The 144,179-nt window shown below is 40.5% G+C and overlaps 1 protein-coding gene and 1 long non-coding RNA gene across 23 annotated transcripts; one reads left to right on the top strand and one right to left on the bottom strand.

The window, feature by feature from the left end:
* The first annotated feature begins 22,902 nt into the window (after positions 1–22,902).
* Positions 22,903–142,537, top strand: MYCBP2 (MYC binding protein 2). Of its 22 annotated transcripts, none has more exons than XM_072135376.1 (87): positions 22,903–23,174; positions 37,239–37,314; positions 41,307–41,522; positions 48,369–48,522; positions 48,722–48,918; positions 49,700–49,942; positions 50,307–50,378; positions 50,697–50,793; positions 51,901–51,974; positions 54,583–54,721; positions 55,096–55,172; positions 56,807–57,011; positions 57,173–57,337; positions 58,430–58,588; positions 58,850–59,054; positions 59,953–60,098; positions 60,799–60,900; positions 61,080–61,106; positions 62,797–62,904; positions 69,169–69,288; positions 69,942–70,023; positions 70,441–70,558; positions 70,807–71,011; positions 71,949–72,102; positions 73,185–73,357; positions 73,503–73,628; positions 73,715–73,842; positions 73,933–74,024; positions 77,028–77,162; positions 77,347–77,430; positions 78,723–78,819; positions 78,918–79,110; positions 79,512–79,786; positions 81,130–81,351; positions 81,796–81,987; positions 82,088–82,294; positions 84,438–84,569; positions 84,654–84,832; positions 84,962–85,104; positions 87,752–87,852; positions 88,023–88,238; positions 88,596–88,818; positions 90,861–90,979; positions 93,264–93,351; positions 93,880–93,929; positions 95,094–95,266; positions 95,875–96,019; positions 97,485–97,697; positions 97,977–98,032; positions 100,761–100,876; positions 101,234–101,331; positions 103,948–104,064; positions 104,570–104,710; positions 106,958–107,032; positions 109,829–110,047; positions 110,652–110,784; positions 111,560–111,682; positions 117,642–117,806; positions 121,381–121,476; positions 122,662–124,314; positions 124,595–124,764; positions 124,885–125,129; positions 126,160–126,327; positions 126,461–126,618; positions 126,731–126,930; positions 127,047–127,196; positions 127,361–127,521; positions 127,709–127,865; positions 127,971–128,195; positions 128,349–128,414; positions 128,525–128,764; positions 129,437–129,526; positions 130,122–130,202; positions 130,325–130,591; positions 132,242–132,525; positions 132,807–132,903; positions 133,798–133,917; positions 134,280–134,381; positions 134,730–134,858; positions 135,117–135,249; positions 135,503–135,606; positions 135,697–135,885; positions 137,919–138,026; positions 138,271–138,480; positions 141,007–141,114; positions 141,207–141,372; positions 141,560–142,537. In XM_072135376.1, the coding sequence occupies exons 1-87, from the start codon at positions 22,903–22,905 to the stop codon at positions 141,673–141,675; spliced, it is 14,355 nt and encodes a 4,784-aa protein (XP_071991477.1). In that variant the 3' UTR covers positions 141,676–142,537. The 22 variants fall into 22 exon arrangements, with proteins under 22 accessions (XP_071991477.1, XP_071991474.1, XP_071991476.1 ...); XM_072135373.1 differs by having other exon boundaries at positions 59,953–60,104; XM_072135375.1 differs by having other exon boundaries at positions 58,847–59,054.
* Positions 65,065–65,836, bottom strand: LOC140116549 (uncharacterized). The gene is made up of 3 exons (XR_011852807.1): positions 65,707–65,836; positions 65,366–65,534; positions 65,065–65,175 (listed from the first exon to the last, which is right to left on the bottom strand). It is a non-coding gene; the product is annotated as an uncharacterized lncRNA (long non-coding RNA).
* Positions 142,538–144,179: the final 1,642 nt, after the last annotated feature.

Below are 144,179 nucleotides of genomic sequence, written 5' to 3'. Positions count from 1 at the left end.
AACAATGGTAATTCCCATTAAAATTAAAAAATAGATAATTTACATTCGAGCTTGTGATGCATGACATCTCCCCCAGCACTCTGGCTGCTGATTTTTAATGTGCATGACTGGATCTGGCTTCTTCCCACCTGATGATGTGAGATGGAAGCTTTCAGGCCTGCGCAGAAGAAATCAGCAGCCAGAGTGCTGGGTGAGATGTCCTGCATCACAAGCTCCAATGTAAATTATCTATTTTTAATTTTACAATGAAAATTACCATTGTTTCGGTCTAGTTGTGGCTTAGTACAGCAGGAGGAACACTCCTTGCTGTACTAATGACTGCTGGAGCCATTGTTCTGTCAGTGTCCCTTTTAAAGTGTTGGTCTTAAATAAAGTAAACAAATAAGAGGGTGCTCAGTCCCATAGGGAACTTGTAACTTCAATTTACTAAAGTCACTGATAAGCAGGAACAGGAGCTACAAAATCTGAAGAATACACGCGCCATCCGCCGCAGAACCCCCCAATACACGCGCCAGCTGCCGCAAAACCTCCCAATACAAATGCCAGCCACTGCAGAACCTCCCAAAACACGCACCAGCTACTGCAGAAGCTCCCAATACACACGCCAACTGCCGCAGAACCTCCCTATACACATTCCAACTGCCGCAGAACCTCCCTATACACGCGCCAACTGCCGCAGAACCTCCCTATACACGCGCCAACTGCCGCAGAAAATCCCTATACACACGCCAACTGCCGCAGAACATCCCTATACACACGCCAACTGCCGCAGAACATCCCTATACACACGCCAACTGCCGCAGAACATCCCTATACACACGACAACTGCCGCAGAACATCCCTATACACATGCCAACTGCCGCAGAACATTCCTATACACACGCCAACTGCCGCAGAACATCCCTATACACCCGCCAACTGCCGCAGAACATTATAATACACACGCCACTGACCGCAGAACATTATAATACACACGCCACCCGCCGCAGAACATTATAATACACACGCCACCCGCCGCAGAACATTATAATACACACGCCACCTGCCACAGAACATTATAATACACGCGTCACCCGCCGCAGAACATTATAATACACACGCCACCCGCCGCAGAACATTATAATACACACGCCACCCGCCGCAGAACATTATAATACACACGCCACCCGCCGCAGAACATTATAATACACATTTGTTAAAGTGTCTGCTCCAGTTTTGTGTGGCGGCTACTCTGTGTCCCACAAGACTGCTAGACTGCTGTTACTGCTAAGCCGGACCATGCGCCACATTTATTACTGACGTGCACCACAATTTTGTCTTAGGTCCTAGCTATTTTGCATCTCAGCTGCTGCAGAACCTCATATTAATGTAGAAATGCAGTGGTGGGGGAAGATATGAGGGGATGATGCAGAGGAGTCTGTAAGGGACACTTAGCTGCTCCTACACACAGGACACTAAGGGGTTAGTGCAGAGTGTGAGGAGACACTGGGGGGAAGGAGCACTTATCTCTGGCTGCTGACTCCTTCTCCTCAGGTGCTGGATGTCTCCGGAGTATGCAGCTCTCTAGTCTCCTGTGTATGAATCTCCCGTGCTGCTCATCCAGCCCCGGGATTGGCTGCAGGCAGACAGTCTCCTCCCCTCCCTCTCTCACACACGGAGGAGGCTGCTGCAGGGAACGAGAGGAAGGTGCCGCCCCTGAATTAGCCCCACAGACCCCTGCGCTGCTCTGCCGATTACATCCAGGGGCATAACTACAGCCCGGGGCACAACAGGAGCCCGGGACACAAGCCAAATACGGGCCCATGTTATTGACAGGCAGCGTACGCCTCTGGATAGGAACCCCGGTTGCGAGCCAGATACTGCCATCAAAAGAGCCATATCTGGCTCGCGAGCCATAGGTTCCCGACCCCTGCTCCAAAACATACTGGTAGGTTGGTTAGATCGTGAGCCCCATGGGCACAGGGACCAATTTGGCAAGCTCTGTGCAGCGCTGCAGAATCTGTAGGCGCTATATAAATAAAGAATTATTATTGACATATAATGGGGCACATTGTGAACTATGTGAAGAATAGTGCAGCCAGGCCACAAAAGGGTCGCATGCTGCATCTGTTTTGTGAAGTGCACCAGTCTCTCCTGCAGCAAAACAACTCCACAATATGATATTGCTATCCACATGTTTCCTCCAAATGTAACAAGGGTCATTATTGCCAAACTGTTCAGTTTTAGTTTTGTGAAGCCACAGGACATTTCTCTACATTGGGGCACATTTACTAAGGGTCTTCGGACCACGATTATGTCAGGTTTCCCGAATGTTTCCTTTTTGCGCCTAGTTGCCCTATTGTGGCGCATCAGCGCCGGCTTGCAAGCGGCACTAATCGGGGGGCGTGCCGTCAGCACAGTGGCGTCCCGATTTTAAAAACGAAATTGTGTTGCAAGATCAAGCACTTACATGCACCAGGAAGAAGATGTGAACTCCGGCGGACCTCAGCGGGGAAGCGACACATGCAGGAAATTGGACGCACGACCTTAGTGAATCGCGGCAGACCCGAATCCTCGTCAGACAACAGCTGGGAACGCAACGAGACGGGTAAGTAAATGTGCCCCATTTTGCATTTGCAAATATTAATCTGGCTTTTTTATGTTTCTTGTAGAGTAATGGCTTCTTCTTGGCACAGTGGCCTTTCAGCCCATGTGGATATAGTACTCATTTCACTGTGGACATACTCTTACCAATTTCAGCCAGTATCTTCTTCACAAGGTCTTTTGCCTTTTTTTATTGGGTTCATATGCATTTTGGACCAAAGCAGGTTCATCTCTGGGACACAGAACCAGTCTGCATCCAGAGTGTTATGATAGTTTTACATTCCCATCTTGTATGTACTTGCAGCACCTTCGGATTTCTAGAAATTGAACTTCCTGATATCCTGCCTTATTTCCCATGATGTTACACAAAGAAGCAGTATGTTTCAGGTGTGCCTTCAAATAAATTCACAGGTGTGTCCTTAATTAACTCAGATTTTGCCAATGAACCTAACTTAACCCCTTAATGACCGCCGTATCGGCTTTTTACGGCGGTCATTAAGGGCACTTCTTCTGACGCGTACGCCTTCCTACGGCGGCGCGTAAGAAGAAGATTTCGGGACACCTGGTCTCGCTAGTGCCGGTGTCGGGCTGTGATATCACAGCCCAGACCCGGCACTAACACCCGGGATCGGAAAAACTCCGATCCCGGGTGTTTAACGCCTTACACGGCGCGGTCAATCATGACCGCGGCGTGCAAGTGTGTCCCCCGTGGATCGGACCCCCCCGGTGTGCTTACCGGGGGATCCGATCCCTCCTGCCTCAGCCCCGGGTTCCGACGAGTGACCCGAGGCTGTCGGCTTCTCTCCCTGCCGGGTTCTGCCTTCCTGGCAGGACCCGGCTGTAAGTAACTGAGCATGCGCGGCATGCTCAGTTACTTACACTATACACTGCAATACAAGTGTATTGCAGTGTAAAGGCTTGAATAAGCGATCGGATGATCGCTTATTCAAGCCAAGAAGTAGAAAATGTTAAAAAGTAAAAAAAAAAAAATTAAATCTTTTTATAATATAATTAAATAAATAAAATAAAAGTCCCATAATCTCCCCAGTAACACATAAAATGCAAATAAAGTAAATAAAACACAAAACACGTACATATTTGGTATCACCGCGTCCGTATTAATCTGTACAATAAATCTAAATCAATATTGAACCTGCTCGGTGAACTACGTAAAAAAAAACTCGAAAAACTTCCCATAATATACAATTTTCCATCAAACACCATCACAAAAAATGTTCTAAAAAGTGATCAAAAAAAGTTACGTTCCCTAATATGATACGACTGAAAAGAACAACTGTTTTCGCAAAAAATAAGCCCTCAACCAAATCTGACAACAGAAAAATACAGAAGTTATGGCCCTGAAAAGTTGTCAATAGTAAAAACAATGCGATTTTCTCCAATATTGGTTTTGCTCAGGAAAATTGAGCAAAAATAAGAAAAACTATAAATGAGGTATCACCGCAATCGTAGTGAACCAGAGAATAAAGATAAAATATTATTTTTAAGTTACGGTGAGCGGGGGAAAAAAAATGCTAACAATGCAAAATAAAAATTGATTATTTTGTTTGTGTCCCCCTTGAAATAGTTAATAAAATCTCATGAATAAGCTTTAGACTCCCAAAATAAATTATCTATACATTGTATCTCATCCCGTACATAATAAGCCCTCAGATGTTCGCATTACCAAAAAAAAAAAAAAATTATAGGTCGTACAATGTGACAATACAAATCTGCTGTGAATGGAGCCTCCTTTCATTCTATGCCCGGCCGTGCGCCCGTACAGCAGTTTACCACCACATATGGGGTATCAGTAAACTCGTGAGGAATTGGGCATCAAGCGTTGCAGTGCGTTTCATCATTTAATTTATTCTGAAAATGTCAGTTTTGGCCTAAATGAATGTATTTTCCAAAAAAATTCTATAGTTTCTAAATCGCAGGTCCATATTTTTTAACCCATGTGAAACACTTAAAGGGTTAATAGACTTAATAGAAGTTGTTTTACATATGTTGAGGGGTGAACTTTCTATAGTGGGGTATTTATGGGGTTTTACTATTATTTAGGCCTCTCAAAGTCACTTGGAAGCTGAGTTGTCCCTCAAAATGTGAGTTTTAGCAATTTTCATGAAAATAAGAAAAATTGCACCTAAAGTTCTGCACCTCATAACATCCTAGAAAAATGACCAGAAGCATAAAATATCTTCCCAACATAAAGCAGATATTCTGTAAATGTTAATTATCAAACTTTTTGGGTAGTTTTACATCTTGTCTGGAAACCAGAACATTTCAAACTTGGAAAATGAAGAATTTTTACAAACTTTTGCCAAATTTTCACTTTTTTTCAGATTGAAACGCAAAACTTATCACTTAAATTTTATAACTAACATGAAGTACAATGTGTCACGAGAAAACATTCTCAAAATCACCCGGATATGTTAAAGCGTTCCAAAGTTATAACCAATTATCGTGAGACATGTCAGATTTGAAAAATCAAGTCTGGTCATTGAGCTGAAAACTAGTGTCGGTGATAAGGGGTTAAGTTTCTTAGACATGACACCATTATATGGGCTGTCCCAAATTGTTTAGTCATAGAAATCTTAATGCATGTAAACTTTTGACTTTGTCATTTTTTTCCCAGTGCTGTATAATGTGGCGGGTGGGCGTGGCTGGCCACCTCGTCCAGCCGGAAGCTGAATGTAGCGTGATGACAACGCGGGCCGCCAGAAGGTAAGCAAATGTTTATTTTTTTTAAGCAGCCCCCTCCCGGTCATCATAGTTTTTTTAGACAGTCTCAAACAACACCTTTAATGTAACGCTGCACAGTGGTGACAGCACTTGTAAGCGTAGCAAGACTGTGTATTTATTTGTTTGATTTTTCGGAATGCCGAATCTTTCAATGGTTTTACTTGTAGACACATTTGTTATATATAAGGTGACCTCTCTATTGCATTAGTGCATCACTTACACTATTGTTACAATCATTTGTGCTTATAGTTGTAGCAGCAGAACTGTGAAAAATGTTATTTATATTCCAAGGTTGTTGCTGAACTTGGAGCACCCTGGTACACTAGTGTGTGAAATCTTAAAGCACGTACTGCTCTTCTGCTCTGCTATGAGTCACTGTTGTAACATGCTTCTGTTTTAAATCCCACACCATATGAGAACCCCACACACACACACCCCAAACATTTTAATGTCCAGCAACAATCCTGAAATATAAGTGCATTTTATCCATGTTGTAAAATAAAATCCTCCTATTTATATTAAATAAATAAACAAAAATTTAAATATATAAATGCATTTTCAAAGTTTGGCTGCTACTAACAACCCACAGCACACAATACAAATCTCTCTGCAGCGCAAACCTTACAGTCTATAGTGCTACAAAGTCAAATCTGCTGACAGTTTCCCTTTATATAACTGTATTCTGTACATAATGTATATGATTATTTGTAACAGCCTATGTATAATTTAATAAGTAACATAATTTCTAAGCCCAGAATACATCGAGCTTGTTACTTTGTAATATAACCTTATTTTTATGCATCTACAGAGAATTTTATTGCGATTAAAGTATAGTGGCTACAGAGGCAATTGATCAAATATTTTGTTTCACGTTAGTGTCCTGTTAATGTATTACTTCTCTGCTGCTTTCCATGTTCTGGGGGTTGAGTTGCAGAATGCTTAGTTAATATTCCATTTCATTTTCTACAATGCAAGTAATGCACTGACGCCAATTTATTAGACTAAGAGGCAGTCTGGTGTGAGATATTGAAGGAGAATAATGACCTCTTATCCAGTAGGTCATAACTTTTTCTAGCTTTTTTACATTTATCAATATTTGTCAATAAGTATTAGTCATTGTTAGCATAATTTGACATGATAAATTTAAAATCCTACTTTTCAGCTTGGTGTTAATAAACTTGAAACAAAAAGTTTCTGGGGTCTCATAAAGTCTGCCTAAAAGTTAGTTACTTTAAGGGCATGTCAATAATTTAAACCAGTGAAATGGCAGGCCATTTACCATTTACACTCACCGGCCACTTTATTAGGTACACCTGTCCAACTGCTCGTTAACACTTATTTTCTAATCAACCAATCCCATGGCGGCAACTCAGTGCATTTAGGCATGTATACATGGTCAAGACAATCTCCTGCAGTTCAAACCGAGCATCAGTATGGGGAAGAAAGGTGATTTGAGTGCCTTTGAACGTGGCATGGTTGTTGGTGCCAGAAGGGCTGGTCTGAGTATTTCAGAAACTGCTGATCTACTGGGATTTTCACGCACAACCATCTCTAGGGTTTACAGAGAATGGTCCGAAAAAGAAAAAACATCCAGTGAGAGGCAGTTCTGTGGGCGGAAATGCCTTGTTGATGCCAGAGGTCAGAGGAGAATGGGCAGACTGGTTCGAGCTCATAGAAAGGCAACAGCGACTCAAATCGCCACCCGTTACAACCAAGGTAGGCAGAAGAGCATCTCTGAACGCACAGTACGTCGAACTTTGAGGCAGATGGGCTACAGCAGCAGAAGACCACACCGGTTGCCACTCCTTTCAGCTAAGAACAGGAAACTGAGGCTACAATTTGCACAAGCTCATCGAAATTGGACAGTAGAAGATTGGAAAAACGTTGCCTGGTCTGATGAGTCTCGATTTCTGCTGCGACATTCGGATGGTAGGGTCAGAATTTGGCGTCAACAACATGGAAGCATGGATCCATCCTGCCTTGTATCAACGGTTCAGGCTGGTGGTGGTGGTGTCATGGTGTGGGGAATATTTTCTTGGCACTCTTTGGGCCCCTTGGTACCAATTGAGCATCGTTGCAACGCCACAGCCTACCTGAGTATTGTTGCTGACCATGTCCATCCCTTTATGACCACAATGTACCCAACATCTGATGCCTACTTTCAGCAGGATAATGCACCATGTCATAAAGCTGGAATCATCTCAGACTGCTTTCTTGAACATGACAATGAGTTCACTGTACTCAAATGGCCTCCACAGTCACCAGATCTCAATCCAAAAGAGCATCTTTGGGATGTGGTGGAACGGGAGATTCGCATCATGGATGTGCAGCCGACAAATCCGCGGCAACTGTGTGATGCCATCATGTCAATATGGACCAAAATCTCTGAGGAATGCTTCCAGCACCTTGGTGGATCTATGCCACAAAGAATTGAGGCAGTTCTGAAGGCAAAAGGGGGTCCAACCCGTTACTAGCATGGTGTACCTAATAAAGTGGCCGGTGAGTGTATATTACCAGACACTTTTTAAAAAAATATTTTTTAATTCTTCACTTTTGGATAACCAGGAATAGTAAAACATTTCCTCGTCTAGTTTTATAAAGGGATCCAAACACCGTTACTCATGGCTGATTGGTTGAAAGTAAGTACTGACAGTGCACAAGCAAAGGTGCACTGGACCTCATGTACACACCCTTGGTGCACTAAATTGCTCATTTGCATAAAAAGAACTGTTCAACAACATGCAATGGTAGTAGTCAGAATTGCATCTCATGGGCTACGTACAGTCAGCAAAATATAAATAACACATTTACGGTGTATGTAAGAATGGGTGAAGAAAGTGAGTTCAGAAATATAGTGGGGTGGGGGGATCATTGAAGGAGGCTTTCATTTAGTCACTATACTCTAGGTCTAGCACTAGGAGGATAATTGCAAGGTAAAGGAAACCAAATCGTGGTGAGAAAATACATTGTTATCAATTTCAGCTTCATATATTAGGGCTAGAGTGTTCCTGAGTAAACCCCATGAGGGTGGGAGTAAAAGGTGAAATACTTATCCCTTGGATATAATGATATCCAGGAATCCTTTAGTTGGAAAGCATGCAAAGTGCTGTTAAATTTGCTTATTTTGGCTTGTTTTACAAATTTTGAATGCCAGTTTAATTTGTTATTTCAATGTTCTTTAAATGAAATCTACCATCAAAATCTATCTTGATAAACTAAGGACACCTCCTCATAGATCCAGGCACTTGTGTGGTAATCTTCTTATTTTTGTTATCAATGACCTCCATCCTTCTAAAATCAACTTTTATAATTATGCAAATTAGCCCGAAGGACTCCGTGCTGCAGATTGCTACTGCACATTGTAAACGCCTGTGTATTTTCCGCACAAAGGAACTCTAATAATACCCCAGGAGCCCTCCAGGCTCATTAAAATAATTTAAAAAGTTGATTTTAGATAGAAGGCCAGGAATAACAAATATAATATCCAGTCACAGTGCCTGGTTTATCCATGCTTGATTTTGCTGGTAGGTTTTGTTTAACCTATAGTTTATACTATGTTATTATATGTAGTCACAGAGTAATACAATAAATGAAATAAAAATAAAAAAAATTGTCAAGAAGTGTATAAGCAAATTGAAGCACAGCAGTTATTAAGCTGTTTCATAGACCACACATCTGCAAAAGCTGTATGTACTAATTAATGCAGTAAATAACACTCTTTACTAATGAAGTCACTGCCTCAACTCTGCATTTGCTGCATTTGATAAGACAGCATATTGCCTGTGTTCTCAGTATATTGTACTTACATGAATTAAGGACTTGGGGCTTTGGTTTGTTATATATACCATGATATGACTCATAAAAATAGTCCACTTGATAAAAATGTAAAAGATCTATAAGGATACTAGTTTAAAACAATATACTAAATAAAACTTTTATTTTTTCAAATAACGTTTCCATTATGCAATATTACATTGATTTTAAGGTAGGATCTGTGGTCTCTTTACTTCTTACTAAGCACAGTGTCATACAATGTATGTGTAAGTACAGGGGTTGTATTTGTTATTACAGCTCAGTTACATTTACTTTAATTGGATTCACCTGTAATGAAACCATATGACTGATGGAAGTCATGTTTCAGACCTGGCAAGAGAAATAGCACTCACTGGAGAGTAACAAACCATTTTTAACATATGATCAGTTTTAAGGCTGTCCATGTGCTGCTCGTTGAATGGTCCTCACATGGCTGCACTGAACAAACTACTTTTTAGGGTGCGGTCACACGTTGCGTTTAATGCATGTGTTTAAAAACGCACTGCAATAGCTGAAGATTGATTTGCCTAATTAAACAGCTGTTAACACGTGTGTTTACGAAACGCAACCGTTAACACATTGTTAACTCATTTGTTAATATTTGCGTTTTGTAAACGCAAGTGTTAACAGCTGTTAAATTAGGCAAATCACTCTTCAGCTATTCCAATGCGTTTTTTAAACGCAACGTGTGACCGCACCCTTAATGGATTAGTATCCATGACCATTATTTTAAGGCCCCCGAATGACTGATCCATTATTAAACAGAGCATATCAGTACCCTTTTTAAAAGATCATTTAGCTGCTTTGTGTGTCCATTTGTTTTCACAATGCTGTTTGTTCACTAATTTTCACTAACAAACTTCTGAGTCTCACAAAAGAGAAGAAATTGCACACAAATGTGCTCTATTTTCTTTAATTAAGACACACTGGAGTTTATTTAGAGTTATAAGACGGCTGAAAATATATACATGCTGCACTTTGTTTTTTTGGTAAATCACATAACATTTTCTATAACTCCTTAGTGACTGATGATCGTTGGTGCCTGAATGTCCAGGTCAATTTTTGACTTTCTGGACACGTTTTACATATCATAACAATTTTTACTTTGTTTTTTTTCATGACATGTGTGACTTTAACTTGATAATTTTTTTCTCTATAAAATTTGCCAAGAATTGACTACAAATGTGAAAAATTCAATTTTTTGTCCTTTTTCAAAGTAAAGTTTTTTAAATAAGTAGTAACTTTTACCAAAATATGTTATAAATATATACATCATTAATTCATCACCCTTTCCCAGGTTCAGCTACAGTTGCAGAGGGTGCATGTGCAAAATCCCCCACCGGGGCCTAGCCTTTTCTTTGGTGGAGGCAGCTGGGGCCCAGAATACCGGAGTGGCTGACAGTTACAGCCTAGGGCACGCTTATATCACGGTGCTTTGTATGGGGACCGGAGGGCTGTCCCACAGCCTGGCAGGTCTGAAGCAGGTGGTGTGTGCAAGAAATATGGATGGAGAGGCTGATTTACTGGTTCCCCCTGGGGAAACCCCTTAGTGTCTGTAAGATATGTCCCTGGGTAATGGATGGGGAGCCCTTGGTAGCCGTATCCAGGGATCCGTCGGAGGCAACATTGTGCAAAATAACTCACGGTTCTTTATTGAACAAAAGCAGGCAACGGGTCTAAACGGTCTGACAGCAGATTGGGGTTACTGGAGTGGTCATAGAGAGGAGTTCTCAGGAATGGTTCACCAGCCTGGTAGTAGATGCAGGCTGGGATGGAGCTGTGTCCAATTGTGAAAGCTCATAGACTCCTGACTCTGGTCCTACGATTAGCTAAGTGTCAGCCCTGATGGTCTCTTCACTCTGTCTGCTGGCAAGAGGATCTGCTCTCTAGGTAGAGCTGGGTTCAAAGAGATCTGCTCCCTGTCCACGGGTTTTATCATCCTGGTCAGGTAATGGCTAACTCTCCAATCGCATTCCAGTGTACATTGTGAAACACAATTGGTTGGAACTCACACCCAATTAACCATTGCCTGTTCAGGCAGAATCTACAGCTGCTAATTACCTGAGTCTTCCTGCATCCCCCCTTAATGAGTTGATCAGACTCACTGGATGGGTTCTAACAGGTAGAGGGCCTTAGGCACAAAGTAGAGAAAAAGCTGAAGGAGTGGCACAGTGGTATATTGGATTAAGATCCGTGTGGGTGCACGCTTCAGGGAATCTGGCTCAAAAGACACTTGCGTATGTAAATCCAACAACAGGGAAGCAGCAATCCAAGTTCAATAGTGGTATTTATTTCACCAGTGGAAAAAGATACAACGTTTCAGCTATCTCTATATAGCCATTTTCAAGGTAGAGGGCCTTATTCACAACTGTCCCCTTGCCTATACATTGGCAGGGGTGTTGCACATGTACTTCTGCAAAGTGAAAGTGAAAGTCTCCAGCAGCTTCTTCTATATTATGCCTTGGGCTGACAGGCCAGAGGCGGGGGCTTGCTTCAAATGCCTATATCTTCTGAACCCTTCCACGTGGAAATACAATTCTAGTGTCATATTAAACAGGAGAGTCTTTATTATAGATGAAGAGGCTGATGCAGGAGGTTTCTCCCTGGGGAAAGCCGTGAGGTGTGTAGAGGAATCTCTGGGTGAAGGATGGGCACCCCGTGATAGTGAAGCAGCCTGATCCAGGGATCACATGGAGGCACGTTGTGCAAATTGACTCACTATTCTTTATTTGAAGGCCTAACATTAACAGAAGGTTCACCAGGCTGGAAAGCTGGTAGGAGATAGCTGGTATGCAGGAAGGGTTATTCGCGGCCTAGTAATATCTTCAGGCTGGGCTGGTAGATGGAGCCAGTGGACCTCTGCTCTGGGGCTTAGATTCCTGACTTGACCAATGTGTTAGGCAGCTGGCCTAAGACACCTCTGCTTCCTGGTAGTGTCACACTGGCTTGTGCAGCACAGACAGGTGCTGCACTCTCCTCTGCTTCTGGAATTAGTGATGTGTCGTTCGTGAACGAGCCGGCTCTTTTACACGAATGACGGGAGTCAGCTCCCATCTGTGAGCCTATGGATCACTTAACCACCCCCCTAACCAGCTCACCATGCCCCCTTTAACCCGATACAATCAGGTTAAAAGTGGTGTGGAATGGGGTGACTGGCTGGACTGCAGCTCCCTATTATAAATGTAATAGGGAGCTGTTCAGTGGATTTACTTGTGGGAAACAAAAGTTATTTAATGCTCAATTACTTTCAGAGAGAACACAAGGCATCATGGGATCTGTGGGCAAGCTACCGGGCCTCAGCTTGAGGGCATGGACAGATAGACATTAGTTTCCACCCACTTCACCTCTAGTGAGAAAGATTTTTGACAAACACTTTCAGAACACAAAAGGCCTAACTTTGGAATAAATAGTTCGAGCAGCACAAAGTAGACATTGTTCTATTTGCGTTCAAAGGCCGAATCACATATAATAATTTGGTAAAATCAGTATAACTTTACTGTTACGAATTAAAGTTACAATCGGGAATATTTTTTTAGTACAACCTTAAGGGTCGATATCTCCGGTTCTGTTAAGCTTCCATACACAATACACATACATTAAAGGGGAGATTCCTGTGTTTAAAATGACATATATACTATGTTTCTAGGTGCCAGGGTTCAGGAGATATGGCTCTAATATGACTGAATGGAGTCATGGAGGTAGAGAGTTTAGCACTGTAGTCAAGCTCTCCCCACCCCATCAGCTATCAATGGTGTTATTCATCAGACTTATGCCTCTTACACACTGATGTATGCTTGCCCAGTCGTAGCCCGAGCAAGCATACTGCCACATGTTGGAGAGGCAGGGGAATGAGTGTTCCTCACCACTCCTCTCTCCCTAACAAGGTATGGCCGTAAACACAGGAAAAGATAGACCATGGGGCACATACTTTGATTTTGAATTGTGACAGCCACAGGCCCCTTGATCCAGCATATTGGCTACTGTTCTACATCTGATCTTTGCACTGAATCAGGGGGGGCAGCGGCTGTCACAATTCATGACTTATGCCTAGCTGGGCCCCGCTCCAACCCTCCTTAATCAGATCATTGGTGGGATCCAACAGGGAAGCTGCTGGACTGCATAGCATCTGTCATCTGTGGCAGCAGAACATAGGATCTTTTAGTTTGTGTGCTCCATTGCTCTCCATTACACAGACCGCCAGTGTGCGACCTGTGCGATAAAGGAGATGCAGCGCAGCTGACTTGTAATGACATGTCCGCCTGTACTAGGTTTATGACCTGTCACCTGACCCAGTGCAGGCAGATGCTTCATCACATGTCCATTGCGACAGAGCTTAGCTTAGTGGGGGGGATCATGACTTGGCTATTGTGGGAGGCCTTGTGACTTGGCTGCTTTGGGGGGCACTGTGACTATTTGCTGCTGTGGGGGCACTGTGATTTTATTGTATTTTGTTATTGTAAGTTATTGTAATTTTATGTGAGGCTTATGTTACTGTATTGGCTTTTGTGGAGGTACCATTCCTATATTGGCTACTGTGAGCAAAACAGTATGGAGTTTGAGCAATGAAGTTGCTAAAGTTCTTGTTTTGCCAAATATGCAGAAACGAGTAATGGCTGGAAGAAGATGACATGGTGACCATGTAGAAGAAGAAAATGAGAAATATTCTAATCCTAGGCGTCATCTGTCACTAGATTGCATGCTGGTATTATCCATGATCTAACAGTTTTGCAGCATCTCCTCTGTGCTGTGACTCTTTGTTATATTCTCTTTTAAGGGGCAACCTACATGGAGACAGTCTTATATTGCGCCAGATTTATCATTCAGCATTACAGTGATACATATGCTGCAAAATAAGTCCTGATTCTATGTAGTAATCTTGTTTCTATTCCTGTTTTTATGTACGAATCTCGGTTCTAACAACAGTGTATCCATGTTGTAATCTTAATTCTGGTAGTAACCCTAAGGCCCGTTCCACACTCGCATCACTCACATCACACTCGCAACGCATGCTGCCCGGATCTCCCGGCCTGAAGGCAGCAAATCGGAACTGAACTCAGCATGTCAGTTCAGTTCCGGTTTGCAGCGTTCGGGCCAGGAGATCTGGGCAGCACACATTGCGAGTGTGATGCGAGTTTATTGCATAACACTTGCAATTGTGGAACCGGCCTAAAAGGGTACACTTAACCTCAAATTAGGATACTGGGGTGGATAAAAAAAAAAAAGGAGCATAAGAGGCTGGCCAAAATCACAACAAGGTGACAAAGCATTGTCAGAGAAAGGCTAAGTCTTTGGCAGGTTTACGTCGATCGCAAGAAACAAATTACACCTGATGTATCAAATACTACTACAACGGCGGAGTACGAGAAGTGGCTGGTATCGGTAGGTCAGCTGATGGACAACAAGGTTCTATAACTCCTTTTTACCAAAAGCAATTGAATTCTACAACAAGTGGATAAAGAGAGTAGCGACTAGTAGTTCCCTGCTTCCTCTCCCCCGAAAATTTTCCCCACCAACAACGACTAACTTGCTGTTTTAATTTTCATTGTATTTTTGTCTATGGGGCTCATTTACTAATTGTGACGCAAAATCAATCACTCACATGCACCGGGAAAAGATTGGTGAACTCCGGCGGACCTGGTGGACATCAGCACAGCAGCGACACCTGGTGGACATCAGGCGCACAACATTAGTGAATCGCCGGAAGACCCGAATCCTGGCCAGAGAACGCGCCGCTGGATCGTGACTGGACCGGGTAAGTAAATGACCCCCTATGTCTGTGACCCTCATTATCATATTATACCAAGCCAGAGCTATGTGCATTGCAATTTCCTCAGGGATCAACAAAAGTTTTAAGGTATTGTATTGTATTGTAGGACACAACCTAAGGCCTCATGCACACAAACTCCTTTTGGGGCTGTGAGTTAGCATTTTTTTCAGTAGCTAGCAGGAGGCCTCTTTACTTTCTATAGGCTCATGTACACACCTATGAATTCACAGTAACAGCCACAAAAAGATAGAGCAGGTGCTCACTTGCCAATGACAAATAGGCTGCAAAAAAAGCCTCCAGCTTCTATAAAGTGTTACACTATAAAAAACTGAAATGGTGGAGTAGGGTTCAGTGTTTTTTTTTTAGATATAATGATGGGGGGCCATTAGGAATTTTGCATTAGGAGTTTTTATTAGTAAATCCAGTAAAAGCGTTTTTTTTCATTTTGCCATATTCTAAAGCACGTTTTCATACTTTTCATACAGTTTACAGAGCTGTGTAAGGTGTCATTTTTGTGGAATGAGATGATGTTTTCATTGCCATAATTTTGGGGACTATTTAATTATTTGAGCACTATTTATTAAAATTTTTATGTGTTGCAAAAAGTGGTGATTCGGACATTTGGGCTCTGTCCTCTATAGTATATTAGATCAATATGTTTATTTACTTATATAAATAAATGCATTTAAGTGGTTAACACCCAAGTGTTAGGAGGAGTTAAACAACATATTGAATCACATCTGTGAATACAATTCTGTATTCACTGGAGAAATCTGTAGAAAAACTGTACATCATACAATAATACTTAATAGTAATAAAATATTTAAATTATAAATATTTGTCATCATTTGTCTATATTCTATTGTTGCATAATTTTTGCATATTATGTTGTGAATTTACATAACATACTTGACTAGTGAGATAAAAAAAAACAGCAAATACAGAATGGAATCATAGTTGCAAAAATAACAAAATGAAACCAAATTCAGCACAACCCTATGTGGATTGGTGTATATTATCCGTATCTTACACATACCCACAGTGCTGTTTTGTAATACCTTGCTGATGAAATTCATACAGCATTTCTACAACCACTTATAGAAAATTGTTGAAAATTCCAGTTTTCCTATGAGAGGAGTTGCCATGGCAAAACATTTGACAGAATCTCTAATGTAATATGTGTATGTCGGCTTTCTAAAAACATGCCACACCTATTATGTTAGTGTACATTAACATATGGCTAAAATCACATTCCTGTAAACATTTTAACCTAACCCAGCTGGATATGTGTAGCCTTCCCAATTACCAGTTTTAGATAGAAAAATCCTTATTAGTGGCTGAAAATGAGTAGTTTTCAGTTATGAATATTGGATTTTTTATGGACTTTTGGCTGCTGGAGACTCTCCTCTTCAATTATTTGCACATCCTCCAGCCAGGCTGTGGACAAAACTACTCCCAGTCCGACCTGGTGTATTTGGTGTAAAAACCTGGTGTAAAAACCTGCAAACATTCAGCTGTACATTTTTTCAATTTTCAGAAAGTGTGCAGGCACAGAGCAGGTATGCCCCGTGCTAGCCCATGCTGCCGGCAGTCCCACTTTTTCAAGATAATAATCGCAATTTCTTGCAATATTTCATTGCTTCTATGCCAGAAAACTAGGGACCCAAATTTTAACACCCAAAAATAGTAAGTGGTAGTATGAGGTACTGTGCTGCAAATGGGGCTAATAACAGGGTAGACACCCTGACAAAAATGGGCTAGGGAAGGTAATTAAAATAATAACATAAAATAAAAAATGTAATAAACAAAGAAATAATAAAAAAAATAAAATGCTGTTTATGTCATTGAGGTGTATGTCACAAAGGCACTCTAGGCGTTCAGACCCAGTTATTCTCTTAGAGGATTAAAAGAGCAATGAGCAAATCACCAACCCTTTCTCTCACCACGGTCAAAGGCACGCTAGGTGTTCAAACTCACTGGTATTCTGAAAAAAAAAACACATGAAGTGAATACGGAGTGTGCAATTTAGGAATGTGCCGATTTAACAAAAAACAGATGGAGGAAATGTGGACTTTGCAAGATTTTCTCTCATTGATGATGATGCAGTAAGGTAGCAAAGTTACCTCATTAACACACCTTTCACAGTGCCCTGAAAAGGGCAATAATTTCTATCTGTCTCTCATAGCCTTGTCTTTCCATATCCCTATCTACCCAGTAAAGGGCAATTGTGAAATTATTACAGCTTAATTCTTCCCCCCAGGTGCTGCCTCTCCCTAGCTCTCTCCTGGATTTAATGGCACCAGGGAATGGGACCCTTCTCTTATACATTGGTGTCCTGTCTGGCCAATTACAGCCACATTCATTCAGGGCATGGCTGTGGATGCTTTGGGGCTGAAAGCTGGTTGATTAGCAGCTCTATCCAACAGCTTGCTGATTGCTGAACACCGAACCCAGATGTCTCACTGACAGTCGGGTTCTCATGCCACTGACTACCTCTTACTTTTGTAGTCCATCCTTGCAGTGTAGTCTAAAAGGGTTTGTGTCATTACAACTGCTGATGTCTGACATTCATTTTCTCCCTCCTACAGTGTAAATTATTGCCCACTTTCTGCCCCTGCCATTTTACCCTTGTGTCGCCTGTTCTACCTCTTTTCCTGTTGACCCCCTCCTATTCCTTAAAAACAATAACCCTTAGGTTCGTTCACACATGGGCCACATATATTAAAGCGCTTGCGCCAGTTTTCTGTCTGAATGTCGAAACTACTTGCACGTGTATTTAGAAAGTGTCTGCACCAGTTTTGTGTGGCAGCTGCTCTGTATCCACCGCACCACAAAATTCTGCACATAAAGGGGCGTTCCAGTGCATAGTCGGACCCTCCACCACATTTATTACTGCAACACGACCAAATTGCATTGCACAGTTAACAGTGCACCAAAAAAGGTAGTTGACACTTCCCGAAAAGTGCAGGGGGCACTAGATTAATGAAGACTGTGCGGCAGTATTCTATAATGTGCCGCATCCTGCACACTCCACAGGCAAACTGCTCTTAGTGCACTACTTTTGAGAAATGTGGCCCACAGTGTTTTCTGCATACGTTTATACGTAGAAAGAGTTTTCTTTCATTAGTAGAAGTGTAAGTGAAAATGTAAACACAGCAGCTTACGCTTCCATCAATGAAGAAAATGGCTTTAAAAGCAGCAAAACACATGGTTACATGAAAAACGTATGATGGGGTAACAGAAGGGGGCAAAAGTGGGCTGTAGATCACTCTCTCTGACTCAAATTTATGAGGCATAGTAAAGGGGCCCACTGAGGCACTGGCGCCAGGGGCCTACTTAAACCTGGAGCTGGCCCTGCCCGCGATCCATACCGAGGAACGCAGGTGTGGCCGTGACACAGTTATCTCAACTTTGCCATTCTGACTATGATTGTTTCTGATGTTGTATACATGTTCTGAGATTGGTTCATTCTTGTGCTGAGCTTTGTTCTGGTGCTGTATTTATGTAATGACCTCAGTTCTTGTGTTGTATTTATACACTGAGTTCTGTTCTGGTGCTAAATTTATGTACTGACCTTGGTGCTGTATTTATACACTGACCTTGGTGCTGGATTTATGTGCTGACCATATTGCTGTATTCATATACTGATCTTGGTGCCAGAGCTATATGAATGTTTTAAACTCTCTACAGTTAATAAATTGTGCATTTTTCTCAATAACCTTGGACTATCATTTTTTATCCTCACACATATGTTGACAGATGAATACATCTTTCACAACATCAAATCCCACACTGTCCTTAGCTCAGATTCTTTGTTCTCCTATATGTATAAGAGTAATTTCATGAAGTCCTGTGTTATGGTGTACAGTATAATTAACACTTTTGACCTGAATTGTATTATCTGTTATAGCAAACCTCCACTTTCAGTGTCAGGCAGGATTCTCTGGAACACTAAAAAGCCTGGAGGAGATCAGGAAACCATGACAACCTGGATGTGCAGAATCACACAGTACAATGATGACTTGTTTCTTTACTCATATATAAATGAGCTTTCATAGACGTGTTACCAATATAATTCCAACCTTGTGGTAAACAATATATATTAATATGCTCCAGATTATAACTATATAAAAGAGAAGTTGTAGAGAGGTGGCTAGCGTATAGTACAACCATGTTTACATACATTGGAAACCACTGCTCTCACACCCCTACAAATCCACGCACTCTTTATTACTGTAATCACTGCTGTGAGTCATTAGGGGCAACTCTAAACATATAATTAGAAAGCATGGTCATTATTTGCTTACTGTTATCATGGGGCAATATGGAGGCATGCTCAGTCAGTAGCTAAGACAGCCATTTTAAATATGGACTATCCTTCCATCCCGTTCTCCAACATCTCCTGGTAGCAAGTCATTAATACAAAAATGTTATATATGGCTTGGGGCAGTAAAAATAATAAACTGTTTATCTCTCACCTACACACCTCTTTCCATGCTCCCTGATCAGCCGCAGCGCCACCCATCAGCGCTGGACTGTGTTTGTCATGACCTCAGTCACGCTTCTGCTACAACCTGAAACTCCGGCTCTCATAGGTGTGTGGCTGTAGTTGCCATGGCTGGTTGCCACAACCATACAAGCAGTTTATTAATTTTACAGCCCCCGCCATATAAAAAAAAATATTCTTGTAGAAAACCTTTAATATCCAGTACTTTTAAACCCATCGCCTTTAGTCTATGCTTTTTTCAACATTCTAGTTAGCTAAGCAATGACAAAATTAAAAAAAATTATATTTATTTCAGTAAATAATTTTTTCAAGATCATAAAATGACTTCTCTGTGATTGATTACTATAGGTAGGGCATAAGTGTCTGATTGCAGGAGCCTGTACCACTTTCAGAACCAGCAACTGGTGGGTATGGGACTTCTACTTCCATGGGACAGACAGAGCACTGTACTCTGCAATTACTGCCAGTGTCAAAGAAATGAATGGTGCAATACCTAAACATACAAACACTGTCCCATACACATGAGGCACAAGGGGACCTTTTTTTGTGATCACTGGTCACAAAAATCACACTCTAAAAGTTCATCCCCTACTTAATGCTTATCCTAAATGCTTCTTCTCTGTCAGTCAGGCTTGGCAATCAAGCATTGATTCCCCTTTTTAGTAATAATGGATTTAATGTCCATGATAAGAGTCAGGTCTTACCATAGACATTGCTGACACATAAGTCAGTACACCTATTCAGTTTCCCACTAGTGTTGGGAAGTACTCCTGGAGGGAGGCTCAGTGCAACATTGTCTAATGTGTAACTGGAAGGTTATTCTCCTACGGTTGTGTGTTCTAATAATATCAAATTCCAGACCCTGGTTTTGTTGTACAACTTAGTTTCTGCACTGCGATTCTCTATCCGGCTTCTGATGACCTGACCTTGATTTCCAGCTGCCGGCCTTGACCTTGAGTTTGTACCTTTTAATCTTCCTGACTGCTGCCTGCCCTGACCCTGGCTACTCTATGTCTGAGCATTGATGCTTCTCATCTATGCTCAGATTGTAATTGCAGTAAAAAACTTGGATAACGCCTGTATTATATTAAAAGACAAAAATAAAAGCAAAAAGTGAAATAAAAAAAAATTATTTCTCTTAATGAAACCTCTAATTAGCTAATTACTGTAACCAATAAGATTATTTTGAAAGAAATCTACCATCAAAATCAGACATGTTAAACCAGGGACTCTTAGTCATAGATCCAGGCACCCGTGATCTTTTTATATTTGTTCTTCTTGCTTCTAAAATCAACCTTTTAAATTATGCTAAAGGGCCATGGGGGTGTTACCAGAGTCCCTCCTTGCTGTAGCATAACCGACTGTTACACTGTGCAGAAGCATGTCTCCTCCCCCATTGTGTAAGATTACAGCAGGCAGAGGTAGGGGGAACTGCTGACTGAGCAGGGGGAAGTGTGAGGTGTGCTCCTGCACAGTGTAACAGCCTGTGAAGCTACAGCCCCGTAGAGACCAGAGTTTATTTTAGAAGAAGGAAGCCATGGATAACAAATACAAGAAGATTACCACAGTCACAGTGCCCCAGTCTATGGGTAGGTGTCCCTGGTTTATAATAATTGATTTCGATGGTAGATTTCCTTTAAAGCTTATGTGTACGGTTTGCCCCAGAATAATACTTTATATTTTAACATTCTAATAATGACAAATCAAGTAAACATTTGAAAGTGACTTTTCTTTGCTGTTTTTTTGTAATCAGCATGGCACAGCTCTCCGGCGGTGCTCCAATATACAGTCATTTCAGTTTTCATAAGCCACTGGCACTTTACTTTTCTTCATCTTTGAACTTGAAGTACATGTCAGCATTTCACCGTGGAAATCCTGTCCTTTTTGATAATCAACTCACATCTTCTTTTATCTTGTAGCTTTTAATTAGAAACAAGACTGTCAAAAGTGTGTTGTAGAAATGAACAGCCTCTACACAGAGAGGAGCTATTTTCTATTTAGTATTACAGACAACTTTATCATCCTCTTCACATAAGGACCAGATCTAGTATATCTAGAGTATCATTGAATCCTCACCAACACAACTCCTTACTTTTGGTAGTGCTAGTGCCTATAAAGTTTCAGCAACCTATACATTTTATAATTTGGCTAAATGTATTTTAAAGCACAATATGCACATATTCATAGAAAATAGGATAGGTAGTATAGTACAGGCAGTCCCCGGGTTACATACAAGATAGGGTCTGTAGGTTTGTTCTTTAGTTGATTTTGTACGTAAGTCGGAACTGTATATTTTATCATTGTAATCCCAGCCAGATTTTAAAAATGTTGGGTTGTCATAAGAATCAGGATTAACACTAAAGCTTCATTACAGACACATTTGATAACCGTTACAGCTGACTAAAGCACAATAAATTACCAATATCCAGAGGTCCGTTTGTAACTAGGGGTCGTATGTAAGTCGAGTGTTCTTAAATAGGGGACCGCCTGTATACCCAAAGTCAGGTACCTAGGTGAAAGTGATTGGTTACTGTAATTCATGTTTTTGTAACGTGGGTGTAAGTGTGAGGGGAAGGATATAAGGTAATTAACCAATACACACGCTCTGCTTTCTTGATATGTAAAGTGAAGCCTCTGGTCTTTTACCTCTCTATAGGAGCTGATGGAGACTGCCCAGTTCAGAGTGACAAGAGATATGATGGGGGGCATCGGACCCCTTGTCCTCATCATCTGTGAGGGTTTTATCACTGAGACCCCACCGATCAGCAAGTTGGTTGCTAACTTGTTTTGCGTGAAAATCCCTTTAAGACATCTGCTGATTACAGTTGTTACCATGTTTGATGTTATCTGACTGATCATCCATAACATTTCTTAAGATCCAGCAGGATCCATATGCCACTTCTTGAGACACAAAGATCCTGCTGGACAGGAGGTAGTCAAAGGAGGAGATTTCTAGTACAGTCCCCCTACTCTCTCAGACTACACAAATGCTGGGGGAGCAGGGGGAAGCTGAGAACGTCTAAGAGTGACATGAATTGTGCAGTCCCCGGTGACAGCAGCAGTGACTGCGCCGTCCTGCAGGGGGCAATGTGTTCCTAGGAGGAAGAGACGAGTCAGCTCCCAGCATGCTCTGTGTGAGGAGAAATAGCAGCAGGCAGATAATGAAGCTAAGATGGCAGCACTGAGTGTGCAGCTTTCACTTGTGCGGCGCCTGAGGTGAAGCTGAGTGGCAGGAGCCCGGGCCGGTGTACACGAGCAGCCGAGCACAGGAGGCCGGAGCGGGCCGCGCACACCTGCCGTCCCTCGCTCCTGTGCGGGAGGATGGTGAAGGGCTCGGGGCGGGGGTTGACTTGGGGATTGCGGTGATTGTCAGAGAGCACAAGGCTGTCAGCGGCCGGGTTGCACGTCCCTGTCCCCGGAGGAGCCGCCCGTCACCCCCCGATGCTGCGGCTGCAGTGACACGCACACCCCGTCTGTCTCCACGTACAAGATGATGTGCGCAGCAACCGCACCCCCTCCTCCTCCCGCCGCCGCCGCCACTGCCGCCTCATCCGGGGCCAACGGCTTGTACCCGGCGCCCACAGCCTCCGCGTCCTGCCCCGCACGGCTCACCATGGCCGGCACTCCAGAGCTCAGCTCCGGGCCTGACTGCAGGAGCCGCTACCAGCTGCTGCTATCCGGCAAGGCCCTGGCGGAGCGCTACCGGCACATCTACACTGCGGCCGTGAGTGACAGAGAGCAGCAGAGCGGAGCGGCAGCCAGGTAATGGAGCGCAGGAGGCCGCACGTCATGTCAGGTGGCCGCCCTCCACTCACATTAGGTGACATTGCTGTGTGAGCTTCGTGTATCCCGCATGGACTAAAACATATGGGGCACCCATGGGTGCATGGCCCTTCATGAGGTGTCACTGGCCTTGTATGGAGAGATGTGGCCCGGGTAACCCTGGGTGTATCATGCAGTGTCACTGGGCCCTGGGTTTAGTCATGTAGCACCAGTGGAGGGTGGGGTGAGTACCGAGGCAGTGAATATTGGGTGATAATGCATATGGGGCACCAGTGGACCCTCGGTTGACATGTGAGGCTATTGACCTTTGGCCTTTATAGGGAGGTAAGTGGCACAATTTAGCCTTGTGTGGACCGTACAGGTATGTGGTGGCAGGGAATGGATACATATGGCTGCAGTAAACAATTAGGCATGTGATGCTAATGGACCTTTGGTTTAGCATTGAGGGTGTTGGCTCCAACATGAATAGATTAAATAGAAGCATGTGTGACCCATGTGGATGTGGCCACTTATACCTTTAAGGGTGTGTTCACACATGCGTTACACCAGCTGAGAAGAGGAGTTTTGCCTGATCAGGCAAATCTCCTCTTCTCAGGTGTTGTAAAGCATTTCAAAGTGTTAATGCCACATATCAACGCATCATCACATTGTGTCTTGAAAAGCAATACAACAGTAGAGAAGGGTTAAGATTCTGTTAACAATTTTCTGTTTACACAACGTTAAGGCATGTGTTAACAATGTGTTAATGCATGCATTTTGTTAAGTGTTAACTGCTGCATTCTGTAAATGTTAACTGCAATGTAATTGGGTAGCTGTTGTGTGGGCAATGTGTGAATGCAGCCTAACACTTGATGCAGTGGTTGAGGCTTGTTGTATGCTTCATGTATGGCACCTGGTGAGATGACCTTGTACTGAAGGATCACAATTTAGTGGTAGCAGGTAAGCTCATGGTTCATAAGGGGCACCTGACATGTAGCAGGATTTGATGAAGCTTTATATAGCATAAATAAAGGTGTAAAAAAAAAAAAACCTAGAAGTTTAAAGGGGCTATACACAGCAGATAACAATTTCTTCACATGGAAGCATAGCTCAGTGGGGAATATTCTAATGATGGGAAAATCTCTGACTCTAGACACTAAAACCAGGCATCTACATGAGGCCTAACTATTCTAGTACTTGTGATGGCACCAGGTCTTCATCCTCTGGGCAGGTTTTCACGTATGTTATTCCCAACGTCAGAGGCTCAATTTTACTATTCCTGTGAAAAGGGACCCTATTGTAAGTCAGTAGGTAAGGGGACACTGCTATCACTGCCATCATGGCAGAACATTGTGGCTATCTTTGTAAACAGAAGCCACATGTGACTGGAGCCTTACAAGCTGTCATGAAATATAACAGCTTACTAGAAAGCAGTGACCCAATATCTACATATGTCAGCCATTGTAATTTGAGGACCGCTATATCCTTCTTGTTTGAGTGTTTGCATTGTGTACAGTGCCACGTGCATCAGGGACAGAGCAGAGCGTTACATTTATACCTGGGTAGCTGTGGGCACTGGTTACCTGGCAGGCACTACTACTACTATACTGTATAATGCCTGCTTGTGTCCATGTCTCACTACAGTCCATACCATGGCCTTCTCAGTTTTTATTAATGAGCCAATAATGTGATCAATACAAGGGCACTTAAAGGTATCACTTACTGTGAGCAAAGGCCTTTATTCCTGAGCAAAGGACAAGACTACAAGTTCTCTTTCTTGCCAGGTAAATGATTCATGAACTGGTAAATTGTGTTATGTGGAGCCTGAGTATTTTCTAATATAGCTTCTGTATTGTGCAATGCCATTATCCCTCGTAGCTTTGTTGTCCTGACAGCTCCCGTGTCACATGTCACAACTAGCGGCCCCGCAAGTCTGTGAACACAAATGCTCAGCAAGCCAGGCACAGGAATCCCTCTAGTAATCAGTAGAGCAGGGGCTTGGGGCCGGGATGAATAATGTATGCATCTTCATGTTATACTGTGCTGAAACCTGGAATGTGGAACATAGGGAGAAACTCCGGGGTTACTGATTGTGTGATATCTGTGTCTGAAGTGACTTTCATGGAGATTATACTACTTGTCCTATAGCGTTGTATGTGCACACAGCAGATTTGTTGTAGAGACGCCACATATGTCTCATTCTTCTGGAAAGTATTTATTCTGCAGTAAGCAAATGGGTTTCTGTAAACGGCATCCGGACATAGGAGACCATAGTGGAAATCTTTGCAAGCATTCTGCTACATATGAATTCACCCCAAGACTCTGCTGGGTTTCCATGAGGAGCATTCACTCCACCATCGCATAAAAACAAGCATGACGGGTTCTTCCTATTGGGTTTGACAAGTGTTTGGCTTTGTTACTATCATGGGTGTGGCTGGATGACATGTAGAGCCGTGTGTCTAGTCATGTTAGCAGCTTCTCTGCCCTGATGCCAGGCTGTATTCACAGCAGTGGAGTGCATAGCATTGTATCACAGCCTTTAGTTTTATGGGTTATTTCATTTTGGAATTGGCTTCCAGCAAAGCTGAAATGTTGCAGGAATTAATATAAATCCACAGAATATTAAGGAACGCAAGTGATCTCATATTTGCTGTTTATTCAAAATACTTCATCTATCTATAAATTGACATAGGTCGGGTTATATATTATTATTCATATCTGATTTTAGATTCAGGAAAATTGGAGACATTGTTTCATTTTAGTTCTGTATAAACATTTTGACATTTTTTTTATGAATTAATGTATTCTTGCCTGGGCTTCATGATGGCACCAGATTTTTGCATTCCTGCTTTAATCTGACTGATGATTTTGGAGGCCATTTAATTAGAGATGAGCAGACCAATGTTCCAGTTTAAGATTCGCCATCCCGAAGCGGATGTTTTGGCAGCTAACCAGCCACGGCTAGTGGCTAGCCAAGGGCTGTCAATTTGCTGCATTGGCTGTTCAGCTTTCAATCCATCTACATTGGGAACCCAAACAAGAATATTAGGTCTGCTCATCTATATATATATATATATATAGTGCCTCTTGGTCCATAGCTCATTTCCCTATGCAAACTGGGCACACGCTTCATTGGGTTTTTGAGGTTTCTGTGTGTTATCCTGATTCAAATTGAAACACAAATGGACAAATGTTCAATTAAACATGTAAATTCTTGATGCATCATTATCTGCCTTTCAAAGTTAATGCATCACACTTACTTGTAGCCATTGTATCCCAAGCCTCCTATGATTGTCTCATCTTGACAGCACATCAGTACATGAGATCTTGTTTTCCAATTGTACATTTCCACAAACTCTTTAGTTTTGGATGCTCATGGACCTCCCAAAATATTCCCCCTATTAAGTAGCCAGCAATAAGATGTTATAGCCATGGAAGATTTTCACTTCTGATTCTTATAACTCTGAGCTACCTATTTAAAACGTGTGTGGAAAAACCAACGCAGCAGCACTATGATGGCATCCAAGTGCCATATATTTTTATTTTTTCCTTCCCAATGCACCCAGTGGAGACGGTGAGATGGTATAAAAGCCTGTAAAGCCAAATCACAAATCATTAGCATAAGTTTAAAAGTTGATTTTAGTAAGCAGCCTGTGGCTATCAAATCTAGGAAGATTACCAAAGTCGCGTTGCCTGGATTTATGAGTGTCTGGTTTATCATGCTTGACTTTGATGGTAGACTAACTGAAATCTAGCAGATCCTTATTCTTGTAAATGCTGTCAATTAGGACCTCTTAGTGTTTGCCACATCTGCCAAGTGAATGACAAAGTAACATTGCTAAGTAAAATGCACAGTTGTTCTCCAAAGTGTGCCCCCAGTAACACTGATGCATATAAAATAAGATAAGCAGTTACTTCTCTTGGCTTTGGTTCAGCTCCTGCATGAGATTCCCAGCCATAGTAAGAGCAATAATTTGTCTTGGCAATTGGTCTTTGTGTTCTCAGTTCCTCCAAAGTACTGTTCTTTGGTCACTATTCATTTTTATAAGCATTTTGTTGGAACCTCCACAATGAACCCTTAAAGCAACACTCCCAGAAAAACACGTCTGTTCCTTCCTGCAACACTTACATGATGGCTATGTAATTACAGTATAAGTAATTTTTGGTGTAATATGGACATTTCCCTGCAGTGCCACCTCTTGTCTGCTCTCATCAGCCACCATCATGACTGCAAAGTCTTCTATCTCTGTGCTGTCGTCTTTGCTATGCATAGTGCATCAGGAGTGAACCATGTCTATCTGATCACATGAAATTACAGCAGCCTCCATGGTGGATGGGGAGGAGTAGAAGTCCATGGAGGCTGCTGTGATTTCATGTAATCAGCTAGATCTCTCAATGCTCTATACAGCAGCATGTGCTGTAGCAGTGAGACCTGTCAATCAGGAGCAGTGAGGCAGGGCAGTGCAAGTAAAATTTACTATACAGAATTCACTTAGTGTCATTGAATTCACATCAGGTGAGTTACATATGTGTTTACAAACTGATTTTGTAACATTGCAGCCATTTAGGGATATGGAAAATGCTTTTTGATCATAGTTTTTAATTAAGTATTTATTTTGGGTGGGTTAATTTTAAATGGAATGTTCTCTTAAAGCAAGACTCATTTCTATCGATGAGATGGAGCGCAGAGCAGGTACAAGTTTTATGTATTGGTTCTGTCTGTGTATATGAGTGTTAAATGGGGAAAGATTTAACACCCTCTCTCTCATTCCCTTAATGGTACGCTGCCTGGTCTGTAGTACTATACTCCTAATACTTACTCTGACTCTGATTTCTACCCCCATCAACACTTGTAAGGAGCCTACAAGTTGTTAGATTAATGCGGTGAACTAATGTTTTGCCCAACCTGCATAAGAATGTGTGCTTTGCATGGGCCCATGTGTCATCTGCATCTGTGGTCCTCTCGCATGCCAATCACCGGAGGTTAGATTGCCTAAGCCGCAAACATTGGCAGGAATAGTTTTGTGGCACTGGAAGCCTGCTTCTGCATGGGGTTGTGTAAACAATGGCTAGCATGTGTCCAAAAGAAATATATGTTCTCTGGGGGCCTTAGTCTGACCTGGGCATTATTTGTTCAGATTGGTCATACTTCATGAACATCATGAGATTAACAAATCTAATGTCAAAACAATCCAGACATACTCAAGAAAAGCTGCATGATGATTGGGCGCTTGCTGCTCTTCCAACCCTTTCATGCTTGTTGATCAGTGAGAGACCTATGTGGTCCTGTGGCATGTGCAATGGGTCCAAGAAATATTCTTAATTGGATGGACTCTCCTGTGTGTCACAAGAGATGACTGAGCTGGATAAGGACACAATCATTGTTAATATAAAGGGCCACTTGTGACCATTGTAGTGGGGTTGTGGACACAGATAGAAGTGACCAGCACTTCACAAGGCCTACGTCTGTCACATGGTTCTCCAAATCAGAATTGGATGGAGATGCCTGTTCTAAGACTTTTTTTTTCAATAAGTTGGTCTACATGTATGCAAACATTGTACTATCATTTTTGATAACTGATGAGAAACCGACGCCTTGTTTTAGGATTATTCTGTTAGATGATATATTATGTCCTCTCATGCACCTTTAGAATCTATTTTATCATTACGTTGTTGCAGTTCCCTTCTGTTTTTGTTACTTCAAAACTAGGAATGGTTGGACGCACAGAATGGGTATAAATCTTTCCATTATATCCACTACTGGTTATGGTTCATAACTGATGCAGTGACTGAGTTGTGTAATAGTTGTCCCCTATTGCTCTGGTTCACACATCCAGCACTGTTCTATATATGTGGTTGATGATTAGAGGAGAAACCTCTGTACACTGCAGGTAAAATCTTTGTTATCATGCTTTGTATCCAGGCGAAGCAGAGACTGGTAATTGAATTCTCTTTATACTACCCATCAATTATGTTGGTGGTGTCTCAAAGCATTACACATGCTGCACAATTACATCATAGCTCTATTTCAGGACGCTGACATCATTTCTTTAACTCTTTTTAGTGCTTGCACATTTATATATGCCATTTCAAATGCTTTGCGATAATTCTAAATAAAAAATGACTAATCCATAAAACAATAGTTATTGTATTTTAAACAGAATAAACATGAAATGAACCTTTGTTCCAGTGTGGAGCAATTCTTAAATATACTCAGAATGTGTTATGTTGTTATCCTAACTTACTGTTAATAAAAATACAGCATTTCACATGTATAATTCCAACCTGTCTCCATCAGTCCTTGTTTCCCCATGGATCCGACCGTAAATCTTCTGACTATGGTCGGATTCTTTTCATAAATTGATTCTGTCTGAACAAAGTAGTGCTTTCTGACTCTTGCCCCTCACTCCTGCATTACAAGACCCATTCAGACACAGGCAATTCCTGCCAGCAAGCAGCAGTGTGCTGAGACTTGCTCTACTAGCTTTAGGCAAGATAAGGTCTTTACCCTGGAGTGAGGCATATAACAGAGCTGTGTGTGTGTGTGTGTGTTTTAAAGGTGAGTTAGCAGAGCTGAGAGTGCCATTATGTTTTATATCCATCTCATGGATCTCATCATCTCATCTTTGATCTGCCCATCTCTCTTTTTCTATGTGTCAGATACTAGTAGAATGTTCAGAAGCTAAATAAGTGTAAATAAACCTGGGATCCTGATCATTTAAGCACATTGTCAGCGCACAGCATCTTATAGCACAGAGGAATCATGAAGTTTCTGCTTAGAGTCCCCATAGACACTGAGTTACAATGGCGACCACTGAGTTATAGGAGCTAAAACTGCAATAAAACTAAGGCTGCATTCACACTAACTTTATGCTCGCCTGGCCCTAGCCAAACCCCTTTCAACACCTCAGTTGTAAGTGCCTCTCAATATGCTAGCTTAGATTTAATATGACACCCTACTCTAGAATACTTGTAGTAGGTGTACAGCTTTCCCATTTTCATTGCTTTTCGAGACAATGGCAGCACTGACAAAACTCTAAACTTTTTGCACAGGTCGTTGATCTGATCTGGGAAAATGCAGGATGCACTACTTTGATTGAAGTCTTGCATAAAAAAATAACACTGTCATCTCAGGATGTTGCATTTCGAGAAGAAACTTACTCTAGCTTTATTATATTGCTCCAAATTTGCAGGGTCAGGAAGTAAAAATTCTCCTTAGAGAGTTGGCTAACTGGGTATTCCCATGAAGAAAAGATTAAAGGGAACCGGTCACAACATTTTTCATAAATACAGCTAGTGGCAGGTTCCCATAGAGCCCTGTGATGTCACCCTGGTCACATGACATTAGGCCTTGCCCCTCGACTCTCTCTATTGATCTCTAGATACCAGGCAAGTGTATAACTGATTTAATAGGGATCTGAGTAAAACAATTTTTAGGTAAAAGGTTGTTGGTTACTAGGGCTCTATAGAAACCTGCACTAGCTGTACTTGGGGAAAAATGTGGTGTCAGGTTCCCTTTAAATTTACTCGAATGCAATGTTAATAACAAAAATACATTTGTTTTCTAATAAAAAATTTTTTAGGGAAAATTAGCTGCATATGAAGGTACCCAGGAAGTGTTGAAATCTGTTACAAAAAAATATTAACCATGTAACTTGTATATTTGATGTTGGCCTAGGAGTGTCTTGAGTATCCTGGGTGGTTGACTGTCTTTGTACAGTGATATGTGGCATGTGTGATTCCCTTGCAGTTCCTTCTTTGTATTTATACCTGCACCATCTCTTTTTAAGGGATTTTCCCACTAAAGAAAATTCTCACATTTAAAGGGAACCTACCACCACGAATCTACCTATAAAGGTAGATTGGGTGGTAGGTGGATGTAAGGGACGTGAGGAGAGCTCTTTTTAGAGCTTATCCTCACGTCCCCGCTAACTTTTGGGAAACTTTATTGACCTAATATGTAAATTTCGTTATGCGGCTACTGGGGCGTGGAGTAGCCGGGCACGAGGCTACACAGCGCGGCTACTCCACGCCCCAGTAGCCACATTAATCCTCCTACCCTGTTGTGTGCGGCGCGCAGCTCCTCGTAGCTGCGCGCCCTCGTCCGACAAGCCGGCTACTGCGCATGTGCAGTAGCTCCGGCCTCGGAGCTGGGACTGCTCATCATGACGGACGAGGGCGTGCAGCTATGAGGAGCTGCGCGCCGCACGCAACAGGGTAGGAGGAGTAATGTGGCTACTGGGGCGTACCGGCTACTCCATGCCCTAGTAGCCGCATAACGAAATTTACATATTAGGGCAATAAAGTTTCGCAAAAGTTAGCGGGGACGTGAGGATTAGCTCTAAAAAGAGCTCTCCTCACGTCCCTTACATCCACCTACCACCCGATCTACCTTTATAGGTAGGTTCTCTTTAAATCCCCTAGTGATGTTGACACAATAAAGATCATTTTAACCCCTTGCATTACAATTTTACTCAGTTTTATTGTTTTAGCGCCTCTAGGCTGCTGGGTGTAAAATCCCAGGGTGTGGACGGGGACTCACTAAGAAGACACATTGTCACCCCACATAATTAGATGGGTAATAATGTGCTTAGATTATGAGGGTATAGGTGTATATCCACTTTCATTTGACTTCTGACATTGAACTGACACATGGAAAAAGATGAGACAGATCACAGGTGTATGAGATTACACAGAGGCTGACAGACTTTTAGACTGTTACTTTTAGTTCTGCTACATCTCACAGAGACTCAAATCTCTGCAAGCACGGCTGTCTCATACAAATCCAAGATGGCGGCCTGACCCTAAAGGCAGAAGTTAGTCGTGTCTAGGGAGAAACTGAAATTGTGTACAGCAGTACTGATGGAGACATGTTGAACTTATATCTGTGAAATGCTGCATTTTGTTAATAACAGTGAGAATGTTATTTTGTTATCCTGAGTACATATAATAAACTTGTCTTTGTGAGAATACCCTTTTACTTGTCTGCAGAGGGAGGGTTAAAGAGCATGATTCGTACACTGCTTAGAGCTGTATATCAGAAGCCTTTCAAATGCACCATGACAGTCCACTATGTACAGGAGCTGCAGACTCTACAACAACAAAGGACATTGTTTGGATATTTTTAATTTGGACTACTTAAAAACTGCACAATATAATTGGACAATGGACAATATAAAATGGTAGACTTTAACCTTGAGTCAGTCTATAGTTGAACCACAATCTAAAAGTCCACCTATTTATCCCAAAGTGCCAACACAGCAATGTATGTAGTAACTTAACATGTTTCCTGCTCTGCCAAAGCTTTCCCATATATTACCATCCTGAGTACACCAAAAAAGGGTAGAGAAATTGTAGGTAGTATCATTTTGGCCTCTCCCAACAGGAAGAATGATCAGGCCTGGAGCAGAAGCAGCAATTATAATCAGACTCAATCTTCCTAGGTTGCCTGGGAATGTAGGAATCCTGTCTAACGCACTCTAACGTGCTCGGGTGCCCACATGGAGGGCTCGGCGTGCCATAGGTTTGCCACGACTAGGAAAGAACATCATGTGCTAGGCTTATTTTCCTCAGCTAGCAAATGTTCTAATGTATTTCTTTGTAGCATTGGTCGTGACTGTATTTTTCATGCTTCTGTCTGAGACTTTTTGCTGAGATGTGAATTTTGGATCTTGTAGCGGGTCCTATTCATGCCCATATTTTCAGCCTGTGTCCTCCTTTTGAAGTCTATGGAGGTGGGACAAATACTAATGGCACATAGGTGTTATCTGCATATGGTCCTTGTATGTGGATCAGATAACCCGATCATGTGACAAGCCAGTGACCTTAACCACCCTTCCATATATATTTTTGCGATACGCTGATCATGCATTACTTTTTCTTCCATACCTCTCAAATACTGAAGAAATTTAGGAAATCTAGGAGAGTGATATGTTAATAAAGACCTGGATATACCTCTAGATAATAGACTACCACCACGCGATGCCATCAGCTAAATTTTATCATGTATGGAGTCTGGGAATTTCAGTCCTCCCAGGTACATCACAGGGACTTCACAATTGCATAGCTATGAATGTTATTTTGCTATAAGGAAGAGTATAGGGTCTTTTTAAAGCTTTTCGGTAGAGATCATATAGTACAAGTGAAAAAAAGACACATGTCCGTCAAACTTGGGATAGGCAAAAAAAATCTGCTTTATATTTGTGGGATACTTATTGACTTCTTATCGAAGTCTACAAACTAAATAGTCCAATTTTTTTCTGTGGAAAAAGACACATGGACACGCATAATAATATAATTCTTTATATAGTGTCATACAATAAAGTGTTAATATTCTCTGTGGATTTGTGAATTACCGGGGGCCTATCATTTAGTGCACCTCTATAGGAGAGCTTATATGTAACAAACTTTGCATGAATCAGTCGTACAGGAGAATACCCATCAGAACAAGTCTAAAGAAAAAATATAATAGTGGATGTTGAACATAATTGATTTATTTTACAGATTGATGTTCTATTTAAGGAATGGATGGTTTAGAAATTAGATATTTTTGTGGTAAATCATCACTATCATCTGTTATGGGGCCATCTGTCTACTCTGTGCTTAACTTGCAAAGTCTGTAAAAATCCTGTAGAAATGTAGTGTAGTACGTCTTGGTATTCTGTCTTGTCCCCTTTTTATTTGAACCATGCAAGGCTTGTGGCTCCTGACTCTTGGTGAGCGAGCGCTGTGATGCTTCACTCTCATATGAGATATGTCCTCGGATGGAAAGCCATGTTTATAACCGCACTATGCGTCTAACAACAATGCTTGTATTGGATAGAAATGTTGTACACAGCGTTTAGGCATTGGACATAGTAGTAAGAAACAATTAAGCAGAGCAAACGCCCCGTTGATGTACGTGCTGCCTCCTAGTTGCTGTGTTCGCGGTGGCTGGTTGCTAGGGGCCAGCTTTGTTGCTAAGCTGGCTGTCTGCAAGGTTCACTAAGGAGAGTGGGGATGCTGAGGCTTGTAGGATGCTCCTAGAGGATTTTTCTTCAGATGCCAGAAGCTATTTAAAACCAGTGTGTTTCTAGACGTATGACATCACTGCAGGGAAATACAGCAAGGTGTTGGTGCAGCTTTAATATGGGGATCAATGGGTGTACTGCATATGGGTCTTTACTAAAGTCCTCCTATTCTTTTTCCGAATGCTAATGGTAAGGGGGCATACATTTTAAGTATGGGAAGAGGGTTGTAGTAAAGGCACTGATGCTTGTAACAAGAGCTGCTGTATGTCATCTCTGAATACTGAAGAGGGGGTCATAATTCATCTCTCCAGTAAGACGGCACTGGCAGGGTGCAGGAATGTATGATCAAAAATGGACATTGCTCTGTCATGTGACTGGTGATCATGGATGAATCTGTGAATGTATAAGGTTGATGATTGGTTATGGTGTTACATTGATTATTAAAGGACATCTACCACCAGGATCAAGGATTGTAAACCAAGCTCGCTGACTTACTGGTGTGTGCCCCCTCACTTTAACCTCTTGGCACTCTGTGCCCGATATATCAGATTCATAGCGCTGTCTGTGGGCAGTCTCTACTGCACGATTGTACGAAAACTAAAAAAATATATAATATATAAAAAATGCATATCTACTCCAGAATGATACTGACACAAAGTATTACATGTCCCTCAAAAAAAAAACAAGCCATGAATCACCGCCGTAGACAAAAAAGTTTTATGCTACCTGGAAGTTGACAATGCGAAAACAAGTCTCATTCTTCCTGTTTTGAGATATAGGGCTATCTATTAAACACTCGCTCAGCTTTTCATGAAGTGGGCAGGACTTCCTGGTTGGACATCAGCTAAGGGCACTGATGCCAGTAGCACTCAGGGCATTCACATGAACGTGCACAAACAGCTCAACCAATCAGGACACAGAAGCAGTGTTACTGCTTGTACAGAGATCTAGTGCAGGGCAGACTGAGCACAGGAAGAGCTCTGCATCATACAGTCATAACAAGGAAAAAGCTATATTAAGGGCGTGCGTTCACATGTGGCATTAATGCATACATTTTCACACATGGCTGTTAACACATGCATTTTTTTTTTTTTTAAACGCAATGTTGATGTGACACATGATCAAACATGGTGTTAAATTATGTTAACATATGTTTAAGTGTTTACACATGGATTTGTTAACATAACAACTATGTAATCTAGAAAATCTCCTTCTCAGCTATTTGATACGTTTGAAAATGCATGCTTTTAATACCACGTGTGAACACCCCCTGTCCACCATGTACACCTACACTATAAAACACCTGTATAGGAATAAAAAGATGAACACATGACCACATCACAGTATTTGTAGACACACACATGCTAAAACCTTTCCCTAAAAGACTGTTGTTGTTTTTTTTGTTTTGTTTTTTTTCAATTCAATCACTTTTTTGCTCTTTGTACATGAATGTGATCTGCAGATAGGAGGCAGCTTCCATACCTTATAAAGATCTGCTCAAAGAGGTTTCCCTGTATATACACTGGGCTGTGTTTGCAGGATCTGATGCCATACAGTAGAACTGATGGGAAGTCTGAGATCTGGCTTTATCTTAGCCCTCAAACTTTCATACATGCGCATCTCTACTATATCCAAACTTTCAAACATATAGCTCGTATAGCTCTGCTACATACCATTTTTGGTATGTGATTGGATGACCTTAAGCATGTGATTAGTCACATGCTTATGACCTCACTGCAGGTCCTGTAGCTTCTGGGAATTGTTACTGATGTGTGCATGTGCTAGTATCCCCTCCCCCCACCCTTCTCTCCTCCATCTAGCTATGGAATCACATGGCAACCAATATACGCAAAGACAACCAGAGATATAAGTTACTTTTAGCTGACAAATGGCTGCAGATAGGTAATGATTGTAAATTAGATAATTGCTTAGTTTTGCTCAGTACAGAGCTAGGTGAAAGTTTTTATACTTTTTAAAATTAAAGGGAACCCGTCACCACTATTTTCACAAATCCAGGTAGTGGCAGGTTCCTATAGAGCTCTAGTAACTATCTGACACGCTGCTTGTAGCTAAAAGTAGTTTCCCTCAGATCCCCATAAAATCAGAGTTATAATCTTGCCTGGTATCTATGCAGCTTTGGAGCGAGTCCATGGGGGGCGTGGCCTAATGTCATGTGACCAGGGTGACATCATCAAAGGTCCTTGAGCTACTTAATATGAAAACTATACCCCATGTACATATCTGACCACATAAAACAATCACAGCAGCCTCCATGGACTCCTACTCCTCTCCATGCAGCCTGCTGTGATTTCATGATAAAATATGCTGTGATTTCATGACATATATGCTTTGTGTACAGTTCCTAATGCAACAAAAGCTATAGGACCTGCGATGATGTCACCCTGGTCACATGACATTATAGCAGCATACAGAGACAGGGATGGGGAGGAGCTGCTGGATTCAGCCTGAGGAGGCCACGCCCACCTTGGACTCGCTGTAGCCATGCTTAGTTACCAGATAAAACTATAAAGTTGAATATATGGGAATCTCAGGGGAAGATTTTTTAGCTACAAGCAGGGTGTCAGATAGTTACTAGAGCTCTATAGGAACCTGTCACTACCTGTATTTGTGAAAATAGTGGTGACGGGTTCCCTTTAACTTTAGGCAAGAGCAGCACTCTGTCACAGACCAAATGGCAGCAAAAACTCAACTTGAGCTTTGTTATATAGACACAGAATTAAAATATAACACATTTCACTATGTAGTAAGCTCCTAAATACCAGCAATGCCAAAATGGACTATATACCATAGTTCCCTGTAAAATGCTTCTCTGTCCTGCTTTTAGTATTCAGTCCCACCACCAAACTGTTCATTGACATGAATAAAGTGAATCTCTCTAATATTACTGTTAGTTACTAAGGTGCTGAAGCCGTGTTATAAATTATAGCCAACAAAAGATTGTAAAGAACTCATGGGCTGCTGCTTTTTGATGGCTTAAAAACTTCTTTGCCTTTTATTTAGTGCTTTGTGTTGACTGTTTTTCCCTTTGTTTTAGGAATAAGAAGATTCTAAGCAAGAAAAAACTTAAACGGAAGCAAAAGACCAAATCAAAAGGGAAATTGAGAAGCAAGGTAATGGTTCTCTTTATATTGAGCCTTTATGACTGCTGATCCGTCATTATATTGTTTGTCATTATTTTTTTTGTGGAATGTCTTTATCTTGGCAGGGTTTAGTCCTTTTTGACCTTGTTGATTTTATTAAGATTTTCAAATATTATGATTATAGAAAAATGAATGAATAAAGTATATAGGCCTTTATTTCACATGACGTGACCCTTATGCTCCATGCCTCTGAAAGTGAGTAGGCGTCATACACAGAATATGCCGCACTCTTGGCAGGAAACTCGGTAACTAATTAATTTCTGACTTATGTGCAAACACTAGAAATTATTGCAATTTCTGCTACTGAGCCTTTCATTATGTGCAAACAGATGGCATCGCCTGATTCATTTTCACTTTGAAGAAAAGTGAATTGGGACTACCATGCAATAAATGTCATTTAGAAGTCGGCCTCATGCACATTCTTCTCTTTTGAGATCCATGTTACCTCATTTTTACTATGGTATTGAACATGGGGTCAGTCCCCATAGTTCTCTTTAGCTGTTCAACAGTACTTGTTTACTTGCCTGTAGTTTCATACATCTACACAACTACTGCAACAATCATGTGAGATGTCATTGAGGGACTAGTAGGACTTCTGTGCTGGCACTGTTCTTGCACAGGTTATGTATTATGTGCACAGTTCCCGCACGGAATACCAAATCCAACAGTAATGCAGTAGCATTGTATTGATAGGACAATCCCATGTACACCTTGTGGAAAAAATCTACAGTGGAAATGTTTCAGCTGCTTCTTTTTGATATACCAAATGTAAAGGACATCACTTAATTGTGTAGACAATGGTGCGGGAATCAACCTAATAATTGTGTTATGGGTGAGGTAAATCCAACATACTTTGTGCAGTTACCATTAGGAATGGAGCTAAAGGGTATAGCATGCATGTCTAGTGAAGGTTCCATCTTCTACAGGTCCTCTTTAAGTGCTTTCCATTTAGACTGAATGAGTAGATGGGGCACAGCTTTCTTATCCCTTCTGTGCGAGATATAGACTGACGTAAGTTTCTGGGAATATCCTTTTAATTGTGACACAATTATGAAAAGAATAATAATTTAATACATATCCCAGACTTCAGACCTTAAAGAACTGTAAAATATCAAATGTCTTTCCTAGATCTGCACTAAGTCAAAATAAGCAATTCACTAATTTACTCATTAGCTATCTGCAGCCATTTGCCTGCTAGCTGGGGTTGTACCATGTCCCTCTGGCTGCCTTTGGTTGGTTGCCAGTGGAGAGGAGCAGAGGGTGGGTGGATCCTGCTGGGATGGGCATTAGTAGAAATCCTCCTGCACTTAGCAGCTACTGATCAGGAGGTGCATATTGGTCCTGTCGGTATGTAAAAAAAAAAAACAAAAAAAAAAACTCCAGGACCTTGAGCAATGTCAAAAACATGACTGATCACATGCTTAGGTCATCCAATTACAGACATGCGGTAGTCTGGATTGGGGAGTCTTTTTCACCCTTCCCTAGGAAATGAATGCAGGAGAACTGTTTATTTTAAAGTTTGGATATTTGGGCAGTCCCTAGGTTACATACAAGATAGGTTCTTAAGTTGAATTTTTTGTTCTCTGTGCCAATTGGTTTTAAAAAAAAATGATTGTCCTAAGAATCAGAATTAACAAGTTTAATTACAAACACCTTGTGATATCTGTTATAACTGATTATTGTAGTTGAAGGCTAAAGTGCAGTAACTTACCAAAATCAAGAGGTCAGTTTGTAAATAGGGGTTGTCTGTTAGTCAGGTGTTCTTACGTTGGGGTCTGCCTGTAGTAGAATTGTGTATGTGTGAAAGTTTGAATGCACAAATAAAGCCAGAGCTCAGGCTCCCCATCAGTTCTAATGAATGGCATCAGATCCTGCACACACAGCACAGTATATATACAGTGCAGCCTCTATGGCAGTGGTGGCGAACCTATGGCACACGTGCCAGAGAGGGCACGCACGCCATGGTCCTCCACTGTGTGTGCTTCATAAATGGAGCTCTGGCCCCACCACAAGCTGCTGCTGCTGTGCATCGGAGAGGCAGAGCAGAGAGTAACACACTCTCTTTGCCCCTCTTTGCTCCCTCCCCCTCACTGAACCTGAGCCGGGGAAGACGGAAGCCGGCAGCCAGGAGTTCACAGCAGCAAGATGACTGCTAATGAAGATAAGGGAATGAAGTCCCTCACTACAGGCAGGGGAAGCCAGGTACTCCATTGTCTGCTGTCTGTATAAGCAGGCAGCAGCTAAAGTGTTAATAATTGACTTCAGTGTTTTGTGCCCTACACCCCACAACACCCACTTTGCCCCAGTGAGATCTTGCTAAAGAGGTTTCCCATCCCCCTCAGTGCCCTGCTAGCTTGTTTTTATTTACCCAGATTGGATTTTGACACCTTTCTTGTCACATTCAGTCCCTGTCCATGTTCCCTCTCCCACTGCTCTCCCACAGTGCTGCTTCCACCTTCTAAATTTTGACAGATTAAGGCCCCTTTCACACTTGCGAGTGTGATGCGCTGAACTTGCATGCGCTGGATTGCCCGGGCCGAATGCTGCAAACCAGAACTGAACTGACATGCTGAATTCGGTTCCAGTTTGCAGCGTTCAGACCGGGAGATCCAGGCAGCACATGCTGCGAGTTCAGACCATCACACTCACAAGCGTGAAAGGGGCCTTAAGCCTAAATTCTTGTGATTGAGATAGAGACACTGGGTGCTACTTGACGATCTAATGCACTTGGATAGAAATGCATTTGTAAGATCTGCTCACAGTCAAAACTGGTGTAGCAGTAGCATTGGTATCCTTTTACATGATGCCATATCTAAACTGTATGACGGTGATAATTATCACTATATGGCGCCATTGTTCATCACTGACATTAAAAACAATTACTGTATGGTGGTAGTATTAAGCATGATTCCATTTATGTTCTTGTAATAGTGATGCTCATCATGTGGCAGTATTATTTGGCCTTTAAAGGGAACCTACAACCACAAATCTACTTATAAAGGTAGATCGGGTGGTAGTTGGATCAATAGGATGTGGATCAATAGGTGGATCAATAGGATGTGAGGATAGCCCTCCTCGTAGGTGCGTGCCCTTGTCCGGCGATCCTGCCGTCTGCGCATGCACAGAACAGCAGGCCCGCGACCTGCGCAGTCACTGCTCCGAAGCCGGGGCTGCTGTTCTGCGCATACGGCAGACTCGTCGGACGAGGGCGCACAACTACGAGGAAGATGGTGAGTAGGAGGGGAAAAGAGGCTACCGGGGCGAGGAGTAGCCGCGCCATGTAACCTCAGATGCGGCTATTTCACGCCCCAGTAGCCGCATAACAAAATTTGCATACAAGGTTAATAAAAGTTACTAAAAAAAAAGAGCTATCCTCACGTCCCATTGATCCACCTACTACCCGATCTACCTTTTATAGGTAGATTTGTGGTGGTAGGTTCCCTTTAAATAGTGTTATTGTGGGTAATATTGTTCTAAGTTACCATGCTGGCACTTTGCGATAGATAAGTGGGTGTAGGCTTGCAGTTTGGGCACTCGATTTCTAAAAGGTTTGCCATCACTGCTCTATGAGCAGATCTCTATGCAGAGGATGGTGGTGGTCTGCAGATAGGAGGCAGCTTCCATTGAGTATGACAAAAAAAGTGAATAAAGTCTTGTTAGGGAATGGGTTCTCTCAGGTGGTCATTTGGAGAGGTGTGTGTGTGTATGTTCATCTAAGATGCAGGGCTCCAGTGCTCTGTGCTTTTGGCTCCATAGCGTTACACAAGTTTAATGCACTAGTACTGTATATAGAGATGGATCTTCTCAGAGATCTCATTATAGTTCTACATTACCCCTTTTTTAATTTGTGTGTGTGTGTGGGGGGGGGGGTCGTCCATTGTATATGCTGCCTAATTATTGCATTCATAATTGCATTATTGCAAGACTTAATAATGATACAATTCTGATGCTTTCCTTTACAGGCTGACAACCTGGAAAATGCTCTATTTATACCTGACCTCAAACTTCACAGCAACCCTTCAGCATTTAATGTATATTGCAATGTTCGGCACTGTGTCCTGGAATGGCAGAGAAAGGAAACTTCCCTTATGTTATCCTCTAAGAATTCAGTACAGAGCGGAGAGTCGGACAGTGATGAAGAGGAGGAATCCAAAGATCCACCAGTTAAGCTTCCAAAGGCAAGTGCTTCCTGATTTGTATCCTAACAGTTTTATGTTGGATTATGGGTTTAGGATTTATTGTTGGCTTTATGGCCAATACTGTTTGTAGGTGTGCAATATTTCCCATATCATTTGTGTGTAGCCCTATTAAATCTTGAGTTGCATGACCATCTTGAGTACAGCATAAGTCTATTGATTAAGTAGTGTACTTTTGTTATTTATGCTTTGGATGTTGCATACTGCAAGTAAATCCTGCAATGCTACACAAGCATGAAATACCTTGATCTATTGCATCAACAACAATTTTAAATCCTATATTACCTGGTTAGATGTTGGTGATATACTAGGACCATAGTCTATTGTAATAACAACTTTTTAGACCTGAAAACCAATAAGTCGCTAATAAAGGAAAAACGTGTGTATTACATTTGATTAAATATTTTTAATTCCAAATGTTTGTGTTTTGAAAGACATGCAATATTGTATGAATTCTTTCAAAAATGCACAGCCTGACTTCTGTGTAGTATCACCCTTATGACTGGGTGTTAATCCTTTGGTATTCTATTTCTCTTAGGCCCCATGCACACGTGTGCTTCACAGGGCTGTAACCCAACCAAAGCACATGTGCCGGGAGGAGATGGGAGGGTTCGGCACTCCTCCCATCTCCATAGAGAGTTGCTGCTCATTGTGGTGAATTACTGTGTACCCCTTGCACAGTGACCAGGTGTAATGGACCTCCGCAGTTTGTATGGCCAGATCTCATTTGTATGGCACTTACTCATTGATCCAGGCACCGTGACTGTGGTAATCATCTTATATTTGTTATCCATGGCCTCGTAAAATTAACTTGTAAATTATGCTAATGAGCGTAATGTGAATAATTGTTTCATGTGCGTAGTACTTGGCATTCACAGTCCAATGCTGCTTGTGGCTGGGGAGCTTCTACCTACCCCACCTTGCCCCTTGCAAAGAAGGGAAATTACACCAATGCTAGCATGTTAAAGGATTGGTTCACAGCTGAGTTGGGAGTAACCCTTGTCCTGAGTGATGCAGGAAATGCATATTTGAATGTAGTACACTGTTGGCTCTTATTTACATCTATCGGAGTTATGGAAACTGTAGAACAGCTGTGTGTGCCTGTTTTCCGTAGTTGGGAGAAGAATCAATGTATCTCTAATTTGGCCATGTTTTGGCTTTCATGGGAATACTCATTTAATCCTATATTTAGTGTGTGATTTAGAACAGCCTAAAGGGATTTTCCCATGAAAGAAAACTCTCAAATCTCAACCCCCTGGTGATGTTTACAAAGATAGATATAGATATAGATATAGATATATATATTTTTATCCCTTTACTTAAAATTTTACTCAGGACCTAAAACAGCAATAACACTATCACTCAGTAATGGTCAGTGTAATATTTCAAGGTGTTGATCGGGACTCTCTAAGCAGACACATTATGATCCCTGTAGTCCTGTGAGTAGACAGTGTGGTTAGATTATCAGGGTACAGGTTTATCTACACTTTGTGGGAGATACTAGTGAATGTTCAGAAGGTAAACATAAAGAGAGATGACAGATCAGAGATGAGATGCCTATTACACACAATGACGGTCAGCTCTCCTACATCATTGCTATTCCACAACACACTAGATCTGCTGTGCTTTCCTCCCCTGATAAATAACTTGTCTGTCTGTAGCTTGTAGTACTTCTCATGCTGCTGCCGGCGGGATGTCGGTGCCGGTCTGTGAGCTCTTTCCTGGACTGCGAGGGGGCGGGGCTAGAGTGCAGGGAGCAGAGTCGGAGAGACAAGCTCTGTGAAGCCTCAGGCAAGATGGCTGCCAACCCTAAAGTCAGAAGTTACAGGGTCGTGTCTAGGGGAAATTGTGAAATTGTGTACACCAGAACTGATACAGGTTGGAGTTATATCTGTGAAATGCTGCATTTTTTGTTAATAGTGAATTAGAGAATTTATTTTGTTTGGCTACATTCACACGAACCTATGGGGGAGGTATATATGGCGTATATACACTCACCAGCCACTTTATTAGGTACACCATGCTAGTAACGGGTTGGACCCCCTTTTGCCTTCAGAACTGCCTCAATACTTCGTGGCATAGATTCAACAAGGTGCTGGAAGCATTCCTCAGAGATTTTGGTCCATATTGACATGATGGCATCACACAGTTGCCGCAGATTTGTCGGCTGCACATCCATGATGCGAATCTCCCGTTCCACCACATCCCAAAGATGCTCTTTTGGATTGAGATCTGGTGACTGTGGAGGCCATTTGAGTACAGTGAACTCATTGTCATGTTCAAGAAACCAGTCTGAGATGATTCCAGCTTTATGACATGGCGCATTATCCTGCTGAAAGTAGCCATCAGATGTTGGGTACATTGTGGTCATAAAGGGATGGACTTGGTCAGCAACAATACTCAGGTAGGCTGTGGCGTTGCAACGATGCTCAAAATATTCCCCACACCATGACACCACCACCACCAGCCTGAACCATTGATACAAGGCAGGATGGATCCATGCTTTCATGTTGTTGACGCCAAATTCTGACCCTACCATCCGAATGTCGCAGCAGAAATCGAGACTCATCAGACCAGGCAACGTTTTTCCAATCTTCTACTGTCCAATTTCGATGAGCTTGTGCAAATTGTAGCCTCAGTTTCCTGTTCTTAGCTGAAAGGAGTGGCACCTGGTGTGGTCTTCTGCTGCTGTAGCCCATCTGCCTCAAAGTTCGACGTACTGTGCGTTCAGAGATGCTCTTCTGCCTACCTTGGTTGTAACGGGTGGCGATTTGAGTCACTGTTGCCTTTCTATCAGCTCGAACCAGTCTGCCCATTCTCCTCTGGCATCAACAAGGCATTTCCGCCCACAGAACTGCCGCTCACTGGATGTTTTTTCTTTTTCGGACCATTCTCTGTAAACCCTAGAGATGGTTGTGCATGAAAATCCCAGTAGATCAGCAGTTTCTGAAATACTCAGACCAGCCCTTCTGGCACCAACAACCATGCCACGTTCAAAGGCGCTCAAATCTCCTTTCTTCCCCATACTGATGCTCGGTTTGAACTGCAGGAGATTGTCTTGACCATGTCTACATGCCTAAATGCACTGAGTTGCCGCCATGTGATTGGCTGATTAGAAATTAAGTGTTAACGAGCAGTTGGACAGGTGTACCTAATAAAGTGGCCGTTGAGTGTATGTCCCCCATACACTTCTATGGCTCCATGGCACCGTACAGGAGCGGTATGGTGCAGCACACTTGCGGCACCTTACCATTCCGTAGCCCGTAGGACAGGTCCCATTTTTCTATCCATCTACGGAATACGGCGCCGTGCGCTGTATATTTTTATGGAGAGGGGCGGTGGTGAGCAGCACTCATCCCCTGCTCCTCTCCCCCGAGCCGATGTATGCCTGCCGTACTACGGTACGGCGGGCATACTTCGTGTGAATGTAGCCTTATCCTGCGTACATATAAGAAACTTGTCTTCGTGGGAATACCCCTTTTAACCCCTTAACGCTCTGCGCCGTAGCTCTACGGCGCAGAGGTATAAGGAGTGTATGAAGAGGGCTCACGGGCTGAGTCCTCTTCATACGAAGGTGGGGGTTTTTGCATTTTGCACCGATCGCGGCTATTAACCCTCTTAAAAGACGGCGATCGGTTGCCATGGTAGCCTCGGGTCTTCTTTTGACACGAGGCTACATGGCTTCTGCAGACTCGTTACAGTGGCTCATTGGGAAATGGCGCCCAAATGTCCGAAACGACTCTTACACCTTTTTACATCAAATAAAAAATGATCAAAATGTCGCACAGACCTCAAAATGGTAGCAATGAGACCGTCGGCTCATTTCGCAAAAAATGACACCTCAAACAGCTCCGTGCGCCAAAGTATGAAAAAGTTATTAGCGTCAGAAGATGGCAAAAAATTTTTTCTTTTTTTTTGTACACATTCGTTTAATTTTTAAAAATACAATAAAACCTATATAAATTTCGTATCTCCGCGATCGCACCGAACCAAAGAATAAAGTAGGCGTGTTATTTGGAGCGAAGAGTGAAAGTCGTAAAAACTGAGCCCACAAGAACGTGACGCATGTGCGGTTTTTTTTTTTTTCAATTTTTCCACATTTGGAATTTTTTTTTTTTCAGCTTCGCAGTACACGGCATGTTAAAATAAATAACATTACGGGAAAGTAAAATTTGTTATGCACAAAATAAGCCCTCACACAGGTCTGTACACGTAAAAATGAAAAAGTTATGGATTTTTGAAGTTGGAGAGCGAGAAATGAGCGGAAAAACCCTGCGTCCTTAAGGGGTTAAAGCTCATGTGAGCAGGGCCCTCCTTCCGATTGTTCCTGTTTGTTCTCTGTAATGTAACATATTTGTGTAGGTCCCCTATGATTTGTAAGTAAACAGAATTGGGATCTATACTAGGTAACACCCAATCGTGGGCTACACACATGCGGAAATTTACTATGCGAAATAAGAACTAGGAAACGTGTAAGGTAGCAAAACATCACAAAAATTTAAAAAGGAATGCAACCCAGTGCACCCATACATACAAAATCAACTGGAGCCCAACACCTGATCTGACCTGAGCCTCACAAAACCATCTCACAACATGAATAAATGTAAAAGCAGGGCATGTGTCTGTGAAAAAATGGTGAGATCACTATCAGCAAATCTTGCCTGAGAATATATGGAAATGAATGCACCAAAGTGCATAGTGATCCTCTAAGCCGTAATCGCTGTTGTACTATGACGGACCCACAAGACACTAATCCAAGCGTTCCGCCGCGTATCACAGCTTCCTCAGGGGTCTAGTGAGGTTTTGTGAGGCTCAGGTCTGGATAACCTGACATTATCAGGTGTCGGGCTCCAGTTGATTTTGTATGTATGGGTGCACTGGGTTGCATTCCTTTTTAAATGGTTTTATTCATTTCTCGTCTTGCTGATGTTTGTCTTATGTCCAATTCTATAATAAAGTCATTTTTGTGATGTTTTGCTACCTTACACATGTTTCCTAGTTCTTATTTCCCTATGATTTGTAAAGCGCCACGGAATATGTTAGCGCTATATAAATATTTATTATTAGTAGTAGCATTAATAATTGATTTTATATATGTTATTGATATTATGTTATCTCTTTTTGTTATCCATGGCTTCCTTCCTTCTGATATCAACTTTTTAAATTATTCCAATGGGCCTGAAGGGCTATGGACACGTAATTATAAGCCCTCTGTAGCTTCACAGGTTGTTACAAGGCAGGGAAAGCAGGGGGGAGGGCGGTGGTTTTTCTCAGCCTGTAAATCGGTAGCACTGATGGGCTCCACCGCCAGAGTTCTCACTCATTATGATTTTAGAAGGAAGGAGGCCATGGATAAGAAATATAAGATTACCACAGTCAGTGTCTGGATCTATGAGTAATTGTCCCTGGTTTATCACGATGGATTTTGATGGTAAATTTCCTTTCATTCTGTGCAGTGGTCAGCAAGTTGTTTGGATTATTAGGTCAAACAAATGTAACACTGTAATGGCTGCTACAATAGTATTAAGTCTAGATAATTTTGTCAGCTACAAATGCTGGACTAGAGGCTGGCACTTGTTAATCCTGGTTCTTATGACTATCCAACATTTTTTAAAATTTAATTTTCACTGAGACCAAAAAAATTTTGTCTGGGGTAACAATTCTAAAATATACAGTTACAACTTGCATATAGATTCAACTTAAGAACAAATCTACAGAACCTATTTTGTACGTAACTGCCTGTATAGGAATAGATTGGTGGAGAACTGATGGAGGCTTGTCTAGATTGGGCACCATTGAAGTAAATCTTTTTGGGTGATAAGGTAGGTTTAGGATTAGGTATTAGGCCTGTATAGGTCATTTCATCCTTTTGGTGTAAATGAGAATTTTAGGATCAATGAAGATTATAACCCTTTTAAATGGCTATAATTTCACTGCCAAACTGACAGGAAATCCATTTTAGCTTACATCTAGGTTAAATTTTAACATTTTTGTAAAATAGACACATTAGGCCGCAACCAACTTCACAATCAATTTTATTTTACATTTACCTTTTTATGTTAACAGACAATTAAAACTCTGTATGGTGTGATACTTGTCTGTTGTCTTCTTACTAACCCACTGTATGCAGTAAACAAGCAATGAAGTATTGTCGAAGCCTTATTGCGGCTTTATAGGGATGAATGGAAAGGCCATAGTACAAGTTCATTCATAAGCACAGTGGATCTGCAGGCTGGATGGAGATCGATCATGTATAATGCTGAGTCACATGTGAAGAAATGTTGGCTAGCTAGCGATACTTGCCACTTTAACCTAAAAATGTGCCATAAAGACATTGGCGGTGATGTGCGGTATTATTGGTTTTGTGGTGTTTTGCAACTTTACATTGTACTAAATATACATAGGACAATGCAAAGTCACTTCGACATAGAACCTGCTCGCACCAAATTCATTAAACTTGTATTGGCAAGTTTTAACAGCAGGACTTTTCAATTAGGAGCCAATTGACTACAGCCTTCCCTGGTCTATATGCTGCAACTTTTTTTGTGACTGTTGCAAAACAACCCTTATAGCATAAGGACACTGCCAGCAGATTAATCAAGGGACAGAAGCCACTTTAATGAATCTGAGGGCATCAAAGCTCCAAAGACTGACGTTAGATGTGTCCCAAGGAGCCGGTCTAATGAAGTCTTACCCCCATTATTTTCTGATGGAATGTGGTAATTAATAATATTTATCACATCTCTACATATTCTATATAATATTGGAAACTCTAATTGCCCATATTTTCTAGGCCTGTGTATTTATAGATTTTTGATCCTATTCCAGATTATTGAAATTGGTTTGTGCGAAGTTTTCGAGTTGATAAAAGAAACCCGGTTTTCTCACCCGTCACTGTGTTTAAGAAGCTTGCAGGCGCTCCTCAATATTCTACAGGGCCAGCAACCAGAGGGGCTTCAATCTGAGCCCCCGGAAGTCTTGGGTAAGACACACATCTGATGCCACATTTGTTATGTTACGCTATGCCAGCTCGTAAGCTGTTGAATGTTGCATTGGACTTTAGCTTTTTGTCAACATATTTTATTTTTTCTGCTTGTTTACATGGCTTATGTTTGCTTCTGTAAAAATATCTCTTGCATTACTTGAATGTCTCTTCACAATTTCATTTTCTTTTATTACAGAATCTCTCCTCCAACTTATTTTGGAGATTACAACTCGTAGTACCGGAGCCAATGATAGCACTGGACAGTCGCTGACTGCACTTTCATGTGCCTGCCTGTTCAGTCTGGTGGTTGCATGGGGAGAAACGGGAAGAACCTTACAAGCCATCTCTGCTATTCTCACCAACAATGGCAGCCATGCTTGCCAAACCATTCAGGTACATTTCTAGCTCTGTGTTTTCCAGGTTTTTGCTTAAAGGGGTGTTTCAGGAATAAGCATAATTCATATACAAATGGGTCCTTAAAATATAAGCTAATATATATAGAAGAATATATAATATATATAAGAATAATGCTGTGGACATACACTGTAATGGCTGATCACCTCTATGCCACTATGTTTGGCTTTAGTCGGCTGGTTGCAGCGCATCCAGCATGGCCAGTGTTGTGGTGAGAAATCATCTCAATGAGATTATGTGCAGTGATGGCAGGTACACATCATTATATGGTAACAGAGCAGGGCAGTTTGGTACATAATCACTGGTAGCAGATCCTAAGAGGGAGGAGGAGTTGCTGAGAACTAAAGGATCATGGGACCTATAGTTTCCAATGGCCGGCATCTTGGTAATAACTGCCCATATTAGAAATGCCATAACATTTTGTGAATCATAATATCAAATATTTGAATATCATGAATTTTCTTTCATTAGGAGAAGGGGTCTGAAAGATGTGTTAGTGGATGGTGTTCTTCTCCTTGCTATGAACTATCATGTGGAGTATAGGGGAGGGTTTTGTTATATTAAACCGTAGCCTAGCTTTGGATACGTACCAATTGGTGTAAAAGCTCCACCAGTTAGTGGGAAGAAGCAGATGCCCACGGTTAAAGTGTAACTATCTATTTATTGTTGTCGCAGCGTCCTGGTATAATGTGTGTAAACAGGGATGATGAGAGTATGTCTGACATTGTATCATTTTTTTATTTTATTTTTTTCATTCTAGGTGCCAATTATCTTAAACTCTCTACAGCGGAGTGTTCAAGCAGTACTAGTGGGTAAAATCCAGATACAGGACTGGTTTACCAATGGAATTAAAAAGGCTGCCTTGATGCAGAAATGGTCCTTGAAAGATGTCCCTGTGGATGAAGATGATCAGTGCCTCCTTCAAAGCGACGGCTTCTTCCTCTATCTTTTATGCAAAGATGGACTGTATAAAATTGGTTCAGGTTACAGTGGGACAGTGCGGGTAAATAGAAGATTTCTGAGCATATTTGTTGGTAACGTGCAATTATGCAATGCATGTTGTAAAGAATCTGCAATGAATTAGATTCAATAGATGGCATCCAGTCATACAGGATGCATTTCACCTATGTATCATTAAGACAGCAAAATCAATAAGACCTTGCTGCCAAACCATATCCTTATTTTTTTTTTCATGTGCTGTATGGATTTTCTTCCAGGCTAAATCTTTTTCTGACAATAATTATTTTTATTGAAGTCATTTTGAACCTGTGCTAAATGGAGAAAAACATAAGTTGCGGGTATATAAATAAATGTGTATGTATACATCTATATGTGTGTGTAATATTAAATGTGTTTCTTTTTCACAGGGCCACATTTACAATTCCACTTCCCGTATCAAAAGCAGAAGAGAGAAGAAGTCTTGGTTAGGTTACGCTCAGGTATAGTATATAGATCTGTTTATTCTCCTGCAATAAATGATGACAAGGAAAATGTGTTGTTGTTCTTATAAGGCTACATTCCCACTGCCGTGAGCCCGCTGCACCGTAGCACAGCGGGCACACGGCAGCGCGGGAGGAGGAGGTAAGCGCAGCTCAACCCCGCCCCTCTCCATAGCGATGTGTGGCCGCGGCGCCGTAATACGGGAAAAGATAGGACATGTCCTATCTTTTCCCGGCTACGGAGCGGTACATATTTGTGTGTATAAAATTTGTATATCTATATCAAAATATTTTACTGATGTCTTTTTTTTTTTCTAGGGTCACTTGCTTTACAGAGATGTAAGCAATCACAGTATGACAGCCATTAGGATTAACCCTGAAACATTGGAACAGGATGGAACCGTTACTGTGCCAGGTAGGCAAGAAGGCTTTTAAATTTGCTTTCTAAATAAAATTGCCATGGCAGTTATTACTTTTTAACCAACACAGTATTTGGTCATCAAGTCTTTTCTCTCGATAAAAATAAGGCATTTGTTAAAATTACACTTATAACCTCCTTCAACCTTAAGAGAACCTGCTATTTAAATGAACCCACCCAAAATAAATAAAAACTGATTAAATAGCATTGTCCTAATCCCTAAATTGTTCCTTTCCATGGCTGCAATGTTAAAAAGAATAAAACTGTTTGTAAACATAAATGCAACTCACCTGATGTGAGATCAATCACACAGTCCTGCATATTAAATTTTAATTTCAGTGCCCTGTCTTGTTGTTCATGATTGACAGGTCTCACTTCTAGGACATGCTTCTGTGTGGAATATTGAGTGCTCTTAATATTAAGTGCCCAATTATGTATGTGACCAGCGTGGTGTCTTAATGTCCTGTTACATTTGCAACGTCTACCCAATGTATGCATCTGATTACATGAAATCACAGCATGCCTTCATGGAGGATGGGGAGGAGTAGAAATACAGAGGGGCATGCTGTGATTTCATGTGATCAGATACATACATGGGGTAACTCAAATGTAACGGGTATGTAGATTACATCACCATGGTCACATGACATGTTGAGAAGAGGCATGGGACATGGTATGGAGTAGATGGGGGGGGGGGGGGTCTGGCTGAGCAGGACACACCCCTTCTGATGCCAGTAAATATACAAGATAAAGTTGATTTATGGGGATGTAAGGGAAACCATTTTTAGCTAATAGAAGGGTGCCAGTTAGTTAATAGGGCTCTATGGGAACCTGTTCCATTTTAACTTGCTGTTTATATTCTGAATTTAAGGGAGGTATGGACATCTGAGAAACGTCTTATTTTACCTGGATATTTGACCTCTTTATTACAGCTCAGTACATGGCCAAAGGCACCAGAAAGATCAATGGACAAGGCATTCAAGTTCAGGCCCTTAGCATTTATTTTTCTAGTCTCTGTTTAAAACAACAAGTATACTAAACTCTTATGACATCCGCTTCTAACCTGAATTGACCCTGATGATCACTGTTCCTTTCGTTCCTTAGATTGCAATGCCGATGGTCAGAACATCCTTTTTACTGATGGAGAATTTGTAAACCAGATTGCTGCTTCTAAAGATGTAAGAACTTTTATACATTTTATTTTGAAATTAATTTAAAAATTTTTAAGAACTTTAAAAAAACTTTAGCCTAACTCTGTTCCAAACTTTTGTAAGCATTTCCCTAATTTACACTCCTTACATATGTGCAGCCATTTGCCTGCTAGCACGGGTTTGTCATCCTGGCTCCTCCTCTCACTGTGTTTATATTGGTTGCCATGGGAATCCATATCTGTACTCTAGAGTACAGCGTGGGTGGTGGATCTTTGAGAGGGGCACTAGGAGACTATCTGTCCTGGCAGCATGTAAAAAAACTACACACACATTCTGTGATGTTACCATGTGTTCATCTTTTTATTCCCATGTAGTTATTTTATGGTGTATTTGGACATGTTTTATATCTTTCTTTACATTTGCGGTGTAGTAAATTACTGTATGATCACTTCTTTCTATGGATGTAGAGCTCCAGTGCTCTGTCGTTAGCTTTGTTTCTTCCCTACCTTGCTGTGCACTAGATCTCTGTACAAGCATCTTATTCTGTGTCCTGATTGGCTGCTGGTGGACGTTCACATGAATGCCCTCAGTGCTCTGACCTCCCTGCCCTTAGCTGCTGTCCTGCTTACTTCAGGAGAAGCTGAGAGGATCTTATAGATGAGGTTAATGGACATGAGGCTATATCTTGGGATAGGAAGAAGCCAGAAGAAAAGTGTGTGGTAAACTTGCATTCAAATTCTCTTGCAGTTGCTGATGTGCTACCAGACCCAAGCAGATCACCATCTCTGCAGTTGCTGCCTTCCTATCCAAAAGAGTGCTACTTATTTTTTTCTGTTTTTTTGGTGTCCCTTCTGGTGAATGGCTTAGCAGCCTCCCCTAGTGTTATGTGGCTATGAGATTCTTGTTGGGAGGATGCAAGTACAGATTTATTATGTTACTAGAAAAAACCCCTTTACTGAACTGGACACTTTTTAATGACCGTGTGGAAGAACTTTGTGTTCATTTAGAAGAAAATGACACCTTCTGTGCATCAACCTGACTTTGTTTTTAAATGCAGCTCAGCTTTCATTTTACAAGTTCTCATGAATATTTTAAAGGGGAGCTGTGATTGGTTGCCATGGGCAATTAGAAATATTCTGACTTTCAGTCACTTGATAAATCTGCCCCACTGTGCGCTCACTGCACCATGACCCGTTGCCATAGACCTCTAAAGGGGCCGGGATACAGCCGCAAGCTGTATGGCCTAATCACTTGCCCCCATAGAGTCGTATGTAACTGACCCTAAGTGAAGACCTAACAGATGGGAACAGGCCCTTAGACCCATCTGTTTTGGTGTGAGCACTGTACAGCTCATTTAGTTTTTTGGGGACTCCCACTTATGTTGATCTGTTATATGGATGGGTTACTAAAATCGACAATCCACAAAACCACCTTTTAAGTTTAAATACTAACTTTAAATACCAACATTTTATCCAATATGCGGATGCTTAGGCTATATTTATAACACTTTCCTTACTTTTCCTCTTTGTCCTGATTAATGTTGGCACTGTTGAGAACTCTTCCCAGATAGAGGTTGTAGAGTACTGCACATGCAGGCTCAGGTGGAGTATTTGTGAGATTTCAATCCAGGGACAGTGATGGAGACATCCATGTATGTAATTTAAAGGAAACCCATCAGGGCTATATGGGACATTAAAGGGAACCTACCACCACGAATCTACCTATAAAGGTAGATCGGGTGGTAGGTGGATGTAAGGAACGTGAGGATAGCTTTTTAGAGCTAATCCTCACGTCCCCGCTAACTTTTGGTACACTTTATTGACCTAATATGTAAATTTCGTTATGTGGCTACGAGGAGCTGCGTGCCGCACGCAACAGGGTAGGAGGAGTAATGTGGCTACTGGGGCGTGGAATAGCCGCGCTGTGTAGCCTCATGCCGGCTACTCCACGCCCCAGTAGCCGCATAACGAAATTTACATATTAGGTCAATAAAGTGTACCAAAAGTTAGCGGGTGCGTGAGGATTAGCTCTAAAAAGAGCTACCCTCACGTCACTTACATCTACCTACCACCCGATCTACCTTTTATAGGTAGTTCCGTGGTGGTAGGTTCTCTTTAAACAAACTTCTGATCCTTATGGACCTTTGGTTTAGTGTACCAGAATGCATTGTAATATATTGGTCTGTGGTCTCTAGTGCTGAGTCCGACTCCCGTGACATAGGACTCCTATTTGTCACTACAGGTACCTGTGCATTGCTTCAATGAAGCCTCCATGGTACAATCAAACTTCCAGACCTATGGTACGTGTTCAGTGAAGTTGAACGACTATGCCAGCTTCACTGAACGACTGATCAGACACTGAGGGTTGCAGGCCAAGGCAAGTATAAGCCTTGAACTTGATTTCTGTCCTGGCCCTCAGTGAAAAATGTACAAACCTGGGTTTGAATTGTTGTCCTAAATCGCCCTTAAAAAAAAAAAAAATGGCAGTCCTTTTCTCACCATTAAATGACATGACTACATTAAGTTTCCTGTTTCTATAGTTATTCAAGAAGACAATACACTTGTCTATTGTTGTGTTTACACTTGAGGTTGTCTTTAACATCTTCTTCCTTTTTTCCATTCAATTTTTTTTTTAGGATGGGTTTGTAGTTAGAATATTTGCAACCAGCACAGAGCCTGTGTTACAGCAAGAATTACAGCTGAAACTGGCACGAAAGTGTTTGCACGCTTGTGGCATTTCATTGTTCGATTTGGAGAAAGATTTGCACATTATAAGTAAGGCTCCTCTGAAGTTTTCCTTTTTTCTGGTGTTGGGTTTATAACCATTTTTAATGCTTCATAGTTACCTATTATGTAGATTGAAATTTAAAGTGATTTTATAATGTAGTGTCCCCACATGACCAGCAGCTCAGAGGGCTCTGTTACTAGAACACCCTCAAACTGCTTATAACATGATCACTCTATGGACCGTACATTTTTAGGCAAGAGAAACGTAGCAATATTCTTATTGAGCAGTTTACAATATGAAAATTATTCTTTCATAGGGTACTTGGAACGGACTGGAATGGAAATGAGTGCCATAAAGGGACTAGATTCTAGATTATTACATATTTTCTTTAATACTAATGATGGTATATGTGTATTATTAGGTACCGGCTTTGATGAAGAGTTGGCTGTTCTCGGAGCAGGAAGAGAGTTTGCACTAATGAGAACTTCTAGTGGAAAGGTAGAAGTTTACTGTAATTTTTTTTTTTTCTTTTTTTTTAAGTGTGTAAAGGAGTAGTACAGGCGGTCCCCTACTTAAGAACACCCAACTTACAGACAACCCCTAGTTACAAACGGACCTCTGGTAATTGGTAATTTACTGTACTTTGGCCTTGGGCTACTATAAACAGCTGTAACAGTTACCAGAGGTAACTGTTAAGCTTTATTGTTAATCCTAGTTCTTATTACATGCCCAACATTTTTAAAATCCAATTGTCACAGAGACCCAAAAAACTTTTGCCTGAGGTTACAATTTGTCATATAGCATAGCCCCAAGTAAACATGCATAAGACAATGGGGTTAAAATAGATGCACAGATAATCCTGCAGAAAAGAATGACAAAAGGAAAGTGAAAAACAAATACCATACCAAATCAAATCACACATGGGAAGTTGCCCCGACACGTGTTTCGCTATGAGCGCTTTATCAAGGGGAGTGTTAAAGCGCTCATAGCGAAACACGTGTCGGGGCAACTTCCCATGTGTGATTTGATTTGGTATGGTATTTGTTTTTCACTTTCCTTTTGTCATTCTTTTCTGCAGGATTATCTGTGCATCTATTTTAACCCCATTGTCTTATGCATGTTTACTTGGGGCTATGCTATATGACAAATTTATTACCTACCCATATACATGGATATAATTATTTATCGTACCACACATGGCTTTTAACCCATTGTAGTTCACCCATTGTGTGTCTTGATTATTTGTATGCTACTAATAAAGATGGTAATTTTTTACATTTATTCTTTGTAAGTGTTACATCACTTTTTGGTCAAATTATTAGTGTTTTGTATTGGGACCCGAGTGTGGCCGACAGTATTGTCCACATATATCAGGTCTATCAAATTCTGTTGGTGTTCTGAGGTTACAATTATAAAATATACAGTTCTGACTTGCATACAAATTCAACTTAAGAACAAACCTACAGAACTTATCTTGTACGTAACCTGGGGACTGCCTGTATTCATCAACTTGGCTTTTCATCAAAGGGATATTTGGTTAACAGTAGTGCATTATGGAGGTGACTTGCTCGACCACTGCTCCGTTCAAATTTAAGTGTTCCCTGCCCCATTCTTGTTATTGGTAGCCTGGGACCTACACCAATCTGCTAGTTTATATCAGTCTATTTACCAGGATACTCCTTTAATTACAGGATTAAGATTTGTTTTCCCTTTAGAGGAATAAATTATCTTTTCCAACCATTGCAGTGTAATAAGATGGCGAGCAACGCTAAAGGTCGCCTAAACTATATTGCTTAGAAGACAAAGTGATGTATTATAAGGCAGATCATCTTTCTGAAAATGGAGCGGCATATATTTAAAGTGCATCTACCACTAGAATAAAGGACTATGCAAATGAGCTCTGGGGGCTTTGGGCTTCAATAACACCTATAGAGCCACTCGGGCTCACTTGCACACAGTCTTTTATCCAGGTGGTAGATGTCTTTTAATAGGAGCTAAGAGGTGGTTCCTATTAAAGGGAGTCTTGACACAGTTCCGATGTTCTGCATCAACAAGGTTGCTATTTATGATTTTCAGCTATGTTGTAGTGCAGAATTGCCTTGATTTAATTTTCTCATTGAATGCAATTTTAGGTTTATTACACCGGCAAATATCAGAGCCTTGGAATCAAGCAAGGTGGCCCCTCTTCTGGCAAATGGGTGGAGCTACCAATAACCAAATCTCCAAAGATTGTCCAGTTCTCTGTTGGTCATGATGGATCCCATTCACTACTCTCTGCTGAAGATGGGAGTGTTTTTTTCACAGGAACAGCTAGTAAAGGAGAAGATGGAGAATCAAGTCAGTATTTTCTTACTTTCAATGTAAATTCCCTGTTACTTGCATGTACTAAAAGATGAAAAGATCTGCTTTTGATTCTGTATTTTGAAGCTAATAGCACAGCTAATACTTTGAGGAATTGTATTTTACTGTCCTTAAATGAAAATCTTTAAATTTTACAGCAAAGAGCAGAAGACAGTCAAAACCATACAAACCAAAAAAAATGATCAAAATGGAAGGGAAGTTTGTTGTCGGCACAGCGTGCAATAACGGGAGCAGTTCTGTCATTACAAAGGATGGTGAACTGTACATGTTTGGAAAAGATGCTATCTATTCTGACAACTCAAGTAAGTGGTAAAAATGCAATGTGACGGCCTAGCCTACCCACACGTTGTTTACTTAGAATGAGTACCTCTTGTAGATGGATATTTACAGGTGAATTGTAATGGTTTTTCTTATTTACCTCTAGGGTTTATGCAATTAGAAATATGTCTGTTCTGTAATCCCCATCTCCTAAGAGGCTGCATTGTGAAGCTTTATTTATAATACTTGTTTCCATGACGCCATAAAATTTTGAAAATCCAATTGTCACAGGGACAATTGTAATCATATTTATGGATTTGTAACGTTTTCTTTCTACGGTGTTCATCAAGCAGGTCTAAGAATGATCTTTCTTAAATCTACGGGTCATTACAGATGTGGTTATGCTGTAGGTGTAGGATTTGTGATGTGATTTAAACTTTTTTTTTTTGCGTTATGTCTCTTTATATGTTTATGAAGCTTATGGGCAGTCACAGAAGGGATCTTACAGGCACTGCCTAAAGATAGCCTTTGAGTCCTGATTGAACCTCAGGGCTGCCATGACAGCGATTTGGCACCGTCTGAAGACTACTTGGGGGAGAGACCCCTGTCAGCCAAGTTAAACACCGGCGTCTGAGCCCACTCCGACAAGGAGTGTTACACTGGGGAGTCAGCTATTAGTTATACCAGACACCCAGTGTATTCAGTGATCGGAACTGGGCCAGCATGAAGGTTGTGAATTTTAGCAGGACTAAGAAGAACCCAAAGCCAATATTTATGGATGGTATTTGTGTGGAGAGGGTTGATAAATATAAATATTTGGGGGTTGTTGTACGAGGAGTTAAACTGGAAAGTAAATTCTAATAGGTTATTTATAAAGGGTATGTCTAAATAGTTTTCCTTATGGAAATGGAGGTCATTTGAGATCTGCAATAGAATACTCTATCTTTTATGAAACGTTGATAGCGGGATCGATAAGACGTAATTTTGAGTTCATTAAAGTGTTGCTGCCTGTGCTGCACCTATGCAAGCAGATTTGAGCTCTTGAAGCTCTAAATATGAGAGATATTTGCTTATTAGAACATGCACCGTTGGCAAAGGCAAAATGTATTATTGCATTTTTTTTCTTTTTGTTACAGATTTGGTCACTGATCTTAAAGGCCACTTTGTTACTCAAGTGGCTATGGGAAAAGCTCATACATGTGTTTTGACCAAGAAGGGTGAAGTATGGTCCTTTGGAGTAAATAATAAAGGACAATGTGGAAGAGACACTGGAGCTTTAAGCCAAGGTGGAAAAGGTAACCTGTTGCAATTTCTATTTTTTTTGTAAATTTTGCCATTTTGATTAGGATTGTGATGGATTGCTCATAATGTTTGTTCCTATCAGATATCTGTATAATCTGTATTTAATCCTGAGTGGAGCTTTAGGTTAATACCAAGTATAAATGGGAAATATGACAAAGTGAACATCGGATATTTAGCCGTATAAGTTTTCTAAACCTGTGTTTTCAAATCTATCTGGGACCTTTCGCCACTGAATTGTTATATTCCCCTAGTAGGCTTTGGCGTTGAAAATATGGCAACCGCAATGGATGAAGATCTTGAGGAAGAGCTGGATGAGAAAGATGAGAAATCTGTTATGTGTCCACCTCGAATGCACAAGTGGAAGTTGGAGCATTGTATGGTTTGCACCGTGTGTGGAGACTGTACGGGATATGGGGCCAGCTGTGTTAGCAGTGGACGGCCAGACCGTGTTCCAGGCGGGTATGTCATCACAATGCCTGTCTTAAAAGGGGGGAAAAAGATGTCCTTTCAGGACCTATGGTCATTGGTGCCAGAATGTCCAGGTCAATTTTTGACATTCTGCTATACTCTTCCTTAAATGACGATATCTCTGAAAAAGCATTACATATCCTAACAAATTTAATTTGGTTTTTCTCAAAACATGTGAGACTTTATCTTGATACGATAGTTTTAATAATTACATATTTACAATTTGCTAATAATTGACAACAAATTTGATATAAGCTTCTCTTTTTTTTTTGTACTTTTTGCAAAGTTTTTTCTTTTTTTTTTTCCCTTCAATCACCCTTTCCAAGGTTTGGATACAGATGCAGAGGGTGCATGTACTTCAGCAGTAATGAAACGTGAAAGACTTTCCAGCAGCTCCTTCTATATTCTTCCTTCAGCTGACCGGCTGAAGGAGGGCATGTTTCAAACGCCTATATTTCCTGAACCCTTGCACCTAAAAACAAAATTCTGCTGTTATATTAAACATTAGTTCCCCCTTTTAGTATGAAATATGGATTGTGTATGAATGCTCAACAGAACCGGATATATATCCATTCATATATTTACAATCGGCAATAGAAAGTTGTACGTGAAAATCTACTTTTTAGTACAAATTTAATGGTTGATATGTGTTCTGAGAAGCATCCATGTGTAATCCATATATCATATTAAAGGGGAGATTCTCCTGTTTAATTTGACAGCAGGCTTGAGACTCTTCTAGATTCTAGGGTTCTGGAGAAATAGCCGTTTGCAGAAAAGACGTTATTCATGTTTATTTAGTTTAATCCGTCACAGTAAAAGCTTACATATATTTACATTGAGCTGTCGTGAAGATGTTAACTCCAATCCTTGGATTATTTTTCTTCTTTAGAGTTTGTGGCTGCGGTTCTGGAGAATCTGGCTGTGCAGTGTGTGGATGCTGCAAGGCTTGTGCTAGAGAATTGGATGGCCATGATGCACGACAAAGAGGAATCCTAGACGCAGTGAAGGAGATGATTCCTTTGGATCTACTGCTAGGTAAAGGTGTGAATATTTTTTTTTTTACTTTCTACACGTAACAGCACATGCTTTCTTGTTTGTGTTATATGCATATTAGCTAACATAGGTAATAGCCAAAGTTGGGACTCTCCAGCCACACCGTAAATGTTTAGTTTGCTCCATGTGTCCTGGTTGTTTCTTTTCCTTGCTGTTTTTTTATTTCCTTTGCATTTGACATTGGGAATATTGCTTAGCAGCAGTGTGAATCTGTCATAGGTAACCAAACAAGCTTTCCACAAGACTATATACACATTCACCCAATATATAATTCAACAGAATTGCCTAATTCCTTGGGTATTTCTCATTCAATAACCTGTTGACCCCCACTGCGAATTGCTAGCCTTTGGGTTACCATCTTGGACCCCAAACCCTTTGTGTCCTCCCTAGCTCTCCATCGGGTAAAGAGTCTCTGAAATGTAACCATCTGGTTGATGTGTGATCAGAGAAGACATGAGGCTGCTCTGCTTAGAAATGCACTGTTATGTATATTGCATATTTGGTGAGGGGTCAGAGGGAAGGAAAATGCTATGGTGGATAAATTGTGCATTATTTTACTTGAAAGCATAATATCATCTTGCACAAAGTTATGGGAGAGATGGGTTGCTTGACTTGAGAATTTAGGAAAGCCACTTTTCAAAGCTGAATTCATATGTGACTTTTGCATCTTGAATTCTTTTAGCTGTGCCGGTGCCAGGTGTCAACATCGATGAGCACCTCCAATTACGACAAGAAGATAAAAGGCAAAGGATTAACCGGCGGCACAGAATAGATGAAGGGAGAGGTAAACGTTCTTGTAAATTTGATGAATAAAACCCCTGCAGAGCAAACCAAAGTCTCTAAGAAAGCAATTGAATCTGAGTTATCATTTTTACCTTTTCATTTACTCAACCATTGTATTCAGCCATTTTGCCCAGAATTATAATTTTGTGTTACATTTTATTTTATTTTATTTTTTTTTAGGAAATAATAAACCAAATGGAAATTTAGGTATGGCGAATTTCCTGAAAACTGGTAATATTTGTGAAGTATTTGCCCTGAGCTTTGTAGTGAACTGTATTTAATACTACTAACAATGAACTGATATACAATATTGTTATAGTTTCCTCACAAGATAACGCATAGTAATATTTGGCGAATACAAAATTAAGAAAATCTTCGTTATAAAGACAAGACATTCTGGTATAAGGATGCTTTGTTTTTTTGCTTTAATCCCAATTTAGAAAGTTTAATTTGTATCATATTCAGCTGTTATGATATGCCTTGTTGTAATATGTAGTATAATCTGCAGACACTATGTAATGTGTAAGTGGAGGAAGATTAATACGTTTTGTCGGAATTTTGCATTTAAACCACTGCTTTTTGGTCCTTGGTCCTCTTAGGTACAATCCCTAAGCAGTTTACATCAACCTATTTTTCAGGGCTGCTCTTATTAATAAATAATTCAGTGGTAGTATATATTTGATATAGAGTAGAGCAGAATTACCACTCAACCTGTTTAATGTATCAGCACATGTCCCATTCCAGTAAACATCTAACAGATTTAACACTTTGTGACTTATGAAGTAAAATTATTACAATAAATAGGTGGTCTATTTTTATTTAAAATGTTTTTTTTCCGGGATCTGGTTTCATTGGTACTGGAGCTTTCAGACCGATATCGAAATGTTATTCCTGGATCTAATTTCACCTCTATGATTTATGTTGGGTGTTCCACACACAGATGTTCATTGACACCTCTTATAAGCATGGCCAGGAGCTCTTCCTAATGTACTATTCAGACTAGCATAATATGGATCCATACTGAACAATAAGAATATCCTATTTGCTTGTTTTTGCCATTTCTAGTTTGGCCACAACCTATTTCGCACAGGTTAGGTCTGCCATTTGTATCCAATTTTATCCTTTTATGTGCTCCTTGTTTGTGGCTTTGAAATGTTGCAGTGGATGGTGCAGATCAGCGCTATGTGAAATAGGCTTTACTCAAAGCCAAAATGAAAGACCTTGGTACTGATTGGGTGAAGTAGTTTTTGATCAACTATGTGACGCGTGTTACAAGCATTGGCACAGGTTCTGCTGGAGGGATCTTGTTTATGTCTCTTATAGCATATTGTTGGCAATAACCATAGTGGGACCTTTATTTATGTGCTGAAATACTCCCAAGACTGGGAAAATAGCTCATTTCTTTGTTGCTTCATCACTCATTGTGGTGGATTATTTTATAATGCTGCAGATTGTCCTTTGACAGTGGGTACAGTACCCTACACTGTATAGCTATTCTCTTATTTTATATGGAGTCATTTTGTTGGCTTTTATTTATTATTTGAATTTTATGCCATTTTGTATTTGTAGAAATATTTTCACATTCAGATTTTTTTATTTTACTTTGTAAGTGTATCATTTCATTTAGAAGGTTCATCCTTTTGAGTTGTTTATATTTTCATGTGTTTTTGATATCATTTGAATGCACACATTATTTGTCTGTTAATCACCTGGATGGGATATTCAAAATTTTACTATCCAGGTACTAAGCTTATAAAGTCACAATAGTTTATGTAGGGCCATTAGTACATATAATTTTATAAATATTCTACTGTCATTGCTTTTTTTTATTTCATTTTTTATAATTTGTTTCCATTTTGTGAGTTTTCCCATGCATGTGCACAATGTCTCTCCTCAGGCCCCTTTGTTATTCCTGGTGCTAATTTAATGAACCACCGAGAGCAGGCTCTAGCCAGACTAAGAGCTCTACCAGCACAGCTAAAGCATAAGCGGGACAAGAAAAAAGGTATTTAGTCTTCCTTTCACAATAGAGAGGAAAATTACAAAACCCCCAAGTCCTTTCTTGAGCTCACACATTCATTCCTGTACCTTGATCTTTCCACTGGAGTCAATGTCTCACCGATGGCTTACCTGGACCTTATCTGTTCATATTTGTAGCAGATATTATTATACATGGCCCTCCTCTTGGGCCCTATGCACACGACCGTATAAAAATGGCCGGAATACAGCACAATGCATTCCAATGGGCAATATGGCCATCCATGTACATGGCCGTATTGTCCACTATACCATAAAAGAGCTGTATAAAAATATAGAGCATGTACTATTTCTGGTCCTTATGGCCCATAGAAGTCAAAAGGAACGTACAAAATATGGGCTGAATACGTGCTGCATATGGCTGTGCACCGTATGCTGCTGTGTATATATACGTGCTGTATCCAGAACCAGTGGGGAGGTTCATTCTGTCAGCCAGCCACCACTTGCCAGCCCACCGTATTTGATATGGTATGGATACAGTGGAATGCGTTGCCACACTGTTGCAATGCGTCCCATATTTACAGCCAGAATACAGCCGTATATACAGAACAGAAAAGACCATACGGTCGTGTGCATGAGATTTTAAAGAAATCTATTCTTGTCTGTGTACTTCTTTCCCTTAAAAGATTTCTGACTGGGATCCCAAATAAGTTGTTTGGTTTTGAGTCTCTTTAGTCCAGTATTTTAGTTGCTTTTTTTTGGTTGCATTAGATTAAAATCAAATTTGAATTTTATGTGATTTTATTATTGATGTCAATAACTGTAGCATGAATGGCTTTCTGATTTTAAGTGGCTGTCCAGTAAAATACTAAGATGGTGTTGGGGGAGGCAACCAAAATTATAAAAGGTTGGTTACTTCTTCCCCATTGATTTATTGACTTTTGGTCTCCTTCGCTTTGTCTCTTGATTTCTACAGTTTTGGGGATTGGCAGGAAAAGTCCTTTTTTTTTTTTCTTACTGGACAACCCCTTTTTAAAGTGGTCTGGCATATGTTGTTCATCTAACCTTGGTATAGGGCACTGATGGCGAACCTTTTAGCAGCCGAGTGCCCAAACTGAACCCAAAACCCCCCTTATTTATCACGAGGTGCCAACTAAAAATTAAAGCAGTAACTTATTGCTCCCTGTTCAACAACTTTCAATCATATTGGCCTCCTGAGAACAGCAACACTGTAGAAAGATGGAAAATTTACATCACTTCTTTCCAGTGTCCCTCTGTACACAGAGAATCGTGGGGCCAGCAGGAGGTCCTCCAAAGATAATTCAGCCCTGTCTACTCATTCCCCCTCTTCCTACAGTCCCAAGTAGCGAAGGAAGTATCAAAATATGACTGAAAGCAGCATCTTTTAAGTTGCTTGGAACTACAGGAAGATTCTTTGAGTCCTGTCTGGTGTGCTGGGGCGATGGACCGGGTGCCCACAAAAAGGGCTCGGAGTGCCGCCTCTGGCACCCGTGCCATAGGTTCGCCATCACTGGTATAGGGAATCAAAAGGAGATTGACAGGGGATATTGGGTGTCTGCCCCTAAACAGTTGGCTATCCCACGTGGTTGCAGTTCTCTGAGTGCTGCTGCCTCTTAACAGGCTTGTGTGTTTGTTCCTTTCTAAGTGAAGAGTTGCGCCAAAATACGGCGCCACTATATTGTGAATGGCGCTCTACTTGCTAGACTAGTGGCAGCGGGTCTTGTTTCTTTAAACAGCTGGATGACACATTCCTTAAAACCCCAGTAGTCTGATATTGATCACCTATCCCAAGATAAAAGAATTCACATTTATCATTAGAATTACATTTTTACATGTTCTCTATTTTCAAGCGCTTGCAACTGAATGTGTTGTGTGCAGAGTAAGTTCTATAAAGTGGGCATTAGGATAAACCTTGCATTTTGTGTATCCCATTGTATGTGTGTTGGGGGGAGCCTTTTATACATTTTGACATTGTTGCCATAGGTTCTCATACCTTGACCCAATGGCCAAATAGTTTCATCTTAACATTTTTGTCTTGGAATTGAGACTGAAATGAGTGAGTATTCTGCCCCCTGCTGTAACCATACTAACACCCTAGTGTGAACAGCTTGTTTCCTTTTCTTCTTTTCTTTATCCCTAGTTTTCCTTCTGTTTAATGGTTGAACATAATAGATGCTATTCTACACATATAGCCCCCCTCTTAGTAATTTACTTACATGTGTACTGTGTGATGTCTCTGCTATCCCAGTTCACTGTATAAGGCTCTCACCTATTTGACCTAAAAGGCAATGTAATCTTATTGGGTTAATGCCGATAAAGGGTAGGGCTGTGCATCTCTGATTTATAATGGGCTATACTGAAATGCCGTTATTTATATTGCATAGAAATCCAAGGAGCAGGATTTGTAGAAAGACATCAAGTGGACAAGCTTTTCTCATGTGTTTTTGTACGAGAGGGAAAATGAGTACCTGTTATTGCCATAGCAACTGTATAGTCATTGTTCTCCAATGTTGTTCCTTACTGATGGAGAGAAGAAAATCCTTGCAGCCGCACCCACTATCCAGGCACAAGGGAATAGACATAGCCAGAGCTCACCAGCTGTAGTACCACTCTCAGTACTGTATGTTCATTGCAGCTCTGAAATATACACAATTTTAAGTAACCTGGCTTAAAGGGAACCTGTCACCGCATTATTCACAAATGCAGCTGGTGGCAGGTCCCCATAGAGCCCTATTAACTCACTGACATCCTCCTTTTAGCTAAACATTGTTCTCCTCAGATTCCCATATATTCTACTTTATAATTTTACCTGGTGTCTAACCATGACTATGGTGAGTCGAGGTGGGCATGGCCTCCTCGAGTTGAATGCATCAGCTCCTCCTCTTGCTATCTCTGCATGCAATAGTAGTCATGTGACCAGGGTAACATCATAACAGGTCCTTTAGCCTTCTACAAGAATATATCTCATGAAATCACAGCATATCATATCACATGATATCACAGCAGCCTGCATGGAGAGGAGTAGAAGTCCATGCAGGCATACGGTGACTTTTTTTTTATGTGCATGGGGTACGGTTTGCTAATGTTAAGAGGCTAAAGGACCAGTGATGAAATCACCCTGGTACCATGACCTTAGGCCATGCCCCTCGACTTGCTCTAAAGATGCATAGATACCAGGCAAGATAACTCTGATTGTATGCGTGGGTGGGGGGCTGTAAAAAAACAGTATTTAACCCCTTACCGACATGTGACTTAATAGTACATCACATGTCGGGTCCCGGTACATGGAGAGGGCTCGCGGGCCGAGCCCTCTCCATAGCTGGTAAGTCTTTGCTGCATATTGCAGCAAAGGCTTACCGGTAACACCCGCGATCGGTGCCGGCACCGCCATCTTTCCGTGGATCGTCGCTCCCCCGTGACGTCATCGGGGAGCGGCGATCCGTTGCCATGGTAGCTTCAGGTCTCACGAAGACCCGAAGCTACTTCGGATTAACCCATTCATTGTAATGTATGAGTAGTAAAATCCCCATATACTGCCATACTGTAGTATGGCAGTATATGATAGGATCGTAGAGACACCCTAGGGTTAAAGTACCCTAGGGAGTCTGAAAAATAGTAAAAATGGAAAAAAGTTAATATAAAAAAATTATTAATAAAAAAAACCTAAAAATTCAAATCACCCCCCTTTCCCTAGAATTGATATAAATAAACAGTAAAAATCATAAACATATTAGGTATTGCCGCGTCCGAAAATGCCCGATCTATCAAAATATGATAACGGTTTTTCACTGCGTTTAACCCCGGAAAATCGTGCCCAATTTGCCATTTAAAAAAATTTTTTAAATTCTATAAAAAGTGATCAAAAGGTCGTAGAGTCCTGAAAATGATAACATTGTAAACGTCATCAAAATCCTCAAAAAACGACACCACCCACAGCTCCGTACACCAAAGTATGAAAAAGTTATTAGTGCCAGAAGATGGCAAAATCCCCCAAAAAAATGTTGTACAGGAGGTTTTAATTTTTTTAAATGTATGAAAACATTATAAAACCTATACAAATTTGGTATCCCCGTAATCGCACCGACCCAAAGAATAAAGTAGACATGTCATTTGGGGCGCACAGTGAAATCCGTAAAATCTCTAAGCCCACAAGAATACGGCACAAATGCGTTTTTTTTACCAATTTCACTGCATTTGGAATTTTTTTCCCCGCTTCCCAGTACACAGCATGGAATATTTAATACCACCATTTTGAAGTGTAATTTGTTATGCAGAAAATAAGCCATTGCACAGCTCCGTACATGGAAAAATAAAAAAGTTACAGATTTTTGAATGTGGGGGGTGAAAAATGAAAACGCAAAATCGTAAAAGGGCCGCGGCGGGAAGGGGTTAAAAAAAAAAATTGTTTGCTTCTTTTCCCTCCCGTTCATCCATGGTTGTGCCTATCATTGCCATTCTCTGTTTTTATACAGAAGCTGGCAGTGCCTTCACAGCCACACATATGATATGAGAAGTTTTGAAACTTTGCCGTTTTAGAGGCTTTTTTAATTATATGTATTTTCCAGTCTATTAAGCCCTAGGATATGTGTCTGACACATTACAGCTCTCATTCATTTTTAAAAGAATCTAAAAGCTTGCCTGACTCCCTGGCTTTGAGATTTTCCACTTTCCTCCCTCCCTCATGCAGCGGTTAGCTGACCATGTGCTCTAAGCAGCTCACATTTGCATGAGGGACGAAGAGTGAAAGGGTTGGCAGGGCCGAGAGATGATGATGACACCGGGGACTCCAATACCCTTGTGATGCAATACGGTTTGGCAGGGAGCCAAGCAATCTTTTCTCAACTTTTAGAATCAACTGCTTCCATTCATTGTTAAAAGTGAAATAGTATTAAAAGGACTATGGGAACCTGTCATTATTAGAGGTGAGTGGACCTGTCGTTTGGGTGACCTGGTCGTATTGCCGTTTTGGATGCTGAACAGCCAAACTGGCAAATGAACACTCCTAGCTTCTAGCCATGGCTATTTATTAGGGCTTTCATCTGCCCAATGGGTTGTTCAGTGGCCAAACGAGGACATTAAGTTTGCTAATCTCTATTCATTGGGTCAAAATGTGAAATCATTAGGACGAGTTTCATTTAATGACGATAAGAAAAAAATGTCAATCTAAAAAAACCCTAGAATATGTTCAGCTTGAAGAATGATGTGGGTACATATACTTATGATGATGCAAGTTATAGTGAAGAGGCTTCTACCAGGACATAACAGAGAATACATTGGACTCCGTTGTGTGTTGTACTGTGTTATGACTACTTTATCCTTCATTGCACATTTTTCCCCACTCCTCTCTTCTTTTTCGGTGTTGTTTTCATCTCTATGGAGGTTTTAGATTTAAAGACTTTATTATTCACTTGTGTTGTAAATGATGATTTGACCCAGCACTACTGACCATTCTTTTTCAGGGGTTTTCCAACAGATGTGTTTGCTTATGAATCTTTTCAGTATTGTGCTGCTTTTAGTGCTGAAGGCAGCTGATCGTGGTCTTCAATATATCTATTAACCATAAGATCACTATGATCTTATGCTTATACAAAGCATATTCATTTGCCAAATGTCTAAACTATAAAATCCATTGCATCTTGGTGATGTTTCTGCAGCCTGTGCATGCATTTGTGCATCCCTATTCATGTAAATGAGACCAGACTAGAAATATCTCTGCTCTGCAGGAACCCTAAGTAGTTTGGTCCTAAAGTAGTTTACCATCTCATCTGCTCCTTTTACTTGTCTGTAGAGTACCAAAAAGTAGCCCATGACCGCATGACCAAAATACACCGAAATGCTTTTTTTTTTTTTTTTTTTTGCCTCTCACCATGGAGCAGAGGAATACACATAACATGGATATTTATAATCCAGATAATTTGTCGGGTTATAAATATACTCTTACTGTCAGGGTTTTTTTTTTTTTTTTTTTTTTTTTTTGAAAGAGTGAATTTTAAAAAATTGTTTACAAAATAAACATATTATTTTACAATCCAATATTCTTTTACAATATCCACGTTTATTTCCAGGGTGGATTTCCATGATCTCTTTTGCTATCGTCTTTGTGTAACACACATTTCTTTAACACACGTTCACTCCTGGTGCTTTTTTTTATATTTCCCTCTTAAATCTGTTACTTTCCATCCAGGGTTTGGAGCGTTGATGTGTGTGACCTTCATGATTTGAGTTTTTTTTTTTTTTTTTTTTTTTAATTGAGTATTTGCCTTTGTTGCAGATGAGGGCAGAGAACAAGGGGACAAAGATGCCAGCAAAATCACTACTTACCCTCCTGGAACAGTTCGCTTTGATAGTGAACTTCGGGCTGTTCAAGTCAGCTGTGGCTTCCATCATTCAGGTACTGGTTCTGAACATAGTAATCCCTCCAAGTCACATCAACATTTCTTTAACAATTTGTCTTTTCACATTGATATACACACTACATTATTCCATTGACTACAGCAATTTTAAAGTGCAGGACCTGTCACTAAAATAATCCCTAACTTCCTAAATAACTGGGATATATGGCTAAACTCGTCATACAACACCATTAATGTATAAACATGCAATTTTTATACAACCACTATAATTAATTGTACATCCAAATTTGTCACCAAGTTTATGTTCTCTTGGTTATTTGTTTTTCTTTACAGTTCTCCGTTCTACATTGTTTTATTGATATTTCCTGTACGAACTATGTATAACTAACGGAAACAATTTTTTATTATTTTTTTGCAATTTATTGAACATTTATGTATCATTACTCCTGGAAAATCAATAAAAATTTAATGTTCAAAAAATAATTTTTCCAAATCCCTGTTATGCCAAACAGGATGGACCAGCCCAAAGTCATTGCTGCCATCCCTACTAAACTATGGAGGGTCCTCCTCTGTTCCTCTGCATGCCGCCATCCGTTCACCAGCCAGTACTATTGAATTTCTATCACATAGATGGAAGTCTTTGGAAAGCATGCGATGCCATATTCTTATTTTGAACTCCTTTTCCTTTTAGTGGTACTAATGGAGAACGGGGATGTATACACCTTTGGTTATGGCCAACATGGGCAGCTTGGACACGGTGATGTCAGCTGTAGGCAAGTACAGCACATTTCAATAACTTTTGTATAAAGGTCTGATGTAGATTGAGAAATATAGAACACTAATGTTAACTGGAGCCATCTATATTGAAATACATCCATTTGAAATCTAATTGACCAAATTTTATGATTGGGATTCTATACATTAGAGGAGCTGAAAACCTAAAGTATTCTGAACATTTCCCCTATGTGTGCGGTTTACAGTGTCTTTGTGTAAGGGGAGACTCTTCTCATCTTGCTGTGGTGGATTCATTACAAAAATCACTTGTAATGTTTGAAATAGATCTCCCCTACAGCTTGTTCCCATTAAGTATGTAATATATACTTGGTAGAAAAAGCCATGTTAATTCCCTTTTAAGTAATTCAGTCTTCTGAATAAATGCCCATGTCTTTGAAATGGCCTTGCTCTTGCAGGGGATGTCCGACATTGGTACAGGCACTGCCAGGACCCAGCACACAAGTCGCAGCGGGAAGCAATCATACTGCAGTCCTATTAATGGATGGGCAGGTCTTCACTTTTGGAAGTTTCTCAGTAAGTGTATATAAAATAAAAAAAACATTGTGGCTACTATGCTTTGTGATAAAGTAATTTTATCATGTAAAAATGAATGTGTGATTTCCAGGGCATCTCCAGGAATGCCAGATGCAATGAATATATGCATTTCTAGATGTTCCTGAATGTCCAGCTTCATGAAGGAGTTAATAACTCCTAAAAAGATAAACCTTGGGAAGCTTGCATTGATAAGTTTATCACTATATGATATTTTTAAATTACTTCAGAAAGGACAACTCGGGAGGCCAATCCTAGACATGCCTTATTGGAATGCAAAGCCTGCACCTATGCCCAACATTGGCGCCAAGTATGGCAGAAAAGCAACATGGGTTGGTGCGAGTGGAGACCAGACCTTCCTCCGGATAGATGAAGCACTTATAAACTCCCATGTTTTGGCCACATCAGAAATCTTTGCTAGCAGACATATAATAGGTAAGATTGATTGGTTTGGAGCAGAGTGTATGTACAATAAAACTTCCTGGACCATTGTGTTATAAAGCAGTCTTATTCCCAAAGAATTAAGACACCCTTTGAATCTCCAAAACCGCCTAATACGGGATTATGTCTGCTTATGATCTTTATGTTGTCATATGTAAAATATCTGAAATGCAAGTTAGTTTAGCAGGTAAAAAAGAGCTAATTCAACAGATTCTCCCCCCCCTCCATGGGTTCAGATTTTTTGGGTCGAGCATGTCCATCCACATATGGAGGAGATGGCTCCTCTGGGCTATTCATTTTGTCAGGGTTGCTTCCTTATCTGACTCTTGGTTGGATAAGACCATCTCCATGGGAAAGGGGGATTTATCTGTAGGGAATAAGTATTTACATATCCTTTTTGTATTGGAGATTCCTACACTTTCCTAATCAAAGTACAGGCGGTCTACTACTTAAGAACACTTGACTTGCACACGACCCCTAATTTGGCTGTGGTTACAATTATAAAACATACAGTTCCGACTTGCATACAAATTCAACTTAAGAGCAAACCTACGGAGCCTATCCTGTATGTAACCCGGGGACTGCCTGTATACAAATGCACAAAATAAAGGAAAAATGTCAGGACAAACTATATTTAGCTGCTTACCATCGCTGTCTTCTTTTTAGTACTGTCCATAGAATATTTAGATCTGGGGTCCATTGCAGAAGACAAGCATCGGGCATGAAAATGTTATTTTTATTCATGCTTAAAGAATTGCATTTTGTTGCCTATATACACATGACTTGTATCCCCTCACTTTGCCAACTATATTATCTAAAGTAGAATCCTACTACTCTATAAGAAAACCTGGAATCATTACAAATAATTCAGTACACAAAGGTGTTTCCCATGTATGTACTAAGAATTAAATTACGCCCTCTTCCACCACAGGTCTAGTCCCGGCTTCTATGACAGAACCTCCACCTTTCAAATGCCTTCTCATCAATAAAGTGGACGGAAGTTGTGCAACGTTTAATGACTCTGAACAAGAAGATCTTCAAGGGTTTGGTGTGTGCCTGGACCCAGTCCATGATGTGATATGGAGGTTGGTTAAACTGTGATCAGTATTTTGCATCCATATTATCTTACTAGCCATAATTACTAGAATCCTATTTCTCTGTGCAGCAACTAAGAATATAGATTTTTCCCATTTTATAATGTTACAAAAATCAGTTTGTAAACTTATATGCAACTCGCCTGACTGGAGTCATTCACACAGGGTCCTGCATACTAAAATTCCCTTGCCTACTAGCCTACCTCCTTGTTTCTGATTGACAGGTAATGATATTCTGCTGTATGGAGAGCTTTGTTACGTCATTGGTAACTTAGTCATATGTCCCCGATGACATCCTCTAAGGCAGTGATGGCAGACCTTTTAGAGGCCGAGTGCCCAAACTACAACAAAGACCCGCTTATTTATCGCAAAGTGCCAACACAGAAATGTAATTAGTGATTTATACTCTCTTCTCTGTCACAGTTTTCATTGATACCAGCACCTGAGGGACCAATAAAGCAGAAAATAGTCCCAGGTAGAGCTGTCACTTTAAAATATCTCTGTGCACAGCAAGTCCTGGGCTGTCTGGGCCTGCAGGAAGATACCTGGAGTGATGGCCTGAGTGCCCACAGAAAGGGCTCTGAGTGCCACCTCTGGCACCAGTGCCATAGGTTAGCCATCACTGCTCTAAGGGGACCCCCTCCACACACACACAGAGCATTTGAATGGGTGGGACCCATAGCGATATGGGGGAGTGCATAAATTAAAATGAGGATTTCTCAGGCACTCGGGAAATACATACCCCCGCAGCTCACCCCCGCCCCTCTCCATAGGAATTAATGGCGCACGGCGCCGTAATACGGGGAAAGATAGGACGTGTGCTGCACCGTACCGCTCCTGTACAGGGCCGTGAGCCCATAGAAGTGTATGGGGGACGTATATTGGCCGTATATACGTCCCCCATACTGTAGTGTGAATGTAGCCTTATAATAAAAGTCAAACTTATTAGGACACATTTAGATGATGGAAGATGTCCTTTATTTAGATACATTACAATATTCTAGCTCTAATGTATGAAAGGTTAGTGACCATTTAAAGAGGAATTCTGTTATAAGTAATACATTATGTTGTAGATTTCAAACAAACACGCGAGAGTTGTGGTGTTACAATGCTGTGATAGCGGACTCCAGACTCCCATCTGCTCCTGACATGCAGTTACGATGCAGCATACTAAGCCCGGAGCTGGCTCTACCAACTGGACAGAAAGCAGTAACCACCAGATCTCATGCAGCTTTGCATATTTTGGGTAAGTCTAATGTGTCTTGAAAGAACCAGCAATTTGAATATATTTTTATTTTCTTTAACTTTTTTATTTATTTATTTATTTATTTTTTTTGTAAATGACTGAATCTTTTACCTTTTTTTTTTTTTTTTTTTCCCCTCAACTGCAGGATGTCTGGACACACTGGCTGCAATGCAAGACTTGAAGATGGGTGTCTCAAGCACTGAGGAGGAAACCCAGTCTGTATTAAAGGTTTACTCTAAGGAAGATTACAGTGTTGTTAATAGATTTGAAAGTATGTTTGTGTTTAATGTATATAACCACAGATAAAGCCGACATTTAGCCTGCATCTTTTAACGCATATTCTTCTTATCATTGAAGGTCATGGTGGTGGTTGGGGGTACTCTGCACATTCGGTTGAAGCAATTCGTTTCTGTGCGGACACGGACATTTTGCTGGGAGGGCTTGGACTTTTTGGTGGGAGAGGTGAATACACTGCAAAAATAAAGGTCAGTTTTCATAGTGCCTGGACAGAGATTTTTATGAAGCTTTATAAAAGAGAACATACAGTATCTTAACCACCTCCTCTTCCCTTTTAGCTGTTTGAATTGGGATCTGATGGAGGTGATCATGAAACTGATGGGGATCTTCTAGCTGAGACTGATGTCCTTGCATATGACTGTGCTGCTAGGTGAGTTAATCTAGTCATCCTTACGTATTACACGACTACAGGTATCTGCATTAAAGGGAACTAGGATGCTCCGACAACTAATGGAAGATGGACTCAGAGGTTACCAAGAACCAAATTGTTTTGCAATGGTGTTCAACAAGGATCCAATGAGGTTCCTTTTATTTAGAGTTTTCAAAGTTTTTCCTACATCAGTGGATAACACCGCATTCATAAATGAAGATAATTCCAGAAATGACATTAACCCCTTAAAGGGGTTGTCCGAGTTTTGATAAAAAAAATATGTGGCCGGGAGCGGGCTGACTAAAATAATAAAGCTGTACTTACCTCCCGGTGCCCTCCCATATCCAACGCTGATGTCACTCCGGTCCAGTTGCCATGTAAACAAACATGGCCGCTGAATGCAGCGCTGCTCCGGCGGCCATGTTTGTTTACATGGCGCCCAGACCGGAGCGACAGCAGCGCTGGATACGGGAGGGCACCGGAAGGTAAGTACAGCTTTATTATTTTAGTCAGCCCGCTCCCGGCCACATATATATTTTTTTTTAAACTCGGACAACCCCTTTAAGGACCAGGCCCTTTTTCGTTTTTGCGGTTTTATTTTTCACTCCCCACCTTCAAAAATCTATAACTTTTTTATTTTTCCATGTAAAGAGCTGTGCGATGGCTTATTTTCTGCGTAACAAATAGCACTTCGTAGTGGTAGTATTTAATATTCCATGCTATTTACTGGGAACCAGGAAAAAAATTCTAAATGCGCCATTTCTTATGGGCTTATTTTTTACAGCTTTCACTGTGCGCCCCAAATGACAGGTCTATTTCATTCATAGGGTCAATACGTTCACGGGGATACCAAATTTGTATAGGTTTTAAAATGTTTTCATACATTTACAAAAATTAAAACCCTCCTGTACAGAAAAAAATTCTTTTCATTTTCAATGCTTTTATTTTTAGGACTGTACGACCTTTTGATCACTTTTTATATAATTTTTTTCTATTTTTCATAATGGCAAAATAATGCCATTTGGGACTTCGGGCACTATTTTCCGTTACGGGGTTAAAAGCGGTGAAAAACAATTATTATATTTGGATACATCGAGCATTTTCGGACGTGGTGATACCTAATGTGTTTATGATTTTTACTGTTTATTTATATCAGTTCTAGGGAAAGGGGGGTGATTTGAATTTTTGTTTTTTTAATATCATTTTTTATTTTATTTTTTTTTTTACTATTTTTCATACTCCCTAGGGTACTTTAACCCTAGGTTGTCTGATTGATCCTACCATATGTATATGGGGATTTTGCTCACAATCTATTATAATGTGCAAATAATAGATAACCGAGATCAGCCGCTCACTGATGAAGTCACGGTCGGAGCCAAGATGACGGCGCCCACGCGCCGCCCCCGCTCTTTAATGCAGCTTTGCCGGCGACAATCAGAGTGGGGACAGGCGTTTGCTTCATTATGAAGCAAATACCCGGTGAGTATGAAGAGGACTCGGCCCGTGAGCCCTCTTCATACTCCCCCATGCGCAGCAAGACGTAAGGTTACGTCTTATTGCGCTATGGGGTTAATATAGAAGAGGGAGCACTCCAGTTTCCAAGTTTTACTCCAATTCAATGTATTGGCTACATCAGTCTTTTACAAGCAATAGTGTGATGTCTCTTTGGAATAAACCTTGGTAGTTTGATAATTGTGCTGCCTGTTCCCTACAACACTAGGTGGCATACAGGTTTGTTTGTTTTTTTTTTAAATTTATTTATTTTTTATTACACTCAATTTAAAAAGTTTTTTTAGCTAGTTGTGCATTTACAAGGTAAAAATTAGATGCATGTGAACAGAGAAGAAGCACTTTTTGTCTGAAATTGGTCGCCCTGAGGGGAAGAATAACTTCAGATGCCCCTTCTGTAGCACCTAAAAAAAAATGTTGATGTCATATTAAAGAACTAGAGGTAAAGGCAGCTCATATTCCCAACAGTCCTAAACTGCTTGTAGCTCCAGTTCTGTAGATCATGGAACAACAAACCATGTGTTATATTGAAAGATGAAATTCTGAAACCAAAAGCTTGTTTGTTTAGTTGCTATAAAACCAAAGATAGGAGCAGCTAAATTGAGGTTCCGCCTCCAGACTGAAAAAGTGACTCATATCGGGCAAAATGTGACACTTAGGCCCCTTCCACACTAGCGAGTGTGATGCGATGAACTCGCATCACACTCGCAACGCAAGCTGCCGGGAACGCACGGCCCGAACGCTGCACCGCGGGAGTGAACTCAGCATGTCAGTTCACTCCCGCGGTGCAGCGTTTGGGACGTGCGTTCCCGGCAGCTTGCGTTGCGAGTGTGATGCGAGTTCATCGCATCACACTCGCTAGTGTGGAAGGGGCCTTACTGCCTAATTTCACATGTCATTGGGGGGTTAATTTTTTACATTTTTTTTTTTCAATGGGTGAAGTTTCAAATCAGAGGGAATTCTAGAAAGGACATTTCTTACCCAACCTGAGGCGGCTGGTAGTTTAATGGGGTAAAACGTTTTAAGGGTTTGTTCACACAGCAATTTAGAAACCTAAAATCCTTACAATATATAGCTCGCAACTACACTACATCCAGCGCTGTGCCTAGTATATAGTCTCCTACAACATCCTGGAAAATATTACCTGCTTATTATGCTGGAAGAGGAGTATTGGGATATCTTTATCCTGCTTTCACAGGGGCAAGATGTCTGCGCTAAGTGTTGTCATTTCTACAGGCTCTATAGCTTCACTATTCTAGACATATTGGTTTATAAAATGCAGTGAATATCCAGCCAGTATAATTGTGTATACAAGGGGGTGACTGGTAACTGCATATCTGCTTGGAATCCATTTCCATAGACTGGAAGTTTCCCTCTTCTATGCCCATCTGTGGATGTCGCATCAGCTTAAAATGTGTAGCTAATTAAGAATTCATGTCTGAATTAATTATCAAATTAGACTAGTTAACGCTTGATTTTTTTCCTTCACTCTAGAGAGAAATATGCAATGATGTTTGATGAGCCCGTCCTCTTACAAGCTGGCTGGTGGTATGTGGCTTGGGCACGTGTTTCTGGTCCAAGCAGTGACTGTGGCTCTCATGGACAAGCTTCAATTACAACAGATGATGGGTATTTATCACTTTCTTTTAATACCAATATCGGTGAATCTTTTGTGAGAGTGTTAATATATATTCAGTCATGTGCATGAGGCCTTAATGCATTCAACCCTGAGCCTCTGGCCGTATATTTAAAATATATTAAATATAATATAATTTTCGTAGACTTGCTATAAACAGTTTTTCTCTTCTTCCAGGGTTGTTTTCCAATTCAAAAGCTCCAAGAAGTCAAATAATGGCACAGATGTCAATGCAGGTCAAATACCCCAACTGCTATACAGGTAAGAATCTCCTCTACCCCTGAATCCATTCAAGGCCCAGTGGATGAAAGTAGTTTGAAGAAACTTCGCAATTTTAAAAAATATAAATTCAATAAAAAGGTGATACAGTGACATTTTCACCCTCGGGCGCCATTTTCCGTTACGGGGTTAAACGGAGTGAAAAACTTATTATATTTTAACAGATAGGGCTTTTTAGGACGCAGCGATACCTAATTTTTTTTTTGATTTGTACTGTTTATTTATAGTATGTCAAGGGAAGGGGGGGCATTTGAATTTTTAGGGTTTTTTTATATACAAATAAAATTTATATATATTTTTTTAAAATTATTTTTACCATTTTTCAGACCCCCTAGGGCAGTGACGGCGAACCTTTTAGAGACAGAGTGTCCAAACTACAACCAAGACCCAGTTATTTATCGCAAAGAGCCAACACAGAAATTTCATTTGTGGTTTATACTCCCTGCTCTGTCACAGCTTTCATTGATAGCAGCACCTGAGGACACCAATAAAGCAGAAAATAGAAGAAAGTTGGATGATCATTGTAGCTTCCCTCCAGGGTCCCATAAACAGAAAGAATTGTCAGGGCTGGACCAGGAGCTACAATGATAATCCAAATCCGTCCACACCTTCCTACTCCTTCCAATAGTCCCAGATAAGCGCTGTCACTTTAATATAGCTCTGTGCACAGCAAGTCCTGGGCTACCTGGAGTCCTCTCTGGTGATGGCCTGCGTACCCACAGAAAGGGCTCTGAGTGCCACCTCTGGCACCAGTGCCATAGGTTGGCCACCGCTGCCCTAGGGTACCTTAACCCTAGGTTGTCTGATCCTAACATAAACTGGCAAACTACAGTATGGCAGTATATGGGGATTTTCCTCCTCATTCATTACAATGTGCGGATCGCACATTTTAATGAATATGTTATATCTGGACCGCCTCGGTCTTTGGGAGACCTGAGGGTGTCATGGCAACCGATCAATGCCCCCCGATGATGTCACGGGGAGCGATGATTTACACCTTGATGTGGTAAAAATGGACACCAGCATTGCCTAAAAGACTAATTTGTCAAGAGTTCAGTTCCTTGGGTGTCTGTTAGCTTTTTTTTGTCCAGAGTCTAATGCTTTTTACTGGTAACTGCAACAGGAGAAACCTCTGACGCAAATATGGACATGGCCCATCCACCATACCCTCACCTCCACATAGCTGTGTCTGAGGTGCTTATAACTGGCACTCTCCTTTATTGGTAAGATTAGTGAGGATCTGACATCTGAATGGTGTGACCTTCATCTTCCAGGTTGCCCACAAGTGATGGGAGTGCAGCTAAAGGAAAGCAGCAAGTCTCTGAACCTGTGCATATCTTGAAGAGATCATTTGCTCGATCTGTTTCTGTGGTATGTTTGCTTGTTTTACTTCCACTATTAGTTTTTACCTAGTTGTGTGTGGTGTGTGGGTTTCATCGTTGACCCTGGTCTTGTATTACCTTACACAGGAGTGTTTTGAATCCTTGCTAAGCATTTTGCACTGGAGTTGGACCACATTGGTTCTAGGTGTAGAAGAGCTGAGAGGGTTGAAAGGCTTTCAGTACACAGCAACGCTGCTGGATCTGGAGAGACTGCGATTTGTTGGGACTTGTTGTCTGCGACTGCTGAGAGTCTACACGTGTGAGATCTACCCTATATCAGGTATCTGTCTATTATTCACTTTTTTTTTTTTTTTTTTTTTTTTTTTTAATACTCCTATGTTTTTGTCAACTTTTGATTTTTCATTAATAGTAGTAGTAGACATGCTAATGTTTTCTGTGAGTCTCTTTTATGGCCCAGTTCACACCACTGTTAATGGTGGCTATTGCTGTTTTCCACCATTTTGTAACAGCATTTTGATTGTAAATAATGGACGCATGATGCAGGGAACCTTCTGTACTTGTTTTGAAAAATTGCATGCTTTTGTTTTCACTTTTGTTTGTAATTTTGTGCTTGTCAAAACGGTTACATCAGATGTAACATGTTCTGATTGCTGGACACTGCTGCCCCCTGCTGGTTATCTGACTATAAATGTGTTTTGTATTTTTTTTAACTTATTGAAGCAACTACTAAACCCGTCATAGAAGAAACAACCAAATTAGCTGAATGCATTGGAAAAACAAGGACTTTGCTGAGGAAAATCCTTTCCGAGGGGGTGGATAACTGTGTGATGAAACTGGACAATGATCCCCAAGGTTATCTGAGTCAGCCATTAAGCCTTCTGGAAGCTGTTCTTCAGGAGTGTCATAACACCTTCACAGCTTGCTTTCATTCCTTCTACCCTACGCCTGCACTTCAATGGGCTTGTCTCTGTGACTTACTGAACTGCTTGGATCAGGTACCAGTATTCAATTTTGCAAGTGGCATCCTAGGTTAGAGTATTTCCTGAGTGAAAATTATATCCAATGTTTTTGAAAGCTTTATTATAAGAATCATGGGATAGCTTCTAAGTTCAAATACGGTGTTGATGTATAAAGCTTAAATGGCACCAAAATATATGCTCTTTAACCCTTTTATTTTATTTTTTTTTTTGCGTTATATTTTTCATTCCCCCACATTCAAAAATATATAACTTGTGTAAATATTTTTATGACTGCTTGTTTTCTGCATAGCAAACTGCACATTGCAGTGACTGTATTTAATATTCCTTGTTGTGTACTGGGAAGCGGGGAAAAAAATTCCAATTTAGTGAAATTGGTGGAAAAACGCATTTGCACCATTTTCTTGAGGGCTTGGTTTTTATAGCTTTCACTGTACACTGGATCGGTACGATCGTGGGGATACCAAATTTTACACATAGAGATTCAGTACAGTGCACTTGGCCACCAGGCTTTGGCCTTGGTGGTTAATAATGGGAGGATTTCATCTAAGTTTTATGTAACATTCACTGGTATATTGAGATGGATCTTCTCAGAGATCTCTCTAAATGTCACTACCTTATGTAGAGAGCTTTCTAAGAAGATGCATCTCTGTGAACCTTCCTTCGTGGTACCACCACCTGTAAACACTGTGGTTGGAGGAACACTTCTATCCACATTGTAGCACAAGCTTTCATTCAAGTCATTGAGAGTTGTGGCCTGACAGCCGATACACTATACACATGGCTGTGCTCTTTGCTATCCCTTCTTTTAGATACGTAGGTCATAGGCAGTACAGGGGGTCGAAAATAGTTTATCAGATTTTATTACTAACAATTGTTTATACATAACTAGTCACTATATCGAACATTGGTCTCCATGAAATCACTGAAGGGAATGTGATATGTGGTTTTTTTAATATTGTGTGCAAGAGCCCTGAAGTACATTTATTTCACAAACATTTTATGGGCCTGTGTGTTGATAGAGACTGCAAAGTCGTGCAGAAATGGGAGCTGCTTGGTTTGCTCAGGGCCAGTTTGCTCATGTACACGGCCCTGTGCATAATCCCATAGATAAGGACATGGCGAACTGCTAGCACACATCCTATATACAAGTTTGTGTGCAGGAAACCTTACAACTACTTTGTACTGTTTTTAAGTTCTTTATACATTTTTCTACAAGGAGGTAGGTAGTCTTCAGACACATTATAATCTAATCTAGCTAAATACCCAAATTGTATTGGAATGTTGTTCTCTTCTGGCCAAGCACTGGTTGTAATTACTGTTCACACTCTCAATATGATGATTACTTTCTTTATTTTAAGGACATTCAGGAAGCAAATTTCAAGACTTCAAGCAGTCGACTGCTGGCTGCAGTTATGTCAGCGCTCTGCCACACTTCTGTAAAGCTTACATCAATATTTCCTATTGCTTATGATGGCGAAGTTCTGCTGCGTTCCATAGTTAAGCAAGTCAGCACAGAAAATGACACTGCATTGGCACATCGCTTCCCTCTGCTGGTATCCTGCATGGAAAAGCTCAGTCAGGTCTGGGAATAGTTTTGTCTTGTGTTGAAGTTTAAAATTCCTTTACTGAATGAATACATCCTTATTTTGTGTTGTAAAAAGAGGAATATTAGAAATATTGAATATTAGAAAAATAGCTGTATTTAAGGTACACTGCTTACGCGACAAATCATTTTAGGTGATATCAATAGGACACTTAACCCTTTAACAGTGGGTATTACTGTTGTGAGTGGTACATTTCTTCTTTAAGGAAACATATCTAGGAAATTCGGATACATAACTTAATTTCATAGCAGTGCCAAGTAATTTAGCATAATCCTAGTGCATAACATATTATACAAAAATGTCATTGCATTAAAATGTGTCCTTTTTGTGTTCAATCATCACTCTATCACAGTACATCATGTTCCTTACATCGGGTTGTTATAAGTGTGTGCATTTATATCAATGCTTTGTGTTGTCTAGAGTGAAGAAAATGTTTCTGGAATGACTAGCTTCCGAGAAGTTCTGGAGAAGATGCTAGTTATTGTAGTTCTGCCTGTTAGGAACAGTTTGCGCAGGGAACATGAACTCTTCTCCTCCCACCTCGTGTCCAACACTTGTGGTCTTCTGGCTAGTGTTGTCAGTGAATTAACAGCATCTGCTCTTGGTTCTGAGGTATTTGCATTTCCCTCCTGTACACTTTTTTTTATCTGTATGAGACAGAAAAAAACACTTAATTTCTGTGTTTTTTTAAATGTTTCTATTACTCGTGTAGGTTGATGGATTGAATTCTTTACATTCTGTCAAGTCCACTCCTAATCGCTTCACAAAGACGAGCCAGGGCAGAAGCTGGAATACCGGGAATGGCTCACCTGATGCCATCTGCTTCTCGGTGGATAAGCTGGGTGTGGTGGTTGTTGGCTTCTGTGTATATGGCGGAGGGGGAATACACGAGTATGAGCTAGAGGTTTTGGTTGATGATGTAAGTATCCTGATATAAACAATTTTGGCTTTTAAAGGGAACCTACCACCACAAATCTACCTATAAAGGTAGATTGGGTGGTAGGTGGATCAATGGGACGTGAGGAGAGCCCTTTTAAGGGCTAATCCTCACGTCCCTGCACTTTTTTAATAACTTTAATTTGGTATTTATTCAAATTTACTTATGCGGCTACCGGGGCGTGGAGTAGCCGCATATGAGATTACACGAGGCGGCTACTCCACGCCCCGGTAGCCATTTTACCCCTCCTACTCACCCATCTTCGGCGCGCAGCTCCGCGTAGCTGCGCGCCCTCGTCCGGCGATCCTGCCGTCTGCGCATGCGCAGAAGAGCAGGCCCGCGCCTGTTTCGGAGTTGTGACCGCGCAGGCGCGGGCCTGCTCTTCTGCGCATGCGCAGACGGCAGGATCGCCGGACGAGGGCGCGCAGCTACGCGCCGAAGATGGGTGAGTAGGAGGGGTAAAATGGCTACCGGGGCGTGGAGTAGCCGCCTCGTGTAATCTCATATGCGGCTACTCCACGCCCCGGTAGCCGCATAAGTAAACTTGAATAAATACGAAATTAAAGTTATTAAAAAAGTGCAGGGACGTGAGGATTAGCCCTTAAAAGGGCTCTCCTCACGTCCCAATCTACCTTTATAGGTAGATTTGTGGTGGTAGGTGCCCTTTAAGTACCCGTTTATAACAATCCGCAGGTCATCAATGTAGTGTGATCAAGAAAAGCTACTGTTCTTGTATGTATCAACCCCCTGTATGGTTTTACCTATAATACTGCAGAGTGTAAATTGGGTGTGACCCACAGATGTGTCCCATTTGTATTGTGTTTTTAGGCTCTTTTGTATATTGTAAAAATAAATACATTTTTACGAAATGCAATTATCACTTTGCCTATCCTCTCAGGACTCCTTTTCCATCAGTGCTCTTCTTCCCTGCTGCTCTCTAAGGTTTGGTACCTCTTCACACGTGAAATTGCACCCACTTATTGGATGATTGGGATGTCCGAATTTTATGACATTTGTAAGGGAAAAAAAGTTTACTGTCACCAGTAATTTTACCATTTAAGTCAACTGCATCGTCAGGAAGGGCATGAAATGTCCTTTTAAGCTTCTCTCTTTGTTACAAATTGCTTGTTTGCCAGGGAAAAAATTGCCTCAGTCACTTTCTTGCCTGGTAAGTCTGTAGCATGTAAAACCATATTTCTGGAGTTGTTTTATAGACGAGCCTATTTTAAAAAGGCAGTGTCAGGAAGCTGACCTTTATCAGCAGCCCCTATCCCCTGTTAACTGCTTTAAGCTCTGGTTTTATAGCACAAAGCACCTGAGAAGCCCCTTTGCCTGGTTAATCCTCTGATCATATTTACATATATTAGGGATTTTTCTGAAAAATATCCAGTAATTTTTAACCTAAATGTTTTTGAATTTTATTTTTTTTCATTCTCGGCGGTGCATTGGATTATTGCTGCAAATGATAATGGCAAGTTCCCTTTCGAGAGTTCTATCTTGCGTTGCAGTTAAAACTTTATCTGAATCGGGTTTAATGTGGTTTTAGGTGCAGTGTTAAAGGAAATCTACCATTTGCTTTTATGCATTATGAACCAAACATACCCTGAGAATGCTGTAGCTACACTGATGCAGAAACATATCTTGTTTAATCTCTGAGCTGGGGGGTTTTGCTTAAAAAACAATTATAAAATTATGATGAGGCTTTGTTGCTTGTGTAGCAGCCTCTGCGCTCCTCCTCACCCTAATAATGCACTTAGTAATGTGTTTATGTACTGCAGCCAGCTTTCCCAAGGTCCTGAATTTTTTTAATTGTTTTTTTGAGCAAAAGCTAAACTATGCTCAGGGATTAAACAAGATATGTTTCTGCTTCAGTGTAGTGACAGCATTCTCAAGGTATATTTGGTTCACAATGCAAAAACATATGGTAAATTTCCTTTACTGCATTTGCAGATGCAAAGTGTGAACACATCCCAATTGTATTGGCTGGACTTTGGCCCAGTTTAGGGCTTAGAACTCCTCATCTTTTCAAATGTAGGTTTCTGATCTAATAAATGCTCTATGCCAACCTGCATGTATAAAGTTCTGATTTTAATGCGTGAAAATTTGTCCTTGGTTCCTTTATCAGAGTGACCATACGGGTGATGCAGGACATTCTCATAGATGGACATCACTGGAGCTTGTGAAAGGCACTTATACAACAGATGATTCACCTACTGATATTGCTGAGATTAGACTGGATAAAGCTGTGCCCTTAAAGGTACTCTAATAGACAATTCTATCTAGTAAGAAGGAAAGTTTGGTCAGGAGAGCCCTTTTACGAAACATGTACTGTATTCTACAGGAGAACATGAAATATGCAGTGCGCCTGAGAAATTACGGGAGTCGTACAGCGAATGGCGATGGAGGGATGACCACCGTTCAGTGTTCAGACGGTGTAACATTCACTTTTAGTTCTTGCAGTTTGAGCAGTAATGGTACAAACCAAACCAGGGGGCAAATCCCACAAGTATTATACTACAGGTTTGTGATTCCTTTTTCATATTTTCTTTTGTACTTGAATTTTTATTTAATTTTCTGATGGCCTGATTCTCAGTACTTTACATTTTGCTTGCTGTTACTTTTTCTCTCCCTTCAATGTACACATAATAGGAGTGAGTATGATGGAGACCTTCAGTCTCAGTTATTAAGCAAAGCCAATGAAGAAGACAAAAACTGCAGCCGAGCACTTTCTGTGGTGAATGCTGTAACCAGAGCTGCGAAGGACCTTCTGCACAGAGCACTTGCTGTTGACGGTGAGTTGTCCCTTAGTGATTTTATTGGTTCGGACATAGTGATGAACATTATAAACTGTTCTCGGCTCCATTCTGATTGGGGTGTTTTGGAAAGTCCTTGTATTTTCTATGATTTACAAGTCTAGAGCATTTTTTTATAACTTTGTGTGGTCATTTCCTTTTATTCTAGGAATTCATGAGATAGTACCGTATTTTCTGGACTATAAGACGCACTTTTTTTCCCCAGAAAATGGGGAAAAAACAGTGGTGCGTCTTATAGTCCGGATGTAGCTGCAGGAGGGCACCTGGATGCACAGTGAGTGCCGCTGCGCTCCTCCTCTCCCTCCACTGCTGGAGGGAATGGATGGCACCCTGTGTGCTCTGCCAGCTCTGCAGTCCTCTAGGCACCGATATACAGGATATACAGGAGCGTAGCAGTGGAAAGAGAGGGGGAGGAGAAAGGCACTGACTCTGGCCAATCCCCGCTGGCTTGTAAGTAGCCCGGGAGGCTCAGAGTGAAGACAGAAGAAGAAGGCTGCGGCAGAGTGTGTGAAGAGGAGCCTGTATGTGTCTGACCTGTAACTTCTCTCTGGAGCACAGGATCAGATAAGTGTTAGTGCTCCCTTCCCCCGGGTCTCTGCTCTCACACTCTTAACCCCTTGTTGCCTGGTTTGTAGTGGCTGCTGTCTTGTAAAAGTACTTTATCCCACAGACCAAGCTCTTGTGGCCATTGTACAGGGACTGTCACCTTCTGTGTACCCTCATCCTCCTCATAGATTGTAAGCTCTTGTGACCATTGTACAAGGACTGTTATCTCCTGTGTCCCCTCCCCATAGATTGTAAGCTCTTGTGGCCATTGTACAAGCACTGTCACCTCCTGTGTCCTCCTCCTCCTCATAGATTGTAAGCTCTTTTGGCCATTGTACAAGGACTGTCATCTCCTGTGTCCCCTCCTCCTCATAGATTGTAAGCTCTTGTGACCATTGTACAAGCACTGTCATCTCCTGTGTCCCCTCCTCCTCCTCATAGATTGTAAGCTCTTGTGGCCATTGTACAGGGACTGTCATCTCCTGTGTCCCCTCCTCCTCATAGATTGTAAGCTCTTGTGGCCATTGTACAAGGACTGTCATCTCCTGTGTCCTCTCCTCCTCATAGATTGTAAGCTCTTGTGACCATTGTACAAGCACTGTCATCTCCTGTGTCATCCTCCTCCTCATAGATTGTAAGCTCTTGTGGCCATTGTACAGGGACTGTCATCTCCTGTGTCCTCTCCTCCTCATAGATTGTAAGCTCTTGTGGCCATTGTACAAGCACTGTCATCTCACGTGCCCCCTCCTCCTCATAGATTGTAAGCTTTTGTGACCATTGTACAAGCACTGTCATCTCCTGTGTCCCCTCCTCATAGATCGTAAGCTCTTGTGACCATTGTCACATATACTCATACCTATACAGCCCTGTAACTCTTGAGACCCCCCGACTATGTGCCAGCATAATTCTATCTAAAGATAGACATCAGTGTCCAGGAGAGGAGGAGGGGGTGACCACTGCTTGCCCCTGCCCCTCTCTAAAGAGAAACATGGCTGCACTGCACCGCCCAGTTACTTTATTAAATATTTTAGCATACTATTTGGGGAAAAAAAATTTTTTCTTGTTTTTCCTCCTCTAAAACCTTGGTGCGTCTTATGGTCCAGTGCGTCTTATAGTCCGAAAAATACGGTATGTCCCGATAGTATGACACTGCAGCAACATACTTCATTGACATGTGGAGTTTTGGTGCCAGTTTATTTTGCTATTAGACCTGTTTCTACATGACGTTATACAAGAAACATTTACATGTATTGCCTAGACCAGTGATGGCGAACCTTTTGGAGACAGAGTGCCCAAACTACAAGCAAAATCCACTTTTTTGCCGTGACGTGCCAACTTGGCTTTTTAAGCAGTAACTTCTTACTGCCTGTTCTTCCACATCTTTCAATCTTATTGTCCCCCTGAGGTCGCCAATACAGTTGAAAGGAGGACAATTTCAGACTCTTTATAGATTCTCTCCAGGCTCTCTCTGTAGAGGATGAATTGTGGTTCCAGCAGGAAGACCTCCAAAGATATTGCAGTTCTGTCAACACCTTCTCACTTTTCCCGCAGTTCCTAACAGCCAATGAAGAGCAGCATCTCTTAAGTTGCCTGGGACTGCAGGAAGATTTGGTGGATTTGGTCATACTTGGTGAATTTTGCCCTGAGGCAATGGTCTGAGTGCCCACAGAAATGGCTCTGAGTGCCACTTCTGGCACCCGTGCCATAGGTTCGCCACCACTGGCCTAGACTGACCATAACCATGCGAGTTAGGGTGTGTTATAATAGTGAGGTATCATGCAGTCCGCTCCTGAGGGCTAAGAATGAACATTCTAGAGTTTACTGCAGTAGAACTAGGAGTGGCAAACTAACTTTTGTCAAAGTGGTCTGAAAAGGTAATGGCAGAGCTCTAAGAAAATATGCTGGGAAAAACGGTAGTATGTTACAGTAGAATCATTTATACCATCAACAGACCCCCACCCAAAAACAATCTTTAAATTAGACATGCCTTAATGGATGTTTTCCTGGTTTAGATTTCAGCCTGTTATGGCCATCAAGTAATGCGCCTAGTAATCTTTTATTTTCCTTTTTTATTTTTTAGCTGATGACATTCCTGAACTGCTTAGTTCTTCCAGTCTCTTTTCTATGCTGCTTCCTCTTCTGATAGCTTATATTGGACCAGTAGCAGCTGCAATCCCAAAAGTAAGAACACTTCTGTTTTTTTATTTTTTTCAAATACTGGTTGTAAGCAGGATTCTAAAATCTGAACTCTGTTCTTTTTTGAGAGAGAGATGAGTTATATTAGTTACTTTAGCATACACGTAACTGATTTACACTGTTGTGTGACAATCTTTTGTGACTTTGTGTTATAGGCCGCAGTTGAGGTTTTTGGTCTTGTGCAACAGTTACTCCCATCAGTTGCAATTTTAAACCAGAAATATGCACCACCTCTCTTCAACCCAAATCAATCTACTGACAGCACCACTGGGAATCAGCCTGAACAGCTCTCTGCATGTACTACCTCCAATCACTATGCTGTGGTGGAAAGCGAACACCCATACAAAGCAGCCAGTGTCATGCAGTACAAGGTATAGTTTTTATATAATGCTTACAATCCACAGTGTTTGTAAAACATATATTCGCAAACCTGTCTGACACACAGATGTGGCTACATATGCCTACCGTACCGTAGTTGGCGCCCCTCTCCATAGTAATAGATCCTATATTTCTCCCAGCTACGGGAGGATACAATGCGCCCATTGCCGTGTATGGGAGACTTATATATGCCGTATATACATCCCCATACATTCGTGTGAATGTAGCTTTAGTTTGTAAAAGTACTGCAGGATCAAAAAAGGTCTCAGTAAATTCTGGTACTTTGAACAGTCTAGGTTGTTCTGAAATTCTGCTGTTTTGGTGAATGTGCGTTTTATATTATTTTATAGGTCTCATTCCCAGAATGTGTTAGATGGTTATCGGTGGAATTTGATCCGCAATGTGGCACAGCACAATCTGAAGATGTTTTGCGCCTCATGATCCCGGGGCGGAATGCACAGATCTCAGGTTTTGGACCAAAGTTTCCTGTACACGAAAGCCTTAATTCCTGGGTGGAACTTAAGAAATTTTCTGGCTCCTCTGGGTGGCCAACTGCTGTCTTAATATTGCCAGGTATTGCCAATTATTTTTCTTCTTCGTGCATGGAGCCTGGTTCAAGTGTTGACCTTTTCATAGCTGTGCCACTGTTGACACTATTGTAATGGAAACTTGGAGAGGAATGCTGACTAACTAGACCCCAAGACACATTCAATGAAAAGTACTGAGTTCTTTTAATATGGGATTAGGTTCCACATTCTTACTGCCTAGTAAATGATTGATCATCCTTCATTTGAAACCAACAAGAAAGCAGGTATATAGCCCAAATGTGTCCCCACATAGGTCCCATTTGTTGCGAAAATTAACAACTTCTAACTTATTCCTCCCTGTACGGGGGAAAAAAATTCCCACACAACCCCTTTAATCCAGAGTGATTAAATGTTTTCTTAAGATGGATTCAGTAGTTTTTAATGTTTTGAGCTTGATACTCAATTTCATATTTTGAGCACATCAAAAGGAATATCTGTCTTGGCAATCTCTTCATTTCATAATCATCACACTAGAGGAGCTAAATTAGATGATCAGAAATAACTGATTGAAAACATTAAAGGGGTTGTACGGCCGTGCACATTGTCCTCCACATTGTATATAAAAGAAAGTCCATGCATTAATTAATTTAATATCCTTAGCGATTCCTGCTCATTTTTTAAGTTACAGAAATTAGCAGTTTGTAGGACATTTAGTTGGATCTTCCCGGAAACAACCAGGAGACCTGCTTATACTTCAGTTGCACATGCGTGGACAGATCTGTGTCTGCTGTGTGGCTGTTGTACTCTCCTGCAGTGCATGTTATGGCTACCTTGGATGCTGCTATGGGAGCAAAGTATTCTTTGGATTTCATTTTTTTTTTTTTATGGGTAGTGCGCTGGCCATCTTTTTTTCTTCACTTCATGCCCCAATGAATAAAAGGTAAAAAGCTGATTTTCAGAAACAAAAAAATTTGATAACTTGGATAAATGAAAGAAGCATTCTCTAAAAGAGATGCTAGGATATTAAATTCTAACCTAGAATGGCTGTAAAACCCCTTTTACTACAGATGACTGAAATACATGACTTAAAGAATGTATTCCATCAAAATCCATCATGATAAACCAGGAAAACTTACACATAGGTCCAGGCACAGTGACTGTGATTATCCTTTTATATTTGTTATCAAAGCCTCATTCCTTGTAAAATCGGCTTTTAAAATTATGCTAATGAGCCAGAAGTGCCTTGAGGAGTTATTACCGGAGCCCATCTGTGCTACAGGCTTACATAAAGCAGTACATGTCTCACTCAACCACTGCCTGTGTAATATAGCACCAGCAGAAAGTGCAGGAGGAGGGGGAGACCTGCTCTGCTTATTGTAACAACCAGTGAAGCTATGGCACTTAGGGGCTCTGGAAACAAAGTTGTTTTTAGGAAGGAGGCCATAGATAACAAATATGATTACCACAGTCTGTGCCTGGATGTATGAATGCAAATAAGTTTTCCAAGGTGTTAAATGGAAAACAATACCTCCTTTTGCTACCTTGAAAGCCAAATCAGTTCCCTACGCTGTACTAAGGAGACCCAATCAGGTCGAAACAATGCTGTCTACAGTTGGGAGTCTGTTCCTTATGGAATAGATATACTGGTTTGGCTTAATCCCACATCATATTTTTAGACTTCTTGTAAGTCACACTTGATGTTAAGGAGGCTGCCTTTCAAGGTAGCAAAAGGAGGTATTGTTTTCCATTTAACACCTTGGAAAACTTATTTGCATTCTTCCCAGAATTCCCTAGTGGAGCATTATGGCTTTAAGTCTCCACACGCCTTTATGGTGGCCTTAATTGGCATTGTCTCCTTAAGGAGAACACCTACTGTCTGTCCCTGGATGTATGAATAAGTGTCCCTGGTTTATCCATGCTTGATTTTGATGTTGGGTTTCCTTTAAAAACACAGTGGTGAGCAACACAAATATTGTATAGATCATAGCATAAACAGTTGTGTTTTTGAAAGGAGTTCAGAAAGTGCCTTCATATGACTTTTTGCTACCCTAAATCTACTGCTTAACAGGATTTCTGTGTTTTATTCAGGAAATGAGGCTTTGTTCTCTCTTGAAACTGCATCAGACTACGTCAAAGATGAAAAGGCCTGTTTTTATGGCTTCAAGTGTTTTGCTATCGGATATGAATTTAGTCCAGTAACAGATGAGGTCAGTCTTTATTTTCCTTCTCTTTCGCCTACCATTGCCTGTAAACATAAGTGGTTTGTAAACCTGTGTAATAATCCTTCTAAATGACAAATACAACAAAAAAAACATGATGCATCAGATCCAATGTAGCAAGAGTATTGTATACAACATGCATGGGATTGCACTCCACTGAATATTAGGAGTGGTGAATGGTGATATAGTACTGTAGAAATTGCTGCAATTAATCTTTGTTCGGATTATGATGTGCTCAAAAGCTCACACCCATGCAAAATTTTGGCTTTCATGGCCTTTCTCACGGTCATTTGGATGTCATTATGATTTTAAAAAAGAAAACACAGTAGCTTGACAATAAATGGCTTCACCCAACCACTTGCTATGAGTGGAAAAGTTTTTGTGGTCATTTATATTCTCTGAAAACAGGCCAAGAAATTCTCCAGGATTTATGTAAACTTTTGAGCCCAATGTGAGTTTGGAGCCTCTGACATTAAAGGACACCTGTCATCAGGTCTGTGTCACTAGTCATGTCACCTCTACCTGTTGGAGCAGCTCACATGGATCCCATCCCAGCCTTTATCTAGTTATTTCATACATTATTCATTGTAAAATCATCTATTCTTTATCCTGTAAATGAGGCTGGTCACATGGTCAGAGGCAGTGATGTCACCCCTGTTACCCCTCCCCTCTCCTCCCCCTGCTCATGTCTGTGTGTAATGTATAGTAAAGCATGGCTAGTGTGTGTCCTGCATCTGCTGACATGCTGCATCCTCCTAATACACAGGTGAGAGACACAGACATCAGCTACACATGAATCTGACATGTTCTGCTGTAACATGGAGCTGCTGTATCTCTCCTAAACATACACACACATGCACACACAGGCTGCAGGGGGCGTGGCCACCAGCACCAGGAAGCACATCATTATACAGCCTCACTCCATTACACAGGCTGTCAGTCAAGCACTGGGGGTGTGGCTGTGCCTCCCACTCATGAATAGAGTGGACAGCTTGAATATGCTAATGCTTCATTGGACATTTCACAGGTCATTTGCATACAGCTTTAGGACCTCATTGCTTAGGCTTACAGGCATGTAGAGGGACAATGAAGGGATAGAGGCAATGCTCTCTAATGGCAGTTTATGAAAATATATTTAGTTTAGGGGGGTTATTTTGCATGACGGGCTCTCTTTAAGAGCAGTTTAGTGGTGTTAATCCTGCAGAGTATTGTGGGTGATATTTTGTAGAATCTTTTGGGTTATCCACTTTGTGGCAGTTTATTTTTGTCAAGATATAATCTCCAAAGTGCCTGTTGCACCTAGTGATTGTGATTAGTCGCCACAAAAATGCATGCAGATTAGCAGTAAGCAGGAGGAGCTGAGCAGATTGGTGTATGGTGTTGTGGGAATAAAATTTAATAAAACTTTTCTTTACACAAAAATCTCTGCTCATTCTATGCTTGAGAAGTCATGGAGGTCATCTGTCACTGACAGCCCTATTTGTCAGTTCACTTGCAGAGGTTGCTGATCAGCAAGTGAAGGAACCTTCTCAAAAATGAGCAGAGATTTTAAAGAGCCTGTCACCAGAGGGCTCATTTTCACTACTTCTTACAGAGGCTGAACAGTACATAGCAAACATGTTTTTCTACTATTATCTATATTATTTGGTTGTAGAAATGTTTACCTGGCTCCCTGCCAGCTCGCTCTCTAGTCCCAGGGGGTTGTGCTATTCAAATGGTAAAGCTTGTTTGAATACCCAATACACTCGTCCCCCCCCCCCCCCCCCCTCATTATTTTTCTCACATCCTCCCTCTATTCCCACTTGGGCTCATGACGTAGGCTGACCGCACAAGCTCACTGCACATGTTGGAGTGACAAGGCTCACTGCGCAAGCGCTTGGTCTGCTGGTGCGGTGAGATTTACATCGTGAGTGGGAGGGGAGTTGGTGTGAATAATGATGAGCGGGGGTGGGGTTGATATAAAAATGGAACCTGTCACAAGTGAAAAATGTTCTCTGATGACGGATTCCCTTTCAAAATGAATGTCAGGGCAACCAATATGCCTTGCATGAATATCGATAACCCAATATATGATGGAGCATACAACCAGTTATAGAGATCCTGTGGATGAGTATGGGGCCTGGCAGCAGGCAATACTAACTTTTGATACCCTATACTTTCTGATACACCTTAAATGCTAGAATATACAATTAGAAGTGATTTTTAAATACATATTTTTGAATTTGTTTTAGATTTTTTTCCTTAGTTCTGTTATAATTTTTTTTACTTTTAGGGGATTATTCAGCTGGAGAAGGAGTTGGCCAACTTAGGAGGCATATGTGCTGCTGCTTTAATGAAAAAAGATCTGGCTCTTCCCATTGGTAAGCTAAATGCCTAATATGGCTACAGGATGCTAATATCTAGTTTGTATAGCAGGTATTTTCTGGCACCCAACCCTGAGGAGTTGCCTTTAGACTGTGATGCTTATGAGATGGACCATTTTAGTTAATAAATACTATTTTTGTATTTTGTGCAGACCGTTGTCTAGCAGTAAGTGTAATAGAAATGGAAAGGGATATTTTAGTTCCAATATAAGAAAACAATAATCCAGAGAATTTGTGGTTAAAATCAGCTTTTGCATGTTTTTTCTTTTTCTTTTTTGCCCTATACACTAGTGAGGCCAAACTTAAATCCTCCTTCCACTGGCTTCATTGGCAGGTAGAGCTCATTCATTTAGTGAGAATGAGAGCTTGTTCTTGTAAATCTTGTTATCCCATATCTTGTGGATGTGAGATTACACTGAAACATGGTTTAATCCTTTTAAAACTTGTTGAGTAGCAATTGTGATTCAAGCATTTATATGATTACAGAAATTGGGACATTTTACTTTTTTGTGTTTTTTGAAATAGGGAGTGAATTGGAAGAAGACCTGGAAATTGTTGAAGAGGCTGCTTTGCAGGTATAATACTGTACTTATTACTACTAAGCTATTGGATGTGTGTGTGAAGGGAGGAGGGGGGGGGGGCGGGAGTTAGCCGGGGTCCAACACAGGATTATATTAAGAATTGGAGTTCAAAGTTTTGACCTTTTGGAGGTGCTTCGAAAAAACTACTGTAAACTTTTTTAAGTTGCAAACTTTTTTGTAACTTAAGCAAAAAAAAATGCATAATTCTGTCCCAGGTGTCCCTGGGAATCATTCCTCAAAGTATTTTGCTTCTCAGTCCTCATTTAGTACCCTTTTTGGCCCATAGCAACCATGGTTTCCAGCTCTCAAAAAAAAACTACCGTCAGCAAGAAAGAGGGTCAGCACCTGCTTCTGACCAATGACACCAGAGCTATCTATGTATCTACTCCTATCTATCTCTCTATTCAATATCTATTTATCTCATATCTATCTTTCTATCCATCCCTCTCCTATCTATCACTCTATCCCAAATCTATTTATCTCCTATCTATCTCATATTTATCTAAGTAACGCTCCAGCACAGCGCATGAGGGGACAACTTGGAGACTTGAAGAGTGTCTCCTGCCACTTCCTTGTGTGAGGTGATGGGGGGGGGGAGGAGAAGCTGCAGTTTGTCTGTGTGGATTATTTGCTTATACACAAGTGTAGTGAAAGCTGAGGAAAGATAAGTTTAGGTGGTTGGTTACTACATTAGTGATGGCTTCTCCCTGCACATGACTGCTGGATCACTGAGACATGATGTAATCAGCTGAGTGGGGGATGGGGGTGTGTCTCTCCCTCCATAGTCTCTGCTCCTTTCTGAAGAGGGAATGACTGACATCTTGGGGAAGTCTGCAGAATACAAGAGGAAAGGCGCAAGATTCGGATAACTAGTCCAATTGCAAAATGGCTTAAAATTACCTGCCCTACAACATATCAAAAGTTTTTTGAAATGACGGTAACTCTTTAAATTGTCATAGTGTAATGTGCTGAAAACCACACCCAGGCCAAAAAATTTGTTTTCTTATTCACCAACACTTTCCCTGGTCCACTGCTACATACAGGGTGTAGAAACACATGTATGTTAACAGTTATTTTGGGCTGGAATAGCTTCTCCCTGGTCACTTTACCTACACTGCAGTCTTTTAAGATGCATGTTTTTTTTTTTTCTCTGAATAGGTGTGCAAAACGCATTGTGGGATTCTGGGCAAGGGCCTTGCTCTGTCACATTCTCCAACCATTCTGGAGGCACTAGAGGGAAATCTTCCACTGCAGATACAAAGCAATGAGCAGTCCTTCCTAGAAGACTTCATTACATGCGTACCCGGATCAAGTGGAGGGCGATTGGCAAGGTATCCTTCATTGTAGTACTGGCATCAGTAAGGTGCCAGAAATTGCAGTTTTATCATTTTTCAGCTGCCCATGGATGGATGGGAAGGAGTGTAGTCTAACACATGTAATGATACTTCTGCTAACAAACTAACTCCAGTACCGTTTCAGTTTCTGGTGCACAGACTTCCCAAGATGTGCCACTCTTGTTAAGAAGTGTTCTTCTTAATATATTTAGCTCATCTGGTGCCAGTAAACAACAAAATAAGTATAAAATGCTGGTCTAAAAAGTGTTTTTTACTGTAATCTGGTCAGTTAGGACAAGAGATACAATCTTAAATCCAAGCAAATTTTATTTAACAAGTGAAGATATGTACAAAAAGATGTAAAAAAAAGTCAAACTATGGGATTCAAAAATCTCCATGAAAGGTTATCATTTCACAGAGAACAGATATTGTTTACCTGACATATGTAAGATGATGTGCAGGAATGGGAGCTGTGCAGATTCACGTATAGTTGAGGGAAGGTAAATTTTGCCCTGTAGTAAATACTAAAAGTGTTAATACTAGATATAATAATTATTCCATATCCGTTTTATACACCTTACTCTGAAAATTGTTTACATCTTTAGGTGGCTTCAACCGGATTCATATGCTGATCCCCAAAAAACGTCATTAATTCTTAATAAAGATGATATCCGATGTGGCTGGCCCACAACCATAACAGTCCAAACAAAAGATCAATATGGGGATGTTGTTCATGTACCAAATATGAAGGTATGTGGAGTGTAAAACATTTTGCATTTTGCTATACTATAATTTGTGGTCAAATATTGAAAAGTTATGTACTCTGCTTATCATGATGAAGCTATAGAAATATCACAACATATGGACTTCTCATGTAAATATTCAGTAATCAGGAGAGTGGGGGCATTCATCATGGGATTTCTGCCAGTTTTTTGGTGTGCGAGCCACAAACGAGTTGCAGTTCCTCGCACCTGCAGCAGCTGGTTGAGCATGCATCCTTCATTAACAGTCTATGGGGGAGGCAGAAGTTGCTGAGCACAGTGCCAAAGTAGCTGGAGCACGCTGTGCTTAACAGTTTGACTCTCCCATAGTATTCAGTGGAGAAGTAGGCTGCATTCTCAAGCTTCTACTCCCTCAATAAGTTAGAATAAGACTGCCTCTGGTCAGACAGTGTAGGGATAACAATAAGGCCTGTTGCCCGCGAACAGTGCTGAAAATTGCACACTCCCCTGTTCTCCCCCTGCTCATGTCTGTGTGTAATGTATAGTAAAGATCAAACAAAGTCCAAAGTTCCAGCTCACCTTCCAGCCTGTTTCACTTCCAGCGCATGGAACAACAGTAGACCCCACAGACTCCGGGCAAAAACTTCACAACAAAAGAACAATACCAGCGCTTGTTGTAATGTATACTAAAGCATTGATCATGTCTGTGCTTTATCTTCTGCCTGTGAGAGACATGCATACCTGACATGGCTGCATTCTGCAGTAGTTGTAACACACACACACACACACACACACACACGCCGCAGGGGGAGCCAGCACCAGGAGTGTCATATCATTATACAGGCTGTCAGACTAGCACTGGGGGTTGGTTGTGCCTGAACTCATGAATTAACTGCTGAATATAAAAATGGCACATTGGGCCCATCTCAGGTCATGTGCATACAGCTTTTGTTTACGTTTACAGGCATGTAGAGGGACATTATACGGACGGGGGAAATACCTTCTAATGGCAGTTTATGAAAATATATTTAGTTTTGGGGGGTTAATTTTGTATGTGAGGAAATGCTTGTGGGCAAGAGTTGGTACAACCCTTTTAGAGAGGACCGGTCACCCTGAAAAAGTGCACTAAAGAAAGCATCTCCTAGTGCTAAAACAAATGCTACGCTAACACTGTTGCATTTGTTTTAGCACTAGGAGATGCTTGCTTTAGTAAGCTGCTCCTAGTGCACTTTTTCAGGGTGACAGGTCCTCTTTAAAAATGTTTAGTGAAGAAGCTGCCACACTTGCACAAGTGCTGCACCACCTGTCAAGAGCTGGTGATCTGATATTGTTGGTCAATCTAAAGGATATGTCATTAGTTTAAGAGGGATAAAACATTTAATGAACTTGTTGCCAACATAAAAACCCCATGTAACCTCTGGTAATGAAAGAAGTAAGCGTGAGTTGCAGATCCTTTTTCAGCTGTACAGTTTATGCCAATTTTCCCCTTTTAGGTTGAAGTGAAAGCTGTCCCTGTGTCGCAAAAGAAAACTTCCCTGCAGCAAGAGCAAATAAAAAAGCTACCCCGGATACCTGGCAGCCCTTCAACCTCTACATCCTCAGTTACTGAGTTGACCTTTGGTGGCCTTCCATCACCTAAACTTGATGCTTCCTATGAGCCAATGATCGTAAAGGAAGCTCGTTACATTGCAGTCACAATGATGAAGGTATATATGATCTATATATAGGATAAATGTAAAAGGGGTTTTTAATTTTTGTAAACAAGTTTAGAATACTCGGATTATACATCTTTCCTCACTAAACCCCTGCTCCTGCCCCTTGCTGGTTTAAGTGTTTGTTGTTGTGTGGTTTTTTGTTGTGTTTTTTAATTGCACGTCTGTCATGATTCTACAGAAGGGTGCTATTCCACAGGGGATGTTTGGCTGCTATTTTTATTTTGTGTTTGTAAGCCAAAGTGTCATATTTTATTTTTTCTTTTATATTAGGCTTATGAAAGTTACTCTTTTGAAGAACTTCGCTATGCCTCGCCAATGCCCAAAAGGTAGGTTATAAGCAGATGGTAGGAATGAACCAAGCATGGCTTGCTTAGTATGTAGCAAAAAAAATTTTGTTTTGGATGTGCACTTACAAATTATATCAGTTCTGACTTGCATACAAATTGAACTTAAAGGAAATCTAACTAGAAGTAAAAGTACACTGAACAAACTCTCCTATTGTCCTCTTCATCTTGATGCTGGCACCTGTCTTCTGAATGCTTGGCACGCTGGGATGGCCTGGAAAAAAAAAATACTAAAAATGTTATGGCACTTGAGAGACAGCGATACAAAAATGATAGATTTTTTTTTTTTCCCCCACATTTAGGGTTTTATTTGGCCAATTTAGCAAAACATAAGGAAAAAATATTCAAGTATGGTATCCCCCTTAATCGTATTGACCAATAGAATAATGATGATATGGTTATTAGGCTATATGGCATAAATGTTATGCCATAGAGCAGTGGCGGCAAACCTATGGCACGGGTGCCAGAGTTTGCACTCTGAGCCCTGTCAGTGGAATATTGCCCCAAGACAGAATTCACCAGACAAGAGATTTGGGGATCCTCCTGCAGGTCCAGGTAGCCCAAGACGTGACAAGTTTAGCGTTATTTTAAAGTGAAGCATCCGAGTATACCTGAGACTGCAGGAAGAGAAGGTGTGAACAGGGTCAGATTATCATTGGAGCTACTGCTCTTGGTTCTCAAGGGAAGCTCCAATGGAAATCCAAATTTTCCCTTCTGTCAATGATATTGATTTCCTAAGTAACATTGAAAGTTGTGGTACAGCAAGAAGCAAGAACATTGGGATAAGTTACTGCCCGAATTGCTGCGTTGGCACTTTGCGATAAATAAGTGGGGTTGGGTTGCAGTTTGGGCACTTGGTCTCTAAAACTGCCATAGAGTATACCAACCCCAAAATGGTAACAATGGAAATGGCATCTTATCCTGCAAAAAAAAAAAATGCCGTCACATGGCCCCAATAACAAAAAGCAAAAATGTTATAGCCTACGATAGGGGACAATAAGGAAACTAAAATCCTGGCAGCTGCAGGGTGCTCCTTCCCTTCTGCGCCTTGCCGTGCCCACATAAAACAAGTAACTGCCACATGTGGGGGGTCTCTGAACTCAGGAGAAACTGCATAACATATTGTAAGATGGGTTTTTCTTTTTATCTTTTGGAATATGTAAATGTTAGCGCTAAATGAACGTATAACCGACAAATCCATTTTGATTCAATTACTATGAAGATCTCAAGGGGTTAACAACCTTCCTAAAATCTGTTTCTGATAGTTTGAGGGGTGCAGAATTGTAAATCTCTTTATTGTATAGGGGGTTTTAATGCTAAATAGTTAAAAATTTCATTCAAAACAGTAATTATCCCCAAAATGGTAAATTCTGAAAATACGGAAAATCGATATTTGATTTGTAAGCGGTGTGACTTAAAAATAATTTATCCAGGCATTTCAAAAATTATTAAAATGTATAAAGTAGACATATGGGAAATGTTATTCAGCAACTTATTTAGGTGGTAAATCTATCTGCCTGAAAGCGCAATGATTTCGAATTTTTTTTTTTTTTTTTTTTTTTTATTACGCAAAACTTATCAGCCAAAATGAAGTACAACATGTAAGGAAAAAAAGTTTCAGAATCGCTATGATAAGTAACAGTATTCAAAACTTCTAACCATATAAAGCAACGCAAGTCAGAATACAAAGAATGGCGCCGAGCCTTGAGCTATAAAATGGCTACGTCCTAAGGGGTTAAATATGTGTTACTGTCTCTTTTTTTTTTTTTTTTTTTTTTTTTCTCCTAAGTTTTATTCTTTCCATATTTGTTGCTTCCGATTTTTTTTTTTTTTTTTTTTTACTTGTTTTGTTTCTTATGCTATTTTCCCTACAAACCAATTTCCCCTTTGCATGTGAACAAAAAAATCAGAGCTCCCCTGGGTCATTTGTCATTTGTTTGATTGTAGCGATGCTAAAATTGGGAACATTAAACCACATTAAACATACTTCCTGGCCTGGATCAGATATTCCTGATGTCGGGATATCTATGTGCAGTGATTTTGGGGGGGAAGAAAAAATATATTTTAAAAACCTTGTTTATGTGCCCAAGCATGAGAGAAGTCTTGCTAAATTAATCTCTGCTCGCTAATTATATTGTGCCTCCCTGGAAGCTGAGAATTTAGGTTTCAAAAGAAAACAAAAGTAAAAAAGAAAAGTAATACGGCTCACCCCGATCTTTAGCAAGTCCTCACACATGGGTGACAATCCATAAGGAAATCCTTAATCCTGCAGAGTTCTGTGCGCCTGGCCTGCCAGGTGAAAGTAATCCAAAGTAACAAAGGGTCACGGCACTTAAAATGCAATGAATTCTTTATTTCTTCATTTTAAAATTGCAGAGGACACGCGTTTCGAGCGTGTCATGGCTAAGAGCACCTAACGCTCAAAACGCGTAAGCAAAACCTCTGCCATGTCCTCTGCAATTTTAAAATGAAGAAATAAAGAATACATTGCTTTTTAAGAAGTGCTGCGATCCTTTGTTACTTTGATTTAGGTTTCAAGCCTTTTTTTGTTTCTTTTGTTCCTTGAAGGCCTAACATCCTCACCACCTGTTAAGGACTTATTACTGCTAGGTTGCCTTAAAATAGTGTTTGCCATTATACATATTACTGTATGAACTTGATATGTTAAATGTTTTTTATTCTAATGTTCTTATTACTACTTTCTTTATAGGCCAAGTGAAAACATGTTAATTAGAGTCAACAATGATGGCACATATTGTGCAAACTGGACTCCTGGTGCAGTTGGCCTTTACACAATACATGTTACAATAGATGGAATAGAGATTGGTAATGTACTACATATTAATATTTTATGGAATGTTTCAACAAATGTAACTACTGCTAAAAGACTGCCTACAGAATTATTCTAGCTAGAAAAGTGTGTGTAGCCTCTTACCACGGCATACCATGGTCGACCCATGAATCAGACTGTGCTGTTTTCTTTTTCACTGAATGACCACACTACCAGGGATGGATTTCCTTGCATCACATAATTATGATGCACAGAGTCCTGTCCTCTGCACAGTAGCTGCTCTGTGATACAAGCTGCACGGTCTGTGATTCATGGAACAACCAAGGAAGTGTGAACTGACCCTTAATGCAAGTTTTATACATGTTTTTTTAATTTATTTTATATATACATAGATGCAGGATTAGAAGTCAAAGTAAAGGACCCACCTAAAGGGATGATACCACCTGGGACACAACTGGTAAAACCAAAAGCAGAGCCTCAGCCTAACAAGGTTAGAGTTTTAAACTTTCTTAAACGGTCTGTCCTCTGTAATGTATTGTTTAAATATTGGTACAATTTGACAAGTCATTAAAGTGCTTATATCTTTAACACTCTCGCATATGCAGGTGACTTTTTTCTTATTGTGTACGTCATGTTTATTTGAAAAATTTGGGTAATATGTTTTGCGTTTATTTATGAAAATTCTGCAAGATTCTCAATTTCCAAAATTCAAACCTCTTATGCTTCCCAGGTAGCTGGTCATACCACCAAAATAATTGCTAACTAACATTTACCAAATATTTGCTCTATGTTGGTGGTTCTTGTGTGTACTTTCATTTTTGTAGGATGTTAGGAGGCTTAGAACTTTTTTTTTTTTTTTTTTTTTTAGGGATTTTAAGAAGCCTAAAAAATTGTAAAAACCCTATTAATAACTGTACACCCCCAGCATATGTAAAACAATAAGAAAGTTTAACACTCTAAGTAATTCACATTGATGGAGGTGTGATTTTGAAATTGTCATTTATTGGTGTTTTTATTTTTAATTTTTTTTTAGTTAAATATACACATTTACAATGGATAAAATGCCAAAATTCTCTGCATAGTTTCATACAGTTTCTCGCGAGTATGCCAATCCTTGGGGTATACATGAAGGATTGTTTACCCCCTGGAACAGCACAAGGGGGTCTGATCCAATGATGGAATGTTCCTGTGCTCCTTTACACTCGGTGGTCATACTTGACTATGGCATTTACTGGGTTAACAATCAGGATTCTCTCCTGTTGTGGATGTTAAGGGAGGTTGTCAGTTTGAGGTTCTGTTAGAAGCTTGACGTAATAGTACTGCACAGGTCAGAAAGTCTGCTCTGCCTGTGTTGAGGAGAGGTTACTGAAAAGTAACATTATGTTGGGGTATATATATATATTTATATTTATTACACTCACCGGCCACTTTATTAGGTACACCATGCTAGTAACGGGTTGGACCCCCTTTTGCCTTCAGAACTGCCTCAATTCTTCGTGGCATAGATTCAACAAGGTACTGGAAAGCATTCCTCAGAGATTTTGCTCCATATTGACATGATGGCATCACAAAGTTGCCGCAGATTTGTCGGCTGCACATCCATGATGCGAATCTCCCGTTCCACCACATCGCAAAGATGCTCTATTGGATTGAGATCTGGTGACTGTGGAGGCCATTTGAGTACAGTGAACTCATTGTCATGTTCAAGAAACCAGTCTGAGATGATTCCAGCTTTATGACATGGAGCATTATCCTGCTGAAAGTAGCCATCAGATGTTGGGTACATTGTGGTCATAAAGGGATGGACATGGTCAGCAGCAATACTCAGCTAGGCTGTGGCGTTGCAACGATGCTCAATTGGTACCAAGGGGCCCAAAGAGTGCCAAGAAAATATTCCCCACACCATGACACCACCACCACCAGCCTGAACCGTTGGTACAAGGCAGTATGGATCCATGCTTTCATGTTGTTGACGCCAAATTCTGACCCTACCATCCGAATGTCGCAGCAGAAATCGAGACTCATCAGACCAGGCAACGTTTTTCCAATCTTCTACTGTCCAATTTCGATGAGCTTGTGCAAATTGTAGCCTCAGTTTCCTCTTCTTAGCTGAAAGGAGTGGCACCCGGTGTGGCCTTCTGCTGCTGTAGCCCATCGGCCTCAAAGTTCAACGTACTGTGCGTTCAGAGATGCTCTTCTGCCTAACTTGGTTGTAACGGGTGGCGATTTGAGTCACTGTTGCCTTTCTATCAGCTCGAACCAGTCTGCCCATTCTCCTCTGACCTCTGGCATCAACAAGGCATTTCCGCCCACAGAACTGCCGCTCACTTTTTCGGAGCATTCTCTGTAAACCCTAGAGATGGTTGTGCGTGAAAATCCCAGTAGATCAGCAGTTTCTGAAATACTCAGACCAGCCCTTCTGGCACCAACAACCATGCCACGTTCAAAGGCACTCAAATCACCTTTCTTCCCCATACTGATGCTCGGTTTGAACTTCAGGAGATTGTCTTGACCATGTCTACATGCCTAAATGCACTGAGTTGCCGCCATGTGATTGGCTGATTAGTAATTAAGTGTTAACGAGCAGGACAGGTGTACCTAATAAAGTGGCCGGTGAGTGTATATTTATAGACATCAATTTTTTTATTTTTTTTTTTACTAAGCAGAATTTCCTAATGAAGTATATTAGAGAATCTACACCACACACCAAATGTGATGTCTCTTTCTTGCCAACTTGCAAAGAAAGGAACTGGTCACAATGAAGACTGAGTAGGGGGATGCTAGGTGGTACCATAAAATACCGTCCCCTAGTGCATTGTCTAAAATAAAATGAGAAGGATGTGCATGCAGTTGAGATTATGGAAAAGGTTAAGTAATGTCACTGCATTACGTAGTGTTTAGAATGTTTGACTTTTACAAAAATGTTAATGTTAGTGATTTCTTCTCCTTAACTATTGCCTTGTTCTGGGAAACTGGCAACAACCTGTAACTATTTATTTGTGGTCAGAATGTATCCCGCTTTGAACAACTGCTACAATTTCAGGCTGTCATTTTATGCCTTTTGCGCTTAGGTTTTCTCTCCTTTCTGTCTACCTTTGCTTTATAGGTTCGCAAATTTGTCGCCAAGGACAGTGCAGGGCTCCGTATTCGTAGCCACCCTTCCCTTCAGAGTGAGCAGATAGGCGTAGTGAAAGTGAATGGAACCATCGCTTTTGTTGATGAGGTAATTCCGTAGACACTTTTTTTGTTAACGAGTTTTCATTCCTAACAGCCAACTTAAATATATTATTGGCAAGTTACATAGCAAATATTAGTTAATGTCCTATAAAATTTTACTAGTTTCTCCAGTGCTTTAAAGTAACGCTGAACTTAATCAAATATATAACATTTTCTATTGGCATATATATCTGGCATATGTTGCAGTACTTTTGTACTGTAAAATTTTGTATAGTTTTAATTTTTGCTTTGTCCTATAGTATTGGACACTGCCAGTCCAGCTTGCTCTCATGTTTTGTTGTTTTCTAGTTATTTGAGCAATGTCCTCCCACTCTAACTTTTCACACCCTTCACTGCACTTCACCTATATCACTGGTAAATCTGCATGATACATAGACCCCCAGCATTGTGCGTCAGCCCTGCCACTGGCTAGTAGAGCCATGTAGGACTCGCTAACCAGAAAGTAGTTACAGGAGAGCATGGCTCGCTATTGTTGCTTGTTTCCCATCTAGATCCACAATGATGATGGTGTGTGGCTAAGGCTGAATGATGAGACAATAAAGAAGTATGTTCCTAACATGAATGGTTACAATGAAGCTTGGTGCCTGTCTTTTAATCAGCATCTTGGCAAGAGTCTCCTGGCTCCTGTTGATGTAAGTAAAAGGCACCTCACTCACAGTGCCTTTATAGGCTTGTCTGCAATACACCGATATATCGTATCAAGTTATTTCATTCATTGTCAATATGCGGTAACTAAAATTTGGATTGTATGAACACTGCACAGATATTCAATAGATGTAATAATACTGTTCTAAGAAGAGGTGTTTGTATAGACATTTACTGTCTGCTTTAAGATCAACAAGGAATGATCACATTATCACCGTGTCACTGTGCTTGTTTTACTCTAACGCCTTTTGTTTTGTTTTTTATTATTCTGCCTTTGTGCTGAAGGCACACTTATATCATGTATGTTTGTGTTTTATTTCAATTGGGCAGTAAAATCTATAAATTTATTCAGTAATTCCTCGACAAAGCTAAAAGCCATCTTTACCAGAAACCAATTACTTAATCAGTCCTTTTTTCATAACGACATACATTAGACAGTAAAAGCACCTGATTTGATGGCACATTTTGATGTTCCAAGTGCACTCGGGAAGAAAATGTTGTCATGAAATGTGTCCCAAAGGCAAAAACATTTTTCATTTAAAGGAAATTCAACCATCCAAAATCCAGCATGATAAACCAGGGAAACTGCCTGAACTCTTAGATCCAGGCAGTGCAACTGTGGTAATCGTTATATTTGTTATCCGTGGCTTCCTTATAAAATCAACTTTTAAAATTATGCTAATGAGGCTAAGGGGCTATAGTGGGTGTTTCCAAAGTGCCTCAGTGAAGTGTTTTTCACTAACAGGACAACAGGAGCCCATAGCTGAGGGATAAGTAAGCTATGTTTACAGTAAATTATGCACATATAGGTACATTTTTCTTAAATACAATAAATTGGAGACATGTATGCCTATTTAACCTGCCTCAAAAACAAGAAAAAATAGTTGAGGTAGGTATAACCTTTTAATTTCATCAGTTGAATCTCCCCAGCAATAGACCCCTATGGCACAGTCTGTGCAGGATGAACTCCATACTAGATTAGCTAATGCACAGTTCTTGGTAACAACATATTCGCATGCTGCACATATGGGGAAACCGACATTAATGGCTTGCTCTTATTTATCAATCCCCAGTCTTTCTTTACCTATATAGATTTTAGAGATTATATCAGCTTCTGCCCTTACTACTATTTTCCGATTAAGATGTGTCCCCTAGCAGCATAAATGGGCCAGAGCTATCTAGATGGACCACTTCTGAAAAATTAAGGCACCCAGACAAGATATAAACAATCTGCTGGGATTTTAGCCAGTATATATTAATATTGATGAATGTTTTGACAGATTCTTTGAAATGCAGACGTACAATTGTAGCAAAATATGTAATATAGAGTAGCTAAAATGTTGCCACTTTGGATAAATGCTCCAAAGACTGATCCCAGCTTCTCAGTGATTCATACTCTGAGCTACCGCTTGTTAGTGTTTCTGTGGAAGAATGTTTTACCAGGTATACAGATGTTAGTCTTTAGTCTCACTACATAGTCACAAGCACATGCAACATTTGGCAAAGTTACTCTGTTTACTTGGTGTCATTAGTTCCATGTTGAAATCTGTTTTTTAAACCGGGTCCTGACCGATATTGACGTCTGTCTGTCAGGTTTGTAGTATTTGTGATACAGTATATATATTTTTCTATGTGTTGCGATGTGTGGCAAACCTTCATTTGGCCATAAGTTTAATTGGATACAAGATATTAATTGATTTCCATGGCTCTAAAAACGATATTTTTTCGCATATGTGGAAAATGTTCCCGTGGTAAGAGCTGCTATTCTGTATAACGCAGGTGGTGATTTAGGTTTAACAATCTTTTAACTGAACACTTCAGGTAAAACTTATGCACTGTGTTGCCTAGTACAGGACCTAAGGGATCTAGTGTGTGACTTCGCCACCATGTATAGGTCCGTCAGCTTCTCTGCTAGGCATTAACACAGTTCATCAAGTCCCTGGTGTTGCTTTACTTGATATCCATCTAGACATATTTAGTATTTCATGACCAGTCTTGTGTAAATCTGCTGTGAGCTCTTCATTAAATGGCATGACACACTACATCCCTTCCAGCCGTTTATCTAGCTGTGGATTCGTATCTCAAACTCTTGAACAAACAAAATGTTGTACTCTTCTCTTCTTTGTTTTCCTTTAACCTTTAATAGGGATTTGTGTAATTTTTGGTGCTTCTTCTTTCTCGATTATTTTTTATTTTTTTCTGTCAAAATTTCTTTCTAAACTTCTGCTACTCAGAATATCTTTTATGCTAGCCAAGGAACCAGGGACTTGGACTTTTTGGCTTGGACTTCAAAAACCTTTTTCCCTCAGGTGAGTTCTGTTTTCCTCCTCTTATATATTCTATCATGCTACGTTTCTTCTGTTCTTGCTTCAATTTAATTCCACTGTCCTGTCCTGTTTTGTAGCGCTTGTAAATCCTGTGTAACATAAAGGCTCATAGGGGAATGTGGTGATCATTTTTCTTATATACTTTCTTAACAAATCTAATCTCCCTGTGTTTGGTTACACTGCTCTAAAAAGGGGAGTATTATCCCCTTCACTTTTAGCTTGATCTTTAAAAATACTGGTCCTAGAATGCTACAGCCAGCGAGAGAGCCGATACGGTTAACACTCAGGAGACTAGATCTCGTAGACAGATTTATCACAGCAACGTAGAAGTAAGATTGTAACTAAGGGGCACTTTGTTTTCTGTTTCTTTACAAACGAAGAACAAACGGCGAGATGCCTCCTATTTGCACATGCCCCGTGCAGGAGGCTTCTAAACGTCATGACAGTGGCCAGCTTCAAACTTGTACATCTCCTGCACCCTGGCACCTAGAAACACAATTCTAGTGTCATATTAAACGGCCCTTTAAGTTAAAATAATAATAATTTGATTTATATGTAGAGCGTTATGTTCCGATTGTAACTTTGGATGTTTAACAGAATCGAAGATATCCACTCATACTCTAGGTACAAGTGTCAGGAGATATACCGTATATGCTCATGTATAAGCCAAGTTTTTCAGCACAAAAAATGTGCTGAAAAAAGTCCCCTCGGCTTATACACGAGTCACTTAGGAGTAAAAAATACTTAAAAAATAATAAACTTACATGCTCGCCCTCCGGTGGCCCTGATGTGCAGCGCTGCTCCCCCGATGTCCGTGCCACTTGTCTTCAGGCTTCCGCGCCCATCTTCTTTCTTCTGCTGGGGGCCATGTCTTTCCCCCGGGCGCCGCCTAGTATGACGTCCGCAGCGGCGCATCATATTAGGCGCCGGCCAGGAGAGAGAAATGGCGGCGCCCAGCAGAAGAAAGAAGACGGGCGCGGAAGCCTGAAGACGAGCGGCGCGGAGATCGGGGGAGCAGCGCTGCACATCGGGGCCACCGGAGGGTGAGTATATAAGTTTATTTTTTTTTACTGCTGGGGCCAGGCTGTATACTGCTACGGGGGTCTGTGACCAATGCATTATACTTGAGTAAATAGTTTTCCCCAGTTTTTGGTGGTAAAATTAGGGGTCTCGGCTTATACTCGAGTATATACGGTACTATATACTCGAGTATAAGCCTAATTTTTTCAGCTCAAAAAATGTGTTGAAAAACCCCTAAACTCTCTGCTTATACTCGAGTAAAAAAATTATATCAAAACTCACCTTTCCGGCTTTCCCGCTGCTGGCTATATACTGGGGCTGGGGCAATATAGAAGAAAAAAACAAACTATGCTCTCCTTTCTGCCGCCTCCCGCAGGGCCTCTTACTCCTTGCGATGCTTCGGCACAGTGTCCCTGCGCATTGTGTCGCACACACCATGACATCCAGCTGCTTGCTAACATTGGTGTATGCGCCGCAGCAAAATGTGAAAAAAATTATCAAGCTTATTGTTTCACATTAGTCATCAATCATTGGCAAACCTTATAAAGAGAAAAAAAATGGAAGTAATAAAAGTATATTATAAAAATGCTCCCACACACACAAACATTGACACGCTGAGTGTATGTGCTATTTGTAAACAGTCCTGGTGGTTGTATTATGCAAATAAATACCAGCGGCATGTGGGGAGCCTCAAGGGTGAAGGTTGGAGAGGGGGAAGGGCAGCACGAGCCTCCTTCTCCATTATTGCCCTCCACCTCTCCCCACTTAGGTCAGCTCACCAGTGCAAGCAGTTTTTGTTTGAACTTGGTTTCCATGGGCAACTAGAACACTGTTACTCCAGACACTTATGATAAATCTCCCCCACTGTGTTTTTAGCTCTGTCAAAACTACTTTGGACCATAAATCACGCATCTATTTTTTGTTTTATATATGCCATCCTTAGAAACTTGAATAAAAAGTTATTGGAAGGACAAAAATTCTCATTGTTAATTAAGAAAGAGGAACTACGTTATAGGAACTGTCTGTGTGCAGTCTGTGATATTCTGAACTATTCCTGGTTTTCAGCAGCTCATTTAAGGTGGTCTCTCTGTATTTTTTTGCCCTGAAGACTGGATAAAAAGCAGTAAATTTTACAGATCTGTTTTTAGTGTTGCTCACCTCGTTCTAGAATAACTTTTATAGATACAATATAACAGGAACCTAAATTTTAATGTAATGTGTGAGCTTAATGGAGTATGGAGCATTCCCATAAATGTAGTCGTGATGTCCCTTAGAGACGAGATGCCTTCCACGGATATGACTACCCCACACTCTGGCAGCAGTGGCCAGACATGCGTTATGGAGTCCTGCCTAACTGGATTCAGCGATCATTACCACAGGACGGATGTAGGACATGCAGTAACTCCCGGACATTTCATATACAAAACCTTTTTGTTTCTCTGTGCAATCCCTCCAGCAGAGTTGGTCGTATCCTAGGACTCAGTCTTGTTTTTAAGGACCCATATGACTGCATTTATGAGAAATTATCTTCACGCAGGCAACTTTTTTTTTTTTTTTTTAATAACATCTAATTAAAGAAATGTTTATATATGGCAGATTAATGAATCTGGATGTGAATGCCCAGACGAGAATACCCCTTTAAGTATGATGTAGACGGCAAAAGCTACCAATGTCAATTGAATGTTTCTGTACCTGTTAAACATTTTAGGTTTCACTTTAGACAGTGTGATGGATCTTTTGCTTTGTTTTCTTTTCCAGGATCAGCTTGAAAATGCAGAGGAAATGTTAAAAGACTTGGGTGTTACCCAAGCAATGTCTGTACAAGACAATGATGATCCAGTACTCAGGGGTGGGCCAGGATTCTACAAGGTAGTGAAAACTGGGCCATCCGGTCATAACATCAGAAGCTGCCCTAACCTAAGAGGTATCCCAATTGGAATGTTAGTACTGGGAAACAAAGTCAAGGCTGTCGGCGAGGTATGGACTCATCTGATACTGCTTTTGTCATGCAAGTGCCAAAGCAAAGTACCATTTAATTTCCCAGACTCTTTCCATGTTTTGTTCTCCTACTTTGCTGATGTACTGGAAGTTTGTAAATTTAATAGAACTGTTGGAGTGTTCGCTAACCCCAAATTCTTGTGAATAGAATTAATCTGGACAACAGCAGATTAATTTCTTGATACGGGTGCAAGTTATGGATTGACTTGCTGTAATGGAAGAAACCTCCATTTCTTTTGAATGTTGCACTTGAAATGTGAGATTCTCAACCTTTTTGCTCCAGGATGTAGTGTGTCATGCTATTCTATCCACTATTGAAATATGTGGATGCTGTGTTTTCTATTGGGACGCGCAATGCTTGCTTTTTTGCTGGATGGTATTTATGCTGGCTACAATGCTACTGCCTTTATATACTGATGTTCACACATTTTCTGTATTGGTAATTGCTTTCATTCTGTTTCTTGCTAGGCTGAGCACCTTATACTATTGTCAATGTGTTAGCATGCTGTCATTAATGCTCATCATATTAGGCTCTGCCATTGCATGAACGCCATGAATTTTGTGGTTTGTGTCTCTGTACCAGGTGGTCAGTTCAGAAGGTACGTGGGTACAGCTGGACAAGAACAGCATGGTAGAGTTCTGTGAGAATGATGAAGGGGAGGCTTGGTCCTTGGCTAGAGATGCTGGTGGCAATCAATATCTCCGTCACGAGGATGGCAAGTTGAAAGCTTTTCTTTCTTTCCTTTTTTTTTTCCTTTCAATACTTTTACAGTGTAATATTTTGACAGTTTATTAAAGGTTTACTGTAATTGGATTTCTAAGGAGGAATTCTGCTCATATTGCAAAAAGAATTGAGGGATATTTATCATCCATGCTTATGATGTTGGAACCAACCACCACCATGTTGAGTTCCTCAGGAGACTGCTGGCCCACCAGCAGACGTTTCTATTCCAGGTCATGTCTGCAGTAGAATTGTGCTATAGCCTGCAAATTTTCAGGCCTGACTGTTTGCAATCCATAGCAAGTGTTTTGGGCAGGGACGGCACACTCTGCCCCCTTCCCAAGTGGCTTGGAGTTGGTGTGAAGGTGGAATTGGTCGCAATTACTGGCGTAATTCCATTTATTTCGGGCCTTGTATGTAAAAATAAAAAAAACACCCTGGCATTGGCAGCATTCAACTTTTAATGTGGCTGTGAAAGGGACACAAGATAATACCTTTTTTGAACATTTTTTGTTGATCAAATTTTAATATGAAAACCTTTCTTGCATCATTGCAGCCTGTGGTTTTCTCAATAATTTATTAGATTTTTGTCTGTCTTGATCATTTTGTTTCAGAAAGGAAATGTATTCAACCAGAAGCCCAGTTAGGTCTTGGACCTTTTTGTCCTGTTTTTTCATTTGAACATTTAGATGGAATTTGATTATAATGTGATATAGGCTGTCGTGTGGCAAATTTATTTTCTTTTATTTTTTTTAATTTTTATTATGCAGAACAAGTTTTGGAGCAGGGCTCACAGACTCCACCTCCCAGCCCATTTTCCCTTCAGATATTTCGCCGTACTCCAGGTGGAACCATCGTACCAGGATTTGACTATAGTCTTTTAAATAACCGAGGTATGACTTGCCCTTGTACAAACCCTTAAATAAACCTTCCATTTTACAGTGCCGTGAGCCAGAGTGAATAGATGGTAAGTAATCTTTAGATTTGCACATAGTTCTTAACTACTGCGTTAGGTCTAGGAGCATTGCCTTACCCACCAGCTGAAATGTCAACTGTTACCTGGTCATTCACATATCTAGGAAGTGTTTTGTATCGGAGCTTAAATCCTTGGGATCAAACCTATTCACCTACCAATAATTGTGTACACTATCATTTTTCATACATTGAGTACAAGGTTTTTTTTCCCCTTTAGCAGCACTGTCTGTGCTTGGGACTGCTCATAAATATGCACCTGTGGACAGCTTCCTGTATTTGTCATACACAATAAGAAATGAAAGCGGCACATTTTCTGCATGGATCACCCGGGTACCAGCTCAGATCCTAGACAAGAATCAAAAAACGGCAACATTCCAAGGATTTCATTGACAAGTCAGGCCTTGAGAAAGGTTTGTCCATGTGAAAGGAAGCATTGCCGTGGACACTGGATGAATAAAGCTCCTTAACTTTGTCACTGAAATCCTTTGGAGTGCTGCTGTTAAATATAGAACTGGAGATCCAAAAGTATCATAAACTCCAGTATTGCAGTGCCTGTCTGAGACACACCAGTGTAAGACCTTCTTTAGTTTCTGTTCTGCTCTCCTTAATGTGCAACTGATCTCCCTGCAGGTGTGAATGAGGACTAAGTAAGTTGTTGATAAGTATATTATTTGCCATTGGGGTTTCTAAGATCATCCGGAAACGTCTTCAAATATTTTCTTCTGATACACAGCTAAATGTATCTACATCAGGAGACTGCTGTTTCCTGGTACACCTTGGACTTGGATTACTATATGCTATAGGCTGTGTGCTGCAGGGCTTGCCTCATGTCTCCGTGATCACTGTAGCCAGTCATAGGTCTCAGTGTTTTGATACGTCACATGTGTCGATCATGAAGACAGTTCTGCAGCACCATAAAATCCCTCACGGTAGGTTTACTTATGCAAATGCAGTTTTTGATGTCCAAACCAGAATTGGAGTTAGGAGAGGAGAAACGGCATCTCTCAATGATATGTTCTCACACATTATGAACGGAGTCTGCTTTTGGCTTCAAAAACCACGTCTAAAAAAACTGAACGTGTGAATGCACCCTCAGGTAGTTCCCAAGACACCGCACAAAGGCGGAAGGGGATGCATTAATATAAAGTATCCTATTGTTGCACCCCCCCCCTTATTTTTATATTATTTTATATTTTTTATATTCAATGTTGTCAATTTGCAATCCTAAAATAATAATGGTGTTTTTAATGTTCCCATCTTTTAACATTTCACTATGATATATCCACTGTCCCTTTGAAAAAAAAGAGTATAGGTGTTAGTTTTTATTAGGTCATGTGAGTCGGCAGTTGCCGCTATATTAATTGTAATAAATGTCTTTTAGTATTGTTTTTCTGGGTTGAGATTTATCAGAAGGGTATGAGAGCAGGACTGTTCTAGTTGCCCATGGCAACAAATTAGAGCTCAGCTTAATTTTATAAACCAATTTGGGGAAATTAAAGCTGAGCTCTGGTCACTATGGACAACTAGAACAGTTTTTCCCTCAGACACTTCTGATAAATGTTTAACTTGATCCTGAAATCTTACCATTTTTTATTACCAACGTTTTATTACAAACGTTTTTGTTGCTAGGTTTCAAGAACCTTTTTTTTTGTTCTAGTTTTAAAACATTTTTTTAAACCACATGCTGAAATTTTTTTTTTTTTTTTATAGGTGGAATTTTTTGAATATAAATTTTCTGTTTACTTAATATATTTATGTATGAGGCTTTAAGCAGCAGTTGTGCCATCACTAATGCTCTGAAATTTGGCATATTCCAATGCAATATCCACTGACTGATAAGCTCTGACATGGCCTACTTTGAAGACTCTCATGGAAGCTGTAAGGGTCGTGGTTGGGCCATTAGCTGCCATAGTAGAGCATTGGAACCCCAAAATCACATTGTTGGGCTTTAAAATGTTGGGCAGCTGAAGCACTACTTGTCCACATTAAAGTTTGGTGTCCAGCCAGTTCAACCCTTTAGAGGGTAACAAGTTTTGTTTTAAAGGGGTAGAAAATATTTAAAGGGGTATTCCAGGAATATGAACCTCTGATAAAAAAAAAAACAATAATGCTATAAATATGTTACTACAATAATACACAGTGTCAACAATCAGAAAATAAAGGTTACTTTAGTTTGTTTTTATGTTCTGAAAACCTTTATAGGGTTTGTTAAGTAGGTGGAGTCATATCCAAGATGGCCGACACACAGTACTACAAGTCCCATGAGCCTTTAGTATGAGACATGTCTTCCTGACCTTTTACTTATCTTCACAGAGATGTCAGTTATAGCCCCTCCCTCTCCTGCTCCCGGTGGTTTCCAAGGTGATCACCTCACAGAAGGGCCTGCTCTATTACTCCAGTAATAATGGCTAATAAATCACATTTTTCCATCTACTATTGTTTTGTTTGTCTGTGATTATCATTACTTCTTCCTGCCAAAGCATTGATGGTGTCAAACAGTAGTGTCCATGTTGCAGTGTCCAAGAAGTCTTACATCCTAGGGTGCAATCACACGTCGCGTTTAACACATGCGTTTAAAAAGGCATTGGAATAGCTGAAGAGTGATTTGCCTAATTAAACAGCTGTTAACATGTGTTTACAAAATGCAAATGTTAAAGCTTGTGTTAATGCATATGTTAACATTGTTAACACATGCGATAACAATGCATTACCGGTTGCATTTTGTAAACTCGTGTTAACTGCTGTTTAATTAGGCAAATTTTTATTGCGTTTGAAATGCATTACAACAGCTGAGGAGAGGTGATTTGCCTAATTACATCACTGTTAACATTTACAAAAACATTAACATGTTCATTTTGTTAACACATATGTTAACATTGCATTAACAGAAGCAAACAGTAATGTAATTAGGCAAATAAACTCTCATCAGCTGCTCTAATGCATTTCAAACGCAAACAAAAAATCTGAACGCTCCCTAAGGATGCTGCCACACGTCACGCCTTTGGACCGCCTTAAAGCAAGTGTTTTCTGTCCATTTAAAACCGCATGCGTTTGGCTACTTTGAACCAGTTTATCTTCGTTTCTAGAAGTGTAGTAACATACAGCAACACCTCAGCTTATCAAGATCAATAGGGAGTTTTCTCCTACTGTTATGTGCATCCAGTTATTTTCACTACTATCCTTTGGATATGTGATGTGGATGCATGTGTAGAGTGTATTTGAGTATATGGAATAAGTATGTGTTGAGTTGTGTTCACATATATGGTAAATCTACATAGAATCATCATGGTTGGGAAGCATTTTGGTGTATATCTCTCAGATATAGAGTGTACACCCCCAGATGGGTTCATATCCTTTGCAAGTTTGGGACATAATATTTATAAATTAATAGTGAATTTATAAAAAATAGTGAATAGTCCTATTTAAATTAAATTATACAATTAAATACAATTAATTTCTATATAACTGAGTTTTTTGTATTTGGCTGTAGTAATTTAAGCTATGTTCACACGACACAGCGAGGCAAACTGCACTACATTTGATAAATTTGGGACATTGGTGCAGAGTGCACCACATTATTAATTACTGCTGCACTCTGGATGCGCGAATCATGCTTAGGCTGGTGCCACACGTAGCGCTTTGTCTGTGCTTGCAAACGCAGACAGTCACGCCCACCGGGGCGGGCCTCGGCCCAATCGCATCGGCGTTTATATGGAAGCGGCTGCGATCGGCCGAGGCCCGCCCCGCTGGGAGGGACTTTGTTTGCGTTTGCAAGCGCAGACAAAGCACTACGTGTGGCACCAGCCTTAGACTGAGTATACCATTTTTTTAAAAAAAATTTCAATCAAGTTGATTTTTTTTTTCAATTGATTGTGTTATTATATGGTAGTAGCCAACTAGTGGAGACAGTTGAGCGCTGCTGGTCCCAGATCCGCAAGGAGCATATAGTATATGGATAGTGTATATAGTGTATATATAGAGAAATGCAATATATGGATAGGATGTAGAGATATATACAGTATATAAATAGGATTAGAGATATATTCCCTATCCATATACTGTATATATCTCTATCCCCTATCTATATACTGTATATATATCAGCATGTCCTATCCATATACTACATATATGCAGCATGTGGATAGTGTATATACAATATATGGGTAGGGTGTAGATATATACAGTGTAGAGATAGGATTAGAGATATATGCGGTATGCAAAGGGAATATAGATATATACATTACATGGACAGTGTATATAGATAAGTACTATATGTTCATACACTTTATTTATTCATATCCTAAATCCATATACATCCATACACATCTTGACACTATATATTTATAGGGTGTAGACACATTTGCAGTATATGAATATATATAGTGTCAAGATATGTATTGTATATGGATTTAGGATATGAATATATATCCTATATCCACATATAATACATATTCTACTTACATTTTATATTCATGTATACTCTAAATCTAGTGATAGGAGATAAATGATCAATTATCTTCATTACTATAGATCATTGGTGGCAAACCTATGGCACTGGTGCCAGAGATGGCACTCGGAGGTCTCTCTGTGGGCACACGGGCTGTCTCCCAGGCACAGATTTTGCCAGACATGGCACCTTCCTGCAGTCCAGGTAGTGCCCTGCTATTTTAAAGTGACCCTTCCTGTGCTGCTTGGTCCTGTCCTAAGAGTGCAAAGGTGTGGACAGGGTCGAATTGGAGCTCCAAAATTCTGGTAGCAATAAGATTTACTGTCTAAATTGCTGTGTTTGCACTTTGGGAAAAGCTAGCATTTTTTGGGTCTCATTTTGGGCACTCGATCTTTAAAAGGTTCGCCATCACTGCTATAGATGTACACATTTTATGTATTTCTTTATTAGATTATGGAGCATGTATGTTATTATGCATGATAGGCCTTGTATCCACTTTTCTGAGGTACAAGTGAAGTGAAGAAAAATAAAGATACAGGAGATGGATTTTACCTGGTTACATGATCGAATGTTGCAAACTTTGTTTTGTGTAACAATCAGCACGGTGCAGAGGAGCTGGAAGCTGTGCTCTGCTGTGTGAGGCAATGGCAGGTCATGTGATCAGCCCAGCTTCAGATCGAGAGAGAGTGAGGAAGAGGCAGAGATGACCTCACGCTGCAGACACAAACGTCTGACGTCCGCAGCAGCCGCCATCTTCCTTCCCAGTGGAGGGAAGGCACAGGACGGATTAAAGGGCCAGTAGGTTTTTTTAAACTGTGAAATATTAGGTCAAAATCCTTTTTCTGCTAAACCAAGCAGAATTGAAAATAACAATCAATTACACATTACATTAGATTTTAATGACCTTTCTTAATACAGATTATCCTTATTCCTGGAATACCCCTTTAAATTTAGGAAATGACCATAACTGGCACCACATCTCTGGTCATGTAGTTATAACGTCAGGTTCATTAATTACACTCGCTAGCCTCAACAGATGTGTCAATATGAGTTCATGTTTTCTTCTGGATGATAGAGGGGAATAAACTTATCTGCCTTTAATGGCCCCTACTTAAGGTTGCAGTATATAAATGTAACCTCAACGTAATTTTTTTAAATTTACCTATTTATATTTTTCATAAGTAGCTGTTGTGATCAGGAAAGTTTGATTCCTTAATATTTGGTTACGCTTGAGGTGTCTATAATGTAGTTTATTGCATGTTTTTATACCTTTGCATGCCATGCTGTGGTATTTTTCATTAATACCTGGCTTAATTTTTTATTTTCTCTTATGATTTTGATCAGTTAGTTTAGTAGTTCTGAACTTGCAATTATATTTGTCTAATTCATTCAATAACGGGTTGTAGTTTTGACTGTTTTGCCCATTGCAGGTAATCAGATGAATGCCATACTGAATTCAATTCAGTCACGGCCTAGTTTGCCAGCTCCTCCTTCCATCTTTGATCAAGCTGCAAAACCTCCCTCTTCCCCAGTCCACAGCCCATTTGTGTTCGGACAATCCCCCTCCTTCCAGCAGCCTCAGCCTTCGCTTCAGAGTAAGTCTGTCCGTCTTACATGCTCATCCACCCATTCTCTCTGAGGCAATGTCATCTGTTCTTCAGAGACCTCCATTCCTATGGTTGTCTACTGAAGAAAATAAATCTCCTGTACTGTGCTCATCGTCTGGCAGATTGGCATAAAGCTGTTTATATGGTTCTCTAGAAGTTAAATGCATCCTGCATTTAGTGACCATAGAAGCTATATTCTAGTCTCTGTTCTATACATCTGGGTGGTAGAGGTGAAGGAGACAAAGCAGGTCAATGGAATGATTTATCTAATTGACTTGGGGTAAGCGATGTAGATTTCACTCCATAGTTTCACTAAGAACATGTACCATTAGGTGTGTACAATTTCACCCATCAATGTGCATGTACATTTGCTTATGGTACATGGTTTTCCATACGTTTCCATACTATCTAGTAACAAATAGGCTTGTATGTGGGATGGGTTGTCTAATAATACAGCATGGAGATATGATTTTTAGTGACGTGTGCATTTTGTAACCATCATTAAGAGTTGGGTGTGTGATATTTATCATATTCCTTGTAAGATCTTGCATTCCAGGGTAGAGAGCCAGTTTTGTTCCAAAAACAAGGAGACTGTATTGTGCCTTATTAAAAAGACATAAAATAGTAATGAGTACATGGTGCCAACAACATATATAATGCTTGTAAATGCGTTACTTCGACCTCTGGTTTCATCACAGTTATAGGCAGGGTCACACGCAGTATATTGACTATTGTTTGGCTGCTATTAATTGGCAGTGTCTTACCGGCAGCTAATTATGTTTGCATGAGATTTCAATATATCCTATTCACATGCTGCAGAATGAATCTACAGAGCAATGACTTGTTAATGTCCTTTATTCAATTAATTTTACTTGCCCTGTTTGTGTCCAGCCATAAATTGTAATGTGAATAAATAGATCTTGTTACGAGTATAAAGAATGTTAAACCACCTACAAAGTAACCTCCTGCATAGTGACACACGAGCAATTGTAGTAATATAATTACCACAATTAAACTATTCCCTATTTGTGTATGTGTGCATCTATATATTTGAAGTCCAGCACACATTTCTCTATCTGATAGAAATACAGGCAGTCCCCGGGTTACATACAAGATAGGGTCTGTAGGTTTGTTCTTAAGTTGAATTTGTATGGAAGTCAGAACTGTATACTTTATCATTGTAATCCCAGCCAATTTTTTTTTTGGTCTCTGACAATTTGATTTTAAGAATGTTGGATTGTCATTAGAACCAGGATTAACAATAAAGCTTCATTGTAGACACCAGTGGTAACTGTTACAGCTGATCATTGTAGTCTAAGGCTAAAGTACCATAAATTGCCAACATCCAGAGGTACGTTTGTAACTAGGGGTCGTATGCAAGTCAGGTGTTCTTAAGAAGGGGACCGACTGTACTGTGCAGTATACACTTTTCTTCCTCCCATAAACCCACCCTTCCCTTTTTGTAATTTGCATTCCTTTATCATAGGGCTGCATGACTACCTTCTTGTTTCCTGATTCACTGCTTCATACGCAACTGTGCAAGTGGCACATTGTCCACTTTTGCTTTATTGCCAAAATGATATATGTTAGGGTTTAAACACGGGCCCCTGCTCGGTCCATGACTGGATTTCATGGGATGAATGCTGTGCTCTTGGACAGGACTCCAGGCATCATGGTTAGATATGATACAAGGAGTCCCTGCTTCACCATGAAACGCCAGCTTTGAAGGGGTATTCCCACAAAGACAAGTTTCTTATATCTACTCAGCATAGCAAAATAACACATTCTCTAATTCACTGTTAACAAAAATGCAGCATTTCACAAATAGATATCCAACCTGTTTCACAGTCCTGCTGTACACAATTTCAATTTCCCCTAAACACGACCCGGTAACTTCTCACTTTGGGTCAGCAGCCATCTTATATTTTTGTGTGAGATCATGGAGCTGAGTTTGGTGTCTGTAGCTATCCCAGAGACAGTTCAGAGACATGCATTGATTACATCCTGCCAGAACATGGTGAGCAAAGAGAGGCTGCAAACTACAAGGAGATAATTGATCTGGGGCAAGGGGGAGGCAGGCACATCTCTGAGATGTAGCAGGGTCTTACAATGTAACAGTGTAATGGTCTCTCAGCCTCTGTGTAATCATCTTGTGCATCTCTGATCTGTCTCTTCTCTTTCTATGTGTCAGTGTATTAGTACAATGTCAGAAGCCAGATGAAAGTTTTTATACACCTTGTACCCTGATATTGTAACTACATTGTCGCCCCATAGAACTAGATGGATTACAATGTGACTTGGAGAATCCCTGTCCAAACCCTGGGATTTTACACTGAGCAGCCGAGGGAGAGATAGGAACTAAAATGGCTATAAAACTGAGTAAAATTGTAAAGTAAGGGTTTAAAATGATCTTTGTGCTAACATCACTAGGGGATTGAGATGTGAGAATTTTGTTTTGTTGGAAAACCTCTTTAAGCTGTTATCATGTTCTGTACAATATGGTTGTTCCATGGTGAAGCAAGGTCTCCTTGCATAATGTAGAACTATGAGACTTGAACCTTGTTTTGGTCTGTGAAATCTGTCATTGAATTATGCACCATATGGAGGACAGAGTATGGTGTCTTTTGAGTCCTTAAAGGGGTATTCTCATCTGGGCATTCACATTCAGTTTCATTAATCTGATAGATATATATATACCACACATTAATATATAATATTTTTATATATTAATGTGTGGTAATGATTGCTGCAATCAGGAGGTCAGGCAGGGCTCAATAACGCATGTCTGGCCACTGCTGCCAAAATGTGAGGTGGTCATATCTGAGGAAGCTATCTCGTTTCTAAGGGACAACATGGCTACATTTATGAGAAATTATTTTCAAACAGGAACATTTTTTTTTTTTTTAATAGCATCCAATTGAAGAAATGTTTTACATATGGCAAATGAATTGAATTAAATGTGAATGCCTCCTTTAATGAGAATCTGGGGAAATAATTACATCTGGATGTAACCATGCAGGCCGTAGGGTGTATATTTGGTAGAAACCTCTTTGAATAAAGGTGAATAGTCTTTTGGGGGACAAACATTTGGATGTTTGCAGGGTCCTCTGATATGTGCCAATATATCAAGTTCTTGTTTGGACTGTTTCCAGCATCTATCCAATATGTCTGAAGTCTAAAACAATTGCTATGTGTAGATGACAACTCAGTCTTATCTAAATATAGCCATAAATAGAAAAGTAAATAAGAAGCACATGGCAATTCTAAAACATCTGTTTTTGCGACTTGTGATTTCCTCCATGAAAGCTTTTCCACATATTTCACAGGAAACTCCTTTCGGTAATGAGCAATTAAAGTGGACATAACCTTCTGGTCTCTTGTTTCTGAGTGAAAAGGATCTTAATTTATGTAAATAGTCAGCTTTGCATGGCCAAACATCAAGAAGCTAAATATGGAAATCTGTACTACTATTTTCCTGTATTCTGTCATTTCCTACATGCTTTGTATAATGTCTTGTTTGCTTCTATCCTTGCTGCTTCTGCACATCTGTTCTCCACTCTAGACCTCACACCATCCAGCGTTGCTTCTCCTGAACCTAGTAACAAAAGTAAAGTTCCTCCGTCATCTGCTTTCTCACCTCTTTCTGTCAAATCAAAGGGTGGGTATGCATGCTTCTCTACCCACTGTTGTATTATCGTCATTTTACAAAATGATGGGTTTTTTCTATCCAAAGCATTGCTACTTTTAAGCGAATCCTCAAAGTGGGCAGTAAATGCTATAAATCCTGACAGGAATCGTATAAGAGCAAAAGTGGGTTACCACACACAGCGATAGACAGGCTTTTCTATATACTGTGCACTGTGTAAAAGCTGGACATCTTTGTGTCTTACTGTCATAGTCTACCCCTCTATCGGATAAAGGTATTCAGTCATCTTAGATTCTCTTTAAAATACCAACAGGTAGTTTTCCTTTAAACTAAATATTCATGTAGAAAAGACGCTTGTGTGGCTTTAAAAAAAAAAAAAAAAAACCGTGAGCAATAACCCTTTCAACACTGTGGTTGTCAGTTGGTATGTGATATATGTGATTAAAGGGTTGGGTTTGGTTTTCTAGTTAACAAGGCCCTGTACATTATTGCTAAATATCACCACTCTGGTAAATGTATGTTCAAAGGACATGGGTCTAGAAACCACGTGGTTTGTTTTGATACAATGTGCACTGCCATTTTCTTTTCTGAAAGAGCCCTTCCAAACAGGGCATACTTTAAGTTATTTTCTTACTTTTCTCTCATTAACTTAAGCATTTATGCCAACGTGCTCCTCCATGCATCATATTTCACGGATGAAATATGGTTCACGGAAGCAGATTTCTTTTTTTTTTTTTTTCCAGCCTAAACTACAGTCATGAGAATGGTCATGTCCTGCCGACCTAACACTTATCTGAACACACTTACTAGGGTCCCAATATGTAACTACCTGTTCAATTTATAGACACCTATAAAATAAAACCTTTAATCTTAAAGGGGATCTTCAGCTGCTCACAATATGGCTGTGTTGGAAAGAATGGCATTTCCTATAGTATAACAATTGAAAACATTCTTTTGAACTGCCAGCTCTGATTTGGAGGGGTCTTCCACATGGAAACTAATGGATATATCATGCATTCTGGGATAAATAATGGAGACAAAATACTCAAAATACAGAGGCAAAATGCAAATACTGTATTAAAGCAGATATTGCAGGAAGCAGACAGAAGCTTTGATGTTGACTTTTATATTGTTGCAAATGTAAGAAAAGTGATCTTGCTTATGAAAGTAATAATATATTTGATTTATATTATATAGATGAACGAGGTCAATTCAATGCTGCTGCCAAACCTCCTGCTACTGTGAACAAATCAGAATTGCCTTCAAAACACAGAGTTGACAGCAAATCCCCCAAACCAGATGGACGAGTAAGTCGTTCTAATGCTGATCAGAAGAAACCTCGAAATAATGAAGGGCTCACTGCGAGTGAATCTCTTCTTTTAAAGTCTGATGCTGCAAAACTGAGATCGGACTCTCACAGCAGATCTTTGTCGCCAAACCACAACACACTGCAAATTCTAAAGAACTCTGATGGAAAACCATCTGGTCTTAGATCAGAATCTCCCGGACCTGGCTCACGTTCTACATCCCCTAAGCCAAAGACTGTGCCTACGGCCAAGCCGAATATGTCTAATGCAGGTGCAACACGTTCAGCATCTCCACAAGAGAAAAATCTACCTCAAAAAGCTGCAGTTCCTGCAAAGACCAAACTGGAACCACCACGTGAAAGGTCCAAGTCTGATTCTTATACTCTAGACCCTGACACATTGCGGAAAAAGAAAGTACCTTTCACAGAACCATTAAGAGGGCGATCCACTTCACCCAAACCAAAAATGACACAGAAAGATGGTAAACCAGCAGGGGGCAGTGAAAACAGAGCTCCTTCACCTCATGTTGTTCAAGAGAATCTGCATAGTGAGGTTGTTGAAGTCTGCTCTTCCAGTACTTTAAAAAACAACAGTGTTACTGACAGTACTTGTGAGGACAACACCGAGCTGAAAAGTGTGGACGATGGTGCCTCCAAAGTCCACTTCAGTATCGGTAAAGCGCCACAAAAAGAAGAGCAAGATACAAGAGCTTCTCCAAAAGTTAGCCGTAAAAGCGCTGGTAGACACGTTCGGCCCAAAAAAGAGAAGGGAAACTTTCTGTTTAAAGAAGCATCAAGATCTTCTGAACCTGCAAAGGAGGCAATGTCCCCATCTGTGGCTGAATGTGCCAGAGCTGTGTTTGCAGCTTTTTTATGGCATGAAGGCATAGTTCATGATGCAATGGCTTGTTCCTCTTTTCTGAAATTTAATCCGGACCTATCCAAAGAGCATGCACCTATAAGAAGCAGCCTCAACAGCCAGCAACCTACAGAGGAAAAAGAGGTCAAATTAAAGAATAGGCACTCTATAGAAATATCATCTGCACTTAACATGTTTCATATTTCTCCCCATGGGCCTGATATATCAAAAATGGTCAGTATTAATAAGAACAAAGTCTTGTCCATGCTTACAGAACGGACTCTTCATGAGAAGTGTGAGGATGGCAAGCACGAGTCTTCTCCATTTGAAGTATCAAACCACCATTCCACTAAATCTCGGCCCCCACTTCCACTAACGCTTCAACATCTTGTAGCCTTTTGGGAGGATATTTCATTGGCAACCATAAAAGCTGCATCCCAGAATATGATCTTTCCCAGCCCTGGCTCATGTGCTGTGTTAAAGAAAAAAGAAGGCGAGAAGGAAAGCAAGAAAGCCAAAAAGGAGAAAAAGAAGAAAGACAAGGCAGAAGCAAGGCCACGTGGTAATCTTTTTGGAGAAATGGCCCAGTTGGCTGTTGGAGGGCCGGAGAAAGACACAATTTGTGAGCTGTGTGGAGAATCCCACCCATATCCAGTAACCTATCACATGCGCCAGGCACATCCAGGTATGCTTGCTACCTACAGTATCCCACTATAGTAACAAAAGATACAAAACTACAATTTTAGTCCCACACAATCTTTACAAGCCTGTGTACTACAATGCAGGATTTAAGATGAAGGTATATCACGTTATTATGTTAACATATTTTCAGTATTAGGAAATAGTCTGTTTTACGATTTTGAAATGTCCTTTTAAAGGTTTTGTAGATTGCAAAGTTAAATATTTACCAAACCCTGTTAAAGCCATACATGTATTCTTGTTGCAATTCTTTTTCCTTTCCCTAGGCTGTGGCCGATATGCTGGTGGTCAAGGATATAACAGCATTGGGCACTTCTGTGGTGGCTGGGCAGGGAATTGTGGTGATGGAGGAGTTGGTGGAAGTACATGGTACCTAGTATGTGATCGCTGTAGAGAAAAGTATCTCCGAGAAAAGCAGGCAGCGGTAAGGGAGAAGGTAATATAGTTTCCTGCATGCCTTCAAAAGAATGGATCATTGGTCCCCCCCTCCCCAAAAAAAACTATTAAAATCACATTAATATTGATAAAAGGGAAATCTGATCTTTAATATTTACAGGTTAAACAATCTCGGCGAAAACCAGTGCAGGTCAAGACACCCCGTGCATTACCCACCATGGAGGCCCATCAAGTCATAAAAGCTAATGCACTCTTTCTGCTGTCCTTGAGTAGTGCAGCAGAGCCAAGTATTCTTTGCTACCATCCTCCAAAGCCTTTACTGTCACAACTCCCAAGCGTTAAAGAGGGGATTTCTGAGGACCTGCCTCCCAAAATCCAATGCCTCTACTTGCAGACTCTTGCAAGGTAAATATAACATTATAGCTTATAAATTTTCAGTGTGTGGCTGTGTTCACTGTGCCCTAGATTAAGGTATAACACTGAGGATGTCAAATGCAAAGCACATTTGTATAATGGGCTCTGTTAATAGGTTATTTGTGTAATGTGACTGTCACTAGAACCTTCAAGCCCTGCACTCAGTTTGGTTCCAATGATTTGCAGGGAATTTACTTTTAGAAGTAAGAGGATGGAAGGAGTGAATTTGTGTTCCTTATTGGGTCTAGCTACTTTTACTAAGGTGGCATAGAAGGCTTTCAGTCTCATTCTTGTAGGTATTGGTCATGGTGCAGTCTACATGTGGCCATGGTTCCTACTACTTGGCACATGGACAGCTTTACAGTTTTGAAGTTTTAAAACTTTAAAATGCTGGCAACTCCCCACACCCTGCACGTGCCAGAGATGCTACCTTACACACGAGTAGTCAGTCATTAGACACAGACATTGGTGACATCTAGTACCTTACAGGTGGCTATCTGCTCCATCAGGAAGCATTTCTCCCACCCATGGATTTTCTCTGCTGAATTCAACTCCCATGCAGCACAACTCCATACTATGCACTTAAAAATACCACAGTCACTTACAGTATAATGGAGCATGTATGTATATATATATATATATATATATATATATATATATATTATATTGTCCTCCTATTGGCAAGACCCTGCTACCGGCGACAGAATGCCGCTCCTAAAAGGAGTCCGCAAACTGCCACCTGAGACTTAACCCTGCCTCATGGCAGATTCGGCTCTGTATTTAGGAAATGGAAACCGGGGGAAGGGGCAGAGATGGGGTTTTCTACTGTCCTTGATATAAATAAATTTTATGATTACGCTGCCCCTTTCTGTGAAGGGCCTAGTACTTTGCTACGGCCTGGGTGAGTATACATTTGTGTGCATGGAGCCTTGGAGAGTGAGAGAGCAGCTACTACTCCTTAAAGGGAACCTCCTTAAAGTTTAAATTTGAGGTAAGAAAATATTCTGCTTCTGTTTTGCAGACATCACCACGAGAACTTTGTTGGCTATCAGGATGACAATCTTTTCCAGGATGAAATGAGATATCTCCGCTCTACTTCAGTACCCGCACCTTACATATCAGTAACTCCTGATGCATGCCCAAATGTTTTTGAGGAACCAGAGAACAACATGAAATCGATGCCTCCCAGGTATGTACAGTGCATTAAGTGCAATGTTGTGAAGCCCTTCCTGGCAGCAGTGTTCAGCTTTCAGTTCTAAGTGTTTAGAAAAGTTTTAAAATGCCAAACATGGTCTAAAAATCCTTTTTTCTTTAAATTTTAGCCTTGAAACGAGTCCCATTACTGATACAGACTCTGCTAAACGCACAGTCTTCCAGAGGTCCTACTCTGTTGTGGCCTCTGAATATGATAAGCAGCATTCTGTCCTGCAGCCACGAGTGAAGGCTATTCCCAGGCGCAGAGTCAACAGTGGTGATGCCGGTAAAATCACATTTCTACTGACATCTGTCGGTTTTATTTTTTTGGTTTTTCTGAAAATATCAACACTTTGGATTGTATATCATAGGGCCTGATTGTTTTTATTTTGTCGTAGAAGTTGGTTCCTCATTGCTGAGACACCCATCGCCAGAACTATCCCGCTTAATATCTGCCCACAGTTCCCTCTCAAAGGGAGAGAGGAATTTCCAGTGGCCCGTCTTGGCTTTTGTTATTCAACATCATGATCTAGAAGGTCTAGAAATTGCCATGAAGCAAGCACTGAGGAAGTCTGCTTGCCGTGTTTTTGCAATGGAGGTATGTGGCCAACGCAGGCGGAATATTCTTTGCTTGTAATGGCAGTTATTTCTATGTATACTTATTTATATGGTATAAATATAGGATTTATTCAGTGACTTGTATAAATTTCATAGGCTTTCAATTGGCTGCTGTGCAATGTAATCCAGACAACATCTCTTCATGACATATTATGGCACTTTGTGGCATCTCTTACACCTGCTCCTATGGAGCCAGAGGAGGAAGAGGATGAGGAAAATAAGGCAAATAAAGAAAATGCAGAGCAGGTATGTACTGGCATTCTTAACTATGCCTTATTACTTTTAACAGAAATATTTTGTTCACTGAAATGTTGGAGTTGCTGCCATTACCATTGTGTGCTTATAAAGCTGGAGAGGTGCTCTCATCCACCACTTACAAGGAACCATCTATTCCAAATTTCTCTTTTAAGGAAAAAGATACTCGAGTTTGTGAACACCCTCTGTCAGACATAGTGATAGCTGGTGAAGCAGCACACCCGTTACCCGACACATTTCATCGTCTTCTTCAAACCATTTCTGATTTAATGATGTCTCTTCCTGGTGGCAGCGCTTTACAGCAGATGGCTTTAAGGTGACTATCCGTGGTTGGAATGTAGAATCTTTAACATTAGATGAAATGATATCACAACTTCATTTTCTGCTCTAGAAATATTAGAATTACTGATCAGAATTGGGAGCCCTTGATAAGATATTATATTAGGTGCTTGGGATCTGGCACAATATTTTGCCCACAATAATACTGAACTATTTTCTTCCAGGTGCTGGAGCCTTAAGTTTAAGCAGTCGGACCACCAGTTTCTTCACCAGAGCAATGTGTTCCATCACATCAACAATATCCTTTCCAAGTCTGATGATGGAGATAGTGAAGAGAGCTTTAATATCAGTGTGCAGTCCGGCTTTGAAGCAATGAACCAGGTTAGCCCATGTTGTGTTCTGTGATGGATGTTTTGTATCTGCATAGTATAGACGACTTCTGATATAGTAATGAATGAATATGAATTTCATATCTTTTCCTTGCAGGAATTGTGTTTAGTTACTGCCCTTAAGGACATGACAAGCATTGTAGACATTAAGACATCCAGCAGACCAGCCATGATTGGAAGCTTAACAGACGGATCTACTGAAACGTTTTGGGAATCTGGAGATGAAGATAAAAATAAAACAAAGAGCATCACAATAAATTGTGTCAAGGGCATAAATGCACGCTATGTTTCAGTCCATGTAGACAACTCCCGTGACTTAGGGGTATTTATCGTTTTACTGTGTTTTTTTTTTTTTTTTCCTTATTTATACATTAAAAAAATTATACAGATGTATTAACCTTTTTGGACAAGTCTGTGTTTACTATCAAAGATTAAACTGCATGTAATTGTCATTATGTTTGCCCTTATTTTTCAGAATAAAGTCACATCAATGACATTCTTATGTGGCAAGACTGTGGAAGACTTGTGTCGGGTTAAACAGGTAATTGTGCTTATTAATCTTTTATAACACAACTTTTCATCAGAAAGGGGATCAGACCGTACAGGGGTAAAGATTTAATGGCGTGACACTGCATATTCTTTTATTACAAGGCTGACTTGGACTCTAGACATATTGGATGGTTAACAAGTGAGCTGCCCGGAGGGGATAATCACATTCTGAAGATCGAAATGAAAGGCCCTGAAAACACTCTGAGAGTGCGGCAAGTTAAAGTACTTGGCTGGAAAGATGGAGAGTCTATTAAAATAGCTGGACAAATTTCTGCCAGTGTGGCCCAGCAGAGGAATTGTGAATCTGAGACACTGCGAGTGTTTAGACTTATAACTTCACAGGTTAGTGTTGGGAAGAGAAAGCTATTCTATTACACTGTGAAATTGTAACCTACATGTCACATAACATGAAGGTGAAGAAGTCATGCTTTGTATACAAGTATATAAGGGCTTTATGCTCCTTGTTGGTGATATTTATGGGCATATTTAATGTCATTACTGAAAGAGGGACAGTGCAGTATTTCCAAAAAACGTCCCCATAATCAATACATCCAATGTATTTCTTTACTGATTCTAATGCCCATGTGCCACAATTTTTGTGCCATTTTGGCTTAATAGAGACTAGTGGCTGTCATATGCTCTTTTGACATAAACCCATAATCCGCTCACCAGCTTTTACACCACTAAAGCGAGTAGTTCTCTGGTAGGGTATAAAATATCCTTTCTGTCATTTTTCTTTTATGAAATCTCACACATATGCCAATAGAAATTGTCTCCAAAGCCATATGTAAATGATCAGAGTCCCTTTCTGGCTGAGGAGAGCCCCTTTTAGAGGCTGGACTGGTCTGTATTACCTACAACCATGCTTTTGATGGTAGTTTAAAGATCGGAATCTACACTTTCAAAGTGCATTAGGTTTGTCGTTCTGTGTGCTACAGCTAAAGTGATGGTATGACTTGTCATTTTAAGACTGAAAGTACAAAGGCTGTATAATATTTTTTTTTTTTTGTGCAGGTATTTGGCAAGCTGATTTCTGGAGATGCTGAACCCACACCTGAGCAAGAGGAGAAGGCTCTCTTGTCCTCACCTGAAGGGGAAGAAAAGGTACATGTGCTGCAAAATCTTGTATGACCACATTGCTGCTTACTTAATTCATAATCCTAGTTCTATTATTAATAGCCACTGGAAAGAACAAACAAACCTCTATAGTTTAGTTACCATAAAACTTGAGGGAAGGGGGGTACAATGCAAAACTCTACCTATAAAAAAAACTGCTTGATATGCAGAGAATGAATGCCATTTCACTGGACATTTGCTCATATTTTAAAGCGTGTTAGTCATATACACAGGAGAGAGGTCAACTAGAATTCATCTGTGTAAACAAAAGTTGGGTTTTGTAAGGGCTCCTGCTATAGGTTTTACAAATGACCTAAGAACGGCCAACGCTGTGCTACCATTTAAGGAGTTTGCAAAAGTGCCAAACTCATGACTAGTGCAATAACTCCTGCAACTAATCCCTGGCCTCAGCGTGTGTCCCATGAGGCCACTTACTGGCTTCACCTGTCATGTTAGTTAAATGGCTTTATCAGGTGGGTTATGATTCTTTTTATTTTTAATCTGGCCATTGACCATGCCAGATAGAATTATGGGTGACCACTGCAATGTTGTGTTTCATGAAATTGTATATTTTTATTACTAGGCAACATCGGATGCTGACCTTAAGGAACACATGGTTGGAATTATCTTCAGCAGAAGTAAACTCACCAACTTACAAAAGCAGGTTTGTGGGGGAAAACTCAGTTTTCAATAATCATTACTAGTATTATTTTTAGTAGTACAGTACTAGTATTCGTATCAGTATTATTAGGATTAGTTTTTTATATATAAATCCTGTGTTTCTAGGTGTGTGCCCACATAGTCCAAGCCATCAGGATGGAGGCAACACGTGTGCGTGAAGAGTGGGAGCATGCCATCTCCAGCAAAGAAAATGCAAACTCCCAACCAAATGATGAAGATGCCTCCTCTGATGCTTACTGTTTCGAACTCCTTTCTATGGTGCTTGCATTAAGTGGATCTAATGTTGGCAGGCAGTACTTGGCTCAGCAGCTGACATTACTGCAAGATCTGTTCCATCTTTTACACACAGCTTCCCCGAGAGTACAGCGACAGGTGAGTCCCTGTCCCAAGTACTGTGACACATTTTATTAAATGTTTATGATGGAAGCGGCTTGTATGAGAGAGAGATCTGTAATTAATATCTAATTTTGATATTTATATAATTTAGTTCACCTTTTCTTTGGTTGCATATAGTATCCACTATATAGATTATTTTTTTTTTTTTTTATTGTATATTTTTGTTAAATATAAAGAACAGGGATTGATCTGTTACATTCCAATAAAAAAAAATACTTCAATAGATATTTCTAAAAAAAAAAAATGATTTGCAGTACATATGCATTGTATTTCATTAATTGATACCTCTGTATGAAATAGAACAGTGTGTATTAAAAAGTCCCAATGGAGGCCGAAAGAACACTCTTGTATTCACACTCCGTATAATTTGGAGGGACACATGGGTCCTTTGAAAACATGGTCATGTAACTAGCTGCATACATTAAAGGGGTTCGTCCATGAAAGTAAATTCAAAAATGTTAAACCCCTAGTGCTGTTTACCCAATAAAGATAATTTATTTATTTTTTTACCCCCTTACTTTACAATTTTATTAAGTTTTATTACTGTTTTAGTTCCTGTAACTCTGTGATGGTTCGTGTAATATTCCAGAGTGTGTGGTGGAACTCTAAGCAGACACTTCATGATTCCTCTGTGCTATGAGCTGCTGTATGCTGACAATCTGCTTACTTTATCTGGGTACAGGGCTTATCTAAAATTTTATTTAGCTTCTGAACATTCACTTGTATCTGACACAGAGAAAAAGAGAGATGTGGCAGATCACAGATGAGATGATGAGATCCATGAGATGGATATAACACACCATGACACGCTGACCTCTGCCAACTAACCTAATCAATAAAACAGAGTCGGCTCTGGTCATCTTGCCTGTAGCTAGCAGAGTACTACTGATTGCCGGCAGGAGGTGCCTGTGTCTAAGCTGGTATTGTAATGTGGGAGCAGGAGGCAGAGAGCACTGCAGTGTGCAGACAAGAGAAACTATTTATGAGATGAATCCAAGCATAATCAGAAGATTTACAGTTGGATCTAGGGACAACCAAAATGTTATACAGCAGGACTGTTTGGAGTTTAGAATTATATCTGTGAAATTCTGTATTTTTGTTAATAACCGTGAATTAGAGAATGTTATTTTTTATTAGAGTATATTTAAGAATTTTTACTTTTTGGGAGTACCCCCTTAAAGGAACACATTTAATTTTTAAAAAATTAATAAATTTGCAGCCAGATCACATCTCCCATAGAGTTCTATGGCACCTTGTCATTGTGCGAAAAGCACTTGGTGTCCGGCTGCAGCACAAAATATAGGACATGTCCTATGTTTTGCCTCATGTGCTTTGGCTTTCAATGGAGAGGGGAAGGTTAAGAAGAGCTCACTCCCCTTCTCTTCTCCACTTAGCAGTGCTTACACCCGGGATCTAGTCTGGGCGAGCATGCGGCCATGTGAATGAGGCCAAACGAAATGGGATGCAAAGAAAAGTTGTTGATACGTGTTACTGCAAGGATTTAAGTAAAGAATTTAAACAAAAAAAATGGTGATACATTCCTTAACCAGCAAAACACGGTCTGAAAAGTCCCTAAGAACTGTGCAGTCACTGGTTTCTGAGTTGTATTTTTTGTTTGGTTTACAGGTAACGTCATTGCTTCGTCGTGTTTTACCTGAAGTGACTCCGTCTCGTCTTGCTAGTATCATAGGAGTAAAATCTCTCCCGCCTGCTGACATCAGTGATATTATTCATTCAACGGAGAAAGGGGACTGGAACAAGCTCGGCATCTTGGATATGTTCTTGGGTTGCATTGCTAAGGCACTTACAGTTCAGCTGAAGGCAAAGGGGACACCCATTACTGGCACAGCAGGAATGAGTGCTGGAAAAGGAGTCACGACTGTCACTTTACCAATGATTTTTAACTCCAGGTACAGTCAGACTGAAATTTTTACACCTGACACCTCTAGGCCACATGCTCTGCTGCCAATATCTGTGTTACTGACAAACTAGATGGCAAGGGAAGCGGCTGCATTTGTTACATGGATTAGTAATTAACCGTTCTGGTCATGTTCTGCAATAATACTATATCTATTGAATACTATATCTAATTGATATCTATAATCTAATACTATATCTATTGAACATACGTGACTGGATGGCTCCTGTGCTGAATGCACTTTTTTATATAAGCTTTTTTCTATCTGTACAGTTACCTAAGAAGAGGTGAAAGTCACTGGTGGATGAAGGGCTCAACACCAACTCAGATTTCAGAAATCATCATTAAACTAATCAAAGACATGGCAGCTGTAAGTATGGAACAATATTTATTTGTAAGACAATGGAAAAGAACGTGAGAAATGACTGTTGCCCTATTTCAAAGGGGGATCTGCAAAATGTTATATCGTATATACTTGTGTATAAGCAGAGTTTTTCAGCACAAAAATGTGCTGAAAAACCTCGGCTTATACACGAGTCAATTTTAAAAAAAAAATTTTAATACTCATGAGGGGGGAGGGCAGGCTGTAGACATGAGGGGGGGGCAGGCTGGCTGTAGACATGAGGGGGGGGCAGGCTGGCTGTAGACATGAGGGGGGGGCAGGCTGGCTGTAGACATGAGGGGGGGGCAGGCTGGCTGTAGACATGAGGGGGGGGCAGGCTGGCTGTAGACATGAGGGGGGGGCAGGCTGGCTGTAGACATGAGGGGGGGGGCAGGCTGGCTGTAGACATGAGGGGGGGGCAGGCTGGCTGTAGACATGAGGGGGGGGGGCAGGCTGGCTGTAGACATGAGGGGGGGGGGCAGGCTGGCTGTAGACATGAGGGGGGGGGGCAGGCTGGCTGTAGACATGAGGGGGGGGGGCAGGCTGGCTGTAGACATGAGGGGGGGGGGCAGGCTGGCTGTAGACATGAGGGGGGGGGGCAGGCTGGCTGTAGACATGAGGGGGGGGGCAGGCTGGATATTACACCCTCGGCTTATACTAGAGTCAATAGGTTTTCCCGTTTTTTTGTGGTCTCGGCTTATACTCGGGTCGGCTTATACTCGAGTATATACAGTACTTTTTTTTTTATTTAGTTTGTATAAAACCTTTTAGAACCCATCTTTGTGCCCTCGTGGTAGCTTAATGAGATTTTTTTTTTTTTATTATTATGTAATCGTTTCAACAGTAAGTAAGCAGCAGGTTTTTTGCTTAACATTATTACAGGGGCACTTGTCTGAGGCCTGGTCCCGTGTCACCAAAAATGCAATTGCAGAGACAATCATTGCACTGACAAAAATGGAAGAAGAGTATCGTTCGCCCGTGAGGTGTATCGCAACCACCAGGGTAAGTTGTGTCCTAGTGTGACTTTCAGTGTATAGATCGGGACATACCTGTGGCTGCATTTATTCAAAATATTTTCAGATGCATGGTTGCTTATCAAATGGTAGTGGGTGCTGTAGATTAGGGTTCCTACCCCATTATAATGTAATAGAATTCAATCCAGGTTTAGGATACTGGTAGGTAAATAATACACTTGGGTTCTGTCTCCTAGTGGCAGGAACTGTGCCAAAGGTCTTCACCTATGGCCACTGACGACCAAGTGTCAGAAGTCATTGGTAGAACCAGGAGGTTTTTTCTCATTCAATGACTTCCAGGCACTTTTTTTTTTTCCTCCACATGATAAAAATAATATTGTGTCTTTTTAGCTGTGGCTGGCTGTAGCATCACTCTGTGTACTGGATCAAGACCATGTGGACCGGTTATCTTCTGGAAGGTGGATGGGGAAAGATGGGCAGCAAAAACAAATGGTAACCTTGTGACCCTTGTGCACACAATGCAGATGTCTTGTAATGGCTTAAATACCCAATATCCTTAACTACTTTATTTTGAGAAAGGAATCTGAACTGATAAATTTTTGTTTTGTTTTGTTAGTATTTTTTTTTTTTTCTTACATATTGGGTGCATATTCTCACATAGACAACAAACTGGAGGTTGACATCTACTTTATTTTTTGTCAAATCCCTCAGATTTTGGCAAAATTGGTCAACCATGTAATGTAGAACATGTCTCCTGCCCATACTTGATATATTAGACTTGGGCAAAATTCTGTATCAACTTTCTTTTTTTTTTTTTTTCTTCTTCTTCTTCTTCTTCAGCCCATGTGTGATAACCACGATGATGGTGAAACTGCAGCTATCATTCTGTGCAATGCTTGTGGGAATCTGTGCACAGACTGTGACCGCTTTCTCCACCTCCATCGACGAACAAAATCCCATCAACGGCAGGTAAACCTGACCACATGCTGCTTCTAGTTCTCTATTTTGTGAGATTGTGCGGGATTACAGTGGCCTCAGTGTAAAGAAAAAGATACCCGCATGATCATCATTAAAGAAATTGGACAATCTCTTATCTCTCCATATTGAAAAGGTTTCGTGCAGTAATTATTCTCTTCTGACTCTTCATCCTAACAGAGTAATGCACCAAATAGCGTTTTTTGTAATAACCGTGAACAGTTGCATACATCAGATGTTTTATTTTTACAGGTATTTAAAGAGGAGGAGGAAGCCATTAAAGTTGATCTCCACGAGGGCTGTGGAAGAACCAAGTTATTCTGGTTGATGGCGCTAGCAGACTCAAAAACTATGAAAGCAATGGTTGAATTCCGAGAGCAAACAGGTAGGATTGTGGTTACATTTTGTAATGATGTACTGATAATGTATAATGTACTGATTTTGTTTTTCATTTATATTTGCCTTTTAATCAAATGATGTTGAATCCTGAAGATTTATTTTAACAATTAGCCTCATATATTGCTGTAGTTACAGTACAGGCCAAATGTCTTGTGGTTAGCAGCCAACCACCATCCATACAACCCAAAGACCCATGTGTACATATTAGTATATCAATATACTCTATTTGTTTCATATAGGAAAGCCCACAAGCAGCAGCTCTGAAACGTGCCGTTTTTGTGGTTCTAGAAATGGGACTGAGTTGTCGGCTGTAGGCAGTGTATGCTCAGATGCAGATTGCCAGGTTGGTAAAATATCCCTTTTTTTTTAATAAAAAAAAAAACTTTAGTACTGTAGGAGTTTTAAGTTGTTAATGGATGTTTCTGGTTTGCAGGAATATGCCAAGACGGCTTGCAGCAAGACCCATCCATGTGGGCATCCATGTGGTGGTGTAAAGAATGAGGACCATTGCTTACCCTGTCTACACGGCTGTGATAAAAATGCAACAAATCTCAAACAGGATGCAGATGACATGTGCATGATCTGCTTTACTGAAGCACTCTCAGCAGCTCCTGCTATCCAGGTTGATCTCATGCTCCAGAATGCTTTACACAGCCTTGCTTATTTTTATTGTGCACAGAGTGAATTTTGAAACCCATTTACCCACTTTTGTTTTTTTTTGGGGGGGGAGGGGGTTGTTTATTTTGTACCAGTGAAGTTCTATTCAGTGGTATGCACATATTTTTTTTTTTTTTTTAGACAATAAGATGCACCCCAGATTTAGTGATCCATAAAAAAGGAAAAATATATTTGATACTAATTAAAAGTTCCCTGTGGCCTGCAGTAATACTGACGTCTGTATGGTTGGTGGAGGGAGAGAGAAGTGCAGGGGCTCTCATATCTTTAGGAGATCTGGTGGAGCTCTATCAGCTGGGTCAGTGGCGTCTGGCAGTGCTGGATCCATCTGATCTTCGCATTATAAAACACGGGTAGATTTTTTTATTTTATTTATCTTGTTAAAATTTCTTAGTCCAAAAATTATTGTACCATATTTTTAGGACTATAAGGCGCACCATCAATAAATGCCTGCTAAAATATCTAGGTTCATATATAAGGCGCACCGGATTATAAAGATGAATGACCAGCAGGTGGCAGACCTGTGCAGCTGTTGTCTGTAAGTGTGGTTCATATATAAGGCGCACTGGACTATAAGGAGCACCTTTGATTTCTGAGAAAATCAAATAATTTTAATTGTGCCTTATAGTCCCAAAAATACAGTGTATGTTTTATGAGAGTAACTGTATGAGCAAATGATCCAGCATCATTACAGTCTCCGCTATCAATATTTTGGAACTGTGGGAGTTTTGTTTAGTTTTGTCCATAATACTGAATTATTATAATTTTTTCATTAGTTTTAGGTCTTGAACTAAAAAAAAAAACTAGCAATGAAGTCAACTTTTATAATATACATGAGGGCTATCGCTGCAGTCCATTGTGTTGCCATATTGCTCTACTGAAATTATTTGGGCACAGCCAGCAAATGTATTGGCCCTTTTCAGGGATTAACATTTTATTATATCTGCAGCAGAGGCATTAAGGGTAGCCAACTTTCCCAAAGGCTCAGGATTCTGCATAGCCTTTACTCTAGTCATAGATGGGCAGCAAAACTGGTAGTGGAGCTAGAACCTGTGTATACTTCAACATTATTATTCCATTATCGGACTCCGTAAAAGTGAAAAGTACTGGCCACTGTACCCCATGTTTTTTAGTGTGTGTGGGGGGGGCATATATGAGGTAATTTACCAACATACATCTATTACTAGTTATGCATCGCATTCTTGATATGTAAAGTGAAGTCTCCTGTCTTTTACCTCATCAGCCAGACATTCCTGTGCATACAATGGCCGCAGATGGAGGGTCATGTGATCTCTAACTGGCAATTGTTCATGGACAGATAAGATCACATGACTCTCCATCTTCGGCCATTTTATGGTCAGGAATCTCTGGCTGTTGAGGTAAAAGACAGGAGGCTTCACTTTACATATCAAGAAAGTGTTGCAGAACTATTAAATCAAAATCAAGCATGATAGTCAAGGAACACTTACTCTTAGATACACTGTGACTGCTAATCTTATATTTGTTATCCATGGCCTCTTCTATAATCAATTTTTATAATTATTCTAATGAGCTTGAAAGACTACGGAGGCAGTTCGGAGAGCCCCTCTTTCCTGCAGATACACGGGCTGTTACAATGATCTTTGTCCTCCCACCAACCCTGCTATTTCCATCCCCCCTCTGCCTGTGTAATCTAGCAGCAGCAGGAAGTGAAGAGGAAGGGGAGACCTGCTCTACTCAGTGTAACAGTCTGTGAAGCTACAGTACAGAAGGGCTCTAATTATATACCCGTAGACCTTCAAGTTTATTTCTGGAATTATAAGTTGATTTTAGAAGGATAACAAATATAAGATGATTACCACAGTCACAGTGCCTGGATCTATGAGTAAGTGTCCCTGGTTTATCATGATGGATTTTGTTGGTAGATTTCCTGTAAGTTTTGGAGACCCTAAGCTGTGATAATGTGTAAGTCTTAATGTTTACCAATTTCTTTGTTTATAGCTGGACTGCAGCCACGTGTTCCACTTGCAATGTTGTCGACGTGTCTTGGAGAATAGATGGCTCGGACCAAGGATAACCTTTGGCTTTATGTCCTGTCCTATCTGCAAGGTTAGTTATACAATTGTACAATACAGTTTCATTTGTCGTCTTGTGCCCACGTAATAGAACACGCATTCAGTGCAGATTAGTAGAGCAGTTTTGTGACCGCTGGACATGTTTCATACGCACTGCACAAATTATCTCCATTTCTCTCCAAGTTTTAGTCATTATGGTCTCACTTACCTGCTTTACTTGATGTACTCATGTATCTGATGTCAGAATGGAAAGTAATTAGTCTTCCTTTTATTTGCAGAACAAAATAAATCATTCAGTGTTAAAAGATCTTCTAGACCCAATCAGGGACCTTTATGAAGATGTGAGAAGAAAGGCTTTGATGAGGCTGGAATATGAAGGACTACACAAAAGTGATGCAATCACAACGCCAGGAGTACGCTTTTACAATGACCCCGCCAGTTATGCCATGAACCGATACGCCTATTACGTCTGCTATAAATGCAAAAAGGTAATGGCTGCCATGATCAGATCCTGGTGTGTGTTGGTGGCATTAGCTTATTAAATATTCCAATAGCCCTCCAGGAGCAGTTGGAATGAAGAGCAACTGCCTAGTTTGTCAGATTTGCTACTTTATTGGGGCTACTTTATTCCAGGGATACCCTGGAAGGGAGTCAAGTTTATGATTTACAAGTATAAAATAATCCAACAATTTGTGAACATAGTGGTCAGCATTGTCACCCTAATGCAGGGAGAATTTTGGGTGCATAAGTACCTCAAGATTTTCAGCTGTTGCTGTAGAAAGCCTGATTTTGATGGGAGGCCTACCTCAAAGGCAGCTCTTCATGCACAATGTTTTATCCTGTTGCCCCTTGAAGAGGTGACGTACTTGCCAGTGAGTGTCTCATAACCAGAAATCAGACTCCAATAGTATGTTATTTGTGGACAGTCAGTTTCTATATTTCATTTCTTTAGGGACTTGTGCAGACCATATATGGAGGCCGTGACCTGACCACACAAACTGTGACTAGCTCACAGCTACCATTGACTTCCAATATGCCCTGCGACCGTGATGTGCGGCCGAGCTACAAGTCATAGAACAGGTCCTATTCCTGCCAAGATTTCCATTTGTCCAACCTTGCTCCTATGGAGATGGGAGGGGGCAGCATTCCTCACCCTTCCCATCTCCACCTACTTATGTTAAGCACATGTACAGTGACAAGAGAAACATGGCAGTAGTTTATTGTGTGGACAGGAAAGATGAGATGGATAACTCCCCACCCCCTTCAACCAAAAGTAAACTAACAATGACCTTCATTCAGAAATGACTTTTGGGGAGTTTCCCAAGAGCCTGGAGCCTATAAGAGGCTACAGTCCAGATTAATTTTACACTAGGTGTTGCCTGCTGTAGATTTGCACCCTAGACTAGCAGACTCATTTTATTGAATCAGCAGTGTACATACAGTAACATTACGTTAATAAGCATATGGTAGTGTACAAATAGGCCGGATAAATGGGCCTAGTTTTTTCCTGAGTTTTATAAACCGCTCTCTCATAATAGTGAGGTTAAAAACAAAGGGAAACAATCATATGCGGCATACGAGGTCCCATAATGTAACCTCCGCCCATCTGCAGAAACGCAAACATCTGAAGTCATAGCGTATTAACCCCTTAACGCTGAAGCCACTTTTCACATTCCTGACACGGCCCATTTTTTCAAATCTGCCCTCTGACACTATAAATGGTTATAACTTTGGAACGCTTTAACGTATCCAAGTGATTTTAAAATTATTTTCTCATGACACATCGTACTTCATGTTAGTTGAAAAATTTTGGTGGTATGTTTTGCATTTATTTATGAGGAAATCAGATATTTGGTGAAAATTTGGAAAAAAAAATTGTCAATTTTGGTTTCCTTTCTTTTTGTATTTTTTGGAGGTCGTACACCGTACACTAAAAATACTGAAATATCTTTATTCTACAGATCACTACGATTACGGTGATACCTCATTTATATAGTTTTTCATTTATTTTTACAATTTTACTGGAAAAACTAATATAGAGGAAATCTCATTTGTTTTTGCATCGCCATCTTTACGGAGATATAGCGCTAATATTTTTCGGTTGACAGAGCTGGTTTAGGGCTTATTTTTTGCGTGTTGAGTTGTTCTTTTCAGTCATACCTTTTTGGCGTACATAACTTTTTGGACATTTTTGGCGAGTTTTTGTTTTTTTTTTGTTTTTTTTTGTTTTTTTTACGGGGTTCACCGAGCGGGTCCAGTAATGTTACTGAGTTTTTGTACAGATTGTTACGGACATGGCGATACCAAATATGTGGGGGTTTTCTGGTGATTTTGTGCTTTATTACTTTATTAGATATGTATAGGGAATGTTTGTGTTTAGGGGACTTTAACTTTATTTAATTCATTCTTTTTATTAATAAATGTATATATGAAGTGTTTTTAACATTTTTTTTTAACTTTAACAGGTTGGCTTGAACAAGCGATCCTCTGTTCGCTCGTTCAAGCTCTTCTTCACATAATACAGTGTAATACAGATGTATTACACTGTATTATGTGACACACTGAGCATGCTGCCGATACTCCCCGAAGAAGCTGCGTATCCGATTTGGCGCATGGGACCCTTGCACGCCGCGATCACACGAGACGAACTCCGATCGCGGGTACTAGAGACGGGTGCCAGCTGTAACATACAGCTGGCACCCCATGCTTCTGGTACCGGCTCCGTTTAGGAGCCGGTACCAGAAGCATGACGTAATAATACTGCAAATTGCGGGAACCTACCTCCCGCCATGCAGTATTATTACGTCAAATGTCGGGAAGGGGTTAAAGAGAATCTACCTCATAGATCCAGGCATATGTGTTATCTATTTGTTATTCCTTCTAAAATGCAGTTTTATTTGGAAGATAGTTTGTTCTCGTTTTCCAGTAAATATATGTAACATTTTTGGCATGAGTGAATGTATGTCAGACTTAATGTTAAAGACTGTTCAAAAAATACAAATTTCTTTTTTTAGGCATATTTTGGTGGGGAGGCTCGCTGTGATGCTGAGGCTGGCCAAGGAGATGACTATGATCCAAGAGAGCTGATATGTGGTGCATGCTCCGACGTGTCCAGGGCTCAGGTGTGATTCTCATACATTCTCGCGAAGAATATACACAGTGTAAAATTAGATCTATGTGACTGAAGCCCCTTCTCTGTTTTCCTTTGTGACAGATGTGTCCCAAACATGGTACAGATTTCCTAGAATACAAGTGTCGATACTGCTGCTCGGTGGCCGTATTTTTCTGTTTTGGAACTACACATTTTTGTAATGCTTGCCATGATGACTTTCAGAGAATGACCAGCATACTTAAAGAAGAACTTCCACATTGTCCTGCAGGTCGGTGGCGCAGCTCTTCAGTGTTTTCTCTTGGTGCTAAAAGGCCATTGAGATAGCAGGGGACAGTGATGTCACTTTCACTTTCTGCTCCAATGCTTTCGTGCCTGCAGCTAAAGACCCTGAATAATTGCCAATTTTGTAGGTAAGATGGATTATGACTTATGGATTATTTTTTTTTCTTTTGTAGGTCCAAAAGGCAAACAGCTTGAAGGAACGGAGTGCCCTCTTCATGTGGTCCACCCACCCACTGGAGAAGAGTTTGCCCTGGGCTGTGGAGTGTGCAGAAATGCTCACACTTTTTAAAATGAGCCCATATTACTTTTCCTGTTTTTGTTTTTTAATCTTTGCTCTGTGAATTTTGAGATGGACTACAGCAGTCCATCACGCCAGGCAGGTTCTGGACGACAGCATCCGGTCAGGATGGGACCACTTAAGAGTCTACGAACAAGGTTGAACGGGAAGGAGGCACCAGATACGGCTGTGTATTCACAATTCATAATCTTCATACCAAACTCAATGTTTTCTCTTAAACTGATATCTACTTGTGAGGTGCTTGCATGTGGTCATTACATAGAGCGCCACAGACAAGGCACCAGATGTGTATAAAATGCTTGGATACACAGCATATCGTATCAAGGATATATAAATATATGTATACAGTATATGTATGATGAGAAGAAAAGTTACAGTAATGAGCACTGACTTTCCAATAGCCCTGTACGCGTATATCTGCATCTCGTGGAGACAGAGGAGTATATATGTTTATCTTCTAGACTGTTAATAGAACTCTCTGGTCCTGGAGAGCTCTGCAATGTGCTCCGCACAGAGGAAAGAGACATTGCGTTTGGTGGGCACATACATAACAAGGTATAAAAGTTGTAACAAATGCTGTACATAGTACATAAAGATATCAATGTTTGTCCCGTATAAGATTTACTACATTACAAAGGCAGTTTCATTTAACTTTCCGGGTTATGTTTGAGCCTGAAATTTTAATGAAGTGCAATACTGAGTGTGCCTCATATCTTTGCAGATGTAAACTTTATGGAATGTACATGTCAATAAAGCCACTGTACATTTTTATACAGTGACAGTCTGGTGAATGTTTAGGATCTTATTTAAGAGGAATGGCTTTTAAAAAAGAAAAATAAAGACTTAAATCAGATTTGTGATCTTCCTAATTTCCTTTTTTCTTAATAACTATTCCCATTTATGGTTTAAAATTTGGGCTAAATCAACGACTTTTTCAAAAAATGTACACATTCAGTGGATAAAATACCAAAACACTCCACAAACTTTAATAGCCAATTTCTCCTGAGTGTAACAATACCCGAAATGTGGCGGTAACCTGCTGTATGGGCACACGCCAGGGCACTAAAGGGAAGGTGAATCATTCAGAGCAGATTTGCATATTTTTGCCGATTTGGATATTTAAAGGAAATCTACCATCTTTATTTGATGCATTATGAACCAAACATACCTTGAGGATTCTGTAGCTACACTGATGCAGAAACATATCTTGTTTAATCCCTGTGCTGAGTGGTTTTGCTGGAAAAACCATTTATAACATTCAGGACCTTGGGAAAGCTGGATTGCTTCAACCTGCCATTGATAAACACATTCTAAGGACCTTTCTGAACTGTCCAGCTGGATCACTCATACAGCATCTGGGGGATGGTGCAGTGTCGGGCATGATGCAATGATTACATCATTCTCTGGAGCAGTGTCGCTTCTGTGCTGGGGCTTGGTGCTTCTCCTCTCACATTATCATAATTTTGTAATAGTTTTTTCAGCGAAATCACTCAGCACAAGGATTAAACAAGATTTGTTTCTGCATCAGTGTAGTTATTGCATTCTCAATTTATTTGGTTCATAATGCATGAAATCAAATGGTAGAATTCCTTTAAAGGGAACCTGTCACCAGGAGACCCATTTTTAGCACTCCCCCAGTACCCACAGAGCATATTACATACACTGACAAAGTTTTTGTATTAAAAAGTGTTTTACAGAAAAAAATGTTATATAGTACCTTTCATTACCACTAACTCTAAGGCCAGCGCTTAGTAATGAGCACCGTCAATTAGACAGCACCACTACCATGGCGACAGAGTTGCGAGAGGAATAAAAGCACACTTTTAACAAATAGGAAATGTTGAGGCTGAAACAAAAACGCAGACATGCACTCGTTGACCATTTTATTTGTTAATAAAATGCTGGTCATTGGTCTTGGTAATGTTTGCGGAAAGTAAGGGGCGCGGCTTTTAGTAAATGTGCCCCAATGTGTGCCAGGTCTCCAGACTTGGGCTACACATCCCCTGCAACACACACCACTATCCAAACATAAACAATGTGCAGGTAGAATTGCTGGCCTTGGGCAGCCGGCCCGTGCTCTGTAAGCTGCTTACAGTAGGTGTATTTTAGTGCCGGCACAAGTTTAAAAAATGCTGAAAATAAATCCGGCAAACACAAGGAAAAAACAGACGGGAAGATGGATGCATTGCAATGGAGAAAACCAAGCTTGTGGCAGAAAAATTGCTAAATTTTTTTAAGTTTTTGCTCAATTTTAAAAATTGTGCAGATGTAAAACATACATGCGACTGGTCTATTTTCACACGGCTGATACTCACACTGAACTGTAAATGTCTTCTGATGAAACACACAGATGTCTGTGCAAAAGCCTGCCCCAACGTGTTTATGTACTTCAGCCAGGGCACCCAGCTTTCCCAAGGTCCTGAATTTTATAATTTTTCAAAACCACTCAGTTCAGGGATTAAACAAGATATGTTTCTGCATCAGTGTAGCTATAG

Source organism: Engystomops pustulosus, chromosome 2 (assembly GCF_040894005.1).
Source record: "Engystomops pustulosus chromosome 2, aEngPut4.maternal, whole genome shotgun sequence".
NCBI classification, from domain to species: domain Eukaryota; kingdom Metazoa; phylum Chordata; class Amphibia; order Anura; family Leptodactylidae; genus Engystomops; species Engystomops pustulosus.
The sequence above is the reverse complement of the archived record's forward strand: the minus strand, read 5'-3'. Positions and strand labels throughout refer to the sequence as shown.

Coding starts and splice junctions, on each gene's coding strand:
- MYCBP2 (XM_072135372.1), top strand. CDS start 22,903: ATGATGTGCGCAGCAACCGCACCCCCTCCTCCTCCCGCCGCCGCCGCC. Junction 37,315..41,306: donor AAGGGAAATTGAGAAGCAAG/GTAATGGTTCTC, acceptor TTTCCTTTACAG/GCTGACAACCTGGAAAATGC. Junction 81,352..81,795: donor GCATGGAAAAGCTCAGTCAG/GTCTGGGAATAG, acceptor TGTGTTGTCTAG/AGTGAAGAAAATGTTTCTGG.